At 41.5% G+C, this 144,179-nt stretch overlaps 1 protein-coding gene and 1 long non-coding RNA gene across 2 annotated transcripts; both read left to right on the top strand.

The window, feature by feature from the left end:
• Nucleotides 1–44,839: 44,839 nt before the first annotated feature.
• TNFRSF21 (TNF receptor superfamily member 21) lies at nt 44,840–118,350 on the top strand. The gene is made up of 6 exons (XM_050787481.1): nt 44,840–45,400; nt 67,007–67,658; nt 69,161–69,655; nt 95,499–95,764; nt 114,581–114,809; nt 116,929–118,350. The coding sequence occupies exons 1-6, from the start codon at nt 45,305–45,307 to the stop codon at nt 117,156–117,158; spliced, it is 1,968 nt and encodes a 655-aa protein (XP_050643438.1). The 5' UTR covers nt 44,840–45,304; the 3' UTR covers nt 117,159–118,350.
• Nucleotides 69,662–86,453, top strand: LOC126952687 (uncharacterized). The gene is made up of 2 exons (XR_007725004.1): nt 69,662–78,417; nt 80,513–86,453. It is a non-coding gene; the product is annotated as an uncharacterized LOC126952687 (long non-coding RNA).
• Nucleotides 118,351–144,179: the final 25,829 nt, after the last annotated feature.

Raw genomic sequence — 144,179 nt, 5'->3', positions numbered from 1 at the left:
CAACATGATAAAAAATGGAAAATGACTTGAGAGTAGTGATGATTGCTGGCCGGGCGCGGTGGCTCAAGCCTGTAATCCCAGCACTTTGGGAGGCTGAGACGGGCGGATCACGAGGTCGGGAGATCAAGACCATCCTGGCTAACACGGTGAAACCCCGTCTCTACTAAAAAATACAAAAACTAGCCGGGCGCAGTGGCGGGCGCCTGTAGTCCCAGCTACTCGGGAGGCTGAGGCAGGAGAATGGCGTAAACCCGGGAGGCGGAGCTTGCAGTGAGCTGAGATCCGGCCACTGCACTCCAGCCTGGGCGACAGAGCAAGACTCCGTCTCAAAAAAAAAAAAAAAAAAAAAAAAAAGAGAGAGTAGTGATGATTAATATTGTTAGCTAGAGAAGGTGCCAATGGTATTTCTTCCTGAAAAGAACTCTCAAGTTGCAGTTTTTCTGAATATTCTGGGAAGGAAGAAGATCATAGGTGAACATCTCAGGTAGAATAAGGTAGGCATACTTACCTTCTAACCAAATACACTCAAGTATGTATGTGCTAGGTCCTATGCTGATGCCAAGGCTATAACAGCGGTGAAGATAGAGTCTCTGCCTTTAAAGGGCTTAGTATAAGGAAAGACAGGCTAGCAAACAAGAGTAACCATCTTGAGAGATAAGTGTAACGACAGAAGTAAGCATAGGTTGCTCTAGAACTATGCTACTATGTGGCTACTGGGTACTTGAAATGTGGGTAGACCAAATTGACATGTGCTGTAAATGTAAAACACACCAGATTTCGAAGACTTACCATTAAAAAAAGTAGACTACCTTATCAATAATTTTATTTTTATTATTTGTTGAAATATTAACATTTTGAATGTGTTGGGTTAAATAAAACATTATTAAAATCAATTTTATTGGTTTCTTTTTTACTTTTTAAATATGGCTACCAGAAAATTTTGAATTATACATTTTTCACCTGTAATCCCAGTACTTTGGGAGGCTGAGGCGGGCAGATCACTTGCGGTCAGGAGTTTGAGAGCAGCCTGGCCAACCTGGTGAAACCCCGTCTCTACTAAAAATACAAAAATTAGCCAGGTGTGGTGGCGGGTGCCTGTAATCTCAGCTACTCAGAGGCTGAGGCAGGGGAATTGCTTGAATCCAGGAGGTAGAGGTTGCAGTGAGCGGAGATCACACCACTGCACTCCAAACGAGACTCCATGTCAAAAAAATAAAAATTAAAATTAAAAACTTAGATATGTTTCTTGCATTTTATTTCCATTGCCCATTTGTACAGCTTCTTTGGAGAAATGTCTATTGAAATCTTTTGCCTGTTTTAAAATTGGGTTGTCTTTCTGTTGTTAAGTTTTAAGTGTTCTTTATTATTCTAAATACTAAACCCTTATCAGATAATTTAAAACAATTTACCCCCAATCTGTGGGTTGTCTTTTTACTTTCTTAATATTATCTTTTTTGAGATTGTTTTGCCTATTCCAGATCTCTTTCATTTCTGTATTAATTTTAGAATTAGCTCATCCTTTTCTGCAAAGAAGGTAGCTGGAATTTTGATAGACATTGCATTGAATCTGTAGTTCAATGTGGTGAATATTAACATCATAATAATATTAAAACTTCCAACCCACAAACATTTATTTATGTGTTTAACTTCTTTCTGCAATGTTTTGTAGTTTTCAGTGTACATGAAACTTTGTTAAATCTTTTCCTAATTATTTTATTTTATATGCTATTACAAATTGTCATCGTAGAATTATAGTGACTTTATTAGGGCTTGCTTTGACTGTGTATTTCCGTAATTTCTCTGTTCAATTATCTGCTTCTGTTAGTATCACACTCAGCTTTTATGCTCCATTAATTACTGTCTGATTGCTCTGTTGTTTTGGATAATGCACAGGATGTTAACTTACTTCATGGTCTGATACAATTAAATTTGGGCCCTCTGCAGAGATAGTTTTTGAGGCAAGTCTTTGAGATTTGTTCTGACCCCTGGAGGGCTCTCCTTAGCAGTTTCTAGCCAACCTATAAGTTACTCAAATGAGCTACCAGCCTCTTCTTAATTGTTTACTGTCAAAAATCTTCATTGTTTTTGAGAGTGACCTCAGGCTTGAACTTCCCTATACTGTGTTTCGAATAAAGCCCATTTCTTTAGGAAGAAATTTGGAACTTTCTATTCTCTCGAAAAAAGAAAAAATGGAAAGGGAGCACCTCTGCCCCTGAACAAAATTTTGGAGTCCCTGTTCTGGAGCAGGAGAAGCAAACAGTGTCAGACTTCTCTTGGAGTGACATTCCTGCTTAAGAAGCAGAGCGTTGGATAGAGGTGATAGCCTCTGCTCTTCTGGCTTGCCTCTTCCAGCATGGAAACTCTGTTCCATGAATAAGCTGAGGCAAGAGTAGTCATGATCTGATTACTTTCAGCCTGCCACATTTGGGGCCAAGCCTGTGCCTCTAAAAGTGTGAGAAGAGTGGAGGAAAGGAGACAGTGGATTTTGATCACAGTTATCTAGAATTTAGCCTCAGCAACTTGGAGCTGGAGGGGATGAGAAATGCTGTTGGTCTACCCTTCTTGGTAAGATAACGTATTACTTAACTGGAGGCTGAGAGTTGAGGGACCTTGTTTTCTTGGCCATCCACCCAGACTGGAGCTTCAGGCATTGCACTGAAATATGGATGAATGAGGACAGGAGTGGTGGTGGCTCAAGGGCCAGACTCTTGGCGTTCTTACTGAGATGTGGTAAATTTTCTTGAATAAAATTTTCTTTATTTGCATATGCCCTTAGAGATGTGAAATGGTTGTTTCAGAGATGTGAAATGGTTGTTTTAATATAATTTTCATTAATTACAGCTGTTTCCTGGAGAGCGGGGCCCTTAGATCTCTTCATGCTGGTCTTCTGGAAGTGGAAGGAGTAGTATTATTTTAGACAAAAATCTAAAAACCATAAAGGGGACATTTTATTGACTTTTTACTGTATTTAAATGAGAAACATTTGTTCAACAACATTTGTTCAACAACAGTTGGCATATAAGAAGTTATCTAGCCACAAAGTGGCTGATTGAAATAAAATGTCTACAAAGTATATTGATAATACAATATTGCATACTGTAACGGATACACATCTAGAATGCATAGAAATCCCTGCTAATCTGCAACAAAAGATCAACAACCTAACAGAAAAAGGAACAGTAGATGTGAGTAAGCAATTCACAGAAAGTGGAAACTCTTATAGCTAATAAATTCATGAAAAGAGGCTTAGCTTCATTAGCAGTCATTTAAAATGCAATTAAAATGACATTTCATTTTTCTTTCAACAATAGGCAGTAAGTAATATGCTATCAAATGTTGATAAAAAATGGGGAAGCAGAAAGCTTCATGCACTGCTGAGAGTACAAGCTTTTGGAGAACCATCTGGTGGTTTTTAGTTAAATTAAATATGCATTTCTCTTATAACTCAGGAAATCCCATGCTTGGGCAATTATCTTGGAAAATATTTCACAAAGAAACATTGTTACTAATATCTGTCAGAGCAGAGATTTGGAACCAACCCAATAGTTCATCAACAGGGAACAGATGAACATAATGTGGTATAGGTACATGATCAAATACAGTGTTTCAATCAAAAAGAAGGAACTAGATCTACATATATCAATGAGAGTAGTTCACAAACGTAATATTGAGTATAAAAAGTAGAAAGCAAAATAAAATGCTTAGCACAATGCAATTTATATAAAACACAAAATAATAGTTTATGTTGTTCATTGTTACACAAACTTGTGAATAAAGGTATAGACGATGGAATGACATGCGTTAAATATGTGAGCTTGAATGTGCATGATGAGAGAAGAGATGGCAAGTGGTATTGAGTATGGGAAGTGAAGATGACAAAAAAAAAATGCGTACAATTAAATTTAAAAGGACCTATGCAGGTTGTGCTGTCAATCATGTGCTACAAACTATAGAGTATGATTCATCCTATCACTCAGATTCTGGATGTAAGAATCTCACGAATATTAGTGACGGCAGTAAAATGAGATAATGTGTATATAAGTGCCTAGCAGTGCAACCAGGCATTGCTAGGCCTCCTTTCCTTTCTGACTATCTTATTAAGGTAGCATCTGAACAAGAAAGATAAATATTCTAGATAGACTTTGAAAATTCCTACAAAAATTATAGTTTGAATTACTTTCATAAAAACTAGGCATGAATTACTATTATAAAAATTACTATTTATTTGTTTGAAATGGCCAGTGGCTCAGCCAGGTAGAGACCAACTGAGAGCACGAGAGTGTAAAAGGAAAGTATTTCACCAAGGCAAGCTGTCAAGGCTCCTATGAATTATACATAGAAAATGAAAAATAAAAAATTCCGGGCAAAATCTGTAAGTTCTGAAATATGGTCCAAATGGTGCCATCTGCTCATAAAATCATAGAGAGGCTGTTGGAACTTTCTAGCACTGGGTTGGATTGTCTCCACAAAGCTGCTGAGGTAAAATCCTGTAGCACCAGATCATCAGGATAATTTCCAAGGGAAGAAGACCACTGTGTGGTTTAACTCTCTTTGCCTTATATATATTTTTTTGTACAGTAATCTCCAAAGTAAAAGAAATGAAGGTTTACCCTCATAAACCACCTCTTCAAACTATACTTCCTTCTCCTGAACTAAAACCTGGAATCCACCCACTTTATTATCACCACTATCCAATTCATAACTATCTTTCAGACCTCATCTCAAGGCCAAGAGAGAGTGGAGTAAGCAAGGGCATTGGATACAGACGAACCTGGGTACTAGCTTAGATTCAGCTTCTTATCATTAGCCATGTGACGGTGGGCATGGTTTTCAGTGTCACTGTGCTGCAATTTCCTAAGTAAAATGAGGAAAATGATATCTAACTTTTGAGTTGTTGTGAGGGCTAAAATATTAGAGCAGGTACTCAAATCAGTATTTACACATTATTCCCCATTCAGATTCCTTGACTTCCTATGTCCCCATAGAGTTCTCCTTTCTCAAAACACATGTAGGTGCAACTCAATAACTTATTGTCTTGCCTGTAGTTTCATTTCATGATGTAAGTCTTATCTCTCCAGAAACAGCTTGACAGGAACTTTCTTTTCCTCCTTCTGTCCTCACTCTCTGCCTTTTCTCCCATTTCTTCCCTCCAGCGCCTAGAAAAACTGGTGCTTAACAAGCGCTTGTGGACATCCTGACTAGAGGGCACCCACCCTTCCTAGAAGCCTCTAGGAAAACATCTCAGCCGAGTACATGTCTGGACAAGTGTGCAGGAAAAGTTTATTACCAGAAAATGAAGCAAAATGTTACTGTTGACTGCAGAGGATGGTGCCAAGCATTCCTGTGTTCCTACAGAGTCACCTCTTAGTCCTCACAGAGCGCCTACCTCAGGCAACTGGGAGCCTTTTCCAATATGGCGTCTTTTCTCCTTCCCTGATGAACCCTCACAATCTTTTTTTTTTTTTTTTTTTTTTTTTATTCCTCCCTCTGTGCTCTTTTTAGGGCACCTGGAGGAGTCACTAATGGCTCCATCCTGAAGTGACTTCAGGTCTTCCCTGGGTGTAAGTGAAAAAGGTTTTAAGTCCTTCAGACTCTTCTGTGGGGTGCACTTCAGATCAATAAGCAAACAATATTTCTTTGGTAAATAGATAATCCTGCTCAGAGAATAACTTCAATGCCTCACTCTTCTGACAAAGTTTCTGTTTCCTTATTGCCTTATAAAAAATTACCTCTCATTTATTGACCACTTGTATTTATGACTATGAAGTATGTGCTATTACTATTCATATTTTACAAATGAGAAAACAGGCATAGAGTTTGAATAACACGCACAAGGTCTATATCTATTGCCTAATGGAAAATGGAACTGCTACCGTCCTGTAGTTAAATCAGGCATGGGGAAAAGAAAATCCTACCCTGCCACAGACGTCTTAGTGTATGGAAATGCCTGTCCTGCAGATTTCCCAGTGAGTAAGTGGGTGACATAGGTGTCTTGTTCTCCACTCAATCCCCTGAAAAGGATTTGGTGGGGTCAAGGCTCAGCCAGTAAGTACCCTTTCCTAGGCCTCCCTTGGCATTATGTGGTCAACGGGGAACCCAGCAATCTTGGTGGGGGAGATGAGCATTCCTTTAGGGTACTTCTCAGAAAACTTCATAACCAGGTGACCTCATTATTACAAAGCTGAGAAGGAAGGGTCACATAACAATAAATGGTATTAAGAAAAGCCCACCTTCTCAGAAAGAAGAACAGAAGAGGACATTAATATAGTTTGCATATCTGTCCCCACCCAAATCTCATGTTGACCTGTAATCCCCATTATTGGAGGTGAGGTCTGGTGGGAGGTGACTGGATCGTAGGGATGGATTACTCATGAATGGTTTAGCACCATCCTCTTGGTGCTGTCCTTGAGATAGTGAGTGAGTTCTTGCCAGATCTCATTGTTTAAAAGTGTGTGGCATCCGCCCCCGCTTGCTTGCTTCTGCTTTCACCATGTGACGAGACTGCTCCCCCTTTGCCTTCTGCCATGATTGTAAGTTTCCTAAGGCCTCCCTAGAAGCTCAAAAATGCCAGTATCATGCTTCCTGTAAAGCCTGAAGAGCCATGTGTCAATTAAACCTCTTTTCTTCAGAAATTACCCAGCCTTAGGTATTTCTTTATAGCAATGTAACAACAGCCTAACACAGACATACTACAACTCCAACCTGTGTACATGCAAACCCAAAAGAATACTCATTAGAGCAGTAGCCTGACTGTATATTACCACAGTGCTGTAAACAGATAAGGACTGGGGGAGTCCTGCATTCCACTTAAAATACTCCACTGGCTATTACTGGCAGCAAAATACATGAAAAGTTTGAAAATCATCTTCAGAAAAAGGTGCTTTAGGTAACACAAAATCAAATGAATTTTTTTTTTTATCCCCAGAGAAGCTACACTTATTTGTCTGTATGTCTTTTAAAATGGACTCCAGCAAGGAGGACTCAGATCCTTTGTTCTGCCCTCCACAAGTATAGTAGTGATCTAGCCTCACCTTATTCTGATGCCAAAAAGGGAGGTGGACAGTTTAGTTTTCCTCATGATAAGTCTAAAGTTGCTAAGTTTTATTTTCTCCAAATAATAAGGCAGCACTCCTTTTGGAAAGGATTCTCCTTTCCTAGTTCATTTAAACTCATACTTTCACATAGGCCTGTAATGATACATCACACCACAAAAGATAGGTCAATTTTATCTTACTACTACCAATCAGAAAGAAATATGGATTAACTGGCAAGGGGGTGTTGATTGTGAAATCTAATCTCAAACCTTGATTTCATGGATATATAACCAGTTTGTTTCCCCACAATTCACTGGGAAAAGAGATGCTTTCGATTTTTCTGGGTGCAGGAAGCTGAGTGTCCTGCTTGATAGAAATGTACACTGAGTGCCCTTTCAGCTTCTATGTCATAATGATCCCTAGGAAGCCAATCACTCAGCCAGCTTCAGATGTCCAAACTGCTGAGGCTCTTGGGCCAAAGGACTTTGCTGTTTTCAATGTAATACAAATGTCTATGAAGAGCTTATAGCCTTCAAAGGAAATTAAAGCAGTTATATTCTGGCTATTATGTAGAGGTCATCGTTCTGCACATTTAAATCAATCTAGTTACATTTCAGTTTGTACAGTTAATATCTGCCGAGCAGCAGCTATGAACAAAACGCTATGGCAAACCCTTAAGAAAAGCTGTTTTCACAGAGGGAGGAACATAAGAGACCTGGGGAGCTTTTTTCTTCTTCTTTTTAAGAGCTTTTTTGAAGTTTAATTCACATACCATAAATTTGCCCACTTTAAGTGTACAATTCAATGATTTTTTAGTAAGTTTACAGAATTATGCCTTGTCACAATTCAATTTTTGAACATCTCCATCATCCCAGGAGCTTTAACAATGCTAATGCCCAGGCTTCACCTCAGAACAATTAAGTCAAACATTTTGAGGGTGATTCAGGCAGCTTCCCAAGTGGTTACAGAATGCAGCACATATTGAAAGGGACTGCTGTAGAGGATACAAACATGAGTGGTACCTAGTTCCTGCCCTTAGGAAATCTGTCATTTATAGGCATGGTTTCTCAACCTCGGCACTATTCACATTCAGAGCTGGATCATTCTTGCGAAGGGCTGTCCTGTGCATTGTGGAATGTTTAGAAGCATCCTTAACCTCTAGCCCCTGAATGCCGGGAACACCTCCCCTACTGCCCTAAACTGTAACAAGAGGGAGGATGAGGAGGAGGAAGAGGAGGAGGAGAAGGAGAAGGAGAAAGAAATCTTGTGTGTGACCCAGTGTGGTATAGTGGCAAGATGGTGGTCTTTGAGGCAATAAAGGTTTTTACTGATATACAGTTCTACCATTGGCTGGTTTTACGATCTTGGACAATGTAGCTATTTTTTTTTTCTTTCATATGGAGTCTCACTCTGTTATTCAGGTTGGAGTGCCGTGGTGCCATCTCGGCTCACTGCAACCTCTGCCTCCTGGGTTCAAGTGATTCTCCTGCTTCAGCCTCCCGAGTAGCTGGGATTGCACGCACACGCCACCATGTCCAGCTAATTTTTGTACTTTTAGTAGAGACAGGGTTTCACCATGTTGGCTTTTTGAGACAAGGTCTTGCTTTGTTGCCCAGGCTGGAGTGCAATGGTGTAGTCACAGCTCACTGCTGCTTTGACATCCTGGGCTCAAGGGATCCTCCCACCTCAGCCTCTTACGTAGCTGGGACTACAGGTGTGCACCACCACGCCCAGCTAATTAAAATGGTTTTGTTTTTTTAGAGATGGGGCCTCACTCTGTTGCCCAAGCTGGTCTCAAACTCCTGATCTCAAATGATCCTCCCTCCTTGGCCTCTCCCAAAGTGCTGGGATTACAGACATGAGTCACCACACTCAGTCAAGGCAGTCAAATTTTATGAGCCTGTTTTCTCATAGTGATTATTCAACACATGTTAATTTAGTGTTATCTGTAAAATGAAGATAATAATATTTAGCTTATACCTTTGGCAGGGGGAATAGATAATGTGTGGCAAATATTAGCAAACAGTATAATATACTGTGTATACAGGCGGACATTGGGCATTTACTCTGTGCCAGGTATTGTGGTAAATGCATTACACAATATCTCATTTCCTCCTCATAACAATCTGGTTAAATGGATACAGTTATTATATCCATTTTACAGATGAGGAAACTGAGAGTTAGAGAAGTTAAACAAACTTACCCAGGTCATGGAGCTTGGTAAAGAGATTCAAGAACTTTGCTATGTGGTAATGCTTTTTAAACTTGCTCATCATAATTACCACTTGGCATATTGTTAACAATGCACATCTCAGGATTCAGAAATTCTGGGATAAGATCACAAATCTGTATTTTCTACAAACACCATAGATGAATCCTATGACTGGCCAAGTTTAGAGATGGTTGCTATGGTGCTTCTCATCAATATTGAATCAATATTAAATAAAAAATAAGCTAACTACAAATTTTGGTTCGGAGGATTAGGGAAATGTGTAGGATTTTGACAGAAATGAGAAAGACCAGGCTGCTGAAGGAAGGGATAACATGTACAAAGGTAAGAGGCTTAATGTGTGGGTTGTGCTTAGGAGTTTCAGTAACAAGAGCTAACATTTACTTAGCACTTCCTGGGAGCAGGTACTATCCTGAGTATGTTACCTATATTATCTTACTTAATCTTCGCACACAGTTTTGCGAGGTGGTAGCGTTATTTTTCTCATTTACAGATGCAGAAACTGAAGGGCAAAAAGGGAAAGCAAGTTGTATGAGAGCACACAGGGCCAGGCGCGTGGCTCAGGTCTGTAATCCCAGCACTTTGGGAGGCCGAGGCGGGCGTATCACGAGGTCAGAAAATCGAGACCATCCTGACTAACATGGTGAAACCCCGTTTCTACTAAAAATACAAAAAAAAAAACGTTAGCCAGGCGTGGTGGCGGGTGCCTGTAGTCCCAGCTACTCGGGAGGCTGAGGCAGGAGAATGGCGTGAACCCGGGAGGCGGAGCTTGCAGTGAGCCGAGATCCCGTTACTACACTCCAGCCTGGGCGACAGAGAGAGACTCCATCTCAAAAAAAAAAGCACACAGCTAGCAAGAGGTCAGGCCAGGATTTGAAACCAGACAACCCAATGCCGAGCCTGCCTCTCCTAACCCACATGCCACATAGCAAGAGAAAACCATGGGAGGAAATTCTGGAAAGGCAAACTTCGACCAAGCTGGTAATATTAGCTGTCTGCTCTGTTAGAGCACGTTCTATGGGCCAGCTTCTCTGTGTGGATTGCATCCCACCCTCATAACAACCAAATTAAAGTACTGAAGCTCAGGGGGTGTATGGAATTTGGCCAACATAGCCACTCTGTCACAAGGATTAGATTGAAACCGTAGTCTGTCTTTACTGTTCAAATCCTTATTTTTCTAATATTTCACAACTGTCTTACTTCAAATTGTGAGGACCTTAAATACTGTAGCTTCATAATTACTTTAAAGATAATTTATTTCATGCTTATCTGTTCTGTAGGGGGCAAATCTACCCCCAAAGCCTGAGGAAGCTGAGAGGTTGAAGAAGGAGGCTGAGAAGTCTTGTTTCTTAGAAAGAAACACTTAATAGGGATTTATAAACAGAAGCCATGTCTGAGGGCAGACAAGATGGTGGATCCCAGCACCATCACCCACTCCAGATCCAGGGCTTATATATCACAGGGAAAGACTATGTAGGGCAATTGAAGTTGACCTGCTAGGGAAGGGCAAGAACACTATGTCTTGGCATAGAATTTGACTAGGGGCAGGATTTATAGTCAAGGTCATTTTGACCTATGGGCAGGATTTTTGGCAAGTACATGCTCTTACTCAAGGAGCAGTAGATAAAATAGAAATCTTAGAGGCACTCTCAGAACTGAGGTTAATCAGAAGTCATCATGTGGACTAGCATCTAAGATGGAGTCACTTCAGCCTCCACACCATCATGCATCGAATGAATGGTCATGTAGTCCATGCACTGGGCTAAAGATACAGAACTACGGAAAACAAAGGTGTGGTCATGTCCTGGTGGGGGTCACAGCCTTGTGTGGAGATAGACACATAAACAATTAATTCTAATAGTAGGAGAGTATAAAAAAGCACTCTATCTAGAGAACAGGGAGAACTAAATTTTCCCTGAGGGAGCAGAGAATTAGAGATGGTGTCTGAGCACAGACTTAAAGAATAAGCACAAGAGACATGTTGCTTAAGATTAATGGGGCCGGGTGCGGTGGCTCACACCTATAATCCCAGCACTTTGGGAGTCTGAGGTGGGCAGATCATGAGGTCAGGAGTTCGAGACCAGCCTGATCAACATGGTGAAATCCCATCTCTACTAAAAATTCAAAAAATTAGCTGGGTGTGGTTGTGCGCGCCTGTAATCCCAGCTACTCAGGAGGCTGAGGCAGGAGAATTGGTTGAACCCGGGAAGTGGAGGTTGCAGTGAGCCAAGATTACGCCACTGCACTCCAGCGTAGCAACAGAGCAAGACTCTGTCTCAAAAAAAAAAAAAAAAAAAAAAAAAAAAAATTAATGGTAGGATGGAAAGTTGAAGCTGATTGAGAGGAGGCAAACTATTAGTTTAGTCAGCAGTCAGGAAGCTATTCTGCTAGTTCGGGAATAAGATGAGGGAGACAACGAGATCCTAAATTAAGGCTGCGAGACTAAAGGAGAGAGAGGGAGTGGAGAATATTGTGCATGGTGAACACGCAGTTATCAGGTCCTTCTCTGTGTTCTCTCCTGGACTGGAGGATTTATAGAGGAAAAGGGTGTGAGGGTGCAAATTTAAATCCTTGTAATTTACTCCCTGATCCAGCAGGTTGACCTCTTGTGCATAAAACTACTCCACCCAGACTATCTTAATTACTTAATTTAAAGGTCTTTTAGGGTTTGAAGGTTCCCGTTTGGCAAGCAAATGCTTTGGGGAGAGTGACTGATGTCTGGGAGGTAATGAATGAGAGGTCAAGACAAATTTTCTCAAATGTTTAGTTTTGCTAAAGCCTCTGACAGCTTATAAATGAAAATTCTTTGAGTAACTCTTTTATTGTAAGTATACTATTTTTATTTCCATGTTTACATTAAGTAATCAAGACTCAGTTCTGAAAACAAGTACAAGTATTTACATCTTTCCCTTTCCTCATTTTTCCCCTTCTCTGTTCCCCCCGCCACCGCAACAAAGTTGTTCAGAGTCTTCTGAATTAAACATGAGCTGGGTCATTCCTGGTCACAAATTATAGACATGATTGTCTTGAACCCCTGTTCGCAGTCCTGTGGGAGTCCGAAACCCACCCTACGATGACTGCATTCCCAGGAGACTTACAATGTGTTCCTGTTCAAACTCCTGCTTTTCCTCAGTTTGTAGGCTGATTCATCATTGGCAAAACTTGCTTCTTCCTGCTTAATAGGGAGTTCAGTCCCTTTCACTTCAAGCATGTGGCATAGGACTCATTGAAGACTGAGGGACACAGAAAAGGGTTTATGTTGCAGGAAGACAAATATCTTCAAATCTAAAAAGTCATCCAACCTTACCATTAACAGTGACTTTTTACTGTCATATTCTCTCACCCAGAACAGACTGCCAGTCACACCACTTTCTTCTCCTCCTCCTAGTGTCTTTTCTCCTCTCTTAAATTCTCCTGTTTGTTTTATGGGAAGGTATCCAGTTCCCAGCAGCCTATACTCTCAGATCCATTGGATATCAAAATGACCCAAGAGTCCAACAGAACAGCAGGGGCTCTTTATTTAATAGAATCCAGCTTCTTAGATGGGAATTGATGGTTATAAATAGCTGGTCTGCTTCTTCTCCCCTGTCTACCCATCATTCTCTGCTTCTGTTATTACACGATATCTTCTCTTTAGGAGATTCTGTCTCTTGGGAATAAGGCCTAATAAAGATTTGTAAAATGTGGTAAATGGACACCAGGAAAGAAGCAATTTGTACCTAAAGGGAGTTGTGGGGGTTAAGAGGATGTTCTTTCGTCCGTCAGTCCATCCATCCATCCATCCATCCAACCATCCAGCCACCTATCCATTGACAAAAAGATTATCTCCTTGGCTAAACTCTACTCTGGTTTTCCTGAGCTCTTTTCTCAACTAGGTCAACTTTTGGGCTTCTGTGTTCATCTCTGAATTTTACAATTTTAGCAAGAATTCTGCTAAGTCATTTTAACCATAACTGCCTACCCTCGATATATGATTGCCCTCAATATCCCCCAGGTGATGTCTGATATCCTGGCCTGCCTTCAGCAAGAATCCTGTTAGGTCAGTTTAGCCAGAATTCTTCCTTACCTCAATGTTTCCTCTCAGTAGATTTCCATTCACTGACCTCTCTGCTTCTTAGCTATAAATTTCCACTTTTTCTTATTGTATTTGGAGTTAAGCCCAATTTCTCTGTCCTTCTGTAAGACCCCCTTGTAGCAGCTCTCCTGTATACTTATTATAACAGCCCCACGTGACTAAAGTTCACCTTATTGTTCTTAACACGTGTCAGAATGAACAATTTTTTCTTTAACACCAGCCATCCATCCAGCTAACAAACACTGACTGAGAGCTGGCTAAGTGCCAGACGCTGCTCTAGCTATTGGGTATATCATGATGAATAAAACAGCAAACGTCCTGTCCTATCGGAGTTTATATTTTAGTTGGGGGGATATAAAGCTTGTTTCATGACTGGAGGGAAGGATAGAAGTTCTCTGTGTAGGTAAGAGAATCAGGATTCTCCTAACAGAGAGAAGAGAATACATAGAAGCACAAAGGCAAGAAATAGCAAGAATATAACTAAACTGCCAAAAAATTTAGTATAGTTGACTCATGCCATGTGCAGTAGGAAGGCAAGGATGAGGGAGATGAGGTAGGGCCAGTCATGCCCGCAGCTGGGAGTTTGGGTATTATCCCTTGGCGAGGGGAAGGTCTGATCATTTGTGCAATATCTCTGTCTTCCTTCTTCCTGCCACTGTGCCCTCTCCTTCTTCTATTTCAGTCAGATGTGTGCTTGTCATCCCCACCAAATGAGTCAGATAAGATGAGAGTATTAATTTATTTGAGCAGACATATGTCTACATCATTTGGAGAAAAGGCACCAGACCCACTGTGTACTCTCAAATAATGTGATTAGGGCTAGGTTGAAAGCAGCAAACCTCCGCCCTTCCTAATCAGTTCTGCCTGCTTCAGTCCACTTCACTTCTCAGTTTGTGTTCTCAGCAAATTCTTACTTCCTTAACTCCCCACTCCTCAGGCCCTTTTGCCCACCACACACACACTTTGCCCATCTTATAGATTCATAGCTCTCCTGTTCTTGTTATTTGTTACGGCAATTTACAATATTCACTGATTTCTATAATGAAGAAGGGATAAATTTTTTAGAATCTCTCTCCCTTTATGTGGGGGAAGTTACTATAATATGAAATATGATCCAATCCTAATCTCCTTACACCTTACATTCGTGGAATTCCAAAGGCAAGATTTGGACACGAATTTAGAGACTGTCTTGTCCAAATGCTTCATTTTAGAAAAATCTTTTTGTCTCAGAGAAACTTATCTAAAATGAACAAGCTCTGGAGTTAGAAGCAACAGAGGCACATCCTAGTTCCCTTACTCATGGGTGGGTATGTAGGGGGGTGTGTGTGTGTGTGTGTGTACATGTTTGGGTGTTAGAGGGGATGTGTGGTGGCAGGTCCTGGTCTAGACAGGGAAGTGAAGAAGGTCAGCCACAATCCCATGTACCTGGGCTTTGTGGCTGCTGGCACACTCCTGCAGGCGTTGAGACAGCAGAGGATGCAGGCCATCTGGCCACAACCCCAGCAGCAGGGATCCCCTCCTCTCTGCTCGAGGGTTAAGCTTTGCCGTGTTCCTGCTCCTTTCAGTCTCGGCTTTTACTGCTCCTGCTACTTCTATGGACGCAGAAGGTTAATAACTTGAAAGAAACCAACTAATCAGTGTTTATGGCTTCTGCTGACTCTCAGTTTCTTCTGGTTAAGGTTCCTGCCTTCTGGTTCTCTCTGTGGTTCCTTCAGCTTGTGCCCATTGCTAACTCTCTTTCCTTCTGTCTATCCTTCACACCCCTGAAGAGAGAGGGATTGGTTGGTTCATTTAGTTTCACAGTTATTTCTTATGGACAAAATTCTTGTGCCAGACTCTCATGAAGGCTGCCACCGGGCCTGTGGATCAGTTGTCCTGGGGCCCACCCCCAGGACCAGGGTGGCCATAGTCTGCCTTCATCGGAAGGGACTACGGAGAAGGCAGGCCCTAACATGTGTCAAACCTTCTCTTCAAGCAGACTCTGTTAGTGACTATTAGTGACTATGGTGGAGCCTAAATTCGGGCATTCACATGCCTCATTCGCCCGCTCCCTAGTTCTGTGTATCTCTTCCTCACCAGTGTCCTGCCTCTTAGCTCCTCATTCCCCTGTGGCACCCTGTTGTTTCTCCTCCACTGCAGAGCAAGGCCCCCTCTCCCAGATCTTGATATTATTGAACAGGATCTACTTAATTAATTATAACTGAAAACGGCTCACTGTTTCTTTGGGTATTTACATTTTTAATGATACTTTAAGCTGAACAAATTCTCCTCTAATGTGATATTTCAGACAGCTAGAAGGAAAGAAAGATTTGGGAGGGAGCACATTTCCCCGGACTACTCCAATTATCATGTAAACAAACAGTCGTTTATTCTCTGTGTGAATCAATGCAGTTCCAAACTTCTATTAAATATCTCACTACCACCTCTATTTCTTGATGATGATTGAGATATTAATGATTTTTTTTGTGAGACACACAGAATAGGGCTGTTGAGACTGGCAGAAATAATCACATTTTATGCTCTAAAAGAGGCTCAGAAGAAACAAAACAAAGGACAGGAAAATCTTTTTATAAGGGGGAAATGTTTCTAATTTAAGGACTCTCAAACTTGCCATCACCCATTACACTAAAGCAAAGCTAAGTTGTCATTCACGTATCTGGAATTAGTTCTGTATTCTCAAGGAGTTATTATTATTATTATTATTATTTTTGAGATGGAGTCTTGCTCTGTTGCCCAGGCTGGAGTGCAGTGGCCGGATCTCAGCTCACTGCAAGCTCCGCCCCCAGGTTTACGCCATTCTCCTGCCTCAGCCGTCTGAGTAGCTGGGACTACAGGTGCCCGCCACCTCGCCCGGCTAGTTCTTTGTATTTTTTAGTAGAGACGGGGTTTCACCGTGTTAGCCAGGATGGTCTCAATCTCCTGACCTTGTGATCCACCCGTCTGGGCCTCCCAAAGTGCTGGGATTACAGGTTTGAGCCACCGTGCCCGGCCAGGATTTATTCTTTAGTCAATAATTATTATTCTAGTGTCTACTATAGACTGGGTGATATTCAAGAAATGTCAATTAGTATCTTATACCGAGTAAGGAGCAGCCATGGAGATACCCATTGTAAATATTTTTATTTTTACATTCATTTGCATTTGTCTTAAATGAAAGAGAGAATATGTTTATGTACATGTGTGGGTATATATTTATTAATAGTCTATCTTAACTTCAAGTTATATTAGCAAGATTTTTATATAAATAAACATGTAAGAAGATGTCATTCTCAAAAGATAGTATTCTAGTGACTATATAATATTCTATCATTTCAATAGACATGATCATTCCCCCTGTTAATATTAGGGTTGTTTTAATATTTTCACTATTGCAATGACGCTACAATTATCCTTCTATATAAATCATTATTTACATTGATTATTATTCCTTGGAATAGATTCCCAGATCTGGAAGTACTGGGCCGAAAAGCAGGAAGGTTTTTAAAGTAAGAAAGTTATCTTTGATGTTAGTTGTAAAGAAGTTGCAATGGCAGACATAGAAGCAATGCCAGAACCCTTTTCTCAAGTGGAGAAAAATGCATTAGTAGTATTGAGTTTTCTCCATCATGGGAAGGAAGTCTATTTTTAAGAAGTGACTTCCAGCTCATGCCTGTAATCCTGTAATCCCAGCACTTTGGGACTCTGAGGAGGGTGGATCACCTGAAGTCGGGAGTTCAAGACCAGCCTGGGCAACATGGTGAAACCCCATCTCTGCTAAAAATACAAAAATTAGCTGGGCCTGGTGGTAATCCCAGATACTCAGGAGGCCGAAGAATGAGAATGGCTTGAACCCAGGAGGCAGAGGTTGCAGTGAGCCGAGATTGTGCCATTGCATTCCAGCCTGGGTGACAGAGTGAGACTCCATTTAATAAAATAAAATAAGTGACTTTCACTTTAGCCAACACTTTTTTGTTCAAGAAACATGTAACTGGGGTTTGGAGTCCTTTAATATCATTAACCACCTTCCACTGCCACATTAACAGTATTCTGTCAGTCGACTCTCTCTACTCTTAGAATAAAATCCCGAGGCCTTTCATGACTTGAAACATCCACATAATCTGGCCCCTGCTGCCTTTCCAGCCATGTTGTGACATTCTCCCCTTCCTTACTTTGCAACCACACACTCCTCCTTCAGTTCCTGAGTGTGCCAACCTCTCTCAAAGGCCTTAGTCTAGTCATTTCTTTTTTTTTTTTTTTTTTTTTTTTTTTTTTTTTTTTTTTTTTTTGAGACGGAGTCTCGCTCTGCCGCCCAGGCTGGAGTGCAGTGACTGGATCTCAGCTCACTGCAAGCTCCGCCTCCCGGGTTCACGCCATTCTCCTGCCTCAGCCTCCCGAGTAGCTGGGACTACAGGCGCCCGCCACCTCGCCCGGCTAGTTTTTCGTATTTTTCAGTAGAGACGGGGTTTCACCGTGTTAGCCAGGATGGTCTCGATCTCCTGACCTCGCGATCCGCCCGTCTCGGCCTCCCAAAGTGCTGGGATTACAGGCTTGAGCCACCGCGCCCGGCCTAGTCTAGTCATTTCTGTCTGGAATGTTTTCCCCTCATGATCTTTACATGGTCTAGCTCTTTCTTTTCCTACAGAACTCAAGTATTTTTTATCTATTTTTTTTTTTAATTTCAGTAGCTTTTTGGGAACAGGTGGTGTTTGGTCACACGAATAAGTTCTTTGGTGGTGATTCCTGAGATTTTGGTGCACCCATCACCCGAGCAGTGTCCACCGTACCCAATATGTAGTCTTCTATCCCTCACCACCCCCATCCTTTCCCCCGAGTTCCCAAAGTCCACTGTACCATTCTTATGCCTTTGCATCCTCATAGCTTAGCTCCCACTTATGAGTAAGAACATGTTTAGTGTTCCACTCCTGAGTTACTTCACTTAGAGTAATGGTCTCCATCTCCATCCAGGTTGCTGCAAATGCTATTATTTTGCTCGTTTTTAAGGCTGAGTAGTAATCTACTGTATCTGTGCATACCACAATTTATTTACCTACTAGACTGATGGGCATGTGAGCTGGTTCCATATTTTTGCAATTGCAAATTGTGCTGCTATAAACATGCATGTGCAAGTATCCTTTCCGTATAATGACTTCTTTTCCTCTGGTTAGATACTCAGGAGTAGGATTACCGGATCAAATGGAAGTTCTACTTTTAGTTCTTTAAGGAATTTCCAGAGTTTTCCATAGTGGCTGTACTAGTTTACATTCCCACCAGCAGTGTAAACATGTTCCCTTTTCACTGCATCCATGCCAACCTTTATTATTATTGTTTGATTTTTGGACTATGGTCATCCTTGCAGGAGTAAGGTGGTATCATATTGTGGTTTTGATTTGCATTTCCCTGATCATTAGTGATGTTGAGCATTTTTCATATGTTTGCTGGCCATTTGTATATGTTTTTTAATGCAAATTATCTATTCAGGTCCTAGCTCACTTTTTGATGGAATTGTTTGATTTTATCTTGCCGATTTGTTTGAGTTCTGTGTAGATTCTGGATATTAGTCCTTTGTCAGATGTATGGATTATGAAGATTTTTCCTGGAGTAAACATGCCTGTTTACTCTGCTGATTGCTTCTTTTGTTATACAGAAGCTTTTTAGTTTGGTTAAGTCCCATGTATCTATCTTTGTTTTTGTTGCATTTGCTTTTAGATTCTAGGTCATGAAGTCTTTGCCCAAGCCAATGTCTAGAAGGGTTTTCCCCATGTTATCTTCTAGAATTTTTATGGTTTCAGGTCTTAGATTTAAGTCTTTGATCTATCTTGAATTGATTTTTGTATAAGGTGAGAGATGAGAATCCAGTTTCATTCTTCTACATGTGGCTTGGCAATTATCGCAGCACCATAAACTCTGAAATCCCTGGAGACCAGCACGGTGACTAGCATGTAGTAGTAGACACTTGATAACTATTTGTCATTACATTTCTAGTGGATTTTACCAGTTGTGGCACTGGAACAAAGTGTCCTGTAAGATGAGATATTCAATCTAAAGCCAGATTTTAAAGGGAGAAACTTGGTCTTCAGGCCCAAGGTTGAAGTTGATCTGCGTTACCTGGTGTGGTAGCTAAACAATGTCCCCAAAAAGACATCCATGTCCTAATTCCCAGAACCTGTGAATATCTCAGAATGAAACACTGAGGTTTGCTTGGCCAAACAGCCAGTCAACAACCCACCCCAGGGTTGGGGTAGCTGTGACCTAGGTGTAAAGGCCTGAACTCCAATTTTTAAGTGCCTGTCTCAGAAGAAGTCTGAACTGCAGAAGGCACAGCATCCACTGAAGCCCAAATAAAACCAGTAGAAGAACCTTTGTGATTACATTTGTGGCCCACTGGATAATCCAGGACAGTCCCCCCATCTCAAGGCTCTTTACTCAGTTATATCTGCAAAGTCTCTTTGGCCATATAAGATCAGATGCTCAACTCAAATCTGGGTATAAATCTGAAATGGACTTCAACATGTGCTCTCTGTGAGCTGGTTGTTAGAGAGTGGCCTAGAGTAATTGAAACAATATAGATGATGGCATCAGCCTTTGGTTTGAATCTAAGATTAGGCATTTACTAACTAGCTGCGTGGCCTTGGACCAGTCATCTAACCTAGCTGAGATATAGTTTTCTTACCTGAAAAATGTCAGTAATATCTACCATGCAAGATAGTTGTGGAGATTGGAAAGTCTATTAATAATGTGCTGAGTACATAGTAGCTTTGCAAAGTAGTGATTATTATTATTACTGGGATCTCTTCCAGGAAACCATTGCTAGAGTCATGGATCAGGGACTAAGATTTGTCTTAGATTGGTGTGCCTGCTCCCTGACCCCAAATACCAAAGAAAGAAGCAGATATCGGAAAGGGAGATACTAAGGGATTATGTCCATTACTCTGCCCCCTCCCCTACTCCCGGTCTCAAACCCTGTTCAGCACCATCAGGCAAACCATAAAATAGGAAATATGTGTATTTCCCCACCTGGTAGAAAGCCTATGAAACTTCTGTGCAAAAAGTTACCTTTCAGTCCCATTTTCTTCACCTCTAAAATAAGGTTAATAATAGTACCTCCCATACAAGATTATTGTAAATACAGAAATTAGATAATGCATGTAAAACACATACCAAGGCATAAGGTAAGTGCTTGATCAATGTTAGCTGTTGCTGTGGTGGTAGTGGCAATGGGATCCTGGAGGTGCTGATAATGAGGAGGAGGATGGCGATGATGATGATTCAATGAGAGTGGCTAGTTTTCCTGGTTAAATTCAGCAGACACCTTGGCAATTGACAGCTCTCACCTGGCCTTAAGGCAGAAAATTCTCTCTCTCTCTCTCTCCTTAAAACAACACAAATTTATTCTCTTACAGTTTTAGGGGTCAGAAATTCGAAATCAGTCTTACTGGACTACAGTCAAGGCATAGGCTGGGCTGCATTCTGCTGGAGGCTCTAGGGGAGAATCTCTTTCCTTGCTTTTTTCAGCTTCCAGAAGCCACCTACATTCCTGGCTTCATAGCTTTCCTCCTCCGTCTTCAAAGGGCATCACTCTTGTTGCTGCTTCCATCAACATATCTTCTTCTTCCTTTGACCTTCTGTCCCCCGTCTTATAAGAACCCTTGTGATTACATTTATAGTCCACTAGATAACCCAGGATAATCTCATCTCAAGATCCTAAGCTCAGTTACACCTGCAAAGTCTCCTCAACTCAGTTACACCTGCAAAGTCTCCTTGTCTATATAAAGTAACATTCATGGGATCTGGCCATTTAAGACATGAATATTTTAGGGGGAGGTTATTCAGTTTACCACAACCATCCATGGCCTGTCCCCACTTCCACACTTCCTCAGGTAGACTTTACAATCTGTCTTTGTGAATCTTCCACTGCATGCACCCTTAACACGCTTGCCCTTCCCTCTTTCTGTTGTAAGCTTCACCCCTGGGTAACCAAGCCCTCCACCTACTACAGGTCTGCACCCAGGCAGCTCAACAAGTCTGGACTGAAACACAATTATGCCAGTGTGTCCACCTGACATTTTAAACCCCAGATCTCAGGCAGGTTCTCAGTGCTAAGGCAGAATTCTTGACATAGGCAGGGCGCAGACAGTCTGGGGTGAGGAGAATAATTCAGGCTTGAGATAATTCACAAAGCCAATGAATGACAGATAGGAAGGGTTAAACAGGGTAGGAAAATCCCATGTGGATTTAAAAAACAAATTTTGAGGAACATTTGCTCTGATTGTGAAGACTTTGTGTGTGAAGGCTTCTTGGTGATGAAATTCTAAGGCAAAAAAATTGTGCAGTCAGCCCAAAACAAAGGAATCAATTCCAAGTCTGCTAAGAAGCTTGTGGAAAAAGGTCTTGTAAGTACAGGGCTTAACTTCTTATGGGGGAAGACAGAAAATGATAAGATAAACACAGAAAGAAAAAATGTAATACCAGGTAGAGAAAAATGCTGATAAAGGCAAAATAGGACAGTGGATGGAGAATGACAGGGATTGCTCTTTTAGAACGGGGGCCAGAGAGGGCTTCTCTGAAGTGATGACTGTGAGTGCAGAATACAGTGAAGGAGTGAGAAAAGAGGTTGGCAGGCAGAGAGAACAGCAAGTGCAAAATCCTCAAGGCAGGGTTTGTTTGGCAAGTTTAAGGGACAGCACGGAAGTCAGTGTGGCTGGAGCAGAGTGAGCACAGAAGGGAGTGATACATGAAGTTGGAGGGGATTCCAGAGGCCACACCATGGAGGGGCTTTGAGGACTTCACGTCATTGTTTGGCTGCTCCTTTGATGTAGGAGACAGATGCCCTTCTCCTTGTATCCACTGGAGAGTCATACTGCATTCAGCAATAGCCTGCTCATGTGTCACCTCTGCTGAGAAGCCCTCTGGTATCTCCTAGAGGCGTTACTGACAGGCCTCCTGCATTCTCGCCTGGCTCTGGGAGTATGTGATGGAAAACCAAGTGTTTTTCTTACACACCCAATATAGAATACGTCACCTCTGGTCACCAAAGTGTGTGTGGGGATTTTTTTTCTCACACACCAAAAGCAATTTTCCAGTGAACACTGTTAAAGCAAACTAAATATGGGCTGAGAAGGACTCCGTAATTTTATATTTGAGACCTGGTAGATGAACTGTAACCTTATTAAGATAAGCAGACAAGACTGAAAACCTAACTTAGGAGTATGTGCCTGTAACAATAGCTGAGTCTTGACCAATCCCAGAGGCCATACTTCAACCACTCATAGACTGCTAAGTGTTCAAACTGTGTTCAAATAAGGCAAACACCAACCTGTAACCAATCCAGCTGTTTCCGTACCTCACTTCTGATTTCTGTACGTCACTTCCCTTTTTTGTCTGTAAATTTCTTCTGACCATGAGGCATGCTTGGAGTCTCTCTGAATCTGCTGAGTCTGAGGGCGGCCCTATTTGCGAATCATTCATTGCTCAATTAAACTCCTTTAAATTTAATTCAGCTGAAGTTTTTATTTTAACACCACCAACTGGGTGTCCTATAATTTAATTCAATAATGACACTATCTACCTGGAATTAGAGTCAGATTTCACAGGTTAAGAGCACAGTCCCACAAAACTGCCCTCCAACTTCAGATGCCCATCACAAGTAGTAGGTCACCTATACTTCTGACCAAATGGCTGTAAATCGGAGTTCCTCCTCCTTGAGTTTGATTAATTTGCTAGAGGCTTACAGAACTCAGGGAAACACCCTACTTAATCTCTCCATTTATTATAATGGATATTACAAAATATACAGATGAAGAGCCAGATGGAAGAGATGCATGCATAGGGCAAGGCGTGCGGGAAGGGACACAGAGCTTCTAGGCCCTTACGGGGCAGGAGCCTCTACCTATTCAGCCATGTGGAAGCTCTCTAAACCATGGTCCCTTTGGATTTATATTGAAGCTTCATTACATAGATATAATTGATTACATTTCTGGTCATCGAGGATCCATTCAACCTTCAGCCCCTCTTGCCTCCTCTGAGATCAGAGGATGGGGCTTAAAGTTTCAACCTTTAGTCATATGATTGGTTCCCCTGGCAAACAGCCTCCATCCTGAGGCTATCCAGAAGCCCACCAAAAGTTGCCTGCCTCACTAGAACAAAAGATGCTCCTATTACCCAGGACGTTCTGAAGGATTTAGGAGCTCTGTATAAGACACTCCTATCACTCGGGAAATTACAAAGGGTTTAGAAGTTCTGTGTCAGGAACTAGGGTCAAAGACCAAATATTAGAACAAAAGATTCACCTAGTACCTCTATCTACAAGATAGAGCACTTCTATCAAATCAGGAACAGAGACCAAACAAACACATGTTTCTAACTAGATGGCAGTATCACAAGTACCTTACCTTGGGGGAAGTTAACACTTCTCAAGATCACAGTCTCTGTATAGGACAAAGTCACCTTCCTGTGAGAGTTGAAATGACCCATCCCTCTCCAAGCCCCAGTATCTGAGTCACCACCATGTAATAGGATCTTTTAGAGAATTTGTTTTTTCCTCCTTTATTTGAAAAACAATTTTGCTTCCTTCTCCATTGTCTGGTTCTGTTTACATCTCATATTTTTGCCTTTTTACATAATTCACATTCTTGGCATTTGGGGTGGTAAGGAGTTCACAAGTATAGGAGGGGTCAGGTAGGAGGAGGAGTGAGAGAAGAGGGAGGAGCTGGGACAAAGAAGCTGAGAGCAAAAGATCAAAAGAAGAGTAAAGAAACAAAATAGAAAAAAAGAAGGGGCAGTCTGATCTCTGGGAAGTCAGCCCTCACGCCATTGCTGTCCATGGGAGTGGGCCTCCTTGACTCCTGCCTGCTGTAGCTAAAATGCCAGAGGGCTGCGGGGCTCGTATTTGAGGATATGAAGGGTGAAAATAAGCCTCGTGTTTTAAATGCAGTCATTAAACTGGTTAACATTAAGGACTAAAAAGGCAAAATCCAATGTTAAAAATAATAAAGATAATATATAACTTTTTTTTTGATGGATCTCATCACTCTGATGTATTTTTTTTTATTATTATACTTTAAGTTCTAGGGTACATGTGCGCAACATGCAGGTTTGATACATAGGTATACATGTGCCATGTTAATTTGCTGCACCAATAAACTCGTCATTTATATTAGGTGTTTCTCCTAATGCTATCCCTTCCCAAGCCCCCCACCCCCAACAGGCCCCAGTGTGTGATGTTCCCCGCCCTGTGTCCAAGTGTTCTCATTGTTCAGTTCCCTGCTATGAGTGAGAACATGTCGTGTTTGGTTTTCTGTTCCTGTGTTAGTTTGCTGAGAATGATGGTTTCCAGCTTCATCCATGTCCCTGCAAAGGACATGAGCTCATCCTTTTTTATGGCTGCATAGTATTCCATGGTGTATCTGTGCCACATTTTCTTTTTTTTCTTCCATATCTTGGCTTTTATTAATAATGCTGCAAAGAACATGGGAGTTCAAATATTTTTCAACATATCAATTGTATTTGCTTTGTATATATACCCACTAGTGGGATTGCTGAATAACATAGTTCTTTTTTTTAGTATATATATACTTTAAGTTCTAGGGTACATGTGCACAATGTGCAGGTTTGTTACATATGTATACCTGTGCCATGTAGGTGTGCTTCACCCATTAACTCGTCATTTACATTAGGTATATTTCCTAATGCTATCCCTCCCCCTTCCCTGCACTCCACGACAGGCCCTGGTGTGTGATGTTCCCCTTCCTGTGTCAAAGTGTTCTCATTGTTCAATTTCCACCTATGAGTGAGAACATGTGGTGTTTGGTTTTTTCCTTGTGATAGTTTGCTGAGAATGATGGTTTCCAGCTTCATCCATGTCCCTACAAAGGACTTGAACTCATCCTTTTTTACGTCTGCATAGTATTCCATGGTGTATATGTGCCACATTTTCTTAATCCAGTCTATCATTGATGGGCATTTGGGTTGATTCCAAGTCTTTGCTTTTGTGAACAGTGCTGCAATAAACATACATGTGCATGTGTCTTTACAGTAGCATGACTTATAATCCTTTGGGTATATACCCAGTAATGGGATGGCTGGGTCAAATAGTATTTCTAGCTCTAGATCCTTGAGGAATCGCCACACTGTCTTCCATAATGGTTGAACTGATTTACACTCCCACCAACAGTGTAAAAGCATTCCTATCTTTCCACATCCTCTCCAACATCTGTTGTTTCCTCACTTTTTAATGATTGCCATTCTAACTGGCATGAGATGGTATCTCATTGTGGTTTTGATTTGCATTTCTCTGATGACCAGTGATAATGAGCATTTTTGCATGTGTCTGTTGGCTGCATAAATGTCTTCTTTTGAGAAGTGTCTGTTCATATCCTTTGCCCACTTTTTGACGGGGTTGTTTTTCTTGTAAATTTGTTTGAATTCTTTGTAGATTCTGGATATTAGCCCTTTGTCAGATGGGTAGATTGCAAAAACTTTCTCCCATTCCATAGGTTGCCTGTTCACTCTGATAATAGTTTCTTTTGCCATGCAGAAGCTCTGTAGTTTAATTAGATCCTATTTGCCAATTTTGGCTTTTGTTGCAATTGCTTTTGGTGTTTTAGTCATGAAGTCCTTGCCCATGCCTATGTCCTGAATGGTATTGCCTAGGTTTTCTTCTAGAGTTCTTATGGTTGTAGGTCTAACATTTAAGTCTTTAATCCATCTTGAATTAATTTTTGTATAAGGTAAAAGGAAGGGATCCAGTTTCAGCTTTCTACATACAGCTAGCCAGTTTTCTCAGCATGATTTATTAAATAGGGAATCCTTTCCTCATTGCTTGTTTTCGTCCAGTTTGTCAAAGATCAGATGGTTGTAGATGTGTGGTGTTATTTCTGAGGCCTCTGTTCGGTTCCATTGGTCTATATATCAGTTTTGGTACCAGTACCATGCTGTTTTGGTTACCGTAGCCTTGTAGTATAGTTTGAAGTTGGGTAGTGTGATGCCTCCAGCTTTGTTCTTTTTGCTTAGGATTGTCTTGGCAATGCAGGTTCTTTTTGGTTCCATATGAACTTTAAAGTAGTTTTTCCAATTCTGTGAAGAAAGTCTTTGGTAGCTTGATAGGGATGGCATTGAATCCATAAATTACCTTGGGTAGTATGACCATTTTCATGATATCGATTCTTCCTGTCCATGAGCATGGAATATACTTACGTTTGTTTGTGTCCTCTTTTATTTCACTGAGCAGTGGTTTGTAGTTCTCCTTGAAGAGGTACTTCACATCCCTTGTAAGTTGGATTCCTAGGTATTTTATTTTCTTTGTAGTAATTGTGAACGGGAGTTCACTCATGATTTGGCTCTCTGTTTGTCTGTTATTGGTGTATAGGAATGCTTGTGATTTTTGCACACTGATTTTGTATCCTGAGACTGCTGAAGTTGCTTATCTGCTTAAGGAGATTTGGGGCTGAGATGATAGGGTTTTCTAAATACACAATCATGTCATCTGCAACCGGGACAGGGACAATTTGACTTCCTCTTTTTCTAATTGAATACCCTTTATTTCTTTATCTTGCCTGGTTGCCCTGGCCAGAACTTCTAACATGATGTTGAATAGGCATGGTGAGAGAGGGCATCTTTGTCTTGTGCCAGTTTTCAAAGAGAGTGCTTCCAGTTTTTGCCCATTCAGTGTGATACTGGCTGTGGGTTTGTGACAAATAGCTCTTATTGTTTTGAGATACGTTCCATCAATACCTAGTTTATTGAGAGGTTTTAGCATGAAGGTTGTTGAAATTTGTTGTAGGCCTTTTCTGCATCTATTGAGATAATCATGTGCTTTTTGTCGTTGGTTCTGTTTATGTGATGGATTACATTTATTGATTTGTGTATGTTGAACCAGCCTTGCATCCCAGGAATAAAGCTGACTTGATTGTGGTGGATAAGCTTTTTGATGTGCTGCTGGATTTGACTTGCAAGTATTTTATTGAGGATTTTCACATCAATGTTCATCAGGGATATTGGTCTAAAATTCTCTTTTTTTGTGTGTGTCTCTGCTAGGCTTTCGTATCAGGATGATGCTGGCCTCATTTTATGAGTTAGGGAGAATTCCCTCTTTTTCTATTGATTGGAATAGTTTCAGAAGGAATGGTACCAGCTCCTCTTTGTACCTCTGGTAGAATTCGGCTGTGAATCCATCTGGTCCCGCACTTTTTTGGTTGGTAGGCTATTAATTATTGCCTCAATTTCAGAGCCTGTTATTGTTCTTTTCAAAGATTCAACTTCTTTCCGGTTTAATCTTAGGAGGTTGTATGTGTCCAGGAATTTATCCATTTCTTCTAGATTTTCTAATTTATTTGCATAGAGGTGTTTACAGTATTCTCTGATGGTAGTTTGTATTTCTGTGGGGCCGGTGGTGATATCCCCTTTATCCTTTTTATTGCGTCTATTTGATTCTTCTCTCTTTTCTTCTTGATTAGTCTTGCTAGCGGTCTATCAATTTTGTTGATCTTTTCAAAAAACCAGCTCCTGGATTCATTGATTTTTTGAAGGGTTTTTTGTGTCTCTATCTCTTTCAGTTCTGCTCTGATTTTAGTTATTTCTTGCCTTCTGGTAGCTTTTGAATGTGTTTGCTCTTTCTTCTCTAGTTCTTTTAATTATGATGTTAGGGTGTCAATTTTAGATCTTTCCTGCTTTCTCTTGTGGGCATTTAGTGCTATAAATTTCCCTCTAAACACTGCTTTAAATGTGTCCCAGAGATTCTGATACATTGTGTCTTTGTTCTCATTGGTTTCAAAGAACATCTTTATTTCTGCCTTCATTTTATTATTTCTCCAGCAGTCATTCAGGAGCAGGTTGTTCAGTTTCCATGTAGTTGTGCAAGGTTTTGAGTGAGTTTCTTAATCCTGAGATCTAATTGGATTGCACTGTGGTCTGAGAGACAGTTTGTTGTGATTTCTGTTCTTTTATATTTGCTGAGGAGTGCTTTACTTCCAATTATGTGGTCAATTTTAAAATAAGTGTAATGTAGTGCTGAGAAGAATGTATATTCTGTTGATTTGGGATGGAGAGTTCTGTAGATATCTACTAGGTCTGCTTGTTGCAGTGCTGAGTTCAAGTCCTAAATATCCTTGTTAACCTTCTGTCTTATTGATCTGTCTAATATTGACAGTGGGATGCTATAGTCTCCCATTATTATTGTGTGGGAGTCTAAGTCTCTTTGTAGGTCTCTAAGGACTTGCTGGGTGCTTCTCTATTGGGTGCATATATATTTAGGATATTTGACTCTTCTTGTTGAATCGATCCCTTTACCATTATGTAATGGCCTTCTTTGTCTCTTTGTTGGTTTAAAGTCTGTTTTATCAGAGACTAGGATTGCAACCCCTGTTTTTCTTTTTGCTTTCCATTTGCTTGGTAGATCTGCCTCTGTCCCCTTATTTTGAGCCTATGTGTATCTCTGCATATGAGATGGGTCTCCTGAGTACAGCATGCTGATGGGTCTTGACTCTTTATGCAATTTGCCAGTCTGTGTCTTTTAATTGGGGCATTTAGCCCATTTCCATTTACGGTTAATATTGTTATGTGTGAATTTGATCAATCATTATAATGTTAGCTGGTTATTTTGCCCGTTAATTGATGCAGTTTCTTCATAGCATCAATGATCTTCACAATTTGGCATGTTTTTGCAGTGACTGGTACTGGTTTTCTTTTCATGTTTAGTGCTTCCTTCAGGAGCTCTTGTAAGGCAGGCCTGGTGGTGACAAAATCTCTCAGCATTTGCTTGTCTGTAAAGGATTTTATTTCTGCTTCACATATGAAGCTTAGTTTGGCTGGATATGAAATTCTGGGTTGAAAATTCTTTTCTAAGAATGTTGAATAAGAATGTTGAATATTGGCCCCCACTCTCTTCTGGCTTATAGTGTTTCTATCAAGAGATCTGCTGTTAGTCTGATAGGCCTCCCTTTGTGGGTAACCTGACCTTTCTCTCTGGATGCCCTTAACATTTTTCCTTCATTTCAACCTTGATGAATCTGACAATTATGTGCCTTGGGGTTGCCCTTCTCGAGGAGTATCTTTGTGGTGGTCTCTATATTTCCTGAATTTGAATGTTGCCCTGCCTTGCTAGGTTGAAGAAATTCTCCTGGATAATATCCTGAAGAGTGTTTTCCAACTTGGTTCCATTCTCCCCATCACTTTCAGGTACACCAATCAAACGTAGATTTTTGTCTTTTCACATAGTCCCATATTTCTTGGAGACATCATTCATTTCTTTTTACTCTTTTTTCTCTAACCTTGTAATCTAGCTTTATTTCATTAATTTGATCTTCAATCACTGATACCCTTTCTTCCACTTGATCAAATCAGCTCTTGAAGCTTGTGCATGCATTACAAAATTCTCGTACCATGGTTTTCAGCTCCATCAGGTTATTTAAGGTCTTCTCTACACTGTTTATTCTAGTTAGCCATTCATCTAACCTTTTTTCAAGGTTTTTATCTTCCTTGCAATGGTTTCAAACATGCTCCTTTAGCTTGGAGAAGTTTGTTATTACTGACCTTCTTAAGCCTACTTCTGTCAACTCGTCAAAGTCATTCTCTGTCCTGCTTTGTTCTGTTGTTGGCGAGGAGCTGTGATCCTTTGGAGGAGAAGAGACACTCTGGTTTTTAGAATTTTCAGCTTTTCTGCTCTCATTTCTCCCCATCTTTGTGGTTTTACCTACCTATGGTCTTTGATGTTGGTGACCTACAGATGGGGTTTTGGTGTAGATGTCCTTTTTGTTGATGTTGATGCTATTCCATTCTGTTTTTTAGTTTTCCTTCTAACAGTCAGGTCCCTCAGCTGCAGGTCTGTTGGAGTTTGCTGGAGGTCCACTCCAGACCCTGTTTGCCTGGGTATCCCCAGCAGAGATTGCAGAACAGCAAATATTGCTGCCTGATCCTTCTGCTGGAAGCTTCAGCCCAGAGGGGCACCTGCCTGTATGAGGTGTCTGTTGGCCTCTGCTCAGAGGTGTCTCCCAATTAGGCTACATGGGGATCAGGGACCCACTTGAGGAGGTAGTCTGTCCCTTCTCAGAGCTCAAACACCATGCTGGGAGAACCACTGCTCTCTTCAGAGCTGTCAGACAGGGACATTTAAGTCTGCAGAAGTTGTCTGCTGCCTTTTGTTCAGCTATGCCCTGCCCATCGAGGTGGAGTCTATAGAGGCAGTAGGCCTTGCTTAGCTGCAGTGCCTCCACCCAGTTCCAGCTTCCTGGCTGCTTTGTTTACCTACTCAAGCCTTAGCAATGGTGGACACCCCTCTCCCAGCCAGGTTGCCACCTCATAGTTAGATCTCAGACTGCTGTGCTAGCAGTGAGCAAGGCTCACTGCGAGCCAGGCATGGGGGAGAGTCTCCTTGTCTGTCGGTTGCTAAGACCTTGGGAAAAGTGCAGTATTTGGGTGGAAGTGTCCCGTTTTTCCAGGTACAGTCTGTCACAGCTTCCCTTGGCTAGGAAAGGGAAATCCCTGACCCCTTGCACTTCCCGTGTGAGATGATGCCCTGCCCTGATTCAGCTTGCCCTCAGTGGGCTGCACCCGCTGTCCAACCAACCAGTCCCACTGAGATGAACCAGGTACCTCAGTTGGAAATGCAGAAATCACTCATCTTCTGCGTCGATCATGCTGGGAGCTGCAGACCAGAGCTGTTCCTATTCGGCCATCTTGGGACCAATTGACCCACTCTGGTGTATTTTTAAAAAACAGTATAAAGCCAGGCATAGTGCCTCACACCTGTAATCCCAGTACTGTGGGAGATTGAGGCAGAAGGATCACTTGAGGCCAGGAGTTCAAGACCAACCTGAGCAACATAGGGAGTCTACATCTCTGCAAAAATTTTTAAAATTTAGCTGAGCATGGTGACTCACGCCTGTGGTCTCAGCTACTGTGGAGGCCGAAGTCGGAGGATTGCTTGGGCCTAGGAGTTTGAGGCTGAAATAAGCTGTGATTGAGCCACTGTACTCCAACCTGGGCAACAGAGCAAGACCCTGACTCAAAACAAAAACAAACAAACAAATGAAGGGCACAAATTTTCCAGTTAGGCAGACCTGGGTTCAAGTTTTTTTCTTCTTTTAAAAATTTATTTATTTATTTGTAGAGGCAGGGTCTCAATATGTTGACCAGACTGGTTTTCCACTCCTGGCCTCAAGTGATTCCCCCCTGCCTTGGCCTCCCAAAGTGCTAGGATTACAGATTTGAGCCACTGCACTGAGGCTTAAATATATTTGTTATTAAATGACAGATAAAATTTTATGTATTTTTATTTACAACATATTTTAAAATATATATATATACACACACACACGTATGTGTATATGTATGCATATGTATATATACATATATGTTTACATGTACATATATGTGTGTGTATATATATGCACACACACACAAGCACACACACATGTATATACACAGTGGAATGACTAAATCCAGCTAATGAACATGCATGACCTCACAAAGCTGTCATTTTTGTGAAGAGAATACATTCACACTCAGCGTTTTTCAGGAGTTCCATATATTAATAACTGTAGTCACTGTGTTGTACAATTGAGCTCTTGAACTTATTCCTCCTATCTAAATGAAATTTTGTATTCCTTTACCAACATTCTCCAATCCACCCTTCCCCACTACCCAAGGCCCTGGTAACTTCTATAACTTTCCACTTATATGAGATCAACTTTTTTAGGTTCCACATATGGGTGAGATCATGCAGTATTTGTCTTTCTGGGCCTGATTTATTTACCATAATGTCCTCCAGCTTCATTTATGTTGCTGCAAATGATAAGATTTTCTTCTTTTTTATGACTTAATAGTTTTCCATTATGTGTATTTATTTTCTTTATGTGTTCATCCACTGATGGACACTTAGGTTGATTCCATATCTTGGCTATTGTGAATAATGCTGCAATAAACATGGGAGGGCAGACATCTCTTCAACACATCGATTTTATTTCCTTTGGATATATACCCAGTAGGGGCATTGCTGGGACATATAGTCATTCTATGTTTAGTTTTTTAGGGAACCTCCGTGCCGTTTTCCATAATGACTGTGCTAATTTACATTCCCACCAGCAGTGTGCAAGGGTTTCCTTCCTCCACATCCTGGCCAACATTTGTAATCTTTTGTCTTTTTGATGCTAGCCCTTCCAACAGGTGTAAATTGATGTCTCACTGCAGTTTTAATTTGCATTTTTCTGATGATATGTGATGTTGAGTATTTTTTTCATATGCCTGCTGGCCATTTGTATGTCTTAAGAAATATCTGTTCAGATCTTTTTGACCATTTTTAAATTGGGTTGTTTGTTTTCTTGCTATTGAGTTGTTTGAGGTCCTTAGATATTTTGGATATAAACTCTTATCAGATGCATAGTTTACAAATATTTTCTCCTATTCTGTAGGTTGTTTCTTCACTCTGTCAATTGTTTCCTTGGCTGTGCAGAAGCTTTTTAGCTTGATATATCCCATTTGACTGTCGATTTTTGCTTTTGTTACCTTTACTTTTGAGGTCACATCCAAAAAGCCATCACCCAGACCAATATCATGAGACTTTCCCCTAAGTTTTCTTCTAATAGTTATATAATTTCACGTCTTACATTTAAGTGTTTCATCCATTTTGAGTCTATTTTTGTATAGGATATGGGATAATAATGTAATTTTATTCTTCTGCATAAGGATATTCGATTTTCCCAGCATCATTTATTGAAAAGAGTGTTCTTTCCCCTTGTGTGTTCCTGGTACCTTTGTCAAAAATCAGTTGCCTGTAAATACATGGATTTATTCCTGGGCTCTCTATCCTGTTTCATTGGTCTATATGTCTGTTCTTATGCCAATACCATGCTCTTTTCATTACTATCTCTTTGTAGTGTAATTTTGAAGTCAGGTAGTGTGAGGTCTCCAGCTTAGTTCTTTTCATTCAAGATTGCTTTGGCTATTTGGGATCTTTTGTGGTTCTGTATGAATTTTAGGACTGTTTTTTGCTCTTTTAGTGAGTAATGTTCTTGCTATTTTGAAAGGGATTGCATTGAATCTGTAGAATGCTTTGGGTAGTGCAGACATTTTAACAATATTAATTCTTCCAGTCCATAGAATATATTTTCATTTATTTATGTCTTCTTCAATTTCTTTTATCAAGGTTTTATAGTTTTCAGTGTAGAGGTCTTCAACCTCTTTTGTTCAACTATTCATAACTTTTCTTGTAGCTATCATAAATGGGATTGTTTTCTTTTTTTTTTTTTTTTAGGCAGTTTGCTGTTAGTGTGTAGAAATGCTGTATGTTGATTTCATATACTGCAACTTTACCAAATTCATTTATTGGTTTTAACTTTTTAATGATGTCCTTAAAATTTTCTATATATAAGATCATGTCATCTGCAAGTGGGGCAATTTAAGTTCTTCCCTTTTAATTTGAATACCTTTTATTTCTTTCTTTTATTTAATTGCTCTGGCCAGGACCTCCAGTAGTAACTTGAATAGAACTGGCAAGAGTGGGTATCTTTGTCTTATACTGGATCTTAGAGGAAACGCTTTCAACTTTTCCCCACTGAGTACAGTGTTAACTATGGATTTGTCATAAATGGCCCTTGTTTTGTTGAGGTACATTCCATCTAAACCTAATTTGTTGAGAGTTTTTTTTTTTTATATCGTAAAAGGATGTTGAATTTTATCAAATGCCTTTTCTGCATCTATTGAAATGATCGTACGGTTTTAGTCCTTCATCCTGTTAATGTATCACATTTGCTGACTTACATATGTTGAACCATTCTTGAATCCCTGGGATGAATCCCACTTGTTCATTACATTTTTATTACTTAAATGACTCTGGATCCAGTTTTTTAATTGCTAATAAAGCTGTTTCTTGTTCATTTGTCAGAGGCTTTAACTGATGCCCTTACCAATTATAAAGGCTAACAATAGTGCTCAAGAGAGTAGGTGTAGTACCTGTTTATCCACAGGATCTTCTACAATAACCAACAACCAACAACCTATTACTGTGAGGCAGTTCTCCATGCATTAGCTAAAGAGATGAGCTATATAAAGCCACAAGACTTCGGTTTAAATTTTGTCCCCATCAGTGCCTTACATTTGTCAGAAAATCTCTTTAGGCCTCAATTTGCCCATCTACAAAATGGTAATGATGATACTAATAACACATATTGCAAAAGTTTGCGGTGTGGATCAAATGAGATAATGTATGTAAAGGACTTATATGGTGCCTGATACATAGTAAATGTTTCATATATGTGGTGATTAGTAGTACTTCAAACTATACTACCCTAAAGCTTTTCCTAGCTCTCATCATAAATGGAGTCAGATTTCTTCATTTGGAGTTAGCAAAAGGGAAAAACTACTCCTTTGTTTTGCAAAATGTCTAATTGAAAGGCACGCTTCATGGTATCAAGACAAAGGAAGTCAAGGAACTCTGTATAACAAAGTAAAACTTTCTTTTCTAGTATACAAAGGTTTTCCTATACAAAATAATTTGGAATTTTCTTGGGACACATCCCAGAAAGGTTTGGGGAAGTCCTGGATGCTGGGAAGAAGAAAGATGTAAGGTAGAATTCTATAGAGAGGGCAGGCTGGAGAAACACTGTGAGAATCTTCTGGAGAGAGAAGGTTGTTTCTTCCAGGCTCTCTTTATCAGGCAGATGGTTTTCAGAACAACAGCATCTAATTTAACTTTCTGTCAAGCCTGTGGTCTTACCTACTAGACTGCAGAGCCTCCCTCCGCTGGAAATCCAACTTCTTCTTTAGGCTTTCCCAGGTGGTGTCTCAGTTGAATGAATCCTTACTTCATGTACGCTGGTATTGCACTGTTTGCATCTCATAAAATGCTTAATTATTCAATCATTCTACAAATCTGTACGGCATAATCTCTGTGGCAGGCTCTATGCTAGACATTCATTACAGAACATGAAAATATGAAGATATTTATATATATGGCTGTCTTCCCAATATTGTTCCCAGTGCTCAAAGGTATGAGCACACCTCTGTATGGCACGCATTGCATAGAAAGTCCTTAATCAATGTTTGCTGAATTGAATGGAATCAATGATAGAGAACTATTAAAGAGAGAAATATTAAAATGAGTTTTGCTTGATAATGTTAACTGGTAGAGATACCACACAGAGAAAATGGACTAAACAAAATCACTTAGTAGGAAAATGCAAGGTATTCTCTGGGGACAGTGAGATATTCATGTTTTCTGTAGCTGAGAGTGGTGGATAATGAGTTTGAAGCTATATTGTGAAGAGCCCTGAATGCTACCCTGACAATTTCATACACAGTTTTCAATCAATAGGGAGCTATTGAGGGTTCTTGAACAACTGTGAGAAATAATCAAGTCTGTTACTTAGGAAGATTAATTTAGCCATGGTGTTTAAGTGTCTTAGAGGAGAGGGACTAGTGAGGAGTAGCCCAGGTATAAAGCTAATGAATTTAACTAAGCAACGTTGTTCAAAACTTCAATGAGTTTGTTGCTAGAAAGAAATGGAAAGGCATATAAAGATATAAGAGTCTTTGTTAAAGTACAGGTCTTAGCAGCAGAGTAGAGGTAGGAGGTATGAGAAAGCAAAGAAAACGAGGACTCAGAGACAATTCTGGGAACCAGGCCTATGAGTGGGGAAGAAATGTGTTGTCACTAAAAACAAACAAACCAATGAAAAAACAAAACAAAACAGAAACAGTGATCGCAAAAAGAGCTGTTGGTTTATTTAGAGCTGTGACCTTGTTAACAGGAGAATGGCTTCAGAGATGTTGAGTTTTTTTTTTTTTTTTGGTTTTTTTTTTGTTTTTTTTTTTTTTTTTGACGGAGTTTCACTCTTCTTGCCAGGCTGGAGTGCAATGGTGCAATCTTGGCTCACTGCAACCTCCGCCTCCCAGGTAGGTTCAAGCGATTCTCCTGCCTCAGCCTCCTGAGTAGCTGGGATTATAGGCATGCACCACCATGCCTGGTTAGATTTGTATTTTTTAGTAGAGATGGAGTTTCTCCATGTTGGTCAGGCTGGTCTCGAACTCCCGACCTCAGGTGATCCACCAGCCTCCGCCTCCCAAAGTGCTGGGATTACAGGTGAGAACCACTGCGCCCGGCTGAGATGTTGAGTTTGAGGGCCATTTCCATACTGCAGAAGTGGCATTGAGCAAACTGCTAGAAATGAAAATGGGTCTTGACTGAATGATAGAGCCAGAGGTGAAGAGTTGAGAGTTAAAGGAATAGAAACAGCTGAAACTGTGATAATAAATACATAACCAAGGAGAAGGCATGGAGAGAAAAGAAAGGGCTGAAAAAAGAACATCGGGGGATGTCTATATTTTTAGGGAGAAAGAAAACTGAAACAAATAATAAGGCAGAAACAAAGAGAGAAAATTAGACACCTCAAGGTAATGCTACAACAGCAAAAGCCAAGAGATGGCAATGCATACTCAGGAGGAAGATGGATTCAGCAGCACAAATGCTGAAGGATGTGTGGAGCAGGAGTACTGGGGACATGACAGGGGGTGGGGAGGTGGGGACTGTGGTTTGATGAAAGGAAATCTCAAGAGAGATAAAAAAACCGACTTGGAAGAAAACAGTTACTTTTCCAAAATGTTGATTCCTAAAAAGAAGAGGAAAGACCAAGGAGTAACTTGAAGAGGTTGCAGGGTAAAGTGTAAGGGATCTTACACTTTTATTTGTTTACTTGCTTGTTTGTTTATTTATTTATTTATTTATTTATTTATGATGGAGTCTTGCTCTGTCACCCAGGCTGGAGTGCAGTGGTGCAATCTTGGCTTACTGCAACCTCCGCCTCCCGGGTTCAAGCGATTCTCCTGCCTCAGCCTCCTGAGTAGCTGGGATACCAGGTGTGTGCCACCGTGCCCAGCTAATTTTTTTGTATTTGTAGTAGAGATGGGGTTTCACCATGTTAGCTGGGATGGTCTCGATCTCCGCTCCTCCTGATGCACCTGATGCACTTTGGCCTCCCAAAGTGCTGGGATTACAGGCACGAGCCACCATTCCAGGCCTACTTAGACTTGTAAAGAAGGAAGTGGAGGGAGCTTACATTACAGAATCATGATCATCAAGATTACCTGATGAGAGTGAAAGGGCAAAGGAGGGTGGGCAGAGGAGTTGAGAAAAACAGAAAGAGGTTGGGGCAATCAACATAAGACAAAAGCTTGATTGTGGCTGGATGCAGTGGTTCATGCCTATAATCCCAGCACTTTGGGAGGCTGAGGTGGGTGGATCACTTGAGGTCAGGAGTTGGAGATCAGCCTGGCCAACATGGTGAAACCCTGTTGCCAAGACCAGCTTGGTCAGGGAGACCCTAACCCAGCGGCACTAGAGGAATTAAAGACACACACAGAAATATAGAAGTGTGAAGTGGGAAATCAGGGGTCTCACAGACTTCAGAGCTGAGAGCCCTGAACAAAGATTTGCCCACATATTTATTAACAGCAAGCCAGTCATTAGCATTGTTTCTATAGACATTAAATTAACTAAAAGTATCCCTTACGGGAAACGAAAGGATGGGCTGAATTAAAGGAATAGGTTGGGCTAGTTAACTGCAGCAGGAACACGCCCTTAAAGATGCAGATCACTCATGCTTTTGTTTGTGGCTTAAGAATGCCTTTAAGCGGTTTTCCACCCTGAGTAGGCCAGGTGTTCCTTACCCTCATTCCTATAAACCCACAACCTTCCAGCTTGGGCTGGAAGGCCATTATGGACATACCAGAGTGCTGCAGAGATTTTGTTTATGGCCAGTTTTGGAGCCAGTTTATGACCGGATTTTGGGGGGCTTGCTCGCAACACCCCGTCTCTACTAAAAATACAAAAATTAGCCAGGTGTGGTGGTGTGCACCTATAATCCCAGTTACTCTGGAGGCTGAAGCAGGAGAATTGCTTGAACCCAGGAGGCAGAGATTGCAGTGAGCTGAGATTGTGTCATTGCACTCCAGCCTGGGTGACACAGCAAGACTCTGTCTAAAAAGAAAAAAAAAAACGCTTGATTTTCACAGAGCAGTGAGGACCAAGTTCAGTTAAATAGCATGGAGTTCTGTTAGTGTAGACAAGATTTCTTTAACAAGCCTGAATGTTCACAGGGTAAGATCTGAGAAAATAAAGGCAGGGCTATGCCAACTGGGATGAACCTTGTAAGATAGGAATGGTAGGCCACAGGGAGAGGACTTGTAGCATGGATCTGGGGCAAGTGACTTGACAATAGGAGAATGGATAACTAACAGGGAAAGCAGAGAGGTAGATAGATCAGAAACCATGATGAGAATACATGTCAGGCTCAGCAGGGCTGAAGCACAGAGAAAAGGGCGCAGTGTTTGGTTAGATAGGAAACAGCTTAGAGTGTCAAATGGCAATGTCGTGTCTTCCTTGTTTCTGCACCTTTGCTTATTTTGCTTCATTGGCTCAGAAACCCAACTGATTTCTTCCAATACAAAATTTCCCCATATTCAAGAATAACTATTCTGCCTTGCCTAAGTACTCCAACCCTCAATAATCTTTTTTTTTCTTCAATCCTTCTCTATGCGTATAACTTGGGTCACATATCTCGGTACTAAATTATGGGTCTGTACCATATGCCTTCATGTATGTTAATCTCATCAATCTGGTTTTGTTGAAAGCTTCTGGAAGGCAGAGACCTTGCCTGATATTCTGCTTGCAACTCTGCCTCTTAGCACAGCACTCAGCCAAAGCGAGCCCTCAGTAACTACTTGGTGATTGCGCAGATGAAAGGAGATCAGAGAGAGATAACAAGTAAAAAGTTTGGAGATGACAATGACTTGATAACTCCTAAACTGGACAAACAGCTCCTGAACAGAAGCTAATTATGTTCCATGATCCCTCTACACTTCAAAGCATCTGCTTGGACCTCCCACTCCCCAAATAATTCCTTCTTCAATCTACTCTTTTCCTACTTCAAACAGCCCACAATTCTCATAATCAAGAGAAATATACCACGTGATCCAATTAGTATCCTAGCACTTCAGTGACAGAAAAGGATCATAAAAGATCATTTAGTCCACTTTTATCATTTTTCACATGAGGAAGCTTAAAAATCCAAGCAGATACAGTGAAGTAGTGACTTGTCCAAAATCACACTACTGGTTAATGCCAGAGCCAAGACCAGAAGTGAGATCTCCTGGCTATTACACCTTTTATGACATCACATTGCATCAATATCGAAGTAAGCAATTTTTCTATTTATCATAACCCTAAATTCTAATGTGTCTGAAGAAATTTCTAACTTTCCAACCCAATGTTTCTTCTTTAATCTGAGTAGTTTATAAAAGACTATACTTTCAAAAAGGGATTTCAGAAAGGAAGGTTAATTTATTGAGTAAATACTAAGGGACAAGTCCTGTGCTGGAAATTTTATAGATTTTGTCTCATTTATTCCTCATATCTCCACTATGAGATAGTTTTTGACTGCCTTATGAGTGAAGAGATGCAAAAAGATTAAGATACTTGCTTAAATTTACACAGTTAATAAGTAGTATAATGGAGATTTGATCCAATACCTGGTGGCTCCCCAAGCCCACTGCCTTTTGAGTAAACTGTTAAAATTTCTTTTAGCTAGAGCAGGGAAGGGTGAAGAACAAGGTCTATTTTCATACCAACTCTTGCAGTAAGGGACAAATGATTTAGGATTGTGAGAAAAGCTTATGGCAAAATGAAAACATTACACATACAGACTCCAAAGCAGATGGGGAATGGGCAATTCCAGATGAGCTCCCTTTTCCACAGTGCTTTGTATTTTGCAGCTTCTTTCCTAAGAGAAGGGAAATAAATGGCCCCACTGTTCTTGGGAGTGGGATAGAAGTATCTTATCCTCAAGGGACTGGCCATCTTAGTTTTCAAATTATTCCTTTCTTATCATCCAAGAGAGAAGGAAGCTTCTGGAACTGTGCCTGCTTTGCAATTCTGTCCCCATTTTATCTTATCCAAGAGTGCCATCTTTGTAGCATGTCACCATGGAGACTTGATCAAACGCATGCTCATGCACTTAATCTTGCAATCTGTTGCTCACTGACTGATGTTCCTTCTTAGGCCAAAGAACAGCAGGTTCTTAAATGAATTCTTCTAAAGAACCAGACTGCTGACAAATGTTTAACCCAAGTCTGGTACATAGCACTTTAGTAATACACAATATTAAATCTGTTATTGTTTGGATAGCACAACTCAGGATGTTTGAATTAAGACTTGGAAAAAGAAAAGGCACATCATGTGTGTTAACTCTTATGCTGCTTGTCAAACTTTCCAAGTTTGTTTCATTCAGCAAATATTTATTGAGCTAGGTAACTATCTCAAATCTCGAGTATGGAGATATGAAGATAACTAAGACATGAACTTTGACCCCAAAGAGCTCAAAGTCTGGCTGGGGACACACAGAAATAAGGCAACTATAGTATAATATCACATATGCTATAACAGACACACATGGAACTCACAAGAGGAACAGCTAGTTCCAAATGGAGGTAGAATAGGTGAAGAGAGAGCAATAGGAACGGCTTCTCAGATGAGGTGCCATTTGAGTTTGATCTTAAAGGGTTGATTCATGCGAAGGGAAATGAAAAGAAAACAACTCCAACAAAGGCTTGGAAGCACAACAGGAAAAACGTAGTTAAGGAACAGAATAATCAAATCGGATTACTGTGCAGAATTTGGGGTAGGGATCCCCGGAGATTGGCAGGCAGTGGGAATGGAAAACTAAACTGGATATAGTAAGTAAAGGCTCTATGTGCCATATTGTAGCAATGCAGAGGGTTCAATCATAAGCAGTGATCAGAATATGGGTAGTTTTACTAGGACTTTGAACTTCAAATTGAGGATAATGAGGACTCTGCTGGATTTTTGGTGAGAGAAGAACATGATCAGTTTTGGATTCTGAAAAGCTCATTTTCCTTAGCATATGAAGAAGAGATTTTTGCAGGACTAAGAGGTCCAGACAACACTAGAGGCAGGGAGAACAATCATGAGGTTTGTGTACTCATCTAGGAAAAAGACCTAGGGCAGAAGGGATATTGTGAAGGGGCAGGGGACACAACCGGTAGAGATATAATTAGACTCGATTGAGATAAAATTATCAGGTCTCGATGACACATGGAATGAGAGGGATAATGGATAATTAAGTCTTAGCCAATGAGAAGGCTTCCCAGAAGGCACATATGACAATTCAGCTTGACCAGAACTTCAGTCACATGGCCATGCATAGCACAATTGGAAGCTGGGAAATGTAGTCTTTTTTTCTGGGGAGTCATGGGATCAGCTGAAAATAGGTATACACTTATCAAGTGGGATAAGGGCAATCTCTGCCACCCGTATCTGTATTATAGCTGCAGTATTTGAATCATCCTTTTATTTTCTCTTCTCTGGAGACGTTGAAGATTAGGCTTTTCAAGGGGAGATATTGTATCTGCAGTAGCCAATAGTGCCGGACACACAGCAGATACATAGATACTTAGTATGCATTGCAATGAAACAATCTTGCCACTGCCTAGATACATATCTTTTTCTTTTCTCCTTCCTTTTCTTTTCTTTTCTCTCTCTCTCTCTTTCTTTTTTTTTTTTTTTTTTTTTTTTTTGACAGAGTTTCAGTCTTGTCTCCAGGCTGGAGTGCAGTGGCACAATCTCGGCTCACTGCAACTTCTGCCTCCTGGGTTCAAGCGGTTCTCCTGCCTCAGCCTCCTGAGCAACTGGGATTACAGCTGCTTGCCAGGATGCCTGGCTAATTTTTGTATTTTTAGTAGAGATGGGTTTTCACCATGTTGGCCAGGCTGGTCTCGAACTCCTGACCTTCCAAAGTGCTGGGATTACAGGTGTTAGCCACCCTGTCCAGCCTTGCTTAGACATATTTCAAGTTCTTCCCTTTGAGCTTAAATTCAGCTAATCCATGCACCTTTTCTATGCTCACACCTTTTCCCATCAACTTTCTGTCATTCCTTCATAGATCGGCTCAGGATGTTTGTCATGCAGCAGTCACTTCTCAAAATGTGGACAATTGTTATTTTCATTATAAAGAATGAGTACTTAGATTTTTTGAAAATGAAATTTTACTAGAACTTCTGAAAGTGTGCAGGATAAGTTAAAAAAAAAAAAAAGATAAGATGGTACATCTGGTGATTTCTTCAGTATCCAGATGTATATATCAGGTTTTTAACAACAAAGACAGATAAAATAGAAAAAAATGAAAGGTAAGAAGAGCATTAATTGGAATGCACTAAGGAAGAGGAAAGAATTAGCAATGATTTTTGAGGCTGGAAAACTAGGAAAATTGTACAACATTGGCAGAAAGACAGAAAGTCCACAGTTAGGATGGAGGGTGGAGACAGAGTAATTTTTATGGCAAAGATGACATTGGATTAACTCACTTAGGCCTTACTTTAAAATTTAACTATAATTATGATTTATCAACACATATCTCCTCCTTCCTTGGAACTTGGGAAGGAACTTCCTTATATATCACTGAATTTTTATCTTTTCCCAGAAAACAGACATGTTGAGTTACCATATTGAAAATGTGGTAGTGAGTTATTCAATGGTTGCAGCATTGTTACTTCAAAATGGAAGGCATTTATACATTTCAATTCAAAATAATAAAATTTCACACTGCATCTAGATTCAAATTATCTATAATCTGTCACTCTATAGAGGGACATGTATTTAAATGTTAGTAGTAAACAGAATTGAGTAAGTTGTTTCATCTCTCAAAATGTATATTAAATTTCAACTTGATGTGATCAATGGAACACCAGGAATTCATGAAGTTTCAAAGTGGTCCAAGCACAAGTAAACCATTTTTTTTTTTTTTAGTTTTAGGAAGATAAATAGTTGAGAACTTCTTATACCTGCATAGTAACCCAGACACTAAACTCTAAACTTGCCCAACTTTTTAGAGCAAATCCATCAGATATTACCATGAAAAATGTGAGTTTGGATGCAAGGAGTAAAATGGACTACATAAAAACGTATTTGAAGCGCCTCCTCCTCTTTAATACCTATGTAACTTCTTAAAAAAAAAAAAACAGCCTTATAATAGTATTGGCCAGTCATTTGAATTTTTGAAGAAAAAATTGATACTGTTATGCATGAAAACACAGCACCTATCCCTCACTCTTTCAACTTCTGAAAATAGCTAGAGAGTGGCAAGTGCAACCATCATCCTCTCCCCAAAACTCCATATTTAGTGGCAATATTTTCTAAAACTTCTTTGAATTTCACTAGAGGTTATATATTGTAGCTTTTTACCCACTCGAACATTTATAGACAATACTGACACATGTTTGAAATAATAGATTGGAATTAACCCTCATATTAATTTTAGTTTCTTCCAAAGTGTGCATAGAACAAAGAACCAAAGGACAACATGTTAACTAATAAAGTAAATCATTGGTACTTATGACTTAGCAAGTTACCTTCAGAAGCATTGGGTGTTGGATCTTGAAGCTGATAGTTTAAAGAGTGTGATTCTTTTGAAATGGGACCAAAGAAGGCTAAGATAAGCCCAGCGCCATAGGGCTCCCAACTTAGGGGTGTTGACTGGATGGCTGAAGAGGTAATATCAATACAGTGTGCCGTGTGCTGTCAGTACCTAGATGATGGATAACATGATACTAGAAATGGTGGCCACAGTCAGGAGACTCGGCCTTCCTGCAGGTGAAACAAAGAAAGGGATAATAGGTGCTCTCTCACATTCAGAAGTGTGTGAGATGCCAGCATCCACGAGAATATTCCATTTCTCCTTCTGAAGCAGAGTGCTACTTCTTCTACCATCCACATCCTGACAAGGCCTTTGGAAATCAACTCAAAATTTTTAGCATTATTTTTTGGGGAAAGTTTGATTTAAAAAAATCTCAGTGATAATCCGATTCTAAATTCTTGATTTTTAAATTAGGAAAATGCATCTTTGACACATTTCAAGGAGTCTCTCCAAGACCATCTATGGACCCAAAATCACTGACTCTGGGTTTTAAATCCTGTTAGTTTGGATTTCCTTAATTGCATTCATAAGCCCAGAGGTTCTCAAACTTTGCCCCATATTAAAATCACCTTGAAAACTTAAAAAACAAACCAACAACAGCAACAAACCTCAATGCCCAGGCCAGGTCCTGTTCCAATTAAATCAGAGTCTCTAGAGGTGGGGCCCAGGAATAAATACATATGTTTTAAACTCTCCAGGTGATTCCACAGCGCAGCAAAGTTGGGGAAGCAACGCACAGGTCTCCTTTTTTGTCACGCAGTTGATCTAAGTGCTCTGTGGTCTATTCACCACCGCTGTCTGATTTAGTCATCGTGTCCGAAACAATGGAAAGGCGTCTGCAGCTGAAATAATTTAGTTGGAATTATCTTGGAAAAAAGAAGTAAAGTTAGACTAGGGGTGTAATGCTTTCTCAGCGCTTTCCCTGGGCCAACAGGAGAGTGCAATTCCCTCAGCGAACGCCAAGGGGCACCCTCTCCCTCCCCGCTGTACCTGGAACGCCTTCCTCTTTCCAACAGCACAAAGAGCCCGGCCTCCTCCCGGGTGACATCACAAAGGGCCGCTCCCCCGCCCCTTCGGCGCCACCACGTGTGTCCCTGCGCCCGGTGGCCACCGACTCAGTCCTCGCCGGCCAGTCTGGGCAGCGGAGGAGGGTGGTTGGCAGTGGCTGGAAGCTTCGCTATGGGAAGTTGTTTCTTTGATCTCTCGCGCCCAGCCCTCCTCCCTGGTTCTCCGCAGCCGCTGTCGGAGGAGAGCACCCGGAGGCGCGGGCTGCAGTCGCGGCGGCTTCTCCCCGCCTGGGCGGCCGCGCCGCTGGGCAGGTGCTGAGCGCCCCTAGAGCCTCCCTTGCCGCCTCCCTCCTCTGCCCGGCTGCAGCAGTGCACATGGGGTGTTGGAGGTAGATGGGCTCCCGGCCCGGGAGGCGGCGGTGGATGCGGCGCTGGGCAGAAGCAGCCGCCGATTCCAGCTGCCGTGGGGCCGCGCGCCCCGGGCGCCCCTGCGAGTCCCCGGCTCAGCCATGGGGACCTCTGCGAGCAGCAGCACCGCCCTCGCCTCCTGCAGCCGCATCGCCCGCCGAGCCAGAGCCACGATGATCGCGGGCTCCCTTCTGCTGGTGAGCGCTTGCGGGGACCGGGGGTGGCGGCGGCGCCGGAGCAGAAGGAACCGCTCTCCGGGAGCCGGGCGGATCTCCGAGCCGGGGCTTCGGGAGGCGCGGGGCCCGGCCGACTGGGTTACGGGCACTGAAGGGTTTGCAAGGGAAGGCAACACACCGGAGGGCCTCGACTAGGTTATTTAGGGGAATCACAGGGCTCAGCCGGGGCTGGGGAATGAAGACGAATTGTTTTCCTTGCAGTCTGGCTTTGCTGGAGGAGGCGCTAGAGGTGGCCGCCCGGCTTCTGCGCATTTGAGGGCTTTTCCCCCTACTCGGCCTACCTCGAGCTCCCCACGCCCGCAGCCACAGCCCTCCACCCATTGGCCACTGCCCCTCTGCGTGGTGTGGGGCCGGGGCCGCGGTGTGGGGCTCCGAGGGCCGGCCGAGCCCGGCGCTTTGTTGCAGCTGCAATGTCATGTCGGGATGCTACGGCAGTGGAAGAGAGTGGTACCGGTGCGCGCCGGACACCGGAGACCTCCGGGTGCTGCCTCGCGGTGCATTCCCGAGCAGAGCGCAAGCAGCCCCCGCCTCCATCCCTTTACCCTCTCTCTTCCCTCTTGGCTTGGGTGGGGTCTCAGGTTCTGCCTGCCGAAATATCACCCTTAGACCCACTCTCCGGCGCCTCCAAAGCGCCGGCTTCCAGCCAGCCAGCGCGCTGGCACTCGAATGGGGGGAGGGGGAAGGAGATGTGTGTAAAGGAAGATGAATTTTCTGCGGTCTTTCCGATCCCTCGTTTACCTGTGGCTAGGCAGGTGACCCTGCAGGGTGGCGCAGTCTTCCTCATCGCCCAAGCTGCATCCGCATCTCGGGTCAATCATCTTGACCAAAAACTTACCCTCAACTTCCCCCAAATTCCCTCCCTTTATTTCCAACTACTGGGGTGAAGGGGCAAGTTAGATGGAAGAAAATTTGAGATCAAACCCTTGAGCTTCCCTTGCCTATCTTTTATCCCTGCAGGAAGGATGGAGATTCTTAGCTAAAAACCAAACAAAAACAAAAAACAAGAGCTTGTTTTCATGGCAGGGCTGTGTAAGGGAAAAGCAGGCTTGCTGTCTCCTTCCCCAAAAGGGCTTAACGCCTGGCCAGCCAAGAACTGCTTAGATCTCAGGGCATTGCAGTTGCTATGGCCTGGGAATTCATCCTACAGACACTCTGGTTCCTTGTGTGTGTGTTTTAAGAGGAAGAGAGAGACTAAAGAAAAGTTTGTTACTGTTAGCATTTATAATGAAGCAAGTCACAGTCTCCCTTCAGAAACTCTTTTCTGCCCATTTATTAATGGCATGGCCAAGGTTTATATCTTTGAAACAAGTGTGGTGGATGGTAAGCAGTAGTGGGGGAGTCTCTTGGGACAATGAACCTGAATTGACAGTCTTGGTGTGGAGAGAAACACATCTAGGTCCATGGGAACACTGATCCTAGTTCAGTGGAGTGAGAATTATCATCGGTTCCTTTTTCACGGCCGTAGATCCACTACTATCCACTACTATGTTTCAGGTGCTTCCAACACATCTGATTATTATATGCCTCATAGAGTCCATTCCCAGATTAAATCTTAAGTCATTGTGCAATACTCCATTTATTTTACCTTTTAGCATGAGGTAGGTAATTAAACAAAGATCTTGATGTAATCAAACGGTAGGTTGCTTTAACTGAGAAAGGGTCCAGCTCCTTTTTCTGAATCATCAGGCTAGGCGCCCTGGCTCATGCCTGTAACCCCAGCATTTTGGGAGGCCAAGGTGGGAGGATTGCTTGAGTTCAGGAGTTCGAGATTTGCCTGGGCAACATAGTGAGACCCCATCTCTACAAGAAGTCAGGTGGGTGTGGTAGTGGTGTACCCCTGTATGCCCAGCTTCTCAGGAGGCTGAGGTGGGAGGATGGCTTGAACCCAGGATGTTGAGGCTGCAGTGAGCTGCGATCATGCCATGGCACTCCAGCCTGAGTGACAAAGTGAGACCCTGTCTCAAAAACCAAAATAAAAAATAAGTCATCAAACTCAACCTATCCTAAAAATTGTGCACTAGATTTGCAACTGAAGACCTGACAATTTAAGTTTGGCTGCTTTGAAAAAAATAAAATTTCTAACAGGGATTAGGAGCAGTCTCAAGATGATAACCAATACAGGATTCCTTATTCTTCTGCTAGCTATGCTAAAAAGACTTCAGTTAAATTCATAGAATGGCATGAGGTTGAGCCCTTCATCCTGAAGGGTGACTGGAGGGTGTGCCAGGAATCAGCAGAGACTATGTTATAATCCCCATCCAGGGTGGGGAGGAAATGCCTTTTGTCTTTCACATTCTTACTCTGCATGCCCAAGTCCACAGGACAGGCTTTGTTAATGTGTAAAATGGTGATCTCATGATACTGTTCCAAGGAGTATTTATCCCATTGGGATCATTGGCCATGTGAACATGATGGACACCAGGTACTGGAGCCTGGGTACACGTGGCAGGGTACTCAGAACACTACTGGGGGAGGTGGGCAAGTTAGTGGCATGCCCACATATTGCAGTTAGATTAAAAAAGTAATAATCCAAATAAAGTGTTCTGTTTATTATGTCTTCTAACGCTCTTCTTTCAAATATCTCCCTTTTTGTGTGACAATATTTATTGTCGTCATTTTTGTGTTGCGACTTTTTGTTTGTCATGACTGGCTAACCGCATGAAAGATAGCTTACTATAAGCTTATAAAAATACAAATATATATGCACACAATATGACATAATATATAAACACACATATATAGCAATTGTATATGTATAGAGAGAGCAATTGCTACATGCCAGGTGCTTTGTATATGATATCTCACGTATTCATAGCATCTTTGTGAAGCAGGTGATATTATCTCCATTTTATAGTTGAGAAAATGGAAGCTCCCGAAATTTCATTGGTTTGTCCCAGGCCACACAGCTTGCACGTGATATTGCTGGGGCCAGAACTCAGGACTGCCTGGCTCTTCAGCTCATGTCCTCTTTTAGCCCTGTGCTACACTGCGTGTTTCACAAGTCCAAATTGCTTGGTAATAAAATGTAACAACAGAGAAGTTGTTGTTGGGGAACAGTTAAGATGGCGGTTTGGTTCATTACAGAACGTGAATGAGAATTACAGGAATGCTTTTGGAAGGAAGTATTCTTGCTGCTTGCACTTCTACTTCTGATGAGTGTCTGCATGATAATAGGAAGTAAAACATACACTGAAAGACAAGAGCTGGGTTCAAAAGTCTGGGGCTCAGGTGGACAAAACATTCTTGTTGCTCAACACCCAGTAAGTCTAATGTGCATGGATGTGCTTTGTCTTCAGAATCTAAGATTACCTTCCACCATCTTGACTTTACCAATTGTACTTTCCTGCCTGAGACACTCACCCTTGCTATATCATATCTCTGTAAGGCAGAGACAAGACCTTTAGGTTTGTTCCACTGATAAGGAATGCTCTAGAATGGCTTGCCCAGCATGACAATACATAGTCAGAGACGCCTCTTGCCCTCAGGGAGCTAGCTTTAACTGCGTAGATAGGATGTTCGCAGTGAGGCAGTCAGAAGAGAAGGGAGCCATAACTGGTAAGAGTATCAGGTGTGAAGCTTTAGAAAACACTCTTTTGCAAGCATTATGAATTCCAGATAGAGGGCTATTTGCTGTTATAGCCTGTCCAGCTGTGTGTTTGCCTAGAAAGTGCCAAGTAATAGTGTTTTTCTGTTACTGAAACTAGACATGTAGCTTAGTGCTACTTCCTGATCTTCATTTATCAAAGTACATTACCTGGCACATTGGCAATTCACTTTGGCTGTTTGGGCAGGCGTGGAGTGGTCTGGTGGGGGCTGAAGTTCTGAATCACATCAAGACTTGGTGGCAAATTCAAGCAGAACTTTAAATTAGAGCTGATATTATATCCAAAAGATGTTCTCCCTCCTATATATCTTAGCTCTACAATCCTAGAATGAGAAAGCTGGAAGGGAGCATAAAAAGTACTGATTTAACACCCTATATTTTTTGGTTGAGAGAAAAAAAAATACTCTATTGGGAAAGTGACTCATTTTTCATGTTTACAAATGAACCTGCATGGAGCACCCTTTCTAAGCGAGGCACTATCCTGGGCAGTGGGAACCCAGGGATGAACTGGGGTTTGGATCTTGCCATGAAGGTACAATATATATGGTATATAAAATGAACATGGCCATCACCAGTGCTGGTTGGGTTTTACTCGCTCATATGGAATCAGTGGATGAAGGTACTATACTTACCGTAATACACAAAATATGATTGATGTTAAAATCTTTAAAATACCTGAAGTAACTTTGGCTGTTGGTCTGAGAATCAGAAAAAAAAAAAAAAAAAAAAAAACACTTTCAAATCTGAGAATGACATACATTAGCCTCAGTAGAGAAAGCAACTTCTAATCAGAGGAATGGGGAGTGCAAAACCTGTCCTGGAATGCAGGAGTCCTGACCGACCCCATGGGTTATCATCACATTCAAAATGTGTATAACGGAGTTGAGCTCTCTCATCTGAACTGTTTCCGAAGACATGTGTTTGAATCTTCTTCAAGTCTAGTCCAAAACAAGCAAACCTCTAGTGTAAATAAACTACACAAGTAAATCAAATCAGCAATAAAAAAAGTTCCCTGTAAATGGGATTTAAGGACTACCTTAAGGTGGGAAGGAAAAAAAAGGGAGACTTGAAAAGGCATATATCCACCTAATGCCTGCTTGACATGTTTTAGTGTGGCTAAATGTTGACAAAGTCTATCAAGCAGGATATGGTAAGCACAGTTAATGCTCTATTTTCTGGGGCAGTTTGCAGACAGTCCTTTTCTTCAGGTATGCTCTCATCGGGTCGGAACAAATTGGTGTGAGCTTCTGGGCTGGCACTGGCAGATGGTCTTTGTTCTTTCTGCATTATAGACCAGAATGTGGAGACATCACACTTTAGCTTTTCAGGCAACTATATCCACGAAGATGAGAGGTGAAGCCTCTTTGGAGGCTGCATAGACAGTTTACAAATTAATTTTGTGCTCAGCTGGTCCTTCATAAAGCATGTAAACTCTAATTGCCTTAAATAAACATCTATTTTTTTTTTTTTTTTTGGTTTGGTTTTTGGTGACACAAAATGGTCAGGTGCATTATCAGACCATTACTATTCAGGGGCTGGTATGAATTGAGTGACTTTTCCTCATGCTTATTTTCCAGTAAGCAATAATATTCTGTTGGCTTTCTTTCCCCAAGCAGGCCTGGCAAATTCCGGTGATACCAGGTCATCAGCAACTTCTTGGCAAACTCAGGTGCTTCTCTTCTGTGACAGGAAGAGCCCAGGTTATCTCCGAGCTTTGGGCTTGTGTCCAGTGATCACTTGGAGCTGACTCAGTGTGGACCATTAGACAAAGATATGTCTGTTTGACAGAATGACAATAGGAGCCATAATAGGAATCAATTTGGTCCCCAAAGTTGGATCCTCATTTAGCATTAGCAGAAGGCTGGGTTTTGTGGCTGTAGCAGCAACAGCTGCTGAGCTTTGATTATTTAGGATAGGGGCGAGATCATGAATAAATACTGGCCTTGCCCCAGTGTTTGTGTTTGTCAAATACCAAAAAATAAAATAGGAATCCTAAACTGGCTTGCACGCTGCCACCTGGCTTTCTTACCACCTTCATTTCTAGCCTGAATCCAAGAGGGGAGGAGCTTGGGCAGAGGTTATAACCTGGGAGGAACCTGGCAGATATCAGTGAGTACAGGCAGGACTGAGGACTATCCAGAGGTGGGGTTCACTGATATTTAGGCTGCTGACTCAAAGCAATAGTGAGCAATAGTGATCTCAGTGAGATCAGTGGGCAATAGCAATCTCAGTGTTCTTGAGAGGTGTTAAAAGCCACCAGAAGATTTATCCTGGCTTCGAGATGACAGATGTGTGTGGTGGTGGGAAAGTTGCGCTCAGAGAGATCTCAGGCAGGTGTGGGGCTGAGTAGGGTGTGGGTGGGGATCAGGACGTTGCCCTGTGGCTTCATATTTAAAAATTATACCTAAGACTTTGTGCTAAACAAAAATAAAAACAAGAAAAGTAAGGGGGGGCACTTAGTAAGCTAAGTCATAGCAAGGCTCATTATCTAATCTTTGTATACTTTTCTATTTGTTCTGCTGCTCTCAGTACTGCTGTGTGGCTCTGTTGCTTGGCTCCCTTGCAAATCTATCCGTTTTGGGAAAAGGAGCATGAGCTTAATGGATTTAGGAGAGAGGAGAGGAGTGAGTCCATGAGTCCTGGAATCAAATGAGAGCAGCTGTGGATTCAATAGGGCTTCAGCTCTGAGAGCCCAGAGGGGGAGGAATAAGCAAGTGGGTGTTAATATTAATCATTGATATTGCTATCACTTATTTATTGAGTACTTATCTTTGACATTGTGTTGAATACTTTCTACAAATGATCTCAATACATCTGACAAGTCTATGAGGTAGTAGCATTAGCCCCATTTTATAGATAAGCGAATGGAGTTTGAAAAATCTTATGGTCCTGCAGTTGGCAACTGCTGGAGACAGGATTTAAATCTAGGTCAATGTGGCTTTGTGCACACTGCTTTTTCTGAAAGTTGTTGGTAGGAGAGAGAGGTCACCTTAATTTACCAGGATTTTGTTTTCTGTAAAGAGAATGACTTTACCCTAGAGTTGAACATTCTCTTTCCAGAAATTCAATGAGCAATTCTGCTCCGTGATGGTACTTGGAAGTTTAACTAAAACTGCTGGTCATAAAGTGAGAGCAATGATTGAAAGGGGAGGGTATGCAGTCATTGGTAAGCTTTTTCCAGCATTTTCCTATGGTGTGACTCTGACGGGCAATGGTGCCATGGCTAAGATGGAAAGACACTCCTGTAAATTGAAATGTTATAAATAGGGAATGAATGCTTTGCTTTCCTGCTACTTGGGTCATTTTGAAAAATATTTGTTTAGTGAGTAACAGTGTGACATGGGTTCTGCTTAGCAATGTAGTTTTATCTCACTTATCCTGAGAACTTGAGGACCTTTTAGGGTTTTCTTTGCTGCCAGCCTAGTTATTTGTATAGGATAAGTGCACGGGCTTGTACCATCTGTTATTAGTATTTCCTTTTTTCACTTTTCATTTCAGGTCTCTTGGAAACTGGTTTAACTCCATGGTTTGAGGGGTGTCAGAGGTCATATGTTTGTGTGTGGCTTATCATACTGACTGGTAGCACTCGCTTAAGTAAGCTTTTAAACATTGCTTTGTAGGTTGTAGAGACTGTGTAAACTAGGAAAAGGCAAAGGGTGGGAGGAAATCATTTAATCATTTGTCCTGGAAAACAGGTTGGAATTCTGGTCTCCCAAATAACCTTTGGGACAAGACCATTGTTTGATTTCATCCTATATACGGCCAGGTCAGCTTACCCAGGATGAGGAGAGGTAGGAGTGTTGGGAAGGAAGAAAGAGATTCCAAGGCAAATGGCAACAGGTCCCCAGAATAATTTAGCTGGATATTTTTGTTAATCCGTTTTGTGATGCTATAAAGGAATACACAAGACTGGGTCATTTATAAAGAAAAGAGGTTTATTTCACTCGTGGTTCTGCAGGCTGTACAAGAAGCATGGAGTTAGCATCTGGTTGGCTTCTGGTAAGACCTCAGGAAGCTTTTAGTCATGGCAGAAGGGAAGGGTGGCTGGTGTGTCACATGGTGAGAGAGGGAGCAGGAGAGAGGGAAGGAAGTACAGGCTCTTTAAACAACCAGGTCTGGTAGGAATTAAGAGGACTCAGTTATCACCAATGGGACAATGCTAAGCCATTCATGACAGATCCACCTCATGACCCAAACATCTGCCGTAAGACTCCCTCCAACATTGGGGATCACATGTCAACATGAGATTTGGAGAGGACGTACATCCTAACTATATCATGATTCAATCTTTGCTGTTCCTTTATGTGTAGAAGTCCATGACTCCACTCTCCTCTTGGGTTTAAACCTTGCTGACCTGGTCAAGGAAAAATAACAAAATAGACAAGGTTTGTGTGTGTTTTCTCATTTGAAAAGCTCAGGGCTAATACTGTTTTTCAGCTTCTCAAAGACAATATGCTCTTCATCTTTGTGTTTCTGGCTCAATGTCCTGACACATAGCAGTTAAGCAATAAATGATTAATGAATTTCAGAAGGATTTTGATTTAAACTAACTGTTCATTCATTCTAGACAAGTTAGAGGTTAGTTGGAGCTAGAGTTACATCTCAGTCCTTTGAACTACAACTGAAGAATAGTCGACTTATTAAGAAAGAACAATTTAAACTTATGTAAGCTGGCAGACTAGAAGAACCTACTGGGTGTAGAATTCTCTTTATGTGTCATTTCAATTCAATTCCCTTTGTTTACAGTATTTATGTATAGTTAAAACTAATGTGTATGTACCTGCTTGTGTTCTACTTTTCTTAGTGTAGATATTTTCTGTTATCTTAGAGAGAGATATTTATGTTTTATCCATTTAATAAAATTTATGGGGCATCTATTAAATGTCAGGCATTGCTAGACTTTGGGTATATGATAGTGAAAGGCTATTCATGGGCTTTCTTCTTGGATGCCATAAAAGCGGTGATGCTTAATAAGAACCAGCCATTTAAAGAACAGAAGGAAGAATATGCCAGGAGGAAGGACGGTATGTGGGGTGGCCCAGAGGGAGGAAAGAGCCTACATGTTCAGAGAATAGAAAGAAGATTTACGGTGGTTGGTGCTCAGTGAATGGGGATAATGGATCGAGCTTGAAAAGGCAGGCAGAGGCAAAATCATACAAGATCCTTTAAGGGATCAGGACATCACTCAGTGCAGTGGGAAGCAGGGTAATAATATGACTTGAATGCAATTAAAAAAAAAACTCACTGGCAACTCTGTGGAGAATGAATTAGAGAAGGGGAGCATAGAAGCTGGAGGCCAGTTAGCACCTTTTACAGTAATTCAGGGCAGAGATGATGGTGCTGGGGCAGTGACAATGAAGATGGGGATTACTAGATAGAAATTTTGGAGAGATTTGCTGATGGCGAGATAGGAAGGAGCAGGTGATATTGAAACAAAGCAGTGATCAAGGCTGATTCCTAGGTTCCCACATTGAGCAGTCTATGGTGGTCTGATTACTTTGAAAGGGAAGGCTTGGGGAGCAGTGGGTGAAACTGAGAGGCCTTAAGTTTGGATGCATATTGAATAAGTTTGAGGTGCCTGTGATTCACTCTTTTCAAGCCTTTATGGCTGCCACTTTTTAATAGCTCTATCCCCTCCAGTTGGCACTGTGTTGAGCCATTCTACGGTTGTTGGATGCTTGGCTTGCTGTCTCTTTGGTCTTCCATTGCAAGCAGCACTAATGAAGTTGTCTCTGTATAAACCAATGGCTCTTTTTCCTTTTTGGTTTTTCCCCAAAGTGCGTTCCTCAAAGTGGAATTGCTGGGTCAAAGGAAATGAATGAACAGTTTTAATGGCTTTTGCTGCACATTGCCAGACTGTAGTCCAGAAGAACTGAATTAATTTAGAATGCCACCAGCCACCTATAAATGTGCTTTCTAGCCCACAAGACTGCCAGTATTGGAGTTTATAACTATAATTTATTTATGCTGCTTTAATTATAGATATGTGAGGGTCCTTGGTTGTGCAAATTTGAATTTCAATAGCTCCTAGGGATATCAGACATTTATCCATAGGATGATCACCTTTGTAATTATGTACTCATGTAGCCCTCTGTCGTAACTGTTGAGTAGGAGTTATGTTAGCCACATTTGCACGAATTCTTTATATACATTTTTAGTTTTATAAGCTTTTATTAGCAGTGTATGTCTTTTTTACATTCTACTTTTAATATTATTATATTTAATAACATAAAAGTTGAGATTTATGTTTTTATTTTTGAGACAGAGTCTTATTCTGTCCCCCAGGCTGGAGTGCAGGTGGCACGATCTCGGCTCACTGCAACCTCTTCCTCCCGGGTTCAAGCGATTTTCCTGCCTCAGCCTCCTGAGTAGCTGAGATTACAGCGTGCACCGTCCTGCCTGACTAATTTTTGTATTTTTGGTAGAGGCGGGGTTTCACCATGTTGACCATGTTGGCTGGTCTCAAACTCCTGACCTCAAGTGATCCTCCTGCCTCAGCCTCCCAAAGTGCTGGGATTACAGGTGTGAGCCACCGCACCCAGCTGAGATTTATATTTTTAAACCTTTTTCTTTGTTTGTGTCTGAAAATATTTTGTGTCTGAGAATATTTTCATTTTGTTGGTGCTGTTCATTTTAACAGAAATTGATCTCTTTGCAGGTGCAATGAACTATTCTGATAACTTTGAATTTTCTATGTGATGTTTTAAACGTTGGGTTTGTTGACTTTTCGGACTTTAGTGTCATATTTGTGGTAAGAACTACATTAGTATGTTCTGCAAGACAGTAATACTCATTGTATGAGGAAAGGGTTTTGTGGTCAAATATGTTTAGGGAGTGCTAGGTTCAACTAAGTCACCATTTCTGGCAGCTCTCCTGCAGGGCCTGCTGGAGCCGTCAATAGGTTAATATTAATTGTGCCTTTCTGAGAGAAGGCTCTAATCAGGAGCACTTTCTAAAGTTTTAGGCCAGGGGCTGGTAAACTTTGTCTGTGAAGGACCAGATAGTATATATGTGCAGCTTTATGGGCCATGTGATTTCTGCTCTAACTACTTAATTCTGTGTTTGAATGCTGAGAGCAGCCCTAGGCAATACCTAAGAGATTGGGTGTGGCTGTGTTCCAATATAGCTTTATTTGTGGACACTACAATTTGATTGTCATATCATTGTTATATGTCACAAAATATGATTATTTGTTTGATTTTTAAAGAAACTATTTAAAATGTAAAAACCAATCTTAGCTTGTGAGCAGAAACAGGCAGGTACTGGAGCTTACTCACTCTTTTAAAATGTTTATTTATTTATTTTAATTTGGGACAGGGTCTTGCTCTGTCACCCAGGCTGGAGTTTAGTGGTGTGATCACAGCTCACTGTAGCCTCAACCTCCTGGGCTCAAGTGATCTTCCTACCTCACTCAGCTTCCTGAGTAGCTGGGACACCACCATACCTGGCTTTTTTTTTTTTTTTTTTTTTTTTTTTTTTAATTTTTTGTAGTGATGGGGTCTCCCTGTGTTGCCAGACTGGTCTCAAGCTCCTGGGTTAAAGCGATCCTCTCCCCTTGCCCTCCCATGCTTACTCTTTTTAAAGACTGTAGAATCATTAATATATCATGGGACTAGGTCAGGGAAACTCACTGTGGGACATGCTTACTTAAATTCTGCTCCAGTTATCTAAAGTACTTATTAACAGTAAATCCTTTCTGCTCTCTTGTGTTTTCTCATTTGCTGTATACCAAGTTTTTATTGTAAATGTTTTGAAAATGCTAGTGGACCCATGTTTCTCTTTTAACTCTTTGCTGTGCAGTCCGTATTTTTTGTTTCGTTATTTGCTCTTAGTCCGGGATGGTTTGTTTCAGGATTATAGCTTTTAAAAATCTGAAGTCTTTGATACACTTCTCAGGAATTGAATACTCGCATTTTAATTGGGGTGTTTTAAAAGATTGTCTTGGCCAGGTGCAGTGGCTTACATCTGTGATCCAGCACTTTGGGAGACCGAGGCAGGAGGATCACTTGAGGTCAGGAGTTCAAGACCAGCCTGGTCAATATGGTGAAGTTCCACCTCTACTAAAAATGCAAACATTAGCTGGGCATGGTGGCACACACCTGTAATCCCAGCTACTGGGGAGGCTGAGGCAGGAGAATTGCGTGAACCCAGGAGGGAGACGTTGCAGTGAGCCCAGATCGTGCCATTGCAATCCAGCCTGGGTGACAGAGCGAGACTCCGTCTCAAAAAACTCAAAAAAAAAGAAAAAAAAAAGAAAAGTAAAAAGAGAAAGGATTTTCCATCACTGGTTAGAAAATTTGAAAAATAAAAGTAAAAAACTAAAAGATTGTTAAAATAATAGTACATCGTTAAGTTGGCGGGATGGATAATTAAAATAACATTTATGGAATGCTTACTATGTGTCAGACACGTTTTGCCTGCTTTATCTGTATTAACAATTAATTCTCAAGACAGTCTTTGAAGAGTAGGTATTGCTAATTAACTCCTTTACACTAATGAGGAAGCAGAGACACAGAAGTGAGTCATTTGCCAAGGCCACCCAGTATTAAGGATAAAAAAAATCCAACGTGTTTTTCTACTCGCACACAAGGCTCAATACAACACCTTTGACACCAAATTCTCCAGCAGACACCAACTGAGTGCCCTCTAATTCAATTGAGTTCTGACCTGTCTACCTGGAGGTAGGGTCGGATCCCACAGTTTAAAGACACAGTCCCGGGGGACTGCCCCCAACATCTGATGTCAAGCACCAGCCGCAGATTATTTTGCCTGTGCTTTGGCCTGACCAGCTGTAAATCAAGGTTCCCACAAACCCTTCCTCAGGTTTGATTAATTTGCTAGAGCGGCTCACAGAACTCAGGGAAACACTTTACTTACTCAGCCTCCTGAGTAGCTGGGACCACAGGCGTGTACTTCCACGCCCAACTCCAGTTTCTTAATAAAGGATATAATAAAGGATACAAATGAACAGCCAGATGGAGGAAATGCATAGGGCAAGGTGTGTGGGAAGGGGCATGGAGTTTCCATGCCCTCTCTGGGTGCGCCATCCTCCGGGAATCTCCAGGTGTTCAGCTGTCCAGAAGCTCTCCAAACCCCAGTCCTTTTGGGCTTTTACGGAGACTTCATTACTTAGACATGACTGATTATATCACTAGCCTTTGGTGATCAGCTCAACCTTCAGTCCTTCTCCCCTTCCCTGAGGTTGGAGGTGGGGTTGAAAGTCCCAACCCTTCAATCGTACCTTGGTCTTTCTTAGGACCAGCCCCTATCCTGAAGCTACTTAGCAGCCCCCAGCCACCAATCATCTCATTAGCATACAAAAGACACTATTATGACTGGAGATTTTAAGGTTTTAGGAGTTGTGCACCAGAAACCAGGGACAGAGACCAAATATATATTTATTAGATCACACTATCACACCTAGCTAGTACCTGGTAGATCTGGGCTGCTCAGCACGCTATAGGCTAAAATATTAATAGGTTTTGTTTATGTGTGCTTTTATACTGGAGTTGCTGCACTGGCTGGAGTCATTGGTTTTGCCTTGGTTTATAGGCTTTTCTTTAAATCCTTAGTGAGCACAGAGTAACATTCCTTCTGCATCTTTCCTCCTGTCTTGCATGGAATGCCAATTCATTTACTACTTAGTGACTAAATAAATGGGTAGCCTACTCTTGGCTTCTTCACGTATGCAGAAGTCTTAGAAATAGTTATTTCTAAGGACACGGAAGGAGATGAGGTTCTGTGGCCCCAGGACTGAGTGCTGCTGAGTGTACACTCTCCTGCATTGCAGGTTCCAGGGAAAACAGCCCCTGGGTTAAGTCTCGCATGGCTTTTCCTTTTTCCAGTGTCCCCTGAGCTTGCCTCCTTCCAGTACTGCAGTCAGCACATTCTAGCCTTGGCATCCTCTATATTCGCCAGTTTTAAAAATGGTCTCTGCTTTTGTCTTAGCAACAGAAGACTTTTTTTTTTTAAATCAGAGAGGATAGTAGCAAATGCAAGAGTTGACCAAATGTATATAACATAACTGGGAACAGTTCTGTCTGTGATTTGTGGAAGCTCTGTCCTTGAAGCCTTCCTCTTTGAGCGTTCCTTTTCCCCCACTTCAAATCTACAGAATTCTAAGCAGCCAGTGTCTTGATATGACACATTTAATGTGATGCTCAAAATAAAATGATCAGAAATTCTGAAAGGTCTAGCTCTGCCTGGCTTTTGCCTTTTGATCATCTGTTATCATGTTTTAGATTCACCATCTCAGGAATAACTTGGTTGCATTATCATCTCTACAGTAACAGGTTTCCTCTCCAAATATTAGTTTTATGCAGCATTAAAAAAATTCTACAACAAACTCATAGGCAGTGTCTCTGCCTGCCGTTTATGAATAGAAAAAAAGTGTATCGCTGCCTTGACTTTGCTCATTTTCCACTAAAAATTATTAGAGTTTGATAGGGAACAAGAATGACAAAAATATATTGTAACCATCAGCTGTGAGGAATCTTTTGTTTGTTTGAAGGATGAGGTCATGGAGTAAGAATTGTTAAATAAATAGGCATCAACATTCTGACATGTCTTTGCAGATCTGGGTGCTTCCTGTCCTTAGTCAGGCCCATCTCTGTGTCCTAGAATAGAAGTGACAACAGGAGAGGTGTGATGTGGCTCACCAGGGTGAATGCTGAGACCCAGGGAGTCTTTAGAGTTGGTTATTTAGAGCTACCTCCTCCCTCTTTTGAAATTTGTGTTGTTCTGGGTTTACCTTTTAATCAGTCATTCAGTAGGCATTTTATAGTGCTCATAAATCCTGTATAGTTTGGAATGGCACACTGATATTTACCTCATGTATCCATTGTTGGTGAAATAAATGTCTTGGATAAATGAAATTTTCCAAATAACTAAAGTTTAAACTAGGACAGAGCATAGATAACTTCCAGAGGATAATCTTATTATGCTGCTTATAATTCTAATCACCAAGTTAGTATCATCTTTTTTGAAGAAATAAGAGGGGAGGCTGGGTCCAGTGGCTCATGCCTGTAATTCCAGCACTTTCGGGGACTGAGGTGGCAGGAATGCTTGAGGCCAGGAGTTTGAGATCAGCCTGAGCAACATAGTGAGACCCCCTGGCCCCCCTCAAAAAAAAAAAAGAAAGAAACGAGGAGGGAATGTTTTAACTCTTTGATACATTTGCTTGTCACCTTAAGTACACTGCAGAGTGTAATTCTTGTAAGCCATTTGTCATTCTGTTAAAACAGAGTGATGTCCTCAGGGTCTTTGGAGATGAGATGAAGTATCTGCCCTTGTACTGAAGGGTATGAGGCCAGACTGCTTTATTTCTTGAGTTATTGTGGCTACATTGTGGAGGCTTTGGATTTTCTCCTGCTTGCTTTTAAACCTGCGCTCAGCTGGGCATGTTGGCTCACACCTGTAATCCCAGCACTTCGGGAGGCCGAGGCAGGCGGATCACGAGGTCAGGAGATGGAGACCATCCTAGCCAACATGGGGAAACCCCGTCTCTACTAAAATACAAAAAATTAGCTGGGCGTGGTGGCAGGCGCCTATAGTCCCAGCTACTCGGGGGTCTGAGGCAGGGGAATAGCTTGAACCCAGGAGGCAGAGGTTGCAGACAGCCTGGCGACAGAGCAAGACTCTGTCTCAAAAAAAAAAAAAAAAAAAAACCTGCACTCATCTTTAGCAACTTCCTCTACCACCACTTCTAATATGCTGGTTCTAATTATGTATGGTCTGTAAGTCCATTCATTCATTTATTCAACTAACACTTGTCAGACGTTACCATGAGTCGGGTCCTTGAGGGCATGGATAGCACCAGTAAATGAAATAGACCTGATCCTTGTCCACATGGAGCTTGCGATCCATAGGGGAAGACATGCTAAACAGAAAAATGGGTAAGTACAAAATTGTGGTGGCCATACTGGGGGAAAAAATGGGAATGAGGGGATCTTGTGAAACTTGTTTTTATTAGTGGAGAGGTGGTCAGGGATGGCATTCCAGAGAAAGCCCTATCTTTGTTAAAGACTTTGCCTTTCATCCTGAGTCATGTGGGAAGTGATTGAGAGTTTTAAGCAGGGGATGAAAGGATGAGATTTGGTGTGTGAGTTGGAGTGGGTGTCAAGAAAGGAAGCCAAGATCTCAGTACTCATTGTTAAACTCTCAGAGGTCTGACGATTTCTGTGAGTGAGCTTCTGCTCTCTGTATTTTTTGACATTTATTTTGACTGCCCTTTGCAGGTGTCGACAGACTTTCTCTATAAAGGGCTGGATAGTATATTATCCAGCATATACTATATATAGTGTATTCTGTAAAGGGCTGGCTAATATTTTAAGTTTGCAGGACATAAGGTATCTTTTGGAACTATCCAACTCTGCCACTGTAGCATGAAAGCAGCCACAGTCAATACCCACATAAATGGCTGAATTCCAATAAACGTGTTTATAGGAACAATTGGCATGTGGGATTTAGTTTGCTGACCCCTGGCTTGGAGAATGCTTTGCTTCTTATTCCCATGATCTTCATTATTGAGGTAGTTGTGCAAGGGAGGAAATGCAATCTATGTGGTCGTTCCTGGCCTTGAGCTGCTTGTAATCATTATGGGAAGATAAGTATATACACTTAAGTGGCCATCAGCAAACATCACAAGACAATATATAATTAGGCACCAATAAGATGAACAGAAACAGGAAATGTGATGAAGAGTTCACTCATCTGCTTGGAATCTGGGTGTCTAGGAATAATTTTAAAGGCTTTACGGGGAAGGTGGAACTTGACAGAAATAATTGTAAACACTTAGAGGGTTAGAGGTGAATACAACCTAGTCCGACTTGCAAATTTTAGTGATGCAGTGTTAGAAGATGAACAAAAGCAAATCACAGAACACTATGTATCCACAGTCCCCTTGAATGTGTAAGGCAAAACAAAACAAAAATCAATGGGAACAGCCAATTTAAGGTATGCATGCATGTACGTATGTATTATGTGTAAATGCTCAGAAAAGGGTCTGGAAAGATGTGCACCAAAATTAACAGAGTCTCACTGGAAATGAGTGCATTTGAGCAGAGACTTAAATGTTTTACTTTTTAGTTCCTAATTATTAGAATTATTACATGAATGTTTATTTTCATCATAAAAATATTAATTAATACAGGGCAATATTAAAACAATTAAAAGTGCCAGATTGGTTAAGAGGCTGAGAGAGTGGTACGGAGAGTGTGATTGGGCTGTCTCCAAAATGTGTCTCAGAACCAGAGATTAGAGCCCTTAGTTCAGGGTGTCCACAACTTGGATGGGCATCAGAATCACTTGGAAAGCTTAAAAAGAAAATGAACCAAAGCTAAAACCAAATAAATTCTTGGCCCCATTGCAGACCCACAGTGATCTCAGATGATGGGGCTGGGATGTGATTTTTTTTTTAAAAAGCTTTCCAGGTAATTTTGATGCTGCCTTTGAGACCCGAGGCTTTGGTGAGTCTCCGATCTAGTTTATCCAGCTCTGTACAAATGAAGGAATTAAGGATCTTGACCAGGTAGGACTCAGCCTCAGATCTTTTGGCTCCCACTCTCTTGTACTTTTCAATGACTGCGTCCCCTAATTCAGGTGTTTTCCTAGCATTAGCTTTGGGTGGCATCTCAACTTGTTGTCATATTATATGGAAAACATTCTTAAATGCCACTTTTGAATAGGGTCCACCTCATCCCCATTTCCCATTGCTTCACTCCCAGATCATCATTGGGAATAATTTCTACAGTGTTTTAATTTTCTTAGAAATCAGAGGGTTGCCACCAGGCTAGTGGGAAAAGCCCTAGTTTTAGATCATAAGTTGACTAAAAGGCCTTAGGAAAATGGCTTTTCTCAGGTGCCATCTGAGTCTCTATAAAGAGAAAGCGATATTGCCAAGTCTTCCTCTCAGCAGGGTTTCACTCAGGCAAAAGAGCCCATGGAGCGGTCCCTCCAGCTTTGCAGCACAGATTGGGTTAACTGTTTACTTCAGAATTGGAAGAGGCCTTCGAGGTCCTTCTAGTTCAGTGATTTTCAGTTGTTTCAGGAATAAACCCCTTGCAAATAAATTCTTACTTGGAAAGCCGCATTAGCAAATTGGTAAAGTGGAGATGCTTGGTTTAGGCAGAGATGGGGGGCTTGGAGCTTACCTCCCCTGCTCCCTGGTCTAAGGGGCATCCTGAGAGCTGTGTTCTGTCCAGTGCTCGCTTAAGTCCTGTTTGAAAACCACTGATTTCTTCCTCTTTCCCCTTCCATAAGTAATCATTCACCAACTTCAGCTAACCTGAGCCCTCAAATCTGTCACCTTCTCTCCATTTCCACATCCACCACCCTAGACCGAGTCACCACAACCTTCCATGTTGGTTTTCACCCTCTAACTGAGTTTTCTCGTCTACTCTCCCATATACCCCTTTCACCCTCTGCTCTGAAGCAGATAGCTTTTTTATTCACAGGTGCAATTATATGCCTCCTCCCCCCACCTATCATGTAAACATTTAATGACTTCTCATTGCATTTTGAATTAAGATCAGCACGTGGAGGCTCTTCAGATGTAACTGTGGCCCCTCTGTTCCATTTTGAGATAGAGCCACAAGATTTTTAGTTCCTGTACTGAGCTTCCTTCTGCTTCACACTTTTGCTCTGGTGCTCCCTCTGTCTAACCCCCTTTCACTGCTTCTGACCTGGAGTTAATTTCTGCCTCTCCATCCTTAAGAGCTATATCAAAATGTTTCTCTAACTTCCCTGAGCTAGGAAGCGCCTGTTAAATTCCCTGTCATAGGATTCTATATTTCTCTTTCTCAGCAGTGATCTCAATTCTAATCGAGTAATTACTTTTTCTTGAGGTCAGGAGTTGAGAATTGAGTATATTCTTTTTCTATTCATCCCAGCCTAGAATGTAAACTTCATAAGGGCTGGAATAGAGTTCTCAAGGTTCTATCCTCAGCCCATGGCATGGTGTCTTGCACACACCTATTAGATCGTCAGTAAGCATTTGTCCAATGAACTCATAGTGTCTAGTTTTTGCCATATCTCATTTCTAGTGTTCAGCTCGCATGCGACTGCGGAAGGATCACTGTTTGTGGGCTCTGCTTGTGGGAACTGGAATTGTCTCTTGTTGTGTGAGGTAATTTAAAGGTTCTTTTTTAGAGACACATTGTCTAAAGTGGGTTACCCAGTATGATACAGTTTAAACAGGGCCGAGTTTTGCTTTAATTAGAAACTTGATCTATTATTCCAAATGAACAAAGAGCTCTAAAATCCGCTTAAAGTCTGAGAAAGAGTGTGGAGGCTGTGGCGTTTGGAGGTGGGTTTTATGTATAGCTGGGAAAACCTCTTTGGTAACTCAGTAATCAGGTTTCCTTACTTTAGATTTAGAAGTGCATATCTGGGGGGAAATATAGAAAGCTGTAGGAAGCCTACCCCAACTCCATACCCAAATCCACACATGCTTGCTATTCATGACCTCCTGTGCTCGTTCTGCAGAGCCACCCTGGTGAGTGTGTGGGTGTGTCTGACCGCCCATCCTCCCACACAGGTAGGGAGGCTGACTTAGATCGCACAACGCATCAGAGTGATATTCATTGTGGACCACCACTCCCTGCCCAGATCTTGGGTTCAGTTCTCTTCTTTCATTAATTGAAGAGTAATAAGCTGCCATTTGGGTTACTAATACAGCTTTCAAACTTTCAGAACACCGCAGCTATGTAAAACTGCTTTTGCATGTAGACATGCCAGGAAGTACAGAGCAGAGCCACTTTTGCAACCTCTTGGGTTGGGTCTTTAGTGGGGAGATAGGGTCTAATCCCGTCGTTGGTATTCTTTTCTTCTTCTTCTTCTTCTTTTTTTTTTTTGAGATGGAGTCTGAGTCTGTCGCCCAGGGTGGAGTAATGTGGCGGAGTCTCGGCTCACTGCAACCTCTGCCTCCCAGACTCAAGCAATTATCACTCCTCAGCCTCCTGAGTAGCTGGGATTATAGGAATGCGCCACCATATCTGGCTAATGTTTGCATTTTTAGTAGACACAGGGTTTTACCATGTTGATCAGGCTGGTCTCGAACTCCTGTCCTCAAATGATCTGCCCACCTTGGCCTCCCAAAGTGCTGGGATTACAGGCGTGAGCCACTGTGCCCAGCTGGTATTCTTGACAAATGTAACTTGGGCTCCGCAGGATGGTTCCTTTTATCCAGTGCATCTGCTGTGCTCGGAAAAAGGTGGCTGGGGCTTATTTTGCAAATAGAAGGAACAAGAAAACAAAAGGTAAAGTCAGAAGGGAAAAGGGAAGACATTACAGATTTTATCATCAAGCAGGAGATTTTTTCCAGGCTCTAAGATGAGGTTAAGCTTCTTCACAAGAGAATCAACAACTGTCCTTTTTTTTTTTTTTTTTTTTGGCATGGGGGAGGGTCTCGACAGAAAAAATGAATATACCGTCATAAGCTGAAAATTAGTTTTCAATATTGTCATTTAACTAGATGGGCAGCTCTGGGATAGGGGAAGGGACTTCAGGGAAATACTTTTGATTCAAATAGTTAAATTTTGGGATGGGAGAGAACTGAACCTTGAATTAAGTGTCAAGGTGCTAAAAAGACAGAAACTGATCACTACGAAAAAATTTTTTGATATATTCTCTTAGTCACTGCTATAGCAACCAATTTAGAGGGAATTTGCCCTGCTGGGTAGCTGGTAGTTTGAGGCAGCCATTATTGGCCTGACACATAAACTTTGTGCGTTTCATAAAGGATAGTGAAAACTGTTGGAACTTCTCAATATTGATTAATGCAGAAAACCTTTCTCTTAATATTCTTATTCTCCCCCACTGTCTTCTCAGAAGGACCTCAGGATTTAGTCCCACAAATATAATTTCCTTTCCCCTAAGCGCCTGTTGACTCCCTCTTGCTGGGTCTAGCTTTGTGCTTCCTCTCCTGGGTGGCTGCAGGCCCATGCTTTCGTAGCTATGGTCTTCAAAGGCTGAACAAACGGTGTGAATGTGAATCTAAAAGCATCAACTCTGTTGATTAAAGCACATTACAAAAATGCCAAAGGCCCGCCTCTGTTTTGACAAATAAATAAAAGTTTAGCTTCACATATGCAAACTGTATGAAAAAATCATGCCGTGACTGTCAGGTAATGCCAAGCAGGCAATCTGGTGCTGTGGAAGTGGCAGCTTGAATGCATGCCTTCCTGGTTCTCAGCTGCCCTGTCCTCCCACCATGAAATGGCAGCTTAACATTGGGGTTGGGGAGAGGAAGAGAACTATTTAGCAAGTTATTTTCCTATTGCATTTGGATTTTGTCTAGTATATAACTTTTTTTTTTTTTTTTTTTTTGAGACAGAGTTTCTTGTCACCCAGGCTGGAGTGCAATGGCGAGATCTCGGCTCATTGCAACCTCCGCCTCCCAGGTTCAAGCGATTCTCATGCCTCAGCCTCCCGAGTAGCTGGGATTACAGGCATGTGCCACCATGCCTGGTTAATTTCGTACTTTTAGTAGAGACGGGGTTTCACCATGTCAGCCAGGCTGGTCTCGAACTCGTGACCTCAGGTGATCCGCGTGCCTTGGCCTTCCAAAATGCTGGGATTGTGAGCCACTGCACCCAGCCGTATATAACATTTTAAATCTCAGCTATGAAGTGTTTTCACATCCATATTCTCAACTAATTTTTATAATCAATTTGAGATACATTGTCAGTTTCATTTTACAAATGGAAAAAAAGGAAGCTGAGGCAAAGGTCAGGCAATGAAACCAAAGCATCACAGCCAGTAGATCAAGCTGTAGGATGGGATCCACGTCTTCGTTTCTGTAGTTCTACTGTGTTGCAGCACGCTGTCAAGAGGATGCAGTCCTGGTCGGATCTTTAACAGGAATGATGATGGTGGTGCTGGAATTGTTGACCCTTTTTCTCCCCTGCTCCTATGTAACATCTTCTTGGTTTTTCTTCCTTTCCCTCCCCTTCTGTTTCTTTCAGCTTGGATTGCTTAGCACCACCACAGCTCAGCCAGAACAGAAGGCCTCGAATCTCATTGGCACATACCGCCATGTTGACCGTGCCACCGGCCAGGTGCTAACCTGTGACAAGTGTCCAGCAGGAACCTATGTCTCTGAGCATTGTACCAACACAAGCCTGCGCGTCTGCAGCAGTTGCCCTGTGGGGACCTTTACCAGGCATGAGAATGGCATAGAGAAATGCCATGACTGTAGTCAGCCATGCCCATGGCCAATGATTGAGAAATTACCTTGTGCTGCCTTGACTGACCGAGAATGCACTTGCCCACCTGGCATGTTCCAGTCTAACGCAACCTGTGCCCCCCATACGGTGTGTCCTGTGGGTTGGGGTGTGCGGAAGAAAGGGACAGAGACTGAGGATGTGCGGTGTAAGCAGTGTGCTCGGGGTACCTTCTCAGATGTGCCTTCTAGTGTGATGAAATGCAAAGCATACACAGACTGTCTGAGTCAGAACCTGGTGGTGATCAAGCCGGGGACCAAGGAGGCAGACAACGTCTGTGGCACACTTCCGTCCTTCTCCAGCTCCACTTCACCTTCCCCTGGCACAGCCATCTTTTCACGCCCAGAGCACATGGATTCCCATGAAGTCCCTTCCTCCACTTATGTTCCCAAAGGTAACTTAACCTCATGAATTATTTATTTGAGGAAGGCTTTGAGCCCAGTGGCGGTACCAAGAGTGGGCTTATACCAAAGATGTTTTCTCCACTTTGTTATTCCAAAGTCACCCCTTGGAGAAGAGGCCTTCAAATGGTGGCTAATTAAATCTGGCTTCTTTGGACTTAGTAGAAACATGTAGACTCAGAAGTTTTCTATTAGGGGAGATCAAATATCTAAAAACTAGGTCACATTAAGCTATAAAATATGGACCAAGAGAAACAAGGACAGCGTGTGACCTTATGTAAGTCACTTAACCTCTTCAGGCCTCAGTTTCAAACTTGTCAAACAAATGAATGATTTAGATGTTTCAGGTTCCTTCCAGATTAAAAGTTTTCCAACATGGAGTCAGTCCCAGGCAGACACAGGCAGGAGCAGAGAAAGAGGGAGAAAGGGAGAAAATACCATTACATCTGGGAGCGAGGGATGAATTTTGAATCCAGGTAGGGCAAAGAATGGGTAGGAAAGTTAGAAGCATCAGGAAATAGGCAAATTTGTATCAGATTGAAGGTAACTAGCACTCATGTCTGGAAAATAATAACTTTAGTTTTTCCCAATGATTTTAACTTTACTCCTTGTATCAATTATTCAAGTTTTCCATCAGAACCTCCAGCAGAATATAAAATTTATGCTTTATTTTCAAATCCTTTTTGATTGAATGTAATTTTCATGAGATGATGACCCACTTGAGTTGTTCCTCCTAGTGTCCTCTCATGCATGATTACATTTAGCCTTCATGATAACCCTGTGGAGAGAGCCATCTTACAAATGCCAATTGAAATGAAGAAACAGCCTCCAAGAGTTCAGATGGCCACTCCAGCTTTTCTTAGGCTAAGTCCTGTCTCTTGGGACTCAAGATTCCCATCTCTCATACTTCTTAATGAAGATTACTTGTGGAGACTTCTCTGAGAGAAAGTCCGCTGAGCTGCCAGCCCAAATTTTGTTTAATCTCTTGTTAACAGATGCTCTTAATCACTGACCTGTCCCACCAAGTCTTTCACTAGTCAAATTTGCATTTGATTTCTTTTCTTTATCTTAGTCATAGTCTCAGTTTTACCGCTGCATCATAAAATAGTCAAAAGGTGGGAGAAGGAGGATGGACAAAAGAATTAAATTTGAACTGGTTCTCTGAAAACTGAAAATAAGAATTGATTAGATCTCTGCACATGTATGTGCCTGCTCAGTATATGAAGTACAGGAGAAGCTGCTGTCAAGCTCAGCTGTCGGATCCTTAAGGATGCCCTTGGTTTTGGTGTAAGAAAGTGAGTTTAGTGGTTCAGTTCCATTTTTGCCTTCCACATAGGGTCTTTATGAAAATGTGCAACATAATTTATTCTTAAGCCCCAAAGGTCATCTCATCTTTGATTATCTGGCCTACCTTGGAGATGACCTGGGAAAGGAGGGAATGTATAGATCCCCAAATATGGAAAAGCTCTTCCCCCCTCCTTACTCTTTTTTCTAGGCATGAACTCAACAGAATCCAACTCTTCTGCCTCTGTTAGACCAAAGGTACTGAGTAGCATCCAGGAAGGGACAGTCCCTGACAACACAAGCTCAGCAAGGGGGAAGGAAGACGTGAACAAGACCCTCCCAAACCTTCAGGTAGTCAACCACCAGCAAGGCCCCCACCACAGACACATCCTGAAGCTGCTGCCGTCCATGGAGGCCACTGGGGGCGAGAAGTCCAGCACGCCCATCAAGGGCCCCAAGAGGGGACATCCTAGACAGAACCTACACAAGCATTTTGACATCAATGAGCATTTGCCCTGGATGATTGTGCTTTTCCTGCTGCTGGTGCTTGTGGTGATTGTGGTGTGCAGTATCCGGAAAAGCTCGAGGACTCTGAAAAAGGGGCCCCGGCAGGATCCCAGTGCCATTGTGGAAAAGGCAGGGCTGAAGAAATCCATGACTCCAACCCAGAACCGGGAGAAATGGATCTACTACTGCAATGGCCATGGTGAGCCTTCTCTCTTTTCTCCTTGCTCACAGATCTCTCTGCTGCTTTTTCCCTGGTCCCTGTTTTCTGAAGGAATGGGAATGCATAGTTTGTGGAATCTCTTTCATAGACCAAACACTACTTGATCCAGTCGTGTTATAGAAAAAGAGATTGACTGTCTTATTAGAAGTAATACATTCAGAGAGAGTAATCTCTCTTCCTCCTTTTCCCCTGGTGCCTTTAAAACAGAAGAATGTTGCAGAATCAGAGACCTGGGTGACCCCTAGGGACTTTGTTTGACCTTGTCATTTAACAAATGAGGAATTTGAGTTCAGAGAGGTTTGGCAACATTGATCCAAACAAGAGGCTAGTTGTTTTTGAGGACAGATAGGACGAGACTCCTGACTGTTGGAGCACTTGCTTTTTCTATACGATTAGGCTGTGAAGCAAGTAAAGGGGACAAAACCCAACTTGTCATAAGTTTGCCTTCTTCAGTCAGAACCTTGCTTTTAGATTCCTAACAATTTCCTCACATATATATTTTCCCCACTTAACTTTTTAGGATCCCATGTCTGTCAGGAGGGTAGGATGGTCTTTTGGATTGTAGACCCCAGAAGCCTAATAGGTCGGTCATCATCTGAGGCTCAGTGTTACTTTCCTGGTAGTCAGCATGTGTTGCATATGGGCTGGAATATTTTGGCCTTTCCTCTTTTGAGGGCAAAAAAAAAAATAGCTTACAGAACTTGTCTCAGAGCTCAGTTTGATCTGAAGACTGCAGTTTTCAGACTGTGCAGTAACTTCCCTTTCTTTAAATCCTAAATGAAACTTCAGCCCAGTTTTGATAACCCCATTCAGGTGTGTCCTCTCCCCTCAAAGAGAAAGGGGTGTATCTACTTTTCTAAACAGCAGTTTGGCTTTTTGTAGTCTTACAAATATTGATACCATTTGGCATGGCAATTCCATTCTTGTGACTCTATCATAAAGGTATAATCAGAAATATTGAAACAAAGTTATAAGCACAAAGATCTTAAACTTTTAAACTAACATCATGTCTCACAGAAATTGAAAACAACAGAAGGACAGTTTTAGGGAAATAACTAAGTAAATTATGGTGTATTCATAGAATGGAATATTATGTTGACATTCAAGATTTTATGAAGTTTTTGATTTTAGCCAGGAAAGTGTTTATACTAGGTTAAAGGAAAAAAACAAACACCAAACCACATACTTTATAGAATATAATCCCAACTCTCATAAAACTTGAGAATAAGACTGAATGGAAATATGCTAAAGTGACATTTCTTTTTCCCCAGTGTGGTGGGATTTATGCATGGTTTTCTTTTTTCTTTATTAGTTTTCTGTACTTTCCCCAAGTTGTCTGTACTAAGTACATGCTACTTCTATAATGAAAAATTTAGGAAAAGTTAAAGTCTTGCAACTCATTTTGCTTCCCCTTGTTGATTTGTGTAAATTAAGTTTGTCCAACCTCTGACCCAGGACAGCTTTAAGTTTTAGCTTTGAATGTGGCCTGACACAGATTCATAAACTTTCTGAAAACATTATGAGGGTTTTTTTTTTTGTTTGTTTTGTTTTTTGACAGAATTTAGCTCTTGTTGCCCAGGCTGGAGTGCAATGGCACGATCTCGGCTCACTGCAACCTCCGCTTCCCAGGTTCAAGCAATTCTTCTGTCTCAGCCTCCCGAGTAGCTGGGATGACAGGCATGTGCTACCATGCCCAGCTAATTTTGTATTTTTAGTAGAGATGGGGTTTCTGCGTGTTGGTCAGGCTGGTCTCGAATTCCCAACCTCAGGTGATCTGCCTGCCTCGGCCTCCCAAAGTGCTGGGATTACAGGCATGAGCCACCTCCCCCAGCATTTTTTTTTTAAAGCTTATCAGTTATTGTTGGTGTATTTTATGTGGCCCAAGACTATTCTTCTTCCAGTGTGGCTCAGGGAAGCCAAAAGATTGGACACCTATGATGTAAATGGTCAAAAGTCAAGTGAAAGTCGGACAGAGGCAAACATCCTAGTTGGGTCTTAGCAGTCTAATCCTGCATAAACTTGAATAAGACAACTATTTACTGGAAGCCTGTCTGGGGAAAGCTTCAATTGCCCCCTTCTTTTTAATTAAAAAAAAAAATCTTATTTGTACATATTTCCAAACTTTTGAAAAGTTGCAACAACAGTACAAAGAATACCTATATACCTGTGCCAACGTTTACCTATTATTAACATGTTGCTCTTTTGCTTTATCGTTTGCTCTCTCTACATAAAAAATACACCTATAGGGCCAGGTGCGGTGGCTCATGCCTGTAATCCCAGCACTTTGGGAGGCTGAGGCACACAGATCACCTGAGGTCAGGAGTTTGAGACTAGCCTGGCCAGCATGCCGAAACTCCGTATCTACTAAAAATACAATGATTAGCCAGGTGTGGTGGCACATGCCTATAGTACCAGCTCTTCAGGAGGCTGGGGCAGAAGAATTACTTAAACCTTGGAGGCAGAGGTTGCAGTGAGCCAAGATCATGCCATACACTCCAGCTGGGCCACAGAGTGGAGACTTCATCTCAAAAAAAAAAAAAAAAAAAAAAAAAAAACACACACACACACATAGATTTTATATTATAAAATATGCATTATAGAATAGCTTATTATACATTATATAACATGTAATATATAATACATAATTATGTACATATATACACATACATACATGGAAAAAATATTTTTTCTTAATTATTTTATGGCCTTTTATCCCCTGATACTTTAGCATGTATTTCCTGACAATAAGACTATTCTCTGCAGAAAACATACTACAGTTTTCAACCTTAATAAATTTAGCAGGGTTACAATCCTTTGCCTTTCATTTGCCAATATTGTATGTTGACGCAATAAGGCCCTTGGTAGATAATATACTTTTTTTCTCTAGCGTAGGATCCAGTCTAGGATCAGAATTGCATTAAACTGCCCTGTAAGTGGCTAGTCAGGATATTTGTTCTGTTGCAGATTTACCCAATTAGTAGAAAACAATGTGAACATCTTGGTAGATAATTAAATATCTGGAACTGTCCTCTCATTATTCACTTTATTACAAAAGCAACTCCGTTCCTTTAGTAGTTGCTTTTATAGATTAGATTATGATCAGCTACATTTTAAAACTCTCTTTTGCAGTCTGGTTTTTAAAATTCTTGAGAACACAGCAAGTGGTAGAGTAAAAACTGGTCCAGCAGCAGAAAGCAATTTAATATAATGATCTTAGATGTTCTTATGACCATAGTAACCTTATAAACTACTATGCCTGTGTCCTTAAAACAATATCCTACTTTGTAAAAATAATGGAAGTGCCAAATCAAACAAAGCCCGATCCTACCCTTCTGTGAAAGCAGTACCTCAGCAATGTGCTTTTCAAACTAAATTACAGTAGTTTCATTGAGGCATAACTGTCTCTTCCAATAGTTTAGGCTTGTTCCTCAGATTTTTGCATTGGGATATTTATATTTAAGATGCTTTTCTAAGGAAAGTCTTTTCTTTCCAAATTGCTAGTCTCAAACATGCAACCGGGTAAAATCCTATTACAAAGAGAGGTTCTGTTTAGTAAAGCCATTGCAGGTGCTCAGAGTGGCTTCTAGAAACAGGGCTTTGTTGGTCTGATTGCACTGAGTTCTGGCCAGCAGATAATCCTGTATAATAAGATCTTTTCCTGGTCCTTGTCTATTTCACACTGAATTGTTCATGAGGATAAGGTGGGAAGGAAATGGCTTAGCCTTGGGTTGTTTTCTATCAGAGGTCTTACTTATCCCTGCCTACCCTCAGTAGAACAAGTCATGCTCCTGGATGCCATATAGATCCTCCGAACTCTGAAGCTAGGCCATTGGTTTCCGTCTTTCTTGCGAACAGAAACCTCTTTTATTATTCAGCTCTACTCATCCATCTTCATCTACCATGGACTTACAGTTTTTAAAGGTGAAAAACTTTAAAAGCTACAATCGTACTTTCATAGAGTCCTAGTATTGGAAACATAAGATGAGGCCTCACATGGCTAGGAGATGGAAGAATGAGGGTGCTGTGGTATTTTGTACGCTTTCTTCCTTTCTGAAGTCAGAGCAATTTTATGTTTGGTAGATGTTGGTATGTGTTTGGGGACTGGACTGTGGTTTCATGTAGTATATCTACTTCAGCAACAGGAATTGGAAGTACTTCAGAATGTTTATATACAAAATTATAGTTAAGAGGTTGAAGTGTCAGCAAGATAAGAATATTGTTGGCCGGGCGCGGTGGCTCAAGCCTGTAATCCCAGCACTTTGGGAGGCCGAGGCGGGTGGATCACGAGGTCAGGAGATCGAGACCATCCTGGCAACATGGTGAAACCCTGTCTCTACTAAAAATACAAAAAACTAGCCGGGCGCGGTGGCGGGCGCCTGTAGTCCCAGCTACTCGGAGGCTGAGGCGGGAGAATGGTGTGAACCCGGGAGGCGGAGCTTGCAGTGAGCCGAGATTGCGCCACTGCACTCCAGCCTGGGTGACAGAGTGAGACTCCGTCTCAAAAAAAAAAAAAAAAAAAAAAAAAGAATATTGTTAATACTCAATTTGTCATGCTTTTATCATTTTTAAAAGATGTATTTCTTTATGTTGTATAACCTCAACATAATGGGGTAAGTGGCGGGGGAGTGTCCAAAAAGTTCAATTTAATTAAAAATTAAGGATATATGTGGATTCACATTAACCACTAGGTTACATGGAAAACATTTTTTATTTGATCTGTTTTGTCACAAAAGAACAAAAGTAAAGATAGTAGAACTTAATCCCTATACAATTGGCCATACATGGCACTAAGAAAAGTCACCAATGAGCTGAAAACACTTTGTTCATTTCCTTATAGCTATGGAGGCTACAAAAGTGTATTCCAGTCCCAACTGAAAAACAGTGTAGCTGAGAACAGAACCCAATTGCTGTTCGCTCATTGCTGTTTTTAATTTGTGCCGTTACTATTTCCCTTTTCCTTCTTTCTTCCTCTCCTTCCTCCCTTCCCTCCCCATTCTTCCTCCCTCTTTAACCATTTGAAAAAAGTAGGAAGTCTTGTTCTCAGCAACGAGTTGGCCTAGAAATTTAGAGGGGAAGTTTGACAAGCAGGTGAGGAGTAAGAATTGCCCTGAAAGTACTTATGGACAAAGAAGCTCTGCAAAGTGACTAAAGGAACAAAACATCGGCAGTTTCTGGCTTGGATCATATTTCCTTTTTCCTTCAGACTGTGAAGAAAAGTGAGGGAAAAAAGGTGGGAGACAAAGGAATCGGATATAGTTTAAACCTGCTCAGTTTCTGATTAGCACATTCTTCAGTGCTCTGCCTTGAGGAGACACTGCAGTAAGCATTTGTTAGAGACAGTGATCCCTCTCCACGTAGTTACATGAGGCACATGCCGTAGATAGGCAGCATCTCCTTTAAATCAGCTGCAACAGGGATTATGAAATCAGTCGGGGCAGGCACTGTTTCTCAAGCAGATTGTTTTGTACCCACTACAGCAAAAGGGCAAAGGTCTTATCCTGTAGAACTGGATTCTAAGATGCAATTTCTTCATTCCTTTAGCTCTCGCCATCTGTCACTGTTTAACTCTTTGTGGCTATGTGGTTTGTCTCCCCACATAGCTTCTAAGTTCTTAGAGAGAAGACATTGGGTCTTACTGTGTGTTTCCCTATGCCTGGAATAGGGCTCGAGGAGGGGTGGTCCAGAGCTAAGCTGGCACATATGGTAACCACTAGCGTCATGAGCTATTTAATTTAAAACTAAAATTAACTAAAGTTAAAAATTCAGCTCCTCAGTTGCACCAGCCACATCTTAAGTACTCAGTAGCCAGACATAGCTTGTGGTTACCATATTGGATAGGACAGATAGAGAACACTGCCATCATCATATAAAGTTCTCTTGGATAGCACTGGTGTACAGCACCCATAAATTAACTAATCTACATATACTTTTTAAGACCGTATTGTTTTAAAGACATTGCATTGGTTTTTTTCTTGTTGACTTATACTGATGTTGGTGTTAGGGATTTAAACATAGAGACCTTCAGGTGGGTTCTTTATACTAAATTGCCATAGATGATAAGAATTATTTTTCAGAGCTAAAGGAGACTTCTGTAACAGCACTGCTTTAATATACGCAAAAACTGACTAGGAAAAGATTGCTGACATCCCTTATCTGATTTGCTGATTTCAAAGTGAAACACATCAGCCAATGAACACTGGAGAGCAGGGTGATGCCAGGAGAGAGAACCCTGCTAATTCAAAGGCCAAGGCAGCTTTGTAAATGCTTGGGTGCTTATGTTTAACTAGTGTGGAAATGGATTGACCTTCAGTGACTTTAGACTTGGATGTAAATATATGCTGTCCAAAACAATATTTTCCCTAAGCTATCTATACCACGGGTCAGCAAGTTACGAAGTATTTTAAGAGAATCTAGGAGATTTTTAGGATTACAGGTTGCAACTACTCCACTCTGTTTGAAAGTCAGTAGTATGAAGTGGCCAGAGACACCATGTAAATGATGGGTGTGGCTGTGTTCCAGCAAAGCTTTATTTGCAAGAACAGGTGGTTTGTCCTGCAGGCTGTCGTGTACCAGCATCTGGTCTACACCATAGACTGGTCATCTTTTAGCAGCTTCTTTTTCACCTTCTGCTGGCTTGCACAGCTTAGATAAACAGTCTGATTCTTGGAGACTTTCTCGAATTTCAACAGTTCGAGCTCAGTTTTTCCTCTAGCAGTAACTGTTTCTAAGTCTGCTGAAGGGTTAAGTAACAAAGGAGAACCATCAGCTATGAGTGGGAGCAAGGAAAAGGTGGCAGCTGTCCTTGTATTTTCCTTTAAAAATTGTTCTATGCTTCCTCCATCTCCTAACAGATGTCAGCTTTCACCGGGAGAGCTCCATCTTATGTATGGGTCCACCTCACAGGTGTACATGCCATGTACCTGCTACAATTCATCTCTTTGCCAAACTGGAGCCATAGAGAAGAGAGGAGGGGGTCTGGGAAAGCTGAGGTTCAGATCTATTCTGCTACTAAAAGACTGGATGATCTCAGGCAAGGCACTTCCTCTCTTTTCATCTCGTCTTTCTTTGCAAAATCAGGAGACTTGAACCCATCACAGAAGGGCCACCAGATTTTGATCAGTGTGACAGTTTATTTGTGCCTTACCTGAGTGTGCCTACTGTCTTGCTGGTTTCTATCAGGAAAAACATTGGCCTGAGGGGTCCTGCAATGTGCTGTAGGGTGGAGAACACTGCGCTGCTAGTCAGAGGGAAGAGACCACGCTCAATGCCAACCTGAAGCCACAGAAGGATTGTGTGCTCACTGCAACATGAAAGCACTTTCCCCCAGGTTTATGAGAGTGTGAGGGCAGGTTAGTGAAAATTTCTATTTAAATTAGGTCACAAGGTCCTCCTTTGGAGGAGAAGAGGTGCTCTGATTTTTATAATTTTCAGCTTTTCTGCTCTCGTTTCTCCCCATCTTTGTGGTTTTATCTACCTTTTACCTTTGATGTTGGTGACCAACAGATGGGGTTTTGGTGCAAATGACCTTTTGTTGGTATTCATTTCTGTTTGTTAGTTTTCCTTCTAACAGTCAGGTCCCTCAGCTGCAGGTCTGTTGGAGTTTGCTGGAGGTTCCCTCCAGACCCTGTTTGCCTGGGTATCACCAGCGGAAGTTGCAGAACAGCAAATATTGCAGAACAGCAAATATTGCTGCCTGATCCTTCCTCTGGAAGCTTTATCCTAGGGGGCAGCTGCCTTTATGAGGTGTCTGTTGGCCCCTACTGGGAGGTGACTCCCAGTTAGGCTACATGGGGGTCAGGGACCCTCTTGAGAAGGCAGTCTGTCCCTTCTCAGAGCTCATATGCCATGCTAGGAGAACCACTTCTCTCTTCAGAGCTGTCAGACAGGGACGTTTAAGTCTGTAGAAGTTGTCTGTGGCCTTTTGTTCAGCTATGCCCTGCCCACAGAGGTGGAGTCTAGATGAAGCAGGCTTTTTGAGCTGTGGTGGGGTCTGCCCAGTTCGAGCTTACTGCTGCTTTGTTTACCTACTCAAGCCTCAGCAATGGCAGATGTCCCTCCCCCAGCCAGGCTGCCACCTCGCAGTTCGATCTTAGATTGCTGCAGTAGCAGTGAGCAAAGCTCTGTGGGTGTGGCACCCGCTGAGCCAGGCACGGGAGAGAATCTCGTCTGCCGGTTGCTAAGACCTTGGGAAAAGTGCAGTATTTGGGCAGAAGTGTCCTGTTTTTCCCGGTTGTCTGTCAGGGCCTTCTATTGGTTAGGAAAGGGAAATCCCCTGACCCCTTGTGCTTCCCAGGCGAGGCAACGCCCCGCCCTGCTTCAGCTTGCCCTCCATGGGCTGCACCCACTGTCCAACCAGTCCCTGTGAGATGAACCAGGTACCTCAGTTGGAAATGTAGAGATCACCCATCTTCTGCATCGATCACGCTGGGAACCGCAGACCGGAGCTGTTCCTATTCGGCCATCTTGATCCTACTTCCGAATGTGAGATATTTTTGTAGTAATTGAAATTGAGCAGTTATTATAGAACTAGTAATGTCTTGAGTCTTTCATTCCCTTCAAGTGTGTAACCAAAAATTATAATATTCTAGCATGCAGCCTGATTGTAAAGGAATGGAAAAGTCCTATCCAAAGGTTTCATCCATCTCTGAATATTTATGATGAGGGACACTTTGGTTTCATATGAGCCAAGGAGCCCCAACCATAAACAGAACTCCTGAGAACAACCTTGCATTGGTCACAAGGTGGGTCACGAGGTATTTACATACCTAGTAAATGCTTTACTTGCTTTGGAAAAGTTGCTCAATTCTTGTATGGGCTGGTAAGAGGTCAACAGGTCATATCCACCTGTAGAGAGTAGCCAGCTTCTGGGATACACATGTCCTGGAAGTAAAACCCTCCCAGTCTCTTAAGTATTAATAAATAGGTGCAGGTTTTGGCTATACTGGAAATCCTTCTTAACTTTAGTATTTCTGATCATGGCTTATTAGTGTGAACATGACTCTCCCCAGTAAAAACTTCCTTAAATTACATGTTTACCACAGATCAGTGAATCTTTGTAATTTGTTGGGACTACGTGCTTAAATTTTACAAGATAACATAAAAGTGATTCTTGCAAATGGAGAAAACTGTCACTCATATATGGGTGGAGGCCGGGGTTATAGAAATAATTTATTTCACTTCTAGAAAGGCAATGTCCACGTCTGGTTTCACATGCAGGTTACAGGCTAAGTGCTCTGCTGGGAAGAAGGTGGCTTTCCAGGGGCCCAGGTAGACCTCTTGTCCACAGGGTATATTTTTAGCTATGACAACCAAATTTCTTCCTGGAAAAATGAGAGATATTAAATTAGAGAGGAATTATTCGCTGTCTTAGATGATATTTCTCCCTCTTTGTTCTGCTTTTTGGTGTATTATCTCTTGGTTGAGAGTTATTGTTATCTATAGGTTGCATTATTTGCCTAAATAGAAGCTAAATGTCTGCCCAATTCTGAATTAGTTGGAATTTGGCTAAAGCAGGGAAATACATTATATGAAGTAAACATGCTATCCTACTCTGAAATGATGGAGGGAAGTTTGGGATAAGTTTGTAACCAGGTTCACTCTTAAAGGATCTCAGGGGAAAGGAAAAACTAGAAAATAATCTTTAAAAAGACTTGTTATTCGACTGCTTAACTTGTGATGTTTTTATTTAATTATATATATTTGAACACCATGTTCAAGGCACTGTTCCAGGACTAGGGCCTACTAGGCTTTAGTAACATAGTGCTTGTTTTCATTTTATTTTTTGGAAAATTTACAAGTTGGAGAGCAATGAAGATCATGGGGATGTGTGTGTGTGTGTGTGTGTGTGTGTGTGTGTGTGTGTGTGTGTCTGTGTGTGTGTGTGTGTGTTTGTATGTAAGTCAGGGTTAGAAGAGATTCACTTAGTCCATTCCTCTCATTATACTGAGGATGAAGCTGAGGCACAGGAAGGAAGGGTGACTTGCCCGAAGTCACATGGCCAGTAGGGTTAGAGGGAAGCCAAGGCCTGGCTCTCTAATTCCCGAGACAGTGCTCTTTATATTTGACATGTTGCTTTCCTGGTCAAAGGACTGCAGGGTTCTTCTGCTTAGTGCAGAGGACATTCTGGTTTGTAAACAATTACTCAAGTTTCTTGAATGAGAAAACACACAGGCGATGCAAAAACCTAGAAGATAAATGAGGATACTGGAGACTGAGGTTAGGGAAGCAAAGGAATGAAGGAACATAGCCCTTTGGCCCTTATCAGGGGCATAGGGTAGATGAGGAGGCAGGGATGGAAGGCATGTCTCAGAGCTTGACCTGCTATCTCCCCCTGGATAACCTGGGTGACACTGGTAATGGTCCCCAGATGATAATCAAGCCAGAAGGGGAAGTGGTATGTGTCTACCTTTGATGAGTATCTTTTACCTGGATGATTTCAGGCTGCGGGAGGTGAAAGAACTGGTGGCTGTGAGATAAATTAGGTGATCTTGGCTCCAGGTGAAAGCAACTTAAAGGAATTCTTAAACTCTTTCAACATGCATGAAACCTTCCCACCTTTCTCTTGAAGAGACAAAGGTATTCTTCTTCATGTCTCCTTTCCTTGAACCCTCTTAGAGACTTGAGCACCTTTCTGGCTGCTTTTGACATTCTCTGACTTTAACTCAGTTTTACTTGAAAATATTCTCGTCCAGGATAAATCTATAAGAAAGTTCCTCTAGGAGAGCCTTATTATTGGTGAGGGAAGGGAGAGAATAATACTTCCTGTTTGCTGAATGCTTATGATGTGCCAGGCACTGTTCTGTGGGATTTATATATATTTTCTTGTTGAATTCTCAGAATAATCTTATGATGTCAGGATCATGCCAATTTTACACGAGGAGCAGTGGCACAGGAAGATAAAGTAAGTTGACTAAGGCCACGCCGCGAGTCAGTGGTGAGCCGGGACTGGCTCTCAGGCATATGGTTTTGGATCCGGAGCTGGGAACTAGTGCATACACTGCATCTCACTCTTACCCTTCCATCCTTTGGTGAAGGAGGAGTGGAGGTGTGGACAGACGCTTGAAACCTAGACCATCACAAATACACTGTTGCAACATATTTCTCCTCAATTTCTACTTGTTTCCCTTTCTAGGACCCCATGATGAGGAGTGGGGGTTGATGGAGAGACATATTCAAGAGATTTATATTCAAAGAAGCAACCAAGATTCAGAAAGATGGGGTTGATAATTGTTTACTTCACCCTGGGAGGCAGCATAGTGCAGTGAAAGGTGAGGGCTCATGCGTCAGATATACTTGGGTTTTGAATATCAGTCCTGTCTATGCCATGGTACCAAGCCTGTGTCTCACCTGTAATGTGGGCGTGACTCCTATCTCATGGGATGTCTATGCAGATTGATTGATATAATATGTAACATTGATAAAATTGCCAGGTTGGTTGCCCCTTTTTCTTCCCCACAAGGTCAGGGAGATGAGCCATACTGAAGCATTCATGGAGAGCTGAGGTCAGGCGGAGGGACATTGTATCTGATTTTCAACCCAAGTAGAAATCTGTCTAGGGTCAAAATTTATAATGAGTCACATAGGCCAGAAGTGGTTGCAGAGGCAACAACTGCACTAGGAACTTTGACTATAAAATGCCTTAAAGATTGACCAGTACAAGAAGAGTGGAAAAGAAAATCAGAGTGTGAGGCCAAGTATGGTGACTCATGCCTATAATCCCAGCACTTTAGGAGGCTGGGGCCTGATCACTTGAGGTCAGGAGTTCGAGAACAGCCTGGCCAACGTGGTGAAACCCCATCTCTACTAAAAAATACAAAAATTAGCTGGGCGTGATGGTGTGTGTCTCTAGTCTCAGCTACTCAGGAGGCTGAGGCAGGAGAACCACTGGAACTTGGGAGGCAGAGGTTACAGTGAGCCGAGATCTCACTACTGCACTCCAGCCTGGGTGACAGAATGAGACTTCATCTCAACAAAAAAAAGAAAAAAAAGAAAAAAGAAAATCAGACTGTGGCATGGGTAGTCTGACTAACAATATTAGAGGCTGGAAGGAAGGAAATTTACTCACACGGGTCTGCTTTTGCAGGATGGGTGGCACCTGCTAAGTTGATGGGTGCAGCCTTGGGAGGCGAAAGAAGGGAATATTCTGTGTACCAGTGAAAAAGCAAACCTGCTCATTGGGAGATGTGTGGAGTGGGGCAGCATTGGCTCGGGAGGGAAGCTGTGCAGAGAGAAGGACCCCGTGGGCCTGATTTTGCTCACCTTAATGATAAAGGTCTTGGATTCAAATATTTGTAATGTCTCTTTTCATCTTAAAATCCTTCTCTTCAGAGATGCAAAAACTGAAACTTGCAGTTGGAAACAACCTACAACCAACCCCTTCTGTATTTTAGGATTGAAATTCAAATACTAAGTTAAAGTACAGACCAGCTGGCTTGGTGGTCGAACCTCTTATTAGCATAACTTTGATGTCTCAATTTGAATGTAAAGACTGTTCTTTGGGGAAATAACGCTGCTTAACAACCAAGACATAATTTGCTTAGCGTACTTATTTATATATTGAATTAAGTTATATTTTAGGACTTGAGTTTCTGGTGATAACATTTCTTATTTCTTCCATTCTATCCCTTATCCACAGTGTACTACTCAAGCAAAGCAAATCATAACATCCCTCTTTCCCTAGCAAACCAGCAAAAATGGTTTACTCAATAACAGCCCAGTTCAGAGTTCTAAGTTCCTATGAATCCCAACCACAGGCTTAGAAAAAAATGTTTCCTTCCTTCCCCAAGTGTGATTCCTCTTTTAGGATTGGTCAAATGTGGGAGAATTTGTCTTTATTGGGGGTTGTGAACAAAACCCATCTCCCAGACTCAAAACCCTGCAGACTTCTCCCTCTTTCTAGGGTAAGTAGTAAGGGCCAGTCCAATAGTGGGAGTACATTTGCAACGCAGTGCAGTTGTAGGAGTGGAATTGCATATTTCTTATACAAAGATTTCCTAGAGGTTTCGGTGGTTAGGTGACAGAAGTTGATCAACTGTAAACTGTGCTGTGGATATATTTGAACAATATTAATAAACTCTTCAATCAAGTATCAGGAATAGCTTAAGAAAACTTTCATCTGAATCATTAAAACCATCATATGCAGTGTTTGGAAATGAACAAATCAAGTGTGTTAGAGATGATATGTTAGCACTTTGCCACTTTGGTTTTGCTTAAAATGAAGTTATGGGGTGTTTGTTACTACCAGCATAGGCAAGATCAGGAGGTGATTTGGAATGCAAAGATGACATAAAATGTGATTACTGTGATATACATTTTTAACCTTTATAGGAAAGGCTCCTTCTGCTACATTGTTTTCACATTCTACTTTTCTTTAACAAAGATTGATATGCTTCCTGAGTGCCATGTCCTGTTCTAAGTTTTTATAAATATCAACTCCATTTTCATAACCCTATAAGGAAGGCCACTACTATTCCTATTTTACAGATGGGGAAACTGAGGTTTGAAGAGTAACTTCCCCAAGGTCACATAGCTAGGAAGTAGCAGTGCCAGGTTTTAAAGTCAGGCACTGATCTGACGCTAGACACTGTCCCTTAATGATCAGAATCTGGATTTTCCCATAAATTACTTGGTGCTAGAAAGGTCTAACCTTTTGTGGTTGATTTAAAAAACAAAACAAAAGAAAAAAAACCAAAACTGCTCAATCAAGAAAAAAATTATTTACCTTAGCAAAGCCCAGCTTGTTCTGAAATAAAACGCCTACAAAATTGTCATCAGCAGTAAATTTTCCTCTGTAGAAATCACTCAGATTTCCTACTTGTTCATAAATTACTTGAAATAGAAAAATTCTAAAGCCAGACACCCAATGGCTGAAGGCTCTACAAGGCTGTTTTAAGAAATAGAGGCTGTTTCAAGTCAGAGGTAATGGAGTCCTTCTAATCTGAACTCACTTCTGTTGAACTTGATGTTTTTCTCAGCACCAGACAGCAGTGGCAACAGCAGCAGCAGTTGCTGCAACCAAAGCAGCTTTCCCTCCTTTGCCAGGTAGACTTTTTGACTAAAAATTCCAGACAGTCATCCTGTCTGTCAGCCCGAATTTCCTATGGGAAGTAGGCTTGAAGTGTAAACAGCAGGAAGCCAGGCTGAAAGGAGCAGGTTATTCCCTTTAAGAGGCTGCTGTGTCCTAGTGTTCCAGCTCCGGGCTGATGGCCGCAGTCATTTTCCAGCGGCGGGGTTGGACTGTTCTCACCCCCACCCCCATCCCACTGCCTTTTCCACCTCTGAGTCCAGGAACGCCATTTCCAGTAGACAGCACCTTTCTCTTTAACCTCTTAGGGTGTTTGAGGATTATAAAGCACACAAAACTGTTGGCAGGAAAAAAGCCTCTCATGGTTGTAGCCTAAAAAGCATTATCTTATGCACAAGGTGGCCAGAGGCATGGCCTTTGACTTTGGAAGTCAGAGACTGTTATTCTCCTCAGACCCGCCCTCTAGTGACTTTGTTCTCTAGCCTTTAGGGTGAAGCTATTAATTAATTAATTTATTATTTTTTGAGACAGAGTCTTGCTCTGTTGCCCAGGCTGGAGTGCAGTGGCGTGATCTCGGCTCACTGCAACCTCTGCCTCCCAGGTTCAAGTGATTCTTCTGCCTCAGCCTCCTGAGTATTTGGGACCACCATGCCCAGCTAATTTTTGTATTTTTAGTAGAGACAGGGTTTTGCCATGTTAGCCAGACTGGTCTCAAACTCCTGATCTCTTGGTCTCCCAAAGTGCTGGGATTACAGGTGTGAACCACTGTGCCCGACCTAAGGTATTTATTTTTAAAATGTATATGTCACTCTCTGTTTTAACTAACAGCTTTTAAATTTAAGCTGTTTCGGATATTGAAAAGCAAATCAGCATTTCCCCCACATAGGACTCAAATACAAATAGAAAAAATACATCTAAAAATGTATGTCCTTGAGTCAACCTGGTCAGGTATTACATAAGCAGATTTTGCAGAAGAGGAGGAATTTCTGGAATTCTGCTGATGTTCTTCACGAGTAATTGGTGGCTAACATTGCAATGTATGTATAGAATTTGACATATTAGGCTTATTGATGATGTGTCAAATTTTAACGAATAGGTGAATTCAAATGTATAAGTAAAAAAAACCTCTTACTATATTTCACCAAATCTGAGACACAGTTAACTGTGAGACATACCACTCTTTTATACACCACTAAGGACAAAAAGGAAACACTACAAACAAACTATGAAAAGGCATTGATTAAAATATACATTCAGGTGTCTTAGAATTAGTAAATATGGCGATCTTTCAGCTGCAGTCTCACCTTTTTTCCATAGAGTCTGACAACATGATTCTAACGCCACTTTTCAGTTCTCAGTTTTCCTCTGCTTGGCCTATTGGGCAGCAGTTGACACTCTTACCTCCCTTTTCCTTGAAACACCTTCTTCCCTTTGCCTCCAAAACACCACGTTGTCCTGGTTTTCCTCCTCCATCTTGGGCTGTTTCTTCTCTGTCTCCATGGCGGGTTCCTCCTCATTTTCCTGACCTCTAAACAGTGGAGAGCTCCAGAACTCAGTGCTTGCACCTCTTTTCAATGTACACACTCTCTCCCTTGGTGACCCACAACTTTAAATACCATCTATCTGCTGGTAATTCCCAAGTGCGTATTCCAGCCTGGATCTTTTACCTGAACTCACTATAGAAATATGCTCCTGCCTGCTTGACAGACCCGGATGTTTAACAGGCACCTCCTGCTTAAGATGTCTAACACCAAATTCCAAACCATACCTCTACATCAATTGCCCATCACAGAAAGTGGTCCCCTGCCTTCCACTTGCTCAGGCCGAAACCTTAGCATCCTTGATTCCTTTATTACATTCTTGCCCCATATTTGACTCATTAGCCAATCCTGTCTGTCAGCTCTACCTTCAAAATACATGCAGAAGTCCACCATCTCCCATCACCTCCACGGACACCACTTTGGCCTAGACCATTATTACCTCTGCTGGATTACTGCTGTGGCCTCTAACTGGTTGCTCCATTTTTATCTGTGCCCCCTTCAGTGTATTCTTGACCTAACACCTGGAATGATATCATTTAAATGTAAAGTCAGACTGTGTCATTTCTCTCCCCAAGGTCTCCAGTGACTTTCTGTTGAATGCAGAGTAGCAACTTAAAGGCCAGATGTGATTTGCACTCTCCCAACTCCAATTTTTTCTCTCTCTGTGACTCCTACTGGTCCCTCTGCCTGGCCCACTTGCTCCAGCCATGCCAGCCTTCCTGCTCCATCTTGTCCATGCCAATACCCTTCCTGCCATTGCACCTGCTGCTCCCTTTGCCCAGAACCCTCTTTCTGCAGATAATCTGCACAGCTTTCTCCATTAAGGGCTTGATGCTACCTCTGTGAGGCTTCTCTTAGATGTGGCAGCCCCATCACCTTCTACCCTATCCTCTTTCCCTGCTTTGCTTTTCTCCTTAGCTCTCCTCCCTATCTAACACCACTTATGTTTTATTACTTCCCCACAGTGGAACGTAGCCTTCACAAAGAAAGGGATTTTGTTTCACTTGGCATTTGTTCACTGCCATGAAAAGTGCCTGTACCTAGAAAAGTGTCTGGCACAAAGTAGATGCTCAATAAATTTTTGTTGAATGAATAAGTTAACAGCTTCAGGTGTTTGGGATAGCTTCAAAAACAGACTGAGATAAAGAGGAAGGAGGGATGTTTTTGTTTTGTTTTTTGCCCAGTGGAATGAAATAAAAGATTATTCGTTTTCCTCGCAGTATCAGTGATATTTCTTCCATTTGGAAAATTGTCTACTGTTTTGATAGTCTATCATGGGAAAACATGTTGTCCATTTACTTCAAGAGATCTTTGCACAGTGTTTTTTGTTTTTTCATTTTCTTTTTCTTTCTTAATAGTCCCCAGGGTTCATCTGAGCTTACGGTTATTGTCTATTAAACCTTCAACCAGATAGTGATAAATTCTGCTTCAGAAATAATTTTTTTGCAGCTAAAGTAAAATCTAAACAGATCTTCTAACTTTTACACCTCAATTAGGAAAGGACTATTTTTTAACCTGGGGCATACATAGTTCCCAGCACTAATAAAGCAGTTTCCTCTGTAGTGGACGTACTGGAAGTTACTGCTGTTGGTACACAAATTTTTAACCACGCTATGGTATACTGGTTACTATGAATCACAGGTACATGTGGGTATGTTGCTTTTAGGAACACTTACTCTGTTATTAGGCCGGAGAGACCGCAGCTTGGACAGCTGATCCCAGCAGAAGGATTCTGCTGCAGTGGGAGAATCTGGGAGAACTTCCCCGCTTGTGAGCTTTGACCACTAAAGTGGATGCAGTGGATTACTCTCAATGGGAAGAGGCCACTGGCAGAGGGAGAGGCCCTTGTACAAGAACGGGGTTCCTGGCCGGGCGCGGTGGCTCAAGCCTGTAATCCCAGCACTTTGGGAGGCCGAGGCGGGTGGATCACGAGGTCAGGAGATCGAGACTATCCTGGCTAACATGGTGAAACCCCGTCTCTACTAAAAATACAAAAAAAAAAAACTAGCCGGGCGTGGTGGCGGGCGCCTGTAGTCTCAGCTACTTGGGAGGCTGAGGCGGGAGAATGGCGTGAATCCGGGAGGCGGAGCTTGCAGTGAGCCGAGATCACGCCACTGCACTCCAGCCTGGGAGACACAGCGAGACTCCGTCTCAAAAAAAAAAAAAAAAAAAAAAAAAAAAAAAAAAAAAAAAAAAAAAAAAAAAGAACGGGGTTCCTGGGAGCCCAGGTTTCACCCATTGGTGAGCACAGAACACCATAGAACCGTTGTTCTTTCGTCTCATTATTGTAGAGGCTGGAGATCTGGCAGGGCCACAAGGCTAGGGTGTGTGTGGGCCTGGGGCCACTCAGGTTCTCAGTGGCTTAGGTTACAGAAGCTGAGGAGATGACAGATGGTGAGGAGACTCAGTTAAGAGGATAGAGATGACAAAAAAAAAAAAAAAGGCTCTCATCCATTCATCCAAAGATATTTGTGGTATTCCTCTGATAAGTTCTGGGGATACTGCTAGTCAAAGCAGTGTGGACTTGGGCTTGGCCTCAAAGGCACCTTTGAGGACGTGACCGTTGTATGTGGAACATCGATTCCAGTAATGTTAAAGCCAGGCTTTTATTCCAATTTCTGACTTTGACATATGTTGCTTTCTATATTTGCTGTATGTGCTGTGGCCATCTTTGTCCCTGTATCTGCAGCTTGTAAGGTTATGGACACAGTGCTTGCCTACTAGGAGCATGTCTTTTGAGGAGGTTTGGGGGGGTGTTAGAAGGGAGGTTGTCTTGAGTTCATGTCTCCCATCTTCCATGTGTACATCTCAGGAGACTGCTGTGTGTGTGTTGAGAAACTGGCACAGGGATAACTGTGGAGTCATCTGTCCTGGGAGGAGGTTGTGTATTAATTGCCTCCCTGGGAATTTTCTCATTATTTATCCCTTTACAACTCTCTTTCTAGAAGAATAATGAGAACTGACATTACGTGTAACAAAATGTATTGGGGGTGCTTGAATCTTTTTATAGGATGAGTTTGATACCATCAAAAAGTTTATAAACCTATCTCTTAGATGCACCCATTCTGCATGAAGCGTGGTTGTGCAGCATGAAACTGAGTGCTATGTTGTGTAGTTCCGGGCAGCCTTTGCTTCCTCCGACTTTGTCTTCACTGTCCTTTATACTTCTTCCAAGGAAGGCTTTGATATGGTTTCTCAGTGATGACATTCATTTCAGATATTTATCTCCACGAGGAAAACAGCCTTCATATTTTCTCTAGTTACAAAGGTCAATATGGGTTTTTATTAAAAGAGAAGGAACCCCTTTTTGCATCCCGAAGCTGATATTCAGCTTTTAAAAAATGAGCTTCAAATTAGGATTGTCCCCCAGATAATATGTAATTCAAGATTTTCTACTGCACTGGAAATTGCCATTTCTTCCACAATAACCAGTTTATCAGCTCATACCTCAGTTCTTGAGCTCTCTGGCTGGGGATCAGGTCAGTACCAGCTCGCTTGGAAGAAGCCATTGAGTATGGCTGTGATGGCCTGCATGTGGCAGACGTGGTGGCAGCGGCATTTTTCCTTCCACATTTCCCCTCCTGTGGATGACTTCAGCGATCTCCTAACGTGTACGTGTGAGGTTCCAAGAAACACAGGAAGCCGGGAGTCTGGTGCTTGGCTCCATTGTTTAGCACCAGTAATCCCGATGCTAAAACCTGTGTTTGTATAGAACTCTTCCCATCTTTTAGGTTCATTGACCCAATGACACTTGTCCAGGCAAAAATGGAGGGGCAGGGGAAGGAGAGCTGAACTGTACTGACGTGCCACCCTAGGAGTCTTTAATGCTTGATCGCATAAATCTCCTTAACCACTCTACCAGATAAGAGGTGGTGTTTCTATTTCACTTAAGTGAAAAGTGAAATCTGAGAGGTTGCCATTTGCCCAGGGTCACACAACTAACAAGTCACAAAGCTGGAGTTTGAAACCATGTCTTGCAACTACTACCGATGATCTTCCCACTACCTGATCCTTCCCATCCTCGTACTTTTCTCCAGGGGCCAGGGCCACCTTCTCAGACAGTTCCTGACTAGTAGAGCCTCGGATGTATAGGGCTTGACTCCTTTGATGACCTCCCCAGAAACTTCATCCATTCTCCAGAACTCCAGGATCTGGCACCAAGGGAAAAGGCAATGTTGGCAGGGCACGGTGGCTCACATCCGTAATCCCAGCATTTTGGGAAGCCTAGGCAGGTGGATCACTTGGGGCCAGGAGATCGAGACCAGTCTGGCCAACATGATGAAACCCTGTCTCTAGTACAAATACAAAAATTAGCTGGGCGTGGTGGTGCACACCTGTAGTTCTAGCTACTCGGGAGCCTGAGGCCGGAGAATCTCTTGAACCCAGGAGGTGGAGGTTGCAGTGAGCCAAGATTGCACCACTGCACTGCAGTCCAGCCTGGGTGACTGAGTGAGACTCTGTCTCACACACAGAAAAAGAGGCAACGTGATGTTCTATGCCCCTGTCTATCAGCCCTCCAGTGGGTTGAGGGTTGTGCTACTTTTCAACGTAAGGAAAAAGACACTTGGCACCACATCCGGTTAAACAATTTAGATCAATTCAACACAGCCACTGTCACCAATTTTGATGAAAACTCTGGGAACTCCAATGGGACAGATGACTGGGCATCCGGCCAAGCAGAGAGGTGGTCTCCCTGTCACTGTCATTTCACATTGAGGTTAATAATTGGAGTGGGAACTTTCATTGTCTTCTGAGTGTGATTTCTTTTCTTTGAATGAAATGCTTTTCTAAATCTTTATGCTATTTGACAGTCCTACCCAAGGTCTCTTTAAATTGCTATCATTGCAGGGGCTGGAGAACTACAGCCCGTGGGCCATATCCAGCCTACTTTTTTTGTAAATGGAGTTTTATTAGAACACAGCCACATTCATCTGTGGTGTTGGTGGCTGCTTTCATGCTCCAACAGAGATGGGGAGTCATGACAGAGACTGTATGGTTTTCAAAGCCTCAAATATTTACTGCTGTCCTTACAGGAAAAGTTTGCTGACTTCTCTCTTTCTCTCTCTTTTTCTCTTTCTTTTAGGGTATCATAGATTTAAAGAAAGGAAATAAAGGGTGCGGTGGCTCATGCCTGTTGTCCCAGCACTTTGGGAGGCTGAGGTGGGCAGATCACTTGAGGTCAGGAGTTTGAGACCAGCCTGGCCAACATGGCGAAACCCCGTCTCTACTAAAAATACAAAAATTATCTGGGCATGGTGGTGCGCACCTGTAGTCCCAGGTACTAGGGAGGCTGAGGTGGGAGTTGAACCCAGGAGGCAGAGGCTGCAGTGAGCCAAGATCACAAGAAAAGAAATAAAGTCCCTGGGGAAACTGTTCCAGTGTCTATTAGGTGGTGCGAAAATTACTGTGGTCTTTGCCATTTTGGTGACCAAAAGAAAAAAACACAATTACTTTTTTTTGAGACAGAGTTTTACTCTGTTGCTTAAGCTGGAGTGCAGTGGTACAATCCTGGCTCATTACAACCTCTGTATCTCAGGTTCAAGCGATTCTCCTGCCTCAGCCTCCTGAGTAGCTGGGATTACAGGTGTGCACCACCATATCTGGCTAATTTTTTGTATTTTTAGTAGAGACAGGGTTTCACTATGTTGGCCAGGCTGGTCACGAACTCCTGAATCAAGGATCCACTCACCTTATCCTCCCAAAGAATTACAGGCATAAGCCACCCGCCCAGCCTGCGATTGCTTTTGCACCAACATATACTTGGTCAATAATAACAGACCAGGAGGCAGCACACACACTGTGGCCAGCCTTGAGTGCATTCATCCTAGGCTGGATGGCCATTCCTGAGGAGAGTAATTCCAGCAAATAATAATGTTCCTCCACTACATCATATTCCCTATTAACCACTACTGAGACACCACTAACTGGGTGGGTGACCCGGACCAATCACCAACCCCTCTGCATGCGATTTCCTTGCCAACAAAATTGAACACTTAATCGTGTGTATTTATAAAGTATATATAAACACATCTTATATATGTGTGTGTTATATATGTGTATGTTATATAGACAGTTTAAAAAGGAGTAGTAAAATAAATCTCAAATACAAGTAATAACATGAAAAGAAAACCCATTTCTCCACTGTCCAGCCTAGGAAACAGAACTTTAGGAATACCTTTGAAATCCCTTCTGTACTCCTTCCCCTCCCCAAAGAGGTAACTATCTCAATTTGGCAAATCATCCTCCTGTTTTTCTGTGTAGTTGATTGTTTTCTTTTGCCTAACACTTTTTCCTAAACAAAGAAGGCATTCAAAGCCCCAATCTGGTCTCCTCACTGGGGTTTTGTGATAATGTGCTAGACTAAAAGGTTGGTATCCCCTGAGGAAGTCATTGATTTATCTTTGATTTATCAACTCCATGGAGGGAGAGGACAGCAGTAAAGAACATTGGCGACCCCAATCAGTTCATGGAGTTGACCTCACGTTTTCATAGTAGAGAATCTAGTTGAGAGAGAGAACAAGATGAAACCTGATTTGTAGACCTTACATTTAGCTTCCAGTCCATTTTAGTTTATGGGAAATCTCATTGTATCTATTCTTTGTGGGTTTTTTTTTTCTTTCTTTATTTTGTGCCTTAAAAAAAGGATAAATACAGTACTGGGTTTTGGAAGAAGGAGTGGTTGTTAAACTTAAACCTTTTAAACTCTGTAATTACTTCGTAAAGGCCGTGTATTTGCATCTGAAATGTATTGAGCCTTAAGTTTAGTGCTCTGTATGTGGAGCTTTCATAATGATGGGAGCACTTCCAAAAATAAATTAACTCTATAGAAAATGTTAATCAGCTTATCCCCAGTGACCCTAGTGAGTTTCTCCATTGTACACATGAGGAAATGGACATGACAGTTAGAGGTTTGCCCAAAGCCACTGTCATTGGCATTATGAGGATTTAAGCAATGGTCCTACTTACCAGAAAACGCGGTCATGTTTTCATGTAAGACACTGTGGGCCTTAGTCAAATTGATCTAAATTAAGATTCAGGGACTAACAAGACTTGGTGTTTGGAAGAGTCTACCACATCAACCACAAAGAGCTGGCTTATTCCTTAAAGCTACCTGCAGGGTTTTAAATCGGATATGGGTTTTCTGAGGAGTCTATTTGCTTGAAATCAAAAACTCTGTATCTGACTAAGCATTGCTCAGAAAACTGAAAAGCAATTGGTTCAAGTAACGTCACACTGCCAGGGAAAACTGTGAGAAGTACAGTAATGACTCAATTTGTGGCGTCCTTTTTTTATTTTTTGTGGCAATCTACATTTTTTTTTTTTTTTTTTAGATAGAGTCTCCCTCTTTTGCCCAGACTGGAATGCAATTGTGTAATCTTGGCTCTGCAACCTCCATCTCTGGGGCTCAAGCAATCCTCCCACCTCAGTCTCCCAAGTAGCTGGGACTGTAGGCCTATGCCACCACACCCGGCTAATTTTTATATTTTTTGTAGAAATGGATTTTCACCATGTTGCCCATGATGGTCTCGAACTCCTGGACTCAAGTGATCCACTTGCCTCAACCTCCCAAAGTGCTGCATTAGAGGTGTGAGCCACCCTACCCAGCCAGCATTCTACTTTTATAGTTGACAAGAAAACAGCCTTCTACTGGGAACTTATTTTTGAAAACCATTTTCAGTGGATTGGTTCAGGATGTGTATACAGCCTTCCACATCATCTGCCTCAGTAGGATTGCTCGGCAGAGTAAGAATGCATGTTGAGGAACCACAGTGTCCTTCGTTTTTACAGACACTTTTATAATTATTATTGTTTTTATTGGCAATAATTGACAGCTCATTTTATAAATATTTTTCTGAACAACTGATGGATGCAAAAAAATTTTTTTTTCTAGGAAACCTTTGACTGAGAAATCAGAACAGTAAGCCCCTCTTTATTCTTCTTTTTTCCTTTCTCTTCTAAGCCTCACTTGGGAATGTGACCCTATTTTTTTATTGATTAGTAAATATTTTTAAGATATTGTTAACTAGAACAGCTATGTTATCAGGGCAAGTGAGCATGGCCTCATTCAAAGACATGATATTGGCCAGGTGCGGTGGCTCACACCTGTAATCCCAGCATTTTGGGAGGCCGAGGCAGGCGGATCACCTGAGGTCAGGAGTTCAAGACCAGCCTGGCCAACACAATGAAACCTCATCTCTACTAAAAATACAAAAACTAGCTAGGGGTGGTGGCAGGTATCTGTAATCCCAGCTACTTGGGAGGGTGATGCAGGAGAATCCCTTGAACTCAGGAGGCCTAGGTTGCAATGAGCCGAGATGGTGCCATTGCACTCCAGCCTAGGTGACAAGAGCAAAACTTCATCTAAAAAAAAAAACAAAGATATGACATTGATTCAGAGGACTTACTCACCCATTGTAGTAAAATACCAGAACCCTTACTATAAGGGTGATATATGCACCCCACATGTAAATCCTGGCAAAGCCGACGGTAATTGCAGAGAGAAGATACCGTAAAGAGAGACACCAAACTGAGCTACTCAGGGAGAGCCTCGCCTCACGAAGGGTTGGTGCCAGGTGCTTATCCTGAGTTTTTGGATCTTGAGATTTGATTTTTGCAATTCACCAGTTTCATCATCACCATTTCATCTGTTCATCAGATCTGGGGACCACAAATGCACACTCACTGGGTTTTCAAGTGACTGCTGAGCCAGAATAACAATATATTGAATCACTGGGGACAGCTGTCTGTCAGAATAACCAATCATGGTCATTTATAAGCCAAGGCATTTCCTTCCTCTTGGAAGGTGCCATCAATATTGTCACATTTCATAGTGGTTACACATACAGGATTTCAATTGCAAACCTGGTGAGTTGGGTTCAATAACCAACTCAACTACCTTTGTGATATTGGGCCAGTAGCCTAACTTTTCTAAGTGTATTTTTTTTTCTTACCTGTGTAATTGAAATATTAATGCCTTATAAAGATGTTCAGTGAGCTAATGCCTTAACATAATACCTGGAAGATAACAGCTATTGTTATTACACTGTCCTTTTGGCTGCTGTCTTCATTATAACTCTGCAAGTCAAGTTGGAAGACTGAATAATGAATTAGAAAATTGCTTGTTGAACATGACTTTGAGCACAAGTTAGGTGTTCTTCAGGAATGCTTCCATTGGCCTGGAACAGCTGAGCACACTGTCAGTTGATATAAAGGACACCATTCCCAGAACTTGAACACCTTTTACCTAGACAGTGCTGGGTAAAGTCCATTGCAGTTTTAATTTGCAGCTTCCCTTTTTCTAAATGCCATGAAGTCACCATGTTTTTTAGATGGGAGCCTCTAATTTACTTGGTTACTGTTGTATTTAGTACAGTAGTTAAGTTTTCGATTATGCACTATTCTGAGTAATGTGGTCACATCTCACGGTCCTGTACCATCCTGCTCTGTACTGCTGGGGAAGGGAATCATCCCTTTGTCCCGCATATCCATGATGGAGACCTCACCTGCCTGTGAGTCACTTAGTAGCTGTCTAGGTTATCAGATTGACTGTCTCGGTACTGGTACCACAGTGCCTGTGTTCAAGTCACCCTTATTTTACTTAATAATGGCCCAAAACTCGAGAGGAATGATGCTGACAATTTGGATATGCCAGCGGCCATAAAGTGCTTCCTTTAAGTGAAAATGTGAAAGTTCCCTACTTAATAAGAAAAGAACTTAAAGTATAATAATAATAATAATAATAAAAGGGAAAAAAAAAGCCAATTGTATGCTGAGGTTGCTAAGATCTACAAGAAGAAGGAATCTTCTATCCACGACATTGTGAAGAAGGAAAAAGAAATTCATGCATAGTGTGTAAAGGGCTGTGTACCATCCATGGCTTCAGGCATCCACTGGGGATCTTGGAACTTATCCACCCCTCTCCTTCAACAAGGGTGGATTACTACAGTAACAGAGAAATCACTGTGAATACCTTATTTGGGTTTGGCTTTCAAAACATCGTTTTGGGTCTGATTTATTATAATTCCGTGATCGCTCCTTCTTCTGGTTCCGCACTCAGGAAGTGAAATTTGTATGAGGGTACCAGCTAGTCCACAAGATGAGCTGCTTGTGCCAAGTGCTTAAGGGAGGCAATGCATTCCTTTGACACAGGGCGATAGGAAAGCGTGCCTCTTCTAGTCATTCATTAAAACAGAGCTGCCTTAGATAAGAAGCTTTCCTTACAAGCCCTCATTTGTTTTTTATTTTTTCTCTGGTGTAGGTATCGACATCCTGAAGCTTGTAGCAGCCCAAGTGGGAAGCCAGTGGAAAGATATCTATCAGTTTCTCTGCAATGCCAGTGAGAGGGAAGTTGCTGCTTTCTCCAACGGGTACACAGCCGACCACGAGCGGGCCTACGCAGCTCTGCAGCACTGGACCATCCGGGGACCCGAGGCCAGCCTCGCCCAGCTAATTAGCGCCCTGCGCCAGCACCGGAGAAACGATGTTGTGGAGAAGATTCGTGGGCTGATGGAAGACACCACCCAGGTAATGGAGCCCTGGTTGTGTGTCTTTACCACTGACCTATTGCCCCTATGCTTCAAATTTTATCAGTTGTATGGGAACAAAGAAAAATAACATATTCGGTGGATAGGCGCACACACACGCACCCTAACTTCTAGGATGGGGGTTCTCAGTGGCCGTCCATTAGAATCATCTAGAAAACTTTTTAAAAAATACTGATGCTCAGACCCTACCTGCAGACCAGTCACATCAGAATCTCCAGGAGGCAGAGTATGAATCAGTATTTTTAAAAGCTCTCTGTTACCCCATTTACCATATCATTTTGCGTGGCACACTTTGAACAAAACCAAGAAAATACGCTTTTTACTACACCCGCCTCTCCTCCAGAGGGTGTTTTTGTGAAGTGGCTTATGAAAGCAGCATTCTCGCATCCTGAGGATGCAGGTGGTGCTAGCAGCAGTTGATGACAGAACTGATTCTCCTCCTTGGGTTGTTCGTGGAGCACATCAGATGGGAACTGAAGGGACCCAGGAGTGTGATTTCTTTATAGCCAATGAACCCTGGCTTTGGAGCCAGACAACACTGGATTTAACTCCTGGCTCTGGTACATATTAGCTTAGGTGACGAAGGGTAAGTTACTTCAACTTTCCTTGCCTCTGTTATTCACGTTTTCAAGCCTGCTATATAAGATTAAGATGAGAAATAAAGCATATAAAATGCCTGACTCATTGCAAGTGTTCTACAAATGGTAGTTAGGACCATGATGTAACTCATTTTACTTAACCTTTCTTTAATTGTATGTACTTCCCTGAAAGGCCATGAATAAAGTACAGATTTGGATATTGAATCATATTTTCCACAGACTTCGATTCAGGTTTCAGAACATATTCCCAAAGTAAAGAAAGTGCTGCCACTAAGACTTGATAAAACCCACTTAAGATTTAAAGGGCCAGGCCGGGCGCGGTGGCTCAACCCTGTAATCCCAGCACTTTGGGAGGCCGAGACGGGCGGATCACGAGGTCAGGAGATCGAGACCATCCTGGCTAACACGGTGAAACCCTGTTTCTACTAAAAAATACAAAAAACTTGCCAGGCGAGGTGGCGGGTGCCTGTAGTCCCAGCTACTCGGGAGGCTGAGGCAGGAGAATGGCGTGAACCCGGGAGGCGGAGCTTGCAGTGAGCCGAGATCCGGCCACTGCACTCCAGCCTGGGCGACAGAGCAAGACTCCGTCTCAAAAAAAAAAAAAAAAAAGATTTAAAGGGCCGGTCTGTGTTATTATTCCGGTGGTCCAAACTTGTTACCTAAAAGAGCTAGGTAGAGATTTTTTATGACATCAATTTACTGTCATTCTATATCACATTTTGTGTATCAAAGGATTCCATTTTATATACTTTATACTTATGCTTAAGTATACTTTATGTACTTAAGAAGTCCAAATTCTTTTATCTTTTTATACTGATAGCGCAGTACTTCTTGACAATTGATGTAACCATTTATCAGGTGAATCTTTTATCCAAGTAACTGGATGATAATAATTTATAGGTGCTAACTGACTTTGAAGGTGGTCTTTTAAAGCTCCTGGCATATTTTTAACTTCTTTGAAATGTGGAATTTCAGAAAAAAATACTTATTAATAGACCCAAGTGATAAACATTCAAAGGCATACACCAGTGTCTTATGACTTTCTAAGAAATAATTTAGGTGTGAAATATTATTCAAAACTAAAACTAGGCTTTATGTAGCTGGATTTGGGGAAAAGTGAGGGAGATGTTAACCCTCCAATTAGGTAAAATGGCTGCAGTTTGAATATAGGGAGTTTAGAGGCAAAGCATTGCCATGCATTCTTAGAGACTGGGTTTAAGGAGAGAGCTGGAAGACAAGCCTAAGGCTCAAAGAAGGATTTAGATACGTGAGAATAAGTCACCTAATGTTCTTCATGATGCCTAAAAGAAAGATAACATGGCCAGGCGCGGTAGCTCACGCGTGTAATCCCAGCACTTTGGGAGGCCGAGGTGGGCGGATCACGAGGTCAGAAGATCGAGACCATCCTGGCTAACACGGATGAAACCCCGTCTCTCTACTAAAAAATACAAAAAATTAGCCGGGTGCGGTGGCGGGCACCTGTAGTCCCAGCTACTCGGGAGGCTGAGGCAGGAGAATGGCGTGAACCCGGGAGGCGGAGCTTGCAGTGAGCCGAGGTCGCACCACTGCACTCCAGCCTGGGCAACAGAGCGAGATTCCGTCTCAAAAAAAAAAAAAGAAAGATAACATACAACTGATGCAAGGTTAGGATTTGGTTAACCCAAACCTATGGTGGGCCCATGGAAAAATAAAAAGGGGAGAGTGCGTGTCAAAAAGAATAAAATCATTAGGTCAACAAATAAGAGAACAAAGCACCTTCTTCCTAAGTGCCAAATTCTTGTACACTTTAATCCTTTCCTTCCCCTTATCTCTTCTATAATACCAAAAGATTCTAATAGTAGCTATTTTTTGTTATTTATTTTTTGAGAACAGTAATGTCAAAGCACTCTACAGCTTTCTCTTTGGTTCTGCTATACCCTGTGAGTTATGATGGAGGCTCAGAAGGCAATATTAAGTTTTTTATTTCACGTTGTAATAATATACATCAATGTCTAGCAGCATTTTGGATGCAGCTCTAACTCTAATTTTAATAGCCAATGAACATGGATTTCTGGCTGCCAGTTCTTATTACAGGTTGAGTATCCTTTATCTGATATGCTTGAGACTGGAAGTGTTTTAGATTTTGGATTTTTTCAGACTTTGGAATATTTGCTTATACATAATGAGATAGCTTGGAGATGGGACCCGAGTCTAAACATGAAATTTATTTATGTTTCACATATACCTTATATACATAGACTGAAGGCAAGTTTATACAAAATTAGAAAAAGTGTGTGCATGAAGCAAAGTTTGTGTTAAGTACTCGTGTGTGGAATTTTCCACTTGTGGCATTATGTTGGCGCTCAAAAAGTTTTGGATTTTGGATTTTGGGATTAGGGATGCTCAAGTGGTAATTGCACAGTATGTTACTCTCTGTCCATAGTTTATTTCTGAAGTTTGTCCTGGCTAACAAGAGAATCAGAAGGCAGGGGGCTTAATTGAGACTTCTTATTCTCATCCTGTGATGGGCTTGTACTCCCTCTGCATGGTGGTACTGCTGGGGATTTGGGGCTTTGCCCCAGGAGTTAATGGACTCTTAATGGGTAAAAATGACCATTTTTTTTAATGGTCAATGTTTTTTCTCTTCATAAGCCTGAAGGTGCCTATGTTATGTTCCACTCAAAGGATTAACCCTGGTGTGGCTTTTAGTTGCCTCTGTCAAGAACAGCCAGTTCATTATTAACCATGGTGGCCTATTCGCCATTTTTAAATTACATCATTCAGAGTCTGACTCTTTCTTTATCTGAGGTATGAGCTGTATTTTTCAGCACCCTCTTCTTTCAAGTTCAACATCTAAACCGAACCCAGCCTTCCAGAATCAAAGCTATTCTTCCCTTCTGGGACATGAGCATTTGGAAGAAGCAGCAAAGCAGTGGGATGATAGTTGGAAGTTATTGCAATTTTGCCAAAGCTATTAAAAAACAAAACACTGCCCTAATACAGCATTCCAATTTATATGTTATCTCTTTTTCCATCCTTTTACTTTGATTTTTTCTCTGTCTTTATTTAAAGAGTGTCTCTTGTAAGAAGCATATATTTCAGATTTTTCCCTTGAATCTAGTCTGATAGCTTTTGACAATTAGAGAATTTCAGTGTGTTTACATTTTTATGTAATTATATAATTGCTTTTTAAATGTAATTTTAAAAATGTAATTACTGAAATATTTAGGTTTAAATCTACCATATCTTTGTTTTCAATGTGTCCTGTCCTCTTTGTTTCCTCTCTCTCTCTCCATCTTTTCTTACTTTCTCTTGAAATAATCAAGTATTTTTTTCTTATTCCATTTTTCCTCATCTGTTAGCTTGTTAATTTCACATTTTTTACTTCACTTTTAATGAATACCCAAGGGATTACAACACACGTACTTAAATTATGACATATAGGTAATAAATGTACTTCTTACAATTTTACAGATACTACAACAACCTTAGAAGGCTTGAATCCTATTTATCCTCCTCTTACACTTTGCTTTTGTTTTCATGAATTTTCAGGTTACACTTTCAATACTGCTAAAAGGCAGAGTTGTTATGGTTTTACACAGTCAGGAGTCACACGGATTTATTGATCTTTTCTGTTCTTAATACCTTCCTCCTGGAGCTTCAACTTCTACCTAAGATAATTTTTCTTTTGCCTAAAGAATACTTCTCTGTATAGGTTTCCAGCAGTAAACTCTGTTTTTCTTGGTCTGAAAAGTGCCCTCTAAATAAATAAATAAATTGCATTATTTCACCTTCGTTTTTTGAAGGATAGCTGGAAATAAAATTCTAGCTTGCCAGTTATTTTCCTTTAGTCATTTAATGCCTGGGTTTAAGTTTCCCCTGCTAACCAGTAAAGGAGAGGATGTGATTTTATTTTTAAATCTATATTACATAACAAATTTTGTGCACAATATTATAACAGGCACTTTGGGCAATGCGAAGATGAGTAAGACAAAGTCAATGCCATCAAGGAAGCTTACACTTGGATGGAAGGAAGAAATTGACACATACTTAGATAATCTAAAGGAGTAAATCCAAGAAGGTCGGGAGGAGGAATGTGCTGGATCGCCATCTAACCAGCCAGTAAGGCTCTGATCAGAACATCAGTATGGAGACGTGTGCCGAGTTAAATCCCTGTCCTGGCAACATAGTCACTTTGGGGATCTGAGTAAATTAGTTGGCCTCTCTGCCTCAGTTTCTTCATGAAGAAATAGGAACAACATGAGAGCCTGTCCTATGGGTGACTCTGAGAATGAGGTGATTGGGACCCACTGTAAGCCCTTGTCAGATGTTGACTATTAATATTGCAATTATTTCCAGGCTCTGGAGGCAAAAGAGATGGAAGAATGTTCCTAACTAGTGAAAACTCATACACATAATGGGTCTTTTAGATGCTGAATACTGAGGGTCACTTAGTGTTGGGTGGGGATGTCCACCCAGTTCCAGGACTGCTGAAAGCAGATGGCCGAGCAGGAAGGCTGCTATCTGGGTTCAGTGCCCCAGAGCTGGAAATCCCAGCTAACTGTAGGTATGTGTTGCTTACTGCCTGAGCACATGTTCCTAGGCTGGCTGGGATGTTTTCTCTAGCAAGGCAGATAATGGTCTGCTCCCTCAATAGCGGGCAGAAAAAGAGAAACAAAATTGAGCAAGTGAATTTCTGGTTTTCCTTATGATTTGGTTTTCCATGTTTTTGTTTTTGTTTTTTTTTTTTCGCTCCCTTCTTTTATTTTACAGCCTTTGTATGTGCAGAGAGACTTAACCAGTACACTCTTTCCCTGCGCCTTGGACAGGGTGGGAGGAAGGGAGTCTGTTTCTTCTCCATAGGAAACCCTGGGCAAACAATTTCTCTAACTCTGAGATGTTTCCTTTTAAAATGGGAATTACAGGACCTGCCCTTCACACTTGGAGTGGTTATCAAAATTAATTTTAATAATCAAATTACTGTGGGCCGTACTAGAGTGAGATATTAAAGTGATGCTTAGCAGCTAGGTTCAGAAGTATTATATCTGTGGTTAGAGTTTCAGCCTCCCTTCATTGCTTCATGAGAGAAAGGGGCAGAAAAAGAAATTTTATAGATACTTTAAAAATGATGATATTAAAAACAACCGCAACAATTTAAAATAATATAAATTGTTCCTTTAGCTGTCTGCTTTGATCAGAGATTCACAAATATAAAGGACTGATGTTAAGCAGGCAGTGGAGTGGAGAATCCATGCTCTACTTCTTATCTCTCCTTCCATAAGAATCAGTAGATGAAAACTACACTATAATTTAACAGCCAGTGGACCCACCGCCAGTGTTTTGTGGTGGTGGTTGTTGATTTCTATATAATAGAATGATTCTTTGTTAGGGTATTTTAGTCCTTTCCAGAACCACATAGGAGACCTATGTCTCAGGAACAGAGCATTTGTGCACTTAGGCACTCTCTCTCTCTCTACTATAGTAGACTCTGTGTTGGAGCCTGGATGGCTTTGCTCTGTATAATCAACTCGGAGAATCCCAACAGCTAGAGAAGTACTGGCCCTTCTATTTTGGTGAGAACAGCACTCCTGCCTCTGCTGCAGAGGGAACTACAGTTACTGATTTTTTGCTTACCAGCTGCAGGATGCAGCTGTCCTTATCTACGGGTCTGACTGAGACCAGCTATTTTCAGAAATTTAATACAGTGAGGCTGAGTTGAAGCAACTACCAGCTGTACATTAACTGTTGACTTTTTGGCTGTTCAAATTAGTCTTTGTCATTAATTTTCCTATTTGTCATCTCTTAGAAAACAGGGATTCTTGTCCTAAGACCTGAGGACCTAAGGTAACAGCTAAACTTGCATATTATCTAGCAGCTGCCCTCTGCCGTGTTACTACAGCATGGAGGGTTATTTAAGGTCAAGTTACTTAATTCGTAGGGTGTGACTGCGGGCTCTAGGGAACTTCTGGGGTGGTGGTGAGAAGAGGACGTTATAAAGGGATTGCTGACTGACACACTTAGAACCAGGAACATTTAGTTATGGTTGTGTTTAAAGTTGTCATTGTGGCATAAAGGAGCAATGTTTATAAATAGCCTTTAGATTTTTAATGACATTTCAGGCTGTTCTATTTATTATCATAGTCCAAGGTTTCATTCAGTTAGTCGACAACCTTTTGTCAGACGCCAGCTGTGTGCCTGGTACTGGGTAAAGAAGAGAAGTGGTCAGTGCCTTTTAATAACTCACTTGTGGCAATGGAGATGCATGTGCAAATAATTATCATTGAAGTGTGCATGAGGAATTATAAGCATCAGAGTGAAAGAGTACTCAACCTGCCAAAAAAATACATAGAAAGCTAGAGCAGATATATATTTGTCCATTTGAAAGTCACTTTAAAAAATCAGACTAGTTTTTTTTCAAGACTGTATTTTGGTCTTCTTTCCTGAAGCGTTCACATTTGGTTTCCTCCTAGGAAGCCCCACCTGCTTTTTCATATTAAGGGCTTCTCAAATCTTTGACTCTGCAAAGAACGTCTGTTTTACTTATATTCTTGTTTTGCTCAGTAGCAAGCTTTTTAGAAACCCTTAACAGTTCTGTAATATTTAAGGCATAGAAGTAAGGTTTTAATATCCCATTTCACGTCACGTGCTAGAGATCGCACTTTGAATCTCCAGGAACTACTAGAAGGAACTGATACATTCAAGAATTTGACTTGGTCCCTCTGAATGGGGTTTGAATTTTGCTTTTGCCACTCACTATGTGACCTTGGGCAAGTCCTATAAAGTCTCCATGCCTCAGTTTCTTTGTAAGTGTCTTGGAAAGATCTCGCTGAGAACTAGAGGTGAGTGTAAATGCCCAGTCCTGCACTTGACATAGAGTAGGGGGCTCAGTACATCTTAGCAACTGTTTTCTGTGTTGGGATTTGAATTCTACATTGCCCTTTTTTTGACTTAACAGCAAATGCATCCTGTTTTCAATAAGTGCCCATTAAGTTGAAAGTGGACCAGCATTTGCTAAGTATCTGTTTCGTCCCAAACACTCTCTGGGTGCTCCATAACTGGTTTATTTAGCAAGCTTCATGGTCCTGAGAAGTATAGGTGGGTATGTTCTAATTAAGATAGTGAAATGGTTTGCGTCTGTGTCCCTGCCCAAACCTCATGTTGAATTGTAATTTCCCAGTGTTGGAGGTTGGGCCTGGTGGGAGGTGACTGGATCATGGGGGCAGATTTCCCGCTTTGGCGCTGTTCTTGCAATAGAGTTCTCACGAGATCTGATTGTATAAAAGCGAGTGGCACCTCCCCCTGTCACCACTGCTCCGACCAGGTAAGACATGCCTGCTTCCCCTTTGCCTTCTGCCATGATTATAAGTTTCCTGAGGCATCCCCAATCATGCTTCCTGTACAGCCTGCAGAACCGTGAGCTTATGAAACCTCATTTCTTTATAAATTATCCAATTTCAGGTATTTCTTTATAGCAGTATGAAAACTGACTAATACAGATATATTACTATATTTCATTGAATCCCATGTCAATTGTAAGATGTACCATTGTCATTATGTATTACTGAGAAAGAAATAAAATACTGCTAATTATAATTGTGAGAGACATCCCCACTTCAGAGATGTTAAAATGTGAAAAAAAATACGCATCATAGAATTAAAAAAATGTAGTAGTTGAGCTTGCTGTATGCAGATCGTAAGGAGAAAAGTCTAGGAAACAGATTCTTGGGGTCTTTATATTAATGTACACTCCCTCCCCAACACACACACACACACACACACACACACACACACACACACACATTCTTATTAGTATTGCTTTTAAGGTTGAGATAATTTAACACAGACAATTTATTTGATAGATTATCAGAGCACCTATTATGTATTGAGCCCTGTACCAGGCACTGAGATACTAAATGAAACAAAACAAAATACAAAACAGAATCATCCCTTAGGATACTGACAGTTTTATAGGAGGGATAGATATGTGAGCCAGACTTGAGAATATATTCTGTGAAGCTGCTATACAGAGGGATTGAAGTGGGCTTTAATTTTTTTCTGAGACAGAGCATCTCACCATTCAGAAGAGGCTGGGTCTATTAGTGGATGACATTTCCCACCCCTTTACTGTCTTTCTTAAAAAGTGCATTGTGAGGAAATCAGAATCAATACTGTGAAAAGAAACTTATTTTCTCCATCAGTTACCAGTGCAGGAGAGCATATTTTCATTTTTTCTTTATAAAGCCAAAGCACCAATTTGGATAAAGTTGAATAGCTTCCAGCTTTGGCCTAGCTTCTCCGCTCTGTGTTTGTGAAAGTGTCCCTTATCCCGTTATAACCCAAGTGTCAATAACAGGTACACTTGCTGATGAGGAATTGCACATGGTCAGCAGTAGGTTTTATTTTGTATCAGTTAATTTCGAGGTTTTCATCATTTGTTTGTCACCATTTCCTTGGGAGAAACTAATGTCATTCCTGATTTTTTAATAAACAGTTGCCAGAGAGGAAACTTTGATTGATCTACAGTTGGACTTTCAGAGGACAGACTGAAATTAAATGCCCAACAACTAAAATAACTTATCACCAAAAAAGTATTAGAAAAAAAAAAACTTGGGGGAAATGTTTTGTTTTTATAATCACAACAGTAGAGAATAACATAAAACACAGAAGCCGTACAAGAACAATGCAACTACTTAACAATAAATGCACAAGCCAGAAAACACTATATGCAAATCAAAAGACAAAATAATCACAGGTAGAAATTGTTTGAAACATTGGGTTAAGTTTCTTGAAAAATAAGGAGTTTTTACAAAGTAAGAAAACCATGTGCAGTCTTGTGAACAAGACAGTTCACAGAGAAGGAAAACTGAAGACTTTTTAAACATGCAGATTTTTAACCTCTCAGGCTGGCACAGAGACCTATGATTCCACATCTAGGAAGATATCTTACACAGGTTCACATGCATTCCGAATGATGCAAGTACACGTGTATTCATTGTAGTGTCATGTGTAATAGCAAAAGAATGAGGAGATCTACAAATGCCCTTCACTAGAGGACTGGTTACGTAAGTTATTGAACATCCATACAGTGGAACAGCATGCACTTGTCAGAAGAAGTGAGTCAGCTCTTCATGTGCTAACCTCAAGAAGGGTTAAGCGAGAAAAGGCAAGGTGAAGAGTAATATGTAGGATGGGGCACAGTGGCTCACACCTGTAATCCCAGCACTTTGGGAGGCCAAGGTGGGTGGATCACTTGAAGTCAGGAGTTCGAGAACAGCCTGGCCAACATGGTGAAACCCCATCTCTACTAAAAATACAAAAATTATCTGGGCCTGGTGGCGCGTGCCTGTAATCCCAGCTACTCAGGAGGCTGAGGCACGAAAATCAATTGAATACGGGATGTGGAGGCTGCAGTGAGCTGAGATTGCACCACTGCACTCCAGCCTGGGAGACATACAAAAACAAAACAAAACAAAAAACAGTATGTACATTGTGCCACCATATTGCAAATATATATACACACACAGTATATACATAGATGTTAAAAACTGTTTTAAAAAATAAGGGGGGTGGAGAATATATGTATTTATTTGTTGGTATAAGTATAGACTATCTCTGGACGAGTATATTGTGACTTGGTAACAGTAGTTACCACCATGGAGGGACACTGAGTTGCCGAGACTTGGAAGTCAGAGGTTAAAGTCAAAGGTAACTTAGACTTGTAGACCATATGCATTGTAATTCTAATGGCATGAATCTAATTAATGGACTTAGTATGCAATGCTAATTTAATCAGATTTGTTGAGTTCAAAAAGCCTGAATCATAAAGATGAACTTAAGCCTTCTTACTTCAAGGTCTTGAGTTTCCTTTGAAATTTCTTTCCATCCTCCACAGTGTCTTATGGCAAGCTTTAAAAAGGTTTGTGAAACTTTTTCTCATGGATAGGATTATCGAAAGGCTTTTTTTGTGGGAAAGATTTTCCAATAGAAGTTTAGGGAAACGTAAGGAATTTCCAACAGAGCATGATCTCCTCATGTTCTGATGGTGCTGAGCTCTCAGAAGGCTTGGCAACATATTCTAACGTGAGTGGGCTCCAGCTCTGAATCAAGAGAACCCACTTATTCACTGTCCTCACTTCCTCTTTTTGAGAAAGCTAGTCAGTGAGTCAGCTCAGGGCTGCAGCACCATTACCGTTGATGTCAGCAGCCTGGACAGCTTGCAGACACCCACGCCGGCAGCGGGGCGGTTGGAGGGGGGCCCTCCCCGCTTTTCCCTTCCTCTGGAGCCAGCTGGTTCTTACCAGCTTTGGCAGCTTTGTGCAGCACTATTCGTTGTGACTTTTCTCCTGTACATACAGGAAAGGCACAGCTCTCTTGCTTAGGGCAAGGATTGGCTATTGACACTTTGACTTAAATGGGGGTGGATTTATAGATGTCGGAGCTCAATTTTGAAATTAACTCTTAGAATGAGAATTCTAAGACAAGGTAGATACAGACAATTATAGCCAACTACCTCGATTTGAGTTTGGGGTATTTAAGCAAGAAACCCACCGTGACCAGCTAACCTAGGCTAACTTCATATGCCTTAAGTAAGGTTGCAGTTGAAACAAAACCTTTTCATTATTTTGTGCTTGAACAGATCTAGGGTGAGTGGGAGTTTTTAAAACTAATTCCCCAGTGGTTTTGGCATTTTTTTGGCTAGGTTAATCCTAGATTCCCTTGATGGTGGGTGAGTTTGTTCTGCAGGCTCTGCATTGGCTCCCAGCTTAAGGTTCACTCACCTATGCATCTCTGTGGCCTGGCTTAAGGGCTCCCAAGGAAGCTGAGCAGAACATCTTGGTGTTGTACTCCTGTTCCTTCTTCCATCCCATGACATCCAGTGATCCCAGGGAGCTCTAGACAGCAGATGGCCCTCGCTGTCCACTTGGCAATGGACAATTTAGATTTAAGTGTTGGTGCTGTTCCCTACTTCTGCAGTGGAAGCACCTCCTTGCTTCATGCACTAAAGTCTGCGCTGCACAGGAGAAGAAGAAAGAAGGAAAGAAAACAAGAGGTTTTAACTCAACGATCAGAAGCTCAGGAAAAGTTTGGGGAATTTTTGTCTTCAAGTTACTTAACTCTTGGCCCTTCTCTTTAATTTTTTAAAATAACGTTTTAAGAGAAGCCTTACAAAGCAAAGAAAATTTGGAAGCACATTACCACAAATAATAAATCTACCATCTAGATTCAATAATTATTCACATTTTGGCATATTTGCTTTATCTATGTATGTATACGTTTCCAGTCCATATTCCCGTTTCGAAGACTTTCCCTAAATTTCTTATAACTGATAATCCTTCTTTCAAGCGTTTAGAAATCAGCATTTTTCCATTTGCCTCTTAAGATTTTTGTTTGCAAAATATTTGAGTATATTTGGGTTCTACTTGTGAAGACCCCTTACTCGGGATTGAATTGAACAAGAATTCACACTCAGAAGAATAATTTTAAAAATCATTGTCTCTCATCATTTGAAACTTTTTCTTTTTAGGGTGATGTATTTGTTTTTATTTTTTAAGGGAGAAACCATTATATACAAGTATTCTACAGTGTCGGAACTTAGGAATTGAATAGATTCAGATAAATTGTTTTGTGATCAGGCTGGTAACCCTCATTATATGAACCCTCATTTATATCTGAAATCCTGGAACCACATAGATTTGAATAAGAAAGCATTTCTTATTATCTGAATTCCTCTTCTCTAAAGACCCCATAGATTCAGATATCAAGAAATACTTTTCTGGCAAAGGAAATATGCCTTTTTTTCCTCACAGAGCCCAATCTTATATGCCTATATAGGCCTATAGAAGGTCTTGAAATCTAATTTGATTTTGATTGTGTGGACAGCTGGGAAAGCAGGGGAAATGGGCTTGAGATAATATCATAATTCTTAAATAGTTGTAATTTTATATTTATTTGTGACTAGAATTCCTTTGAGATAAACTTTTAGTAGAAATTGAATTTTTTTTTTTTTTTTTTAAACCAGCCACTGGTCTGTTGGGATCTGAAATATTTTCAATAGAAAACAAAGTTATTGACTACAGTTGAGGTATCTGGTACTTACAGAATTTTTCATATTTATCTCAGGGCAATCATCCAGCTGGAGTGTAAATCTGCCATTGAGTCCCAGGTACTTACAGATCTCACCTCTACCCCCTTCACTCTGGCAGAGGGGCTCAGGCAATGCCTTGTGGTCATGTGATTGCTTGTGATCAGATTACAGGTTTTGTCAATTCTCTCTAAATGCTGTGGGGTCCAGACAGGGAAGTGACTTGTCAGCAAAGAGGGTAACCTTGAAACTGGACAGACCTGGTCTTGAATCCTGTTTCTATGGCTCGGGGCAAGTTATTACCTCGTAGAGCCTCAGTTTCCTCATCTATAAAATGGGGCTGATACAACTTCCTTAGCAGCAAACGAATCACAGATACTTTCTGCTGAGTCACCTAGCACAGTACCGGCAATGGCTTATTTCTTCGGGTCTGTTTTTGTTACCTCATGTGGAACAGCAATAAGTTTCAGTTAGATTTAGCAAAGGGCTTTTAAAAACCATTATTAAAGTGATAGAGATTTTCACAAATGTAACATAGAACTCTTCCTTCTTTCTAAGTGTTGAATGAGGTCTGGAGGGAAAAGGAAATCAAAACAGCGACTTTACTGTAAGGAGCTTTCTGCTGGGGACTATCAGGCATATCTGGTTATATTAGGGAAAGGGGGCCTGGTGTTATTGAACTGGGTAGTGTCAGGAGCCAAGGGGTTCAATTGAACCATGTTAGCAGGCTGGCAAAGAGCATCCATGCCAGGTAATTAGTACTTCATTTCAGGGGGTTACTGTTGCATCAAAGTCATTAATTAGTTTTATGAAAACAGATTGTGCAACCACAGGGAGATAGTAATTGGGTAGTAATTGAAAATAACTTTGTGGTAAACTTTAGTTGAGTAGGTAGTTCAGTTGGGGGTAACTTGGAAGGGGAAAGAGAATTGGAGTGGGGGATTAGGGCATGAGGAGAATGAAGTAGCAACAGTAAAACCAGCAATAACTAAGACATAATTTGAATGGAAGGAACACAAAAGTGACCTGGTCTAACCTGTTTAGGTTAGAAATGAGACCACAGGTCTGATGAGGGAAGTGGTTTTCCTAGCACCACACAGTTAGTAGTGTTATGTCGTCTCTCTTTTCTTGCAATGCTTTTTCCAGGATTGTCATGACTTTGATTTTTAGGAGCTGACTATGGGGAACATGAAGTGCATGCCACACAGGTGGCAGCTGAGGCTGGAGTTCTCGCCCATTCCTGCTCTCAGAGTCTACTCAGGAATGCTGCCAGATCTTGCTGCCTCGAAATCTTATTTCATTTCTCTACCACCCTTGTCATGAATAAAACTTGGAAGGATTTTCCTTTACCATCCATGGCTCTGCCATCCCCAGGGCCTAGGGGAATACTGCAACCCTCACCAGTGTGTCATCTCAGGAAAGGCCAGTCAACAGGGAAGTGATTTTTCAGTTTGTTATTAGAAGTGGAGAATTATTTTTGAGCTAAAGTTTCCATTTCTTTTTCTTTTTTCTTTTCTTTTCTTTTTTTTTTTGAGATGGAGTCTTGCTCTGTCGCCCAGGCTGGAGTGCAGTGGCACGATCTTGCCTCACTGCAACCTCTGCCTCCCGGGTTCAAGTGATCCTCCTGCCTCAGCCTCCTGAGTAGCTAGGATTACAGGCATGTGCCACCACACTCGGCTAATTTTTGTAGTTTTAGTAGAGACAGGGTTTCGCCATGTTGGCCAGGCTGGTCTTGGACTCCTGACCTACAGTGATCTGCCCATTCAGCCTCCCAAAGTGTTGGGATTACAGGTGTAAGCCACTGCACCCAGCCTCAGTTTCCAATTTTGATTTGGTTGAGCACCTAGAGTGGGTCCTTCAGTTTTTTAGAAGTCTGGTTGGTGTGGGAATGTAGGGTTGGCAAGGTCACAGCTGGAAATGGGGAAGGGCAATGATGACAGTCATGGCTCACTGTGGTACAATCCAGATATAAGTTAAATCATTATTCTCATAAACACTGCTACCAAACTCAGTAGCCCAGAGATGTTCAGATTCCCAGATTTCCAGCAGTAGTCTGTTTACCTAATCCGTTTGGATGGTTCCTTGTACTCAGTGGTAGAGATGCTTGGAAAGGAAAATTGTTAGTTCAGCAGCAGAGCTTTAGGTGTGACTCAGCCTTGAGTAAGTTGAACCATTTATCTTTCTTCCCTTATCAGTTTGGACTAATAAGTATCTGGAAGGACTAAGTGTGTTTGCATGGAAACTAATCAGAAGGACATTTGGGACTTGTTTGGCCAAAAGAAATGCCACGTTCTTGAAGTTCACAAAATAGAATTGTTCCCTTTTGGGCTGCTTTGGGAGCACTCCATGCCCCCTACCATTCTGGTCTTTTTACTGTCCCCACCTCATTTCTCATGTGAGTCTTCCAAGTTAGGATTACGTCACGGCAGTAAGCAAAAAGAACTATAGTTTTCAAGTTTCTCCAAAGGAGCTTCAAAAAAGTGACAGATACAGTGCCTTTACAGGACACATTTTCTTAATATCTGCCTCATTGAAATAAGTTGGGGCATGGTATGAATGCCAAGTCCATGAACATTTCACAGAAGTATAGAGAGGAGCTCAGCCACATTGATAATCTTCCTGCTACCCTGTTTCTTGGCTACCCACATAAATAAGAGCTGCTGCGGTCACAACATTTTCAAGGTAGCCGAAGGAAAATATACTTATCGGTGGTGGCTGCTTTTAAAAACAACATTTATTGATTTTCTAGCTGTAAAAGTTAATATATCTTTTTTTCTTTTTTCTTTTCTTTCTTTCTTTTTTGAGACAGAGTCTCCCCCTGTCACCCAGGCTGGAATGCAGTGGCACGATCTTGGCTCACTGCAACCTCCACCTCCCGAGTTCAAGTGATTCTCCTGCCTCAGACTCCCAAGTAGTTGGGATTACAGGCGCACGCCACCACACCTGGCTCATTTTTGTATTTTTAGTAGAGACAAGGTTTCACCATGTTGCCCAGGCTGGTCTTGAACTCCTGACCTCAAGTGATCCACCCATCTCGGCCTCCCAAAGTGCTGGGATTACAGGCGTGAGTCACCGTGCCCAGCCTAATATATCTTTATAGAGAATTTGGAAAGCTCAAAGAACCTTAGGATATAAATTATTTTATTTTATGAGTATCTTGGTAAGTTTATGCTCAAAGTTTTTATAAGAGGATCCTCTTCTCTGGAAATACGGCTTTCTTGTTTAGAGTATTTGTCTTCTCTTTAATATCTAAATCTTATTGTAGGTGTTCTTCATTGGCTCTAAACTCAGAATACTGAACCATGAACTTTCAGAATTAATAAAACAAGCAATTAATTTATTCCACATATTCTGATGACTCAGTGCTCTGATTAGAAAGCAGAAGTAACACAATGCTTAGTACAGTAGCAGTACTGCAAACCAGCTTTGATGGATATTGTATATATTATGGTAAAGCGAGGAAAGAAATTTCTGTGAACATTATTTTTTCTTTTGAGAAAAAATGAAAACAACTTTAGATGAAGTCAGAATGCAACCAGCTACTGTTGCACAAATTAAGAGATACTTATACTTAGTAACTGAGTAGATTTTCTAGAAAGATGATTTTTAAATGGTCTCTGACTTTAGCAATGCTTGTGAGCTCTGTTGTGATGCTAGTATCATTTGTAGGGGCATTTTCATATTCACCTGATTCATTGCTAATTACAGGAGAGCATCAGTTCAGCATTCTGTCTTTCCAATTATGTTGGAAATCGTGCGCTTAATTTTTGCTATAGGACCTTTTGGCAAAATTGGGGGGAAAATTAAACATTTAAAGTTTTCAAATGAATTTAGGAAATAGGTGGGTGGACTTTTTGGTTTGTTGGCATGTGATTTGTGGGTGGGAATTTCCTTTTTAAGCAAGAACAGTGTACTATGTTGACTGACCATGTCTTCCAATGTATTGTCCCCGAGAACCAGAATGTAGACAAATGTTCTTTGTGTAACTGAATGAATTTAAAAAGTGTGTTGGAGGTCAGGAGATTGAGACCATCCTGGCTAACACAGTGAAACCCTGTCTCTACTAAAAATACAAAAAATTTAGCCAGGCGTGGTGGCAGTCACCTATAGTCCCAGCTACTGGGGATGCTGAGGCAGGAGAATGGCGTGAACCCAGGAGGCAGAGCTTGCAGTGAGCTGAGATCGCGCCACTGCACTCCAGCCTGGGGATGAGAGCGAGACTCTGTCTCAAAACAAACAAAAAACAAAACAAAACATAAATGAAGTGTGTTGGCATAAATGGCCATGTGCATTTTCAAGGAGGAGGGGCACGTGCCAGGGTCAATGGAATTAAAATTTTACAAGCGTATACATAACATTTGTCTGTAGATCAGAAAGGGACTGCTAGGTATGCATGTTTCCCAAGTCTGAAACTTGCACTGGAAGCAGCAGCAGGGCGTGGGTGGTGGTTCAGAGGAAAAACGCTGTTGGAACATTAGACATGTGCAGTCAGTCATCAGTTGTCTTTCACAATCTGAAATCAGTTGCAAGAATTTCTCAGGCCTTAAAATTTGTAAAAGAAGCAGTTGTGTTTGGTTTGTGCTTTATATAACTATTCCTTGTAATACTCTGAAATATCAATATCTTCGTCGAAGAGCTTGAAAACATTTTACTTGAAGTGTGTGAGTGAAGGGCTGAGGATTCTGAGTGGTGATTAACAGCTTGGGGAGAGTGCCCATCATTCCCTGAACCCTGCTCTGGGTGATCGGGCCAGCTGGCTCCCAGGATTTTTAATCCATGTCGGAAGAGCCAATAAAAAGATAAAGTCAATTACTAGGAGAGGCCACAAGTGCCTGCCAGAGTTCTGATGTATTTTCTCAAATGAAAGGGCCAAAGAGAGATGTGAAGCAGGCCTGAGTTGCTTGCTTTCTCCCAATAGCTGTGTGCTCTCTTTGGGCCCCAGTCACTTCACTGGTAAAATGAGGTCACATCACCTATCACTCCCCACTATCTCCACTGCACGCCCCCAGTACAAGTCATAGTCATACTGTATGTAGCCACTGTAGGAGCGTCCTAACTGCTCTCCCTACTTTGATTCTTGCCTCCCTAAAATCCATTCTCTACCCACCAGCCAGAGTGGTGGTGAAGCTCACCATCTTTATCTGAAACCATCTTGTATGTTTGGTATTGTCTCTCTGACCTCCCCACTCCAGAATGCAATGTTCACAGTCTCTGTTCTGTCCTTTCGGTCATTACTCTCTCCTCCCAGCCACTGACGCCTCTCATTTTCTCCTGTTCTCATTCTTAATTTTAGCAGTTTTTTTCCTGAGCATTTGAAATGGGAGTCAGAAAACCTGGGGTCTAGTTTTAGTTCTGTGACTTCCCTGTGGCCCTTAGTTAAGAAAGTCACTTCACTTCTCCAGGCCCCAGTTTCATTCCCTGTGAAGCTGAGTGTAAGAGTCAGCGAGCACTGTGGTAACAAAGGATCGCAGACTGAGGGCTTAAACCACAGAAATTGATCTTCTCACAATTCTGGAACCTTAGAAAGCTGTCTTCTGAGGTCTCTCTCTTGGCTTGTAGATGGCTGACTTCTCACCACGTCTTCACTGTGTCTTCCCTCTGTGTGCGTTTGTGTCCTCATCTCTTCTTTTTATTAAAGGCACCAGTTATATTGGAGTGTAGCCAACCCTAATGACCTCATTTTACCACAATTACCTCTTTAAAGGCCCTCTCTCCCAATAGTCACATTCTGAGGTACTGGGGGTCAGGGCTTCAACATGGAGGGGCATAATTCATTCAGCTCATAATACTAAATTATATCTAAGACTCCTTTCGGCTCTACAAAATTATATTTTAAATTGGGGATCTTTCTCCTTACACCCATGTTCCCTTCTAATCCCCTGAGATAATAGCTTGGTTCATATGCCTCCCAGTTTTTAGTACTCATGCATATCCTCACTGTAGTTTTGAAGGGTTTAAAAGTCTGTGTGTATGTCTAGTAATCATATAAATAAGTTATGGTCAACTGAAATGGGAGGATGAATATATAAAATATTAAATGGGAAAAAAATAGCCTCTGAGGAGGGATTTTAATTTTACTGTTTTTTTGTTTTTGTTTTTGTCTATATATAATAAAAAAAAATGTTCCCTCCTACAGCTGGAAACTGACAAACTGGCTCTCCCGATGAGCCCCAGCCCGCTTAGCCCGAGCCCCATCCCCAGCCCCAACGCGAAACTTGAGAATTCCGCTCTCCTGACGGTGGAGCCTTCCCCCCAGGACAAGAACAAGGGCTTCTTCGTGGATGAGTCGGAGCCCCTTCTCCGCTGTGACTCTACATCCAGCGGCTCCTCGGCGCTAAGCAGGAACGGTTCCTTTATTACCAAAGGTACAGGCATCTCAGCAGACCTCACACACGCACTTTAAACCCTCCGAAGAGCCCCTGGGATTTGTCCCTCCCCTTCCACAGTCCAGTTGTAGTTGAGAGGTGAGTCATCTGAATTACCTGCCCAGGAAGACCAGTCCAAAACTTCAAGATACGCTGGCCGGAGAAAAACCTCGCCATTGGCTGGCGAAGACACGCCTCCGAAATCTTTACAGCTCACACTGCCTGGTGGAGAGCTATGGGCCACCCTTTGGCCTCATGATGCTATCAAATGAGTGTTTCGGGGAAGGCCTGATAAAATGTAGTCTGGCAAGATTTTTGAAAATTATTTACCAAGCTTGCTGTGTCCAAAGATTTAAAGTTGAACTTATCGGAAGAGTCAGAAGTACAGGTTTTAGGCCGTGCGCAGCAGCTCATGCCTGTAATCCCAGCACTTTGGAAGGCCGAGGTGGGCCAATCACTTGAGACCGGGAGTTCGAGACCAACCTAGGCAACAAAGCAAGACGTGGTCTCTACAAAAAATTAAAAATTAACCTGTTGTCCCAGCAGCTCCAGAGGCTAAGGCAGGAGGATCCCTTGAGCCCAGGAGTTTGTGCCACTCTGTTACCTGGTAACAGAGCAAGACCCTGTCTCAAAAACAAACAAAAAACCCCTAAACCAAAAAAACCCATTTCGTTGAAATTTAACTTGACTACTGAGTTTTGTGGTGCCACCTTAAATTTTGTACCAGGGGCGAGTGCCTCATTTGCCTCTTTATAAGTCCAGGCTCTGGCTAGCACCATATCCAGATGGTAGGCACAATGTCCAAGCTTGAGCATCATTGATAAAGTGGTTCTAGCCGGGTGCGGTGGCTCACGCCTGTAATCCCAGCACTTCGGGAAGCTGAGGTTGGCGGATCGCTTGAGGCCAGAAGCTAGAGATCAGCCTGGCCAACATGGTGAAACCCCATCTCTACTAAAAAAAAGAAAAATTAGCCCGCTGCAGTTCCAGCTACTCGGAGGCTGAGGCAAAAGAATCACTTGAACCCGAGAGGCAGAGGTTGCAGTGAGCTGAGATCGTGCCACTGCACTCCAGACCGGGTGACAAGAGCAAAACTTTGTCTCAAAAAAAAAAAAAGAAAGAAAACTACAGGTTTTAGTGACTTTTAAAAATACCCCAAAATTCACTTTGTTAAACTACATTGCAAATACCAATATTTTAAACATTATGGATTGGTAGTTTTGGCAAAGAATTTGCAACTTTTAATTTTTAGTATCGATTAGGGAATTAGCATACACTATGACAGTTTTTAAAGAAATTTTCTAGTTTTGGGTAATTCCAGTTATATTTTAGTGAAAGGGTTATATTTGATATTTTATGTATTTATAAAATGTTTTATTTACATATTTATAATTTATATACTTTATATATTTATATTAATCTCTTTTACATTTACATAAAATATTTATATTTTAGTTTATATTTATGTTATATATTATATTTTACAAAAGGTGCTTTTTGATAGTAATAAAAGTTATAGTTCCTCATCCCAATGTAAGGTATGACCTGAGAAGAAATAATATTTTCTTATTTATGTGCTTTTACTCTCTCAGCAGTTTAGTTCTAAAGTATCACAATGTAATCGGAAAGTCAGATAAGTAGACTACTTTGTCTTAGAATTTTTGAGCATTTGGAAAAGGCGTGGGCCTATGTATATCTTAGTTTAGTAAACACATTACAGCTAGGGAAAGTAGTAAAAGTTTTTTAGTTTTGTGTTTTTGTTTCTTTGGTTTCTTTAAGTATCTCACCATTCACCTTCTGAATTCCAAAATAATTTAGAAGTTAGTTAAGTCTAAGCAAATGTCACATTAACGATACCTCAGCAAGCTATTCAAGCAAGACCTTGGCTGCTCTCTATCAGGCAAATCTTGTTTGCTATCTTACACGTGCAATGCCAGTAAAAACTCTTGTGTTGTTTCGAATGTGCCAGAGGGTCACTCACTCTCTCACTGTAATGGAGGAAGGATAATAATAGGCTGGGGAGGAAATAGATGTATCTCTCTCCAGGACCCCCTCTCCTTCCCCCAGGCCTTGCCAGTACAGTCACCTTACAGCTGTCTTTGCTTCCCTCTCTTCTCTGCAGAAAAGAAGGACACAGTGTTGCGGCAGGTACGCCTGGACCCCTGTGACTTGCAGCCTATCTTTGATGACATGCTCCATATTCTAAATCCTGAGGAGCTGCGGGTGATTGAAGAGATTCCCCAGGCTGAGGACAAACTGGACCGGCTATTCGAAATTATTGGAGTCAAGAGCCAGGAAGCCAGCCAGACCCTCCTGGACTCTGTTTATAGCCATCTTCCTGACCTGCTGTAGAACATAGGGTTACTGCATTCTGGAAATTACTGAATTTAGTGGCAGGGTGGTTTTTTTTATTTTCTTCTGTTTCTGATTTTTGTTGTTTGGGGTGTGTGTGTGTGTGTTTAACAGAGTATATGGCCAGTGCTTGAGTTCTTTCTTTCTCTCTCTTTTTTTAAATAACTCTTCTGGGAAGTTGGTTTATAAGCCTTTGCAAGGTGTAACTGTTGTGAAATACCCACCACTAAAGTTTTTTAAGTTCCATATTTTCTCCATTTTGCCTTCTTACGTATTTTCAAGATTGTTGTGTGCACTTTAAATTTACTTAACTTACCATAAATGCAGTGTGACTTTTCCCACACACTGGATTGTGAGGCTCTTAACTTCTTAAAAGTATAATGGCATCTTGTGAATCCTATAAGCAGTCTTTAAGTCTCTTAACATTCACACCTACTTTTTAAAAACAAATATTATTACTATTTTTATTATTATTTGTCCTTTATAAATTTTCTTAAAGATTAAGAAAATTTAAGACCCCATTTGAGTTACTGTAATGCAATTCAACTTTGAGTTATCGTTTAAATACGTCTTGTATAGTTCATATTCATGGCTGAAACTTGACCACACTGTTGCTGATTGTATGGTTTTCACCTGGACACTGTGTAGAATGCTTGATTACTTGTACTCTTCTTATGCTAATATGCTCTGGGCTGGAGAAATGATATCCTGAAGCCATCAGGATTTGCTATTTAAGTGGCTTGACAACTGGGCCACCAAAGAACTTGAACTTCACCTTTTAAGAATTGAGCTGTTCTGGAACACATTGCTGCACTTTGGAAAGTCAAAATCCAGTGCCAGTGGCACCCTTTCCATAGAGAGTTTGCCCAGCTTTGCTTTAACATATGTCTTGTTTTTTATATACATATAGTCAATAGGTCCAATCTGCTCTCAAGGCCTTGGTCTTGGTGGGATTCCTTCACCAATTACTTTAATTAAAAATGGCTGCAGCTATAAGAACCCTTGTCTGATATATTTGCAACTATGCTCCCATTTACAAATGTACCTTCTAATGCTCAGTTGCCAGATTCCAATGCAGAGGTGGCGTGGACTCCCTTTTTGTGGGCGGGGTTCGTGGGTAGTGGTGAAGGACCGATATCAGAAAAATGCCTTCAAGTGTACTAATTTATTAATAAACATTAGGTGTTTGTTACTTAAGTAGTCCGAGTGTATTTAATTGTTAAATCTCTTGCTTTGTACATTTCCTCTAGTTGTGTGTTGATTAGTCTTTTGCAAAAGTATGTGTGTTCTAAAAACCTCAGCCATTCTAATCTGTAAATCGTGGAAATTTGCAAAGGTTTGTGTTTGGAAAGGTATCTGGAGTTTCGTAGGGAGAGACTTCAGTGAAAACTACCAAGCATTTCCTAGTCTTTTGGGTTAAATCTGAGAATTCAGTTTTTGAGACTGTCCTTATTATAGGAAATGGGTAGATACCTCATTGTTCCTGAATAAGTTCAGAGGACTCTCATGGTCTTGAGGCAGGGTGAGATCTCACGTTGGTATTCATTGCGTGTCTCCCTTTTCTTGGGGACCATGGCTCTACAGAATTCCAACAACCAGAACCTCAGCAATTTTAAGTTCCTCTTCCCATGAGAAACTGGAAGTGGATGCCTTGCTTGAACATTTGGACACCCACGTCAACGACATTAAAGGGTTTTTCTGGTTTCATCCGCTTCCACATGGTTGGTTTCTAGAGAACTATCCTGGTATTTAATGACACTGGTTCTTACACCGGCTTTCCCCTTCTTTTGTCGACAAAAGACAGAAACTCTGTAAGGAAGGAAAGCAAACTAGAATCGGTCACAGATGGTAGTGGAGGAGACAAGAGTTTGCATTTCAGAGGATTTCAGAACTGCCACTAATTTCACGTGGGGGTAGAAAGCACAAAGAATGAACAAATTGTTATTACGGTTAAGTTTGTGGATTATTTGTACCTTGTATCTTGCGATGCTTTCATTAATAACTCACATTTACACAGGTTTATACTTTACAAAGTAATTTTTATATTACTTTATTGAATCTTCACAACTATAGGATAGGTACTATTATTGTGTCCATTTCATAGATTAAAAAACCGGCTTATAAAGGCCAAATAATTTGTCTAAGACCTATAGCAAAGTTGTAGAGATCAGACTTGAAACCATGTCTTCTGACTATCTGTATCCAAGACTGACTGTTCCGTGTATGTAGGGCCAGTGACCAGAAATTCCTTATTGGCTGAAATAGTGGGCAGAGATCACAGTGATGAAATTTATTTGGGTTGTAAGTAAAGCCCTATATGCAAGTTCAGTCGGTACTTGTGAAAGTATTGGAATGAGGTGACATCAGTTGATGACCCATAGGGAAGGAACATAGGACATGTGGTTAAATGAAAGCTTAATATTGAACTAACATGACACATATCTTTTCTAAAACGAATGCAACCTCCAGCTGCATTATTAAAAAATAAAAAGTTCTGATCAGAGCCGATGATAGTGTCATTTTTATACTGTGTGGCTCGCTTCAGAGCTTTCCTCTAGCTTTGGGCTGTCTTACTTTGAGGAGTATGGCTGAAGTGAAAGGTTTCCAGTGTGTCAGGGGGATATAGTGGGATACCAAGAAGAGTAAGAAACAGAATCAGGAGCAACTGTCAGCAAATCTAAGCCTGACAATGAAGACCAGGCAGCAGGAGAAAGATGAGCTTCAGTTATTTGAAGGGCTAAGGAAGGGATGATGTAGTTTTCTCCAGAGGGTAATATACTTTCCTCTAGGCTGATGTAGGCTAAGTGCAATTAGACTGAGCTGCTTTTCAAATAAGAGAATGATTCCTGCTCTGGGAAAAAGTTGGGCCTGCATCAGTGGTTCTCAAACTTTCATTTAACTAATCACCTGGGAATAAGCCGTCAGTCAAAAAGGCAGTTTCGGAGAGAATTCGATTCAGGTTTGTGGTGAATTCCAGAATGAGTTTCCCACACTTAGAGAAAGTGCTTTAGATCCTTGCCACTGTGGATGAGGACCGGTAGTATCCATAACACTAGGAAGCATTGTGTTAGGAATGCAGAATTTGAGGCCACTATGTTGTGCTCCCTAAACTTGAATATGCAAATGAAGCACCTAGGTATCTTAAAGGCAGATCGGGTTTTAATTGGTCTGTGGGACTGGGCTGAGGCTGCATTCCTTTTTTTTTTTTTTTTTTTTTTTAGGTGGAGTCTCACTCTGTCACCTAGGCTGGAGTGCAGTGGCACAATCTCGGCTCACTGCAGCCTCTGCCTCCCAGGTTCAAGCAATTCTGCCTCAGCCTCCCAAGTAGCTGGGACTACAGGTGCCAGCCACCATGCCCGGCTACTTTTTTTTTTTTGTATTTTTAGTAGAGACAGGGTTTCACTATGTTGGCTAGGCTGGTCTCGAACTCCTGACCTCGTGATTCGCCCACCTCGGCCTCCCGAAGTGCTGGGATTGCAGGCGTGAGCCACTGCAGTTGGCCTGAGGCTGCATTTCTAACAAGCTCCTGGGTGATGTGGATGCTCCTGGTCGTCAGATAACACTGGGTAGCCTGAAACAGGCCAATTATGCCTCAGTTTCATGCAAAGGGTAGCACTAATATGGGAGATTATACCACTTCCATGTGAGAGAAGTAAACAGATTCTGATGATCCAAAGAGATTTCCAGAACCAGACAATCTTGGGCAAATTCTACAGTAGTGGGTCTTAATTCTGACTGCACATTGAAATCAGCAGGAGCACTTTGAGAGACCCAATGCCCAGGTCATACACAAAACCAACAATGTCAGAATCACAGGAGATAGGACTCAGGCAGCAGCACTTTTTTTTTCATTTTAAATTTTTTAATTTTTTTTTATGTGGAGGGGGAGCTTTAAAAAAAAGGTTTACTTTAGGTTCAGAAGTCCATGGGCGGATTGTATATATGTGTGTGTGTGTGTGTGTGTTTGTGTGTGTGTGTGGTGTAAACTCTTGTCACAGGAGTTTATTGTACAGATTATTTTGTCACCCAAATAATATACTAAGCCTAGTATCTGTTATTTTTTCTGATCCTCTCCCCCCACCACTATCCACCCTCAAAGAGGCCCCAGTGTCTTGTTCCCCTCTTCATGTACATGTATTCTCATCATTTAACTTCCACTTATAAGTGAGAACATGCAGTATTTGGCTTTCTGTTCCTGCATTAGTTTACAAAGGATGGTGGCCTCCAGCTCCGTCTGTGTTCCTGCAAAGGACATGATCTCATCCTTTTTTATGGTTGTGTAGTATTCCATGGTACCACATTCCATATGTACTACTTTTTCTTTATCTAGTTTACCATACTTGGACATTTAGTTGATTCCATGTCTTTGCTACTGTGAGTAGTGCTGCAATGAACATATGTATGCATGTGTCTTTATGGTAGAATGGTTTATATTCCTTTGGGTATATACCCAGTAATGGGATTGAGTAGCATTTTTTAAAGCTCTCCAGGGGATCTCAATATATAGTCAGCTAAGAGAGCTTAGGAAGAGAGCCTTTCTCAAGCCTCACCCAAGATCTGATGAACAAACCTCGCAGGGAGTTAACCTGAAGATCTGTAACTGAAAAGTGATTTTTCTATAGCCTACTTGACTCTGCACATTTGCTTTAGGACCCATAACCTTACTGTAAGATTTATATGATTATGCTAAGAATTGATACACACCAAGCGCTGATGAGGCAACACCTTCAAGCTCAATTGCATTGATGAACCTACCTGCAAGTACAGTAATCAATTCTTCAGGGTTTTTAGCAAAATGTATAGGGTATTATTAGTCAAGAATATTTGGGAAATGATGTTATTATGATTTAACTTACTGTATTTATATTTGATATGCCAATTTTCAAAGAGATATAGTGAAATATAATGAGTCATGAAACTGCCCTGACTATATTAGAGTCTCAGACTGGGCCATTTGGAGCAGCAATCTACTGTACAATACTGCAGATGCAACAGGTACCTATGCTGGCCTTTGACTGGAGAAAAAAGATGTGATCTCTTGTTGAGCAGAATTGAGGTCCTTACATTGGAAGGAGCCTTGGACATCACCTGGAGAGCCCTGTGGTTTTCTGGTGGAGGAGCTAGACTCACATCTGCTAGTTAGTGGTGGAGCCTGGTCACCTTAGCCCCTGTCAGCACTCTTTTATTATTCCAAGCTATCTCTTTTTACTTCTTTTCTTACTACCTTTCTTGAACGTAAGTAGAAAACAAAATCCACTCATCTGAGTAAGGATTAAGTTTTAAAAAGGCTTTTATTGTACTTGACTTTGAAGTAGCTGTTTACATGAAACACATTTGGATTTTGGAGTCTTGGATTTCCAATATAGATATTCATAGGATAGCTTGCCAGGATTCATAAGAAACATGCCAATGGGTGCCTCTAGGAAGGAAAATGGGCTAGCAAGGAGACAGGAGGCAAAGAAGGACATGTTCTTGTCATGATTTGTTATTTTGAGCGTTTTGAGTAGTACAATATTTGTATATATTATTGAATTCAAAAAGTTGTAAATAAAAACTGTAGAATGTTTCTATGGCTTCCAGGAAATGTGCACTGATGAAGCCCAAGGTAAGAGTCGTATGCACTAGACTTAAAATGCTAGCAATAGCTTTCTGAGGAGCATTTGAGTAAAATCTGCAAAGGGAATCAGCCTCTTGCCCTGCTCTCCAGGAGAAGTGGCCACCTTCCCCACCCCTCTACATCCTCTTCGTGAGAATTTGACATCCTTTTCTTGGGCTTAGATCACAAACACAAAAGTAATACAAAGTTCAAATGGAGAGAATTCAAAGTTTGAAATTTAGAAAGATGGGACAGAGTAGCTAATTTCTGGCCAAAACATCTTTTTATATTTCTTATCACAGAAATTTCTCATAATCAGGCCGGGCGCAGTGGCTCACGCCTGTAATCCCAGCACTTTGGGAGGCTGGGGTGGGCGGATCACCTGAGGTCGGGAGTTTGAGACCAGCCTGACCAACATGGGGAAACCCTGTCTCCACTGAAAATACAAAATTAGCTGGGCCTGGTGGTGCATTCCTGTAATCCCAGCTACTCACGAGGCTGAGGCGGGAGAATTGCTTGAACCCGGGAGGCAGGAGGTTGCGGTGAGCCTAGATCGTGCCATTGCACTCTAGACTGGGCAACAAGAGCGAAACTCCATCTCAAAAAAAAAAAGAAAAAAAAACATATCGCTCATAATCAATGTCTCTGTGAGGAAAAATATCAAAGATTTCTTAAGGACCCTTTAGCAGTTCATCTCTCCAAAGGAGATACTTCTGTTCTGCACTGGCACTGTCTCATGGTCACTCATCTACTGCTTTATCCACAGTAACATGCCAAACAGGAAATCTCATGGGGAAGGGAGAGGCAGAAAGACAGTTCATTTCCAAGAATCCCATGACAATTGTTTCTCACTGCTTCCAGAAACTTAGAACAGCCAATTTCATAGTATGGGCTTTTTGTTGTTGTTGTTGCTGTTTAAATGTAGTACACTCTCCCACAGAAACATTCATTCCATCACTCTACTCATCTATCCATGAAACATTTGAGCAACTACAAGGTACTATGTTAGAAGCTAGAAGTACAAAGAGGAATGTGATACAAGATTGTAACTACCAATGAGAACAAGGCATTAGTTCGCTGCTGTATTCTCAGCATCTAGACCCATGCCCGGAACATGGTAGTTGTTCAGTCACTACAATGTTGAATAAATAAATGAATGCATGATCCTGGCTTCAAGAATTCACAGCTTAGAAAGAGAAATAGACTTATGAACATCATCAAATATATCCGAGTGAAGTGATAGTAATATGAAGAAGATACTAGGAAAGCAAGAAACTAAATATGAATCAAGGAAAAATATTGCAAGATCCCCTACTGTAAACCTTCTTTCTTATTAATTTTAAAGAAAATTGTGTCAAAAACAAAGGGCTGACAGTTGCAGTTCCATGCATTTCAAAGCTTGAGGAAGGAAGATGAAAAGGGGAAGAAAACAAAGGGAAAAATATAGTCATACTGTAGACATGATTTTATAAGCAAGGATTTCGTATCGTTTATAAATTGGTTTTTCCACCATTTCCCCGGGCTTGTTGTTTACCATCATTACAAGATAAGATAAGACATGAGGCCCAGTCATGCTATTCCTTTGCGCATATCACATACTCAGAGGATAGAAAGGATATACGTCCCCTCATGGACAGACTCTTCCTATAAAGTATTGAAAGCACTTGGCATTACTCACTCTTCAATCTTAACCTGAATCCTATGATGTGGGGTCTGTTATTTCCATTCTACTAATGAGGAATCTGAGGCGAAGAGAGACAGTGACTTTCCTAAAGTCACACAGCTAGTAAAGGGTATAGCCAGGAAGGCTTGTGGTAGAGATGAGTGAGCCAGGCATGGTGGTAAATCCTGGAGACAAAATGGCAAATAAAGTGGATCTGATTCCTATTTTCCTAGAGCCTCTCACCTGGACTGAACTGAAATTGAATTTTGGGGTAGAGGGCTTTTTCCTTAGTAAAGGATTTTGTACTTTCAAATAATTTAAGACACACAAGTTTCTTTCTTTTTTTATATTTATTTATTTATTTATTTATTTATTTATTTGAGATGGAGTTTCGCTCTTTTTGCCCAGGCTGGAGTGCAAAGGTGCCATCTCGACTCACCGCAACCTCTGCCTCCCGGGTTCAAGCGATTCTCCTGCCTCAGCCTCCCTAGTAGTTGGGATTACAGGCATGTGCCACCACGCCCGGCTAATTTTGTATTTTTACTAGAGACGGGGTTTCTCCATATTGGTCTGGCTGATCTCGAACTCCCGACCTCTGCCTGATCTTGAACTCCCGAACACGCCCAGCCAAGACACACAAGTTTCAAAAATACCACAGTGAGTTTCTGTTTTCTTCACCTAGTTTTGTATTTTAATAGTTTCTCTATTCTTCACACAGCTTTCTCTAAGAATAATATCTTGTGTAGCCATAGATACTATCAAAATCAGAAAATTGACATTGATACACTATTACTAACTACAGAACACAGTTCATGTTAGCTTTTAACCTGCACTTTTTTGGGGGTGGATATGAAATGTTATCACATGTATTGATTCACTTGGGAACCACCATCATAACCAGAATATAGAACTGTTTCTTCACACAAAGAAACTTCCTTCTGCTAACTTTATACTCATACCTCACTTTCCACTGTAAACCCTGGCAACCGTGTCCATCACTATAGGTTTGTGGTTTAGAGAAAGTTAAATAAATGGAATCATACAGGATATAGCCTTCTGAGATTGACCTTATATCACTCAGCATAATCCCCTTGAGATCTGACCACAATTGTTTTGCATATCAGTACTCCTTATTCATGATTTTGAAATTCTTCACCTGGATGGGGCTGGAGACAACTTGATGTTTTCCCCAGAATGAAGAGTCCCAATTTGTATATCAGTGTTAAGAAGAAAACAAAACAAATACGGTGAGATTTTTGTGGACTTAAAACAAACAAACAAGCAAACAAAAACTTAACTTTTATTTTAAGTTCAGGGGTACATGTGCAGGTTTGTTATATAGGTAAACTTGTGTCATAGGGGTATGTTGTACAGATTATTTTGTCACCCAGGTATTAAGCCTATTACCCATTACTTATTTTTCCTGATTCTCTCCCTCCTTCCACCCTTCAACCTCCAATCAGCCCCAATGTGTGTTGTTCTCCTCAATGCATCCATGTGTTCTTATCATTTAGCTCCACTTACAAGTGAGATCATGTGGTATTTAGTTTTCTGTTCCTGAATTCGTTTGCTAAGGATAATGGCATCCAGCTCCATCTATGTTCCTGAAAAGGAGATTATCTTGTTCTTTTTTTGTGGCTGAATAGTATTCCATGATGTACATGTACCACATTTTCTTTTTGTTGTTGTTGTTTTCTATTGAGATGGAGTCTCGCTCTGTTGCCCAGGCTGGAGTACAGTGGCATGATCTCGGCTTACTGCAACCTCCACCTCCCAGGTTCAAGTGATTCTGCTGTCTCAGCCTCCCCCAAGTAGCTGAAATTACAGGTGTGTGCCACCATGCCTGGCTAATTTTTGTATTTTTAGTAGAGATGGAGTTTCACCATTTTGCCCGGGGGCTGGCCTTAAACTCCTGATCTCAAGTGATCTGCCCACTTTGGTCTCCCAAAGTGCCGGGATTACAGGCATGAGCTACTGTGCCTGGCCTTTATCATAGAATGATTTGTATTCCTTGGTGTATATACTCAAGTTATAGTGTTACTGGGTCGAATTGTATTTCTGCTTTTAGGCCTTTTAGGAATCACCATACCAATTTCTACAATGGTTGAACTAATTTACTCCAGCCAACAATGTATAAGCATTCCTTTTTCTCCACAACCTCACCAGCATCTGTTATTTTTAACTTTTTAGTAATAGCCATTCTGACTGGTGTGAGATGGTATTTCATTGTGGTTTTGATTAGCATTTCTCTAATGATTGGTTATGTTGTTAAACTTTTGTTCATATGATTGTTGGCTACATGTATGTCTTCTTTTGAAAACGGTCTGTTCATATCCTTTGCCCACTTCATAATGGGGTTGTTTTTCTCTTGTAAATTTACAAAAACAAAAGCATAGATCAATGGAACAGAAGAGAGAACTGAGAAATAAGGCCACATACCTATGACCATCTGATCTTGGACAAAGCTGACAAAAACAAGCAATGGCAAAAAGACTCCCTATCTAGTAGATGGTGCTGGGATAACTGACTAGCTGTATGCAGAATATTGAAGCTAGACCCCTTCCCCACACCATATACAAAAATCAACTCAACATGATTAAACACTTAAATGTGAAACCCAAAACTATAAAAACCCTAGAAGACAACCCAGGCAATACGATTTTGGACATAAGAACAGGCAAAGATTGCATGGTAAAGACAAAAAAGGTAATTGCAAGAAAAGCAAAAATTGACAAATGGGATCTAATTAAACTAAAGAGCATCCATACAGCAAAAGAAACTATCAACAGAGTAAAGAGACAACCTACAGAATGGGGGAAAATGTTTGCAAACTATGAATTTGACAAAGTCTAATTTCCAGCATCCGTAAAGAACTTGAACAAATTCCACAGACTATTTTAAAAAGTGTGTCATTAATATAAAAACTATTTATATTAGCAGTATGTAATTGTATGTAATCATTATCACCTGTAAAGAAAAAGAAAAATAGAAGGTAAATGTTCTTACAGAGAGAGCAGAGCTTTAAGATTCATTTTCATTTTAAGTCTATTTTATTTTGCCAGTGTATTAACATTTAGAGGTCTGTTACACTAACATTAATTATTAATTTTTTCATTTCCATAATGGTTAAGAGCTTTTTAAAGCACTCATGTCTGTAAAAAATATTTTAAAGTTTCTTTTGTTGTAGCAGGAAAAAAACAGAAAAATAAAGTTTGTTCTTTTTAATTGCTGCGTAGCAGTCCATGGTATAGATGTACCATAGTTTGCTTGACCATTCAAACTTTGAAGGACATTTGGACTGTTTCCAGTTTCTGGCTATTATAAATAAAGCTATGAACATTCATATACAGGTTTTTGTGCAGACCTAAGTTTTCATTTCTTTAGGGTAAATACATCAGAGTAGGATTGTTGGGGAATATGGTAAATGTATGTTTAACTTTATAATAGACTGTCAAGCTGTTTTCGCAGTAGTGGTACTATTGATACGGCTCTGATCAGCGGAGGAACACCAGGGGTCTTGTCTCCAGTCTAATTGGAAAAAACAACACAGACACACGCGGAGTGGTTTTAAGGAGGGTAGAGTTTAATAGGCAAGAAAGAAGGGGGAAGAAAGAAAGAAGACTGCTGCCCTGTAAAGAGACAGAGGGAGGGGGGCTCCAAAGCTGAGAGAGGCAACTTAAGTGCCACGGATACCGGTCAGTTTTATGAGTAGGCTGGAGGAGGGGGTGCCTGATTTGCATAGGGCTCAGGGGATTGGTTTGACCAGGTATGTCATTCACTTAGCCAGTGAAAAATCTGGCACTCCCACTCTAGCCTTTTAATATGCAAATTGAGGGCTTGAGGTTCTACACACGTGGGGATATGTGGGGTTGGGCATGTTGCCAGGAACATGTGGGGCAAGGGCAAGAAGGCCGAGGCAATTGCCATGTTTGGGTGGACCCAGTTTCTAATAGCCTGTATTTGCATATCAAAGGTTGCTGGCCTGGCTCTAAGAGCTGCTTTAAAAACGAAAACTTCCCAAGGATCCTTTTTCCTCTCTATCTGGCTAAAATAATTTCTGAATAACTACTACAACACTATCTTGTAATATAATCCCATATTGATGTATAAGAGATTCACTTGCGCTGTATCCATGCTAGTCCTTGGTATTGTCAATATTCTTTATTATAGTCATTCAACTAAGTGTCTAGTGATACAAACTTAAATTTATAAAGTTATGGGCTGGGTGCAGTGTCTCACACCTGTAATCCCAGCACTTTGGGAGGCCGAAGCTGGAGGATTGCTCGAGTCTAGGAGTTCAAGACCAGCCAGCGCAAGATGGCGAAATCCTGTCTTAACTAAAAATACAAAACATTAACCAGGCATGGTGGCGCACGCCTGTAGTCCCAGCTACTTGGGGGGCAGAGGTTCAAGGATCCCTGAACGTGGGAGGTCAAGGCTGCAGTGAGCTGAGATTGCGCCCCTGTGTTACAGCCTGGGCAACTGGAGTGAGCCCTTGCCTCAAAAAATAAAAAATAAAAAAGTTACGAAAACATGCAACTAAGTAAGAATTTAAAATTGAAAAGTGCTATCTCAGTTGGGTGTGGTGGCTCACATCTGTAATCCCAGCGCTTTGAGAAGCTGAGGCAGGCGGATCACCTGAGGTCAGCAGTTTGAGATCAAACTGGCCAACATGGTAAAACCTCATCTCTACTGAAAATACAAAAATTAACTGGGCGTGGTGGTGGATTGAGGCACGAGAATCGCTTGAACCTGGGAGGCAGAGGTTGCGGTGAGGCGAGATTCTGCCACTGCACTCCAGCCTAGGCGACAGAGCCAGACTCTGTCTCAAAAAAAAAAAAAAAAAAAAAAAAAGAAAAGGAAAATGCTCTGATGCTTACTTCTATTTACTTACTACAATTTCATTCTTATTTATTTTCTTAAAAAAATTCACTTTATGTGTGTTAAGAACACTTAACATGAATCTACCCCCTTAAAATTTCAAGTTTACAATATAGTATTGTTGACCATAGGCACAATGTTGTAGTGTAGGTCTCTAGAACTTATTCATCTTGCTTAACTGAAACTTTAGACCTGTTGGTTATTAATTCCCCATTTCCCCTTGGAAACACTATTCCAGTCTTTGCCTTTATGAATTTGACTGTTTTAGAGTCCTCATATAAATGGAATCATGCAGTATTTGTCTTTCTGTGACTATTTCACTTATCATAATGTCCTCAGGGTTTGTCCAGGTTGTCACACATTACAGAATTTTCTTTTAAGGCTGAATAATATTCCATTGTCTATATATGCATTTTATTTATCTATTCATGCATTGATGGACATTTAGGTTGTTTCTATATCCTGGCTATTGTGTGAATAGTGCTGTAATAAATATGGGAGCACTAACATCTCTTCAAGATCCCGATTTCAATTCTTTTGGATAAAGACCCAGACGTGGGATTGTTGGATCACACAATAGTTCTATTTTTAATTTTTGAGGAACCTCCATACTGTTTTCTATAGGGTTTGCATCATTTTGCATTCCTATCGATAGTGTGAAAGTGTTCCAATTTCTCCACATCCTCCTCAAAAATTACCTTAAAATTTTCCATAACAGTCATCTTGACAGATGCGAAGTGATATTTCATTGTGGTTTTGATTTGCATTTTTCTAATGATTAATGACATTGAACATGTTTTCATATAGCTGTGGACCATTTGTACGTCTTCTTTAGAGAAATGTCTCTTCAAGTCTTTAGCCCATTTTTAAATTGGGATATTAGTATTTTTTGCTATTGAGTAGTAGGGGTTCCTTATATATTTTGAAAATATATAGTTGGAAAAACTCCTTGTTGGATAAATGGTTTGCAAATATTTTTTTCCAATCTATAATTTGCCCTTTCACAATGTTGATGGTTTTCATTGTTCTGCAGAAGCTTTTTAGTTTGATGTAGTCCTACTTGTCTATTTTTGCTTTTGTTGCCTGTGCTTCTTGTGTCATATCTATGCAGTGATTGCCAAGAACAATGACAAGGGGATTTATCCCTATATTTTCTTTTTTTTCTTCAACTTTTATTTTAAGTTCCGTGGTACATGTGCAAGATGTTCAGGTTTGTTACATAGGTAAACGTGTGCTGTGGTGGTTTACCGCACAGATTAATCCATCACTTAGGTGTTAAGCCCAGCATCCATTAGCTAGTCTTCCTGATGCCTTCCCTCCCTCCCCGGCCAATAGGCCCCAGTGTGTGTTGTTCCCCCAATGTGTCCATGTGGTCTCATCCATCAGCTCTCACTTGTCAGTGAGAACATGTGGTGTTTGGTTTTCTGTTCCTATGTTAGTTTGCTGAAGATAATGACTTCCAGTTCCATCCGTGATGATCGCCATCAGATCATGCAAAGGATATGATCTTGTTCCTTTTTATGGTTGCATAGCATTCATGGTGTATATGTACCACATTTTCTTTATTCAGTTTATCATCGATTGGCATTTGGGTTGATTTCATGTTTTTACTATTGTGAATAGTGCTGCAATGAATATGTGTGCATGTGTCTTTATAGTAGAATAATTTATATTCTTTTGGGTGTATACTCAGTAATGGTATTACTGGGTCAAATGGAATTGCTGCCTTTAGGTTTTTGAGAAGTCACCACACCAGTTTCCACAATAATTCAACTGATTTGCACTCTCACCAACAATGTGTAACCATTCCTTTTTCACCAGCATCTGTTATTTTTTGACTTTTTAATAAAAGCCATTCTGACTGGTGTGAAATGATATCTCATTGTGGTTTTGATTAGCATTTCTCTAATGGTTGGTTATGTTGTTGAACTTTTGTTCATATGATTGTTTGATGCATGCATGTCTTCTTCTGAGAAATGTCTGTTCATGTCCTTTGCCCACTTTTTAATGGAGTTGTTTGTCTTGTTCTTGTAAATTTGTTTAAGTTCCTTGTAGCCTCTGGATATTAGACCTTCGTCAGATGTATAGACTGCAGAAATTTTCTCCCATTCTGTAGGTTGTCAGTTCACTCTGATGATAGTTTCTTTTTGCTGTGCAGAAGCTCTTTAGTTTAATTAGATTCCATTTGTCAATTTTTGCTTTTGTTGCAATTGCTTTTGACATTTTCCTCATGACATCTTTGCTTTTGCCTATGTCCTGCACAGTGTTGCCTAAGTTTTCTTCTAGCATTTTTATAGTCTTTGGTTTTACATTTACATCTTTACTCTGTCTTAATTTTTGTATAAGCTGTAAGGAAAGGATCCAGTTTCAATTTTCTGCATATGGCTAGCCAGTTCTCCCAGCACTATTTATTAAATAGAGATTCCTTTCCGCATTGCTTGTTTTTGTCAGGTTTGTTGAAGATCAGATGGTTGTAGATGTGTGGTGTTATTTCTGAGGCCTCTGTTCTGTTCCATTGGTCTATATATCTGTTTTGGTACCAGTACCATGCTGTTTTGGTTACTGTAGCCTTGTAGTATAGTTTGAAGTCAGGGAGCATGATGCCTCCAGCTTTGTTCTTTTTGCTTAGGATTGTCTTGGCAATGTGGGCTCTTTTTCGGTTCCATATGAACTTTAAAGTAGTTTTTTCCAATTCTGTGAAGAAAGTCATTGGTAGCTTGATGGGGATGGCATTGAATCTATAAATTACCTTGGGCAGTATGGCCATTTTCACAGTATTGATTCTTCCTATCCATGAGCATGGAATGTTTTTCCATTTGTTTGTGTCCTCTCTGATTTCCTTGAGAAATGATTTGTAGTTCTCCTTAAAGAGGTCCTTCATTTCCCTTTTTAGCTGTATTCTTAGGTGTTTTGTTCTGTTTGTAGAAATTGCAAATGGGAATTCATTCATGATTTGGCTCTCTTCTTGCCTGTTGCTGATGTATCTGAATGCTAGCGATTTTTGCACATTGATTTTTCTATCCTCAGACTTTGTTGAAGTTGCTTATCAGCTTAGGAAGTTTTGGGGCTGAGATGATGGAGTTTTCTAGATAAAGGATTATGTCATCTGCAAACAGAGATAATTTGACTTTCTCTCTTCCTATTTGAATACTCTTTATTTCTTTCTCTTGCCTTATTGCCCTGGCCAGAACTTCCAATACTATGTTGAATAGGAGTGGTGAGAGAGGGCATCCTTATCTTGTGCCAGTTTTCAAGGAGAATGCTTCCAGCTTTTGCCCATTCAGTTTATTGGCTGTGGGTTTGTATATATGGCTCTTACTATTTTGAGGCGTGTTCCTTCAGTACCTAGTTTATTAAGTGATTTTAGCACGAAGCGATGTTGAACTTTATCAAAGGCCTTTTCTGCATCTATTGAGGTAATCATATGGTTTTTGTCTTTAGTTCTGTTTATGTTATGAATTATGTTTACTGATATGCATATGTTGAACCAAACTTGCATCCTGGGGATGAAGCCAACTTGACCATGGTGGATAGAAGTTTTGGTGTGCTGCTGGATTTGGTTTGTCAGTGCTTTATTGAGGATTTTTGTATCAATGTTCATCAGGAATATTAGCCTGAAATTTTTTTATTTGCTGTATCTCTGCCAGGTTTTGGTGTCAGGATAATGCTGGCTAAATAAAATGAGTTAGGGAGGAGTCCTTCCTTTTCAGTTATTTGAAATAGTTTCTGTAGAAATGGTACCAGCTCCTCTCTGTACCTCTGATAGAATTCATCTATAAATCCGTCTGTTCCTCATCTGTTTTTTTGGTTGGTAGGCTATTTATTACTGCCTCAATTTCAGAACTCATTATTGGTCTGTTCAGGGATTCAGTTTCTTCCTGTTTCAGTCTTGGGAGGGTGTATGTGTCCAGGAATTTATCTATTTCTCTAGATTTCTCTTGCCTAGTTTATGTGCGTAGAAGTGTTTATAGTATTCTCCGATGGTTTGTATTCTGTGGGGTCAGCAGTGATATCCCCTTTATCATTTTTTATTGTGTCCATCTGATTCTTCTTTCTTTTATTCTTTATTAGTGTAGCTAGTGGTCTATCTATTTTGTTAATTTTTTTTTTCAAAAAACCAATTCCTGGATTTGTTGATTTTTTGAAGGGTTTTTTTTTGTCTCTGTCTCCTTCAGTTCAGCTCTGGTTTTAGTTGTTTCTTGTCTTCTGCTAGCTTTGGGGTTTATTTGCTCTTGGTTTTCTAGTTCTTCTAGTTGTGAAGTTAGGTTGTCAGTTTGAGCTCTTTCTAGCTTTTTGATGTGGGGCATTTAGTGCTATAAATTTCCCTTTTAATACTTCTTTAGCTGCTTCTCAGAGATTCTTGTACATTGTCTCTTTGTTCTTATTAGTTTCAAAGAACTTCTTGATTTCTGCCATGATTTCATTATTTACCCAGGAGTCATTCAGGAGCAGGTTGTTCAATTTCCATGTAGTTGTGTGATTTTCAGTGAATTTCCAGTTTGAATTCTAATTTGATTGTGCTGTGGTCTGAGAGACTGTTTGTTATGATCTCAGTTCTTTTGCATTTGCTGAGGAGTGTTTTACTTCCAAATATATGATCAGTTTTAGAGTCAGTACCATGTGGCAATGGGAAGAATGTATGTATATTCTGTTGGTTTTGGGTGGAGAGTTCTGTAGTTATATGTCGGGTCCACTTGATCCAGAGCTGAGTTCAGGTCCTGAATATCTTCATTAATTTTCTGTCTCAATGATTTGTCTAATATCATCAGTGGGGTGTTGAAGTTTCCCACAATTATTGTATGGAAGTCTAAGTCTCTTTGTAGGCCTCTAAGAACTTGCTTTATGAATCTGGGTGCTCCTGTATTGGGTGCATATATATTTAGGATAGTTAGCTCTTCTTGGTGAATCAAACCCTTTACCATTTTGTAATTCCTTTATTTGTCTTTGTTGATCTTTGTTGGTTTAAAGTCTATATTGTCAGAAACTAGGATTGCAACTCCTGCTTTTTTCTGTTTTCCATTTACTTGGTAAATTTTCCTCCGTTCCTTTATTTTGAGCCTATGTGTGTCTTTGCATATGAGATGGGTTTCTTGAATACAGCGTACTGATGGGTCTTGACTCTTTATCCAGCTTGTCATTCTGTGTCTTTTAATTGCAGCATTTAGCCCACTTACATTTAAGGTTAATATTGTTATGTGTTAATTTGATCCTGTCATCATGATGCTGGCGGGTTATTTTGCAGACCTGTTTATGTAGTTGCTTCATGGTGTCACTAGTCTGTGTACTTCAGTGTTTTTTTAGTGGCCGTTAACAGTTTTTCCTCTCCATATTTAGTGCTTCCTTCAGGAGCTCTTGCAAGGCAGGCCTGGTGGTGATGAATTCTTCAACATTTGCTTGTCTGAAAAGGATCTTATTTCTCCTTTGCTTTTGAAGCTTAATTTGGATGGAAATGAAATTCTGGGTTGGACACTCTTTTCTTTAAGAGTGTTGAATATTGTCCCCCAATCTCTTCTGGCTTGTACGGTTTCTGCTCAAAGACCCATTTTCAGTCTGATGGGCTTCCCTTTGTGGGTGGCCTGGCCTTTCTTTTGGGTTACCCTTATCTTTTCTTTCATTTCAATTTTGGATAATCTGATGATTATGTGTATTGGGGTTGAACTTCTCATGGAGTATGTTACTGGGTTTCTCTGGATTTCCTAAATTTGAAAGTTAGCCTGTCTTGCTAAGTTGAGAAAGTTCTCCTGGATGATACTCTTTTATTTTATTTTATTTTATTTTATTTTATTTTATTTTATTTTATTTTATTTTTATCCCAAGTCTTACTCTGTTGTCCAGGCTGGAGTGCAGTGGTGCAATCTTGACTCACTACAATCTCCACCTCTAGAGTTCAAATGATTCTCCTGCCTCAGCCTCCTGAGTAGCTGGGATTACAGGCACATGCCACCTCACCCAGCTAATTTTTGTGTTTTCAGTAGAGATGGGGCCAGACTGGTCTTGAACTCTTGGCCTCAAGTGATCCATCCGCCTCAGCCTCCTAAAGTGCTGGAATTACAGGTGTAAGCCACTGCACCTGGCCTCTGGATGATATCTTAAAGTACGTTTTCCAACTTGGTTCTGTTCTCTCCCTCTCTTTCAGGTACCCCAACCAGTAGTAGGTTCAGTCTTTTCTCAGATGTTTGTTTCTTCCTTTTCGTTCTTTTTTCTCTATCTTGTCTGCCTGTCATATTTCAGAAAGATAGTCTTCAGTCTCTGAGACGCTTTTCTCTGCTTGGTCTATTTGGCTATTGATACTTGTGTGTCTGCATTGTGAAGTTCTCATGTGTGTTTTTAGCTTCATCAAGCCATTTATATTCTTCTGTAAACTGGCTATTATTCTGATTATCAGCTCCTGTAATGTTTTATCATGATTCTTAGGTTAGAATATGCTCCTTTAGCTCAGCGAAGTTAGTTATTACCCATTTTTGGAAGCCTATTTCTGTCAGTTCAGCCATCTCAGCCTCAGCCTAGTTCTGTGCCCTTGCTGGAGAGGTGTTGTGATCATTTGAAGGAGAAGAGGCACTCTGGCTTTTTGAGTTTTCAGCATTTTTGTATTAATTCTCATCTTTGTGGGTTTATCGACCTTCAGTCTTTGAGGTTGCTTATTTTTGAATGGGGTTTTTGTGGGGTCATTTTCATTGATGTTGTTCTTGTTGTTTCTTTCTATTTTGTTTTTCTTTTAACAGTCAGATCCCTCTTCTGTAGAGCTGCTGTGGTTTGCTGGGAGTCCACTCCAGATCCTAATTGTCTCAGTCCCTTCCACACCTGGAGGTATCACCAGTGAAGGCTGCAAAACAGCAAAGATGGCAGCCTGCTCCTTCCTCTGGAAGCTTTATCCCAGGGGGATTCATCTAATGGGGGCCCAAACGCTCCAGTAGGAGGTGTCTGGAGACCCCTGTTTGGAGGTTTCACCCAGTCAGGAGGAACAAAATCAGGGACCAGCTGAAAGAAGCAGTCTGGCTGCCCCTTGGCAGAGCAGGTGCACTGTGCTGGAGGGGAACCCCTCTCATCCAGACTGCCCATACTCTCCAGAGCCAGCAGGCAAGAAAGGTTAAGTCCACTGAACAACAGAGACCATGGCCGCCCCTCCCCCCCCAGGGACTTTGTCCCAGGGAGATCAGGGTTTTGTCAGTAAAATCCTGGCCAGAGTTGCTGAAATTCACACAGGGAGGCCCCTCCCAGTGAGGAGGGATGGATTGGGATCCCACATAAAGAAGCCGTCTGGCTGTGAACTGCCACAGCAACTGTGCTGCACTGTGGGGAATTCCTCATGGTTTGGACTGCCCAAACTCTCTAAAGTCAGCAGGCCAGGACCCCCAACTCGAGCTGCAGAGATGGCAGCTGCCCCTCCCCCCTCTGGAACTCAGTTGTCTCAGGTATTCTCCAGCCTGCTGCCGCTGGCTGGCTGGAATTCCAAGCCGGTGGGTATTAACTTGTGAGGTGCCATGGGAGTGAGGTCCACAGAATGATGCCACTTAGCTCCCTGGCTTCAGCCCCCTTCCTAGGGGAATGCACAGACCGATCTCTTGCCTCACCAGAATTCCTGGGGCCAGAGTATGCAAAAATTCCTGGGTTTCTGTGCATGCCTGAGAAGCTGCCAAGAGCCTGCACAACTCTGGGCATCAGACCCAAGGCCCTAGGGGTGCGGGACAAGTTCACAAGGAGATCTTCTGATCCAAGTGTTGCAAAGATCTGTGGGAAAAGTGTGGTTTCCCGGGCAGGGTGGCACAATCACTCACTACCTCCCTTGGCTGGTGGTGGGGACTTCCCTGGCTTCGTGCCACTCCTGGGTGGGCTGTCGCCCCATCCTGCTTTTCCTGGCTCTCCGTGGGTCACATTGATTGCCTAGTCAGTCCCAATGCAAGAACGTGGATACCTCCGTTGAAGGTGCAAAATTCACTTGTCATTTTCATTCTTTTCCGTGAGAGTTGCATCTGCTTCTAAATGGCCATCTTGGCCTGTCCTCCACTCCTAGATCCCTATATTTTCATCTAGGAGTTTTACAGTTTAAGGTGTTATGATTAAGTCTTTAATCTATTTTGAGTTGATTTTTGTGTGCGGTGTAAAATAAGGATCCAATTTCATTCTCATATTCAAAGATGTCTTGACCAACATGCTCTGTTTAGGTTCTGACAGAGGGAAATTTCCCTGTTCGAGTGGATCCAGGTCAGTGTCAAAAGCTGGAGGTGAAATCACTCAGGATTTCTCACAAAGTGTTCTGGAAAAGTTTTGGCGAGATGTGTAGAGTGTTCTACAGGAAAAACTTCAGTAGGCCAGTACATTTGAAAAAAGCTGCGTACTCTGACCCCCTTCACCTTCCTTGAATATTATTATGCTCATTAGTAGCATATTAATAGACTCAAAAAGTCCTGCCATGAAGTCACCTGCTTAACATTATTTAACACATCATTTCCCAAATTCACATGATTATGAAATACATACTTCCTAACTAATACATAGTTTACAATTATCAGTTGTTTGTGTGTGTGTTTTTTTTTTTAACCAAGGCCTGTTGTCTCATGGAATAGTTATTTTCTTCAGAATTGAATCCAGTTGACACTGAGCTACATCATGACACTGAAATAAAGCTGGATTTGGGGTCAGAAGTCCTGGGCCCACAGCAGCTATTGGTTAAAGCCAGGAAGGTCAGAGTATATTCAAGCCAAATATCAGAGTAAGGTAATACTCCAGCAGCTAAGGAGACTCTGAGAGTTTCAAGGAAGCAAGAGGCATCAGACAGACACTGTAACCACAGTCAGGTCAAGCTCCAGGTCAGGGACCAGTGACTGGACATATAAGAAAGAAAACTGACACCAGAGAAAAGCAATTAGAAAGTGATGATGTGATGCTGATAACTGAGGCAAGGCTTTGGCAGAGCTAGAGATTTCACCTTCACTTTCTCCTTGGGCAGAAACCAAGTCCAGGGTCATAAGTGAGGGTTCAGGCCTGGCAGGGGCTGGAGCTGACTGGGGAATTGTAGGATCATAAGCCCAGCTTATCCATAGAGTCAACGCAGTCTGAAGGTCCACATGCGAGCCTGGCTGGAGGACATGTGGGGCAGGTTCCAGAGGGCACATGCTAGTGTCAGGGATCTAGGACTTGATTCCTAGTCCCAGGGGTCTAGGGCTTGTAGGTTGCAAGGATCATTTCCAAGATCTCACAGTATAACATTCAGACGTAACTCCAGGCAGGAATAGGGTGAGACGCCAGCTAAAGCTCAGACAGCAGAATGTTAGTATCAAAAAAGCTAGTAGCATATGTTGGGTAACTAGTGCCTGAAATCTGGAAATAGGAGGTAGAAACCCTCATAGTGGCAGTCTGAAGGTAGGAGATTAAAGACAGAGATTCTAGGCTCTCAGTGCCCTCCAAACAGCTCTTCCTCTCTGTCTAAAATCACATCTATACCTAGAGTTGGGGCGCAATTGAGTTTACAAAATAAGGGTGAGAGTTGGGTGAAATGTGAGAGTTGGGTCAAGCAAGACAGTATAATCAAAGCCTAGAAAAACATGAGTTGAAAATGAGAGAAATGGGTGAATAATCCCCTGACTTAAATGAGAGAACAAATTGGCGGAAATGATGTCACGTCTGGATGCAGAAAAACTGGCATTGTACTGGAACAAGGTTCTTGGTGGATCCTGAACCTAAATCTCATAAAGTGTGAAACTAGATCCCAGGATGATCGAATGCTTCCCTCCACCATTCAAACTGATCATTAAATCATCTTCCAGAAGTTTTGTTAAGTTTTACTTTAGAAAAACAAATGATCTACTAAGTAGCTCCAGACATCTGCGACTCAAGGACTAGAGTATTATGTAAATGGAATGTACATTAGAGGTCATTTAATCACATTTCTCACTCCAGAGCTCTCTAGTGCATACTGCACTGCAATTGAAATTTATGACCCCTGGAACTTAAAAACATTACCCATCCAGCCCTTGAGCTTTGAAACCAGTCAAGTGCAACAAATCAAGTGCAAAGTTTAGAATTTTTAACTGCTGAGCAAATGCGGGCAGTGACAATAGCCAGAACACATCATTCAGTGGCAATGATTATCTACACAACTCCAATTCAGCAGCCATTTGACAACACTAAATTTCATTTTGAGTTCTACAGATCTAGCTCAAAGTCTCAGCTACATGGTTAAACAAACAGCTCTTGTGCCATGAACTGAACATTTCTAAGTAAGTTTCCACAGGTGCACTGCAGATACAGTCAACCTAATAAAAAACCAACCACCACAATAAAAATCATTATTTGCATTCTCACCCTCCCATCTTATAATTATTTTGCCTCTATTTCGTTATACGAAGTAAAACAAATCTGTAAAAAAAAAACGTAAGGTCTAGTCTAATTTCTGTTTTGAAAACATTTTCTGGGAAAAGAAATGTTTGCAAACTAAATAAATATGCATGCCATGGATTTCCCCAGCTGACATGCAAGTTCTTAATCAAGGAAAAATCTTTGGGGGAGGAAACAGTCTTTAGTTAATTATCAAAAAGATAAATTTGTCTTGGGAGAATATGTTCTCATAGAAGATGATGTCAAAGTTGAAAAGTGCTTTGGTAAATTCAGGTGCTTGGGGAGTGCATCATAGTTATGTATCTTTATCGTAGCAGAATTCCCCCTCTCTCCCTAGCTCGACTCAAACCATCTCCCCATGACTGCAATCAATATTGTTATCGAAGCTCTCAACTATGCTTAATTCTACATTTTCCACCGTCCTTGTTTTCTACCCCCTCACCACTCAAATTTATTGGTCCAGTCACATGGTGCATTTTTCAGTTCTCCAAATGGACCCCAAATTCCTTCACAGATCCTTGCTGGAACTGCTGCTTCTGCCTTGAATGCCCTTACTCCATGTTCAACTGCTTGCTACCTCTTTTTTTTTTTTTAATTGGCTAATTCATTCTTATTCTGCAAGACTTTCCTGCCACCTCTTAGTCCCAACAAGTCATCTAGATGTTCCCATCTCATTTTTACTTTGTCTACTGTATGCCAGGAGCTGTGCCCAGTAAATATGAGATTAATGAAAGGAAGTTATTAGGAAGTTAGGGGATTGGTAAGAAAGGAAGGAAGGACATTAAGAAGGAAAGACGAGAGGAAGGCAAGCCAGATGTTATGTGGCACACAAGAACATACAACATTAAATCCAGTAAGAAGATAATGTGGATGCTGTTAACCAGGTGTTTCCAATTCAGCTGGAGTTGATGAGGCAAACCCAAGTGAGATCCTTAAAGTTACAAATTACAGGGCAACATATACAACAACAATGGTAACGAATACACTGCATAAATATAAAGTGGTGAAGCAATTAAAATGGAGAATTAGTCACTTTCTGTCCATCCTGGGAACAGGGTGTCTTGCATTCCTTTTTCCTAGGTCTCATCCCTTGTTTTAGGAAAAGTAAAATTTATGTAAAATGTATGTTTCCCTTCTCTCTTTCCTTTCTCTCTGAAATATCCTCATCAGGAAATGGTACAGTGTCTTGGATACGCTTTAAAATAATTTGAGTTTGGGTGAGGGGTGAATGGAACAAAGTTTAAAAGCTTCCTAAGCTTTTTCCCTTAGAAAATCTGCAAGCCTAGCTGTAAGTTGATTATTGCTGAATCTGAGTTACAGGTACACTGGGATTTGTTAAACTCTTCTACTTCTGTGTATGTTTGAAATTATTCATCCTTATAAAAAACACAAAATAAATCCTTAAAAGGACAATGAGTTCTGCTTCAGTGGAGGCCAAGGAAGAGTAATTGAATGTTTATACATGGCTTCAACAAAATGTAATGCACACATGTAATGTATCAGATATTTAACAAGACCTAAGATATTTACGATGATAAATGCAACTCTCCCTATGCTCCCGCTTCCCTCGCCTGAAACCTGGTTATCCTGGACCCTGAGTCAGGTCAGGGATGATTTATTTGGGGGGCAATGGCCCTATAGCCGAGAAGTGGGAATAGCTTTCTCCTCTCATTGGATGCCACTGAGGGCCTCTTATATATTAAATATCCACCAAATATGAAGACACTTACCACTGGAGTACTCTATCTCCTTTCTTGTTTTCAGGCAAGTAATATTGGGATAATCAGAGTATATGTCTCTTAGGATTGTTGGAGGATTAAAGGAGCTAGAACACAAAATTACTTACAGTTTAGGTCAGCATAAGTTTTACTATCAGTGATAGTGTCAGCACTGGCATTAGTAACATAATTGGGGTTGGTATGGGTATTGGAGTGCTATAACAACATTTGGAGAAGGGAGAGATGGGTGTGCATTGGTAAAGAAGAAGGATTCGTGGAAGAAGTGAGCCACACTTTGCTGAATAGGTAACTTATTTTTAGCCAGAGGGAGAAAACAGGACTATCTGAGTAGAAGAGTGGGGGAAGACACCACAGAGTCAGGAGGGAGCACAGAGTGCAGGGGACAGTAAAGTGGAAGGTGTGGAGGTGAGGGAGGAATGTAGGATGGAGAGTGAGGCTGGGCTGGATTGTGGAGGCCTGGAACGGAGCAGCAAAGTTTAGACTTGAAGCAGGAGGCAGGATGAAAGCAGGGGAGTGATCTGATGACGGAGGGGTGAGATGACAGCATACTTCGGGAGGGTGAGGCTGGCATGAGGCACAGGATATCTTGGCCTTAGGCAGGTTCAGACAAAAAGTTGACAAGAAGTCCCTAAGGAACTGCCATATTCTGAGGTTTGGCCCTGCTTTGGACTCCAAGTTGCAGCTTTGGTGGCCTCCTTGGGAAGGCTGGAGTTTTCCGATGGACCTCACAGTCTGTTTTTGGGTCTCATCTTACCATCAGCTTTTCCTCTAGGCTATGCTGTCACCTAACATTTATAGGTGATGTAAGCCAAAGGATTCTGCAGGCAGGGATTTTCAAAAGCACCTCCCAGAACGTGCCTCGTCTGGCTTTCCTCCCCTGCAGACAGGAGAAAACGCGTTGCTCAATTCGGCCAGAGGCCTCTGTAGTCATATGTCCATGGCTGACCTTGGCTTCTCTTTGGCTCACCTTGTGTGCCCCTCTCCACTGAGGCATCCCTCTTCCCCACCTCTTCATACATTGCACTTATTTAAACCTTCTCTACCCACCTCTGATTCCCCTGTGGAGTCTCTGAGGAGAAGTTTTACTGCCAGGCCCAGTAGCAAGGTTTGGAAAGACAACATGTACTGCCAAGCCCAGGATGGCCAGTTAATGAGAAGCTGAGTCTCACTGCTCCTGTATTTTTGCATTGGCAGTGTTTTATAGTACCAAGGAAGGCTCCCCGTGGGCATGTGTGCCCCACCCCAAGGTAGTGCCTGAGTGGCTGTTCTTGCTCAGCTGTAGCCTGCTTGGTCCATGCTCTGCACCAGCTGCAGGCTTCACTGCTCCATTTGTGCAGTGGGTGACTTGGGATTCTTGCTCTCTAAGTCCTTTCCAGCTCTAGCCTTTCAGAATTCCCCCTAGGACCTTCTCAGTCTCAGTGTGCTGGCCTGGGTGGAATCTTAACTCTAACCAGGGCTGTGGCTGCTCAGAGAGGTGCATGAAATCAATGGCCATGGAGGAGTCATTCTGCAGACAACACACACACACACACACACACACACACACACACACACACCCCCCTGTACTTCCTGTGGCTCTGACTCCGATCTCTCTCTCTCACCAGAGAGGGGGATTTTCACTTACATTTTGCCCAAGAAGCTTCAGGGTACATATGACCTGTATCCTTTCCACCTCTTGCACCTTGTTAAGGTCCTGAGCTGAGACAAAACAAAGGGAAAATCTACATGGTTAACACACTCATGTCATCTCAAAGTCACAGCACGTCCTGGTCCTTGTGCTCTTTCCATTTCCTTGAATTGCCAGAGCTTCTCCGCCGCTTTCCTCTCTTACACCTGCAGTGGAAACCCAGGGTGCTCAAGGCCCTGCCATGGCCCATGATGCTGTCTCAGAGACTGCAATTCAAACTTTCAGCTTAAAAGAAGATTTCAGTTTGGTTAGGGGAGACAGGTAACTGTCCCCACAGAGAATTTATGTGGTAAGTTCCTAGTGAGGGGAGAGACTGTCAATGCCTCACGAGTTTTCAGGAGCTGAGGAGCTTCCTGGTTTGAAGACTTCCAGAGGGCATGCCTGCTGGGGTAGAGGTGCAAAGGCTTGGAAGGATTCTGGTTAGAATGGTGGACACTGGAGACTTCCCAAGGGAACCTGAACCAATATGCACCTGAGAAAGAGCAGGTCCATGACAAGCCTGAACTTTCCTGTTGGAGGAAGCATTTCATGGGCAGTTGGAGATAACGTTGGACAGAGAGAAGGGGGTCATCCGTGAAGGACATTGGGGATAAGGTGAACAGTCAGTGCCTGGAAAGGTGGACGCAGGATGCATATGTAGCTGCTGTGGCACTTAGGAGAAGTTCAGTCAAGTGTTGTAACTAGATTATGAGTAAACCGTACTAAGGAGTCCTGAAACAGCTGTGATGAAATGAGCTTTGATAAAAGATCAGTTTATTTTTTTCAGGCAATATCTTTCTTTAGAGTTGAAGTTTACCTTCCTTTATCACCATTCTACTCTCTACAGTTGCTTAAAGTGACGTTTCATGGACTTTGGACACAGGTTCCCTGTGGGCAGAACAAGCTGCTCACAGTTTCAGGGGTGTGTGTGTGTGTGTGTGTGTGTGTGTGTGTGTGTGAGATAGAGAGAGAGAGAGAGGGAGGGAGAGAGAGAGAAGACATCAAGGAGGCAGAAGAGAAAGGATAGTGTAGTTTCTTACCATTGGTGCTCATTGAAAGTGTTTAATCAATGCTGTGGATTGAACTGAAGGAGAGAGCAGAATTAAAGGGCTGTAGCAGAGCCACCACGCACTCTCTTGTT

The sequence above is a fragment of the Macaca thibetana genome, chromosome 4 (genome assembly GCF_024542745.1).
Source record: "Macaca thibetana thibetana isolate TM-01 chromosome 4, ASM2454274v1, whole genome shotgun sequence".
Classification (NCBI taxonomy): Eukaryota; Metazoa; Chordata; class Mammalia; order Primates; family Cercopithecidae; genus Macaca; species Macaca thibetana.
Note: the sequence above shows the minus strand (reverse complement) of the source record. Positions and strands in the feature narration are given on the sequence as shown.

What these genes read in the sequence shown, in the direction of transcription:
- TNFRSF21 (XM_050787481.1), top strand. Translation starts at nt 45,305, where the DNA reads ATGGGGACCTCTGCGAGCAGCAGCACCGCCCTCGCCTCCTGCAGCCGC. An exon ending in TCGCGGGCTCCCTTCTGCTG is followed by an intron (nt 45,401 to 67,006) that starts GTGAGCGCTTGC and finishes TGTTTCTTTCAG; the next exon opens with CTTGGATTGCTTAGCACCAC. An exon ending in CTCCACTTATGTTCCCAAAG is followed by an intron (nt 67,659 to 69,160) that starts GTAACTTAACCT and finishes TCTTTTTTCTAG; the next exon opens with GCATGAACTCAACAGAATCC.